At 39.2% G+C, this 144,179-nt stretch overlaps 5 protein-coding genes across 9 annotated transcripts; 1 reads left to right on the top strand and 4 right to left on the bottom strand.

Moving 5' to 3' along the window:
- Nucleotides 1-2,798: 2,798 nt before the first annotated feature.
- Nucleotides 2,799-22,598, bottom strand: CYP27C1 (cytochrome P450 family 27 subfamily C member 1). The gene is made up of 9 exons (XM_085066869.1): nucleotides 21,993-22,598; nucleotides 17,210-17,400; nucleotides 15,357-15,556; nucleotides 13,390-13,599; nucleotides 11,933-12,096; nucleotides 9,224-9,390; nucleotides 8,375-8,453; nucleotides 7,486-7,689; nucleotides 2,799-5,063 (listed from the first exon to the last, which is right to left on the bottom strand). Exons 1-9 carry the CDS (start codon nucleotides 22,314-22,316, stop codon nucleotides 4,947-4,949), a joined length of 1,656 nt encoding a protein of 551 aa, XP_084922995.1. The 5' UTR covers nucleotides 22,317-22,598; the 3' UTR covers nucleotides 2,799-4,946.
- Nucleotides 22,599-29,269: 6,671 nt separating this feature from the next.
- On the bottom strand, nucleotides 29,270-47,281 carry ERCC3 (ERCC excision repair 3, TFIIH core complex helicase subunit). 2 transcript variants are annotated; one of them, XM_085066863.1, is made up of 15 exons: nucleotides 47,193-47,281; nucleotides 46,904-47,109; nucleotides 45,651-45,887; nucleotides 44,969-45,018; nucleotides 43,818-43,953; nucleotides 43,448-43,612; nucleotides 42,243-42,447; nucleotides 41,124-41,438; nucleotides 39,770-39,972; nucleotides 36,904-37,106; nucleotides 33,412-33,508; nucleotides 33,111-33,228; nucleotides 31,840-31,958; nucleotides 30,547-30,699; nucleotides 29,270-30,189 (listed from the first exon to the last, which is right to left on the bottom strand). In XM_085066863.1, the coding sequence occupies exons 1-15, from the start codon at nucleotides 47,209-47,211 to the stop codon at nucleotides 30,055-30,057; spliced, it is 2,361 nt and encodes a 786-aa protein (XP_084922989.1). In that variant the 5' UTR covers nucleotides 47,212-47,281; the 3' UTR covers nucleotides 29,270-30,054. The 2 variants fall into 2 exon arrangements, with proteins under 2 accessions (XP_084922989.1, XP_084922990.1); XM_085066864.1 differs by having other exon boundaries at nucleotides 39,788-39,972.
- A 260-nt stretch (nucleotides 47,282-47,541) lies between these two features.
- Nucleotides 47,542-104,114, bottom strand: MAP3K2 (mitogen-activated protein kinase kinase kinase 2). 4 transcript variants are annotated; one of them, XM_085066866.1, is made up of 18 exons: nucleotides 103,776-104,113; nucleotides 86,840-86,907; nucleotides 84,616-84,685; nucleotides 82,216-82,334; nucleotides 80,556-80,596; nucleotides 77,972-78,071; nucleotides 73,134-73,247; nucleotides 72,406-72,505; nucleotides 71,305-71,435; nucleotides 69,160-69,239; nucleotides 67,176-67,243; nucleotides 64,113-64,208; nucleotides 61,362-61,568; nucleotides 60,503-60,651; nucleotides 58,562-58,693; nucleotides 57,286-57,415; nucleotides 56,036-56,213; nucleotides 47,542-54,368 (listed from the first exon to the last, which is right to left on the bottom strand). In XM_085066866.1, exons 3-18 carry the CDS (start codon nucleotides 84,617-84,619, stop codon nucleotides 54,143-54,145), a joined length of 1,875 nt encoding a protein of 624 aa, XP_084922992.1. In that variant the 5' UTR covers nucleotides 84,620-84,685; nucleotides 86,840-86,907; nucleotides 103,776-104,113; the 3' UTR covers nucleotides 47,542-54,142. The 4 variants fall into 4 exon arrangements, with proteins under 4 accessions (XP_084922992.1, XP_084922993.1, XP_084922991.1 ...); XM_085066867.1 differs by lacking the exon at nucleotides 86,840-86,907 and having other exon boundaries at nucleotides 64,113-64,205; nucleotides 103,776-104,114; XM_085066865.1 differs by lacking the exon at nucleotides 86,840-86,907.
- A 4,689-nt stretch (nucleotides 104,115-108,803) lies between these two features.
- On the bottom strand, nucleotides 108,804-125,685 carry PECR (peroxisomal trans-2-enoyl-CoA reductase). The gene is made up of 8 exons (XM_085066861.1): nucleotides 125,555-125,685; nucleotides 122,421-122,554; nucleotides 116,050-116,215; nucleotides 115,289-115,370; nucleotides 113,679-113,775; nucleotides 111,398-111,508; nucleotides 110,693-110,804; nucleotides 108,804-110,570 (listed from the first exon to the last, which is right to left on the bottom strand). The coding sequence occupies exons 1-8, from the start codon at nucleotides 125,670-125,672 to the stop codon at nucleotides 110,482-110,484; spliced, it is 909 nt and encodes a 302-aa protein (XP_084922987.1). The 5' UTR covers nucleotides 125,673-125,685; the 3' UTR covers nucleotides 108,804-110,481.
- A 17-nt stretch (nucleotides 125,686-125,702) lies between these two features.
- On the top strand, nucleotides 125,703-142,829 carry TMEM169 (transmembrane protein 169). Its single transcript, XM_085066860.1, has 3 exons — nucleotides 125,703-125,850; nucleotides 136,929-137,368; nucleotides 138,868-142,829. The coding sequence occupies exons 2-3, from the start codon at nucleotides 137,065-137,067 to the stop codon at nucleotides 139,488-139,490; spliced, it is 927 nt and encodes a 308-aa protein (XP_084922986.1). The 5' UTR covers nucleotides 125,703-125,850; nucleotides 136,929-137,064; the 3' UTR covers nucleotides 139,491-142,829.
- The last annotated feature ends 1,350 nt before the right edge of the window (nucleotides 142,830-144,179 follow it).

Genomic DNA, 144,179 nt, shown 5'->3' with positions numbered 1-144,179 from the left:
CACGAATTGAGAACGCTTACATGTACAGGGGCTACGAGTCCTTGTCAAACAAGTATAACCAGAATATATTATCTTTAAGAAGCCATAGTAAGTACATTCCTCTTAGCTATATATATTTTTTTCCGTAGATAATCACTTACTTTCAGTAAGGAATACTATAAAGGTAGCACCACCTAGTGGTACCAGAACTACAGTGTAGTGTTTTCAATGGTTTCCTGAAGAAAATTCTATTGGAAACATAAGGAAAATTCAAATTAAATTTAAGCTGAAATTCTTTTTTTAAATGCCCACATGACAGCTATATGTTTTGGCCTCTTTTTTTTTTTGTTTTCAGTAAGAACATGAATAACTATTTGCAAGTTGTTAGCATACATATACATAGATATATACATATACATTTTCTAAGTACCCTTTGAAAGGGGAAAAGGTAAGTGAACATGTGAATTAATCACAGATTATAAAATATTTTTCTTTTTCTATTGTACATATATAAAAAATACATTATTTAAATGAGCAGGTACTAAAATAATTACTACTCATAGCTTCCCATCCAACTTTATTATTTACTACTGCATGTGTAAGGTTTAAATGAAAACCTATATAGGAATAAGAAATACCTAGCAGCTTTGGACTGCTCCCCGAATGTTTTCCAACACACATTCCAGGGAACTGTAGTTTATCTTTCTTCAATTTATATAGTCCATGACAGAGGTGATCTCTTTGCAAAAATCAGAAGGGTCCAATGTGTAAGACCAGTTGTCCTCTCCTGTGATTTTAATGGCATATGTATTTACATCTGTGCTCAGGAGCTGTACTGCACTGGGACTATCACTTGGTAACATTTTAAATCATCCTACCATCTGCTTTTCACTTGCCCCTGTAAATCCTCTACTGACACTTCTGTGACACTTCGGGAGGTGAAAAACCCTCCGATGCATCTGCCGCCGTGGGAGCCTGCCAGTGCAAACTAACATTGTTCTGAACACTGAGAATCAGTGTTTGTTACAGCCCTTCCAAGTCTTTCTTTGAGCAGGCACTGGGGAAGTTTGGCATTACCAAAGATGTAAACCTCTAGTAATGATAGCATTTTTGAAAGTTATAAACATTAAGTGACAACATAGCACAGAAAGGAAAAACCTCAATTATCAAAACCAGTAGTGGCCTTTTTTTATTATAGTGCAAATAATACACATCAGGCACCCAAACTACTCCTGCCTCATCCCTTTTCTCTCAGCCTGCCCAATCCTACATGCAGACCAGAGCTCACCTCTCCAATTCCTGAACTTGCACCCCATGTGATACTTGGTATAGCCCCAAAGCCTCCACCCTGTGTGGCTTTCCCACTCCTCCCTCCCCAGTCCCAAGTACCAGCACAGCTCTTCTGCTCCTAGCTCCAAACACATCCCCAGTGCCTACTTCTCTCATGTTCACAGCTGCCATGGATACTACTTTCCATCTTCATAGCCACATCACTGCTGAGGAATTTAAGAAGCTCCTAAATTTCTCTCACCACTGGCATACAATGTTGCTGCAGTTTTGATTATTTTGCCAGTGATCGCAGGGATTCATGCCTGTGGACCTACAAGAGAGTAAGGAAAAAGTGACTGAATACACTAATTCTAGTTAAGCAGTTTATTCCTTTTACCACGCTTTATCATTTCATGTCTGGTTGGGTTTTTTTTTCAGTCTTCACCATGTCTCACAGTAACTGTATTCTAAACTCTTATTCTCCTGATAGCTTGAAAATTTTCACACCAGTTTATTTATTCATTATTACTGGTAATACTTGTTTTGAACAAGCATTGTCCTTTACCTTAGAGAGTAAACAGCTTAACCTGAAAGTATTTGAAGAGAAGATTTATTTTTCACTTACAATATTCACTTTTCTAGACTAATTACATGAATGTCTTTGAGGATATCTTTAGTCTCTTGCAGACGTTCATCTTTCCACTATCTGTTACCTAATCCAACTGGAAGAAGCCAAATAAACTCAGCAGTTTTGTGTCCAATAAACCAAGTTCTCCTAAGCCCATGGTTACATAGCTTCCAGATGTGCCAGGGCTTGATCTGCCAGCAAACCACAGGGAGGCTGAACAAAAACCATTGTAGTATAACCCTTTCTCCACTCACAGAAACTATTAACCTGATAATCTTAGTGTTTCCTTACCAGTTCAAATCAAACTCCACCTTTCTTGAGCACTTAAGCACACTGTACATAGCACTTAAGAAGAAATATCTGTGATAGAAATCGGGTAAGAATAGGTCAGATTTCATCTCATACATCGTAGGCTGTATTTTTTGTTATTCCCACATACTTGCACTTTGTAGTCACCTGTGATTACATAGGCCTTCTGTTACATATTACATTTTCAAGTGGTGAGTTCCCCAAATAAATTATTTGTATTTCCTACATACATATATTTTGCTATTAAATTCTGGCCCATTTCTATTACATTCTGGGTTCTGTTTTTGTTTTTATTTTTTACACTTTATTACTTTTTCTATATATCATTAATATTCTTCTATGTATTAAGCAATTAATCAAAACATTAACATAACATAGTGTTCTCTCCCCTTCTGCCAGGTCACTACACACCTTAAATTCTTGTACGAATCCCCATCTTTTCTAGCTGAACTATTAACTTCCCATGGAGCAGTGAATCTTTCAGTTCTATATAAGTTAAAGACTTTAGGCTGCTAAAAAAAAAGGCAATTATAAATAGTAATTAAAATAAGAATCAAGACTTGTAAATTCTGTATAAATATTTTATTATGTATAAAAGACAACTTACATGGATAGATGCTCCATTAGAACAAAATACTGGCTGTTTTCATGAAAAGATTCAAATGTTATAAAAAGCATTTGAGAATGTCTCTTCCATCCTCTACAGTGATGTATTACTTAGGGACTGATACCAAGTAGCAAATGTACTGCAACACAGCAGTGGCTGGTGTTTCTAATGATGCTCTGACAAAGCAGAGGGAAGGCACCATATGGCATCCAAATTTGGATTCCAGGCATGGGCTCTTTGTCTTCAGGCAGAGTTAAGGAGTCAAATACTCAATCCATAGACTTTTAAACAGACCTTTGCAAAACATCTCCTTCAGGATGTCAGCTGGCAAATAAAAAATTTCTTCATTTGATTTACGATGGAGACAATTGAAAATAACAATGGGAAAGAAAAAAAAAACCATAAAGAAAGACAGAATAATTGGAAGCCCTGGAAAAAATCAAAAGGCAAGCTTGTTCAAGGAAAATACTCCCAACAGAATACCTGGTTTTCTTACAGTACACATATATGCTCAATACAAGAATAGCATTTTAAAGTCATTATGTAAGCATTTAATCCTCTCATAGGTCAGATCAATTTTGCTTAGTGTTATTATTTTATATATCAGGTCCATACAAAGGAGATTTTGTTTTTCTTTTGTCAAAACCTAGAAAATGCACCACAGAAAGGAATCAAAATACTAGAACAAAGTGACTGTAGCAGCTAGCTATGTGAAATTTCATGTACACCAATAAACTACAGTATGTTATTTAATTTCTAACCTGTCTGTGACTTCGAAGGCTAGACAGGCAAAGAAAAATGTTGTAATTTTACAAACCAAGTTGCAAAACTTTTGCTAACTTTGCATATAGCTGAAGTATTTATGATTGTCAGTATGTAAACTCTCTCCCAAACAACAGTCATAGCCTGATATGTAAACAGTTAACTATACATAATTACATATGTATCATATTAGGATATTCAGGTTTGAGCATCGTTCAAGGCATAACATGGACACAAGGTACAAGTTTGTCTCAAAAATGAAAATGTAAGGTTAATGCAGTGATGCTAAAGTTATCTGAAGTATCCTGAAAGAGAGACTTTTCTGTTGGCTGTCATAGGAAAAATAATAATATTTGAAAAAACAACCAAACAAAACAAACCCCAAAAAACCAACCCCAAACTTCCAGGTGTCCATTCTTTCTATTAGGAACTGGATAGTAAAAAAACCTCTCTGAATACTTCAGTAGTCACATTTCCATCCTACAGAACTATGTATTTGACTATGGGTTCAGAATGTTAAGATGGGAAGTTTCCAGTTCTTACTGTTGAAGTACTGTGAATAAAGTTAAAAGTGGTATTTTAATTAAATGATAAAAATGTAAAAACTACTTCATTTTAATATTTACATTTCGGTTTGGCATAATAGCTAGAACACTGAAAGTGGCTTGTGCTTTGGTGATGAGAACAATGCCTGGCTTCAAACTCTCCAACGTGACATTTGAACTTTCATTTTTAAAATTTTTATTTTTTTTAATCTAGAAACATTTTATGGGGATTATGTTTAGAAAAATTTGTATATGTTCTGTATTTCAAGTCTAAATAATGTGACATAAGTTGTATTGTTTCTATCCTTATTTTTCATATTACTGGAATGTTTTTTAATACATGCAGAGTAAATGTTTTTACAGATAAAAAAAAGATCTCATAATTTCAATGTTACATGGAAACTTTTAAAAAACAATGGAGGACAAGAAAGAGGAAAACACAAACTTACACATGCAGCTAATTTTCACATATTATCTAGTCATCCCCTTGCTCTCAAACACACTCACTGAGTAGCAGCGTAACAAAACCACTGAATGATACTGACATGTCTGAATTTACTTTTGGTTGGCTTTTTTCAATGCTTCTGTTGTTATTACTAGAAATTCTCCCAGACAAAAGGAGATTCCCAATGCAAGAAAGAATTTTTTCAGTATATATTTTCATATGTGTAATTAACTGTTATAGGAGAGTTAATTGCTCTTATGTACTGCTAGAACTAAGGCAGAACATAATACTTCATGATCTTGTCAAATACCTACAAACCAGAGAACAAGCATGTTTAAACTTCCACAAGATGCAACTCTGTTTCCGTGAAAATTGTGTAAGTACTTCCAAAACATTTGAGTCTCACTTTCTGTCAGAAAATCTCACATTGATGGAGTTACCAGGAGTCAAAAGTCCGTGAGTTTTGGCATGAACTGGTTCAGTTTTGGGAGAAATTTTGATTTCAAAATTCTGAAGTAGCTGTGAACATAAACAGGACAAGTATTAGAAAAACTGCAAAATTACTGATGAAGATTAGCCTTTAAAAAAGAGAACATAACAGACTGTCACAAACAAAATCTGTCTTGCTAGTTCTGCAGAGTTTAAGTGCTATGATTCCCATCCAGAAAAAAAGAAAAAAAAAGATATTACAAGGTAAAGATTACAATTCAAAATCTTCCCCCTCTGATTGAGAGGGGATTGAGCAAGTCCTTTTTGAAGAACTTCCACATAACCGGATTAAACAGTCTGAGCTATCAAAGAAACGAAGGTCTCTTTCAAACCATGTGAAGTTCCTCTCTATATGTTTTTGATTTCACTTCCTTTAATATCAACCAATATGTGAAATTATTAAGAAAGCAATAGGAGTCCCAGTCCCATCAGACACATTTTTCTGAACAAAGAATACTTCAGCTATCTACTTTTACACTTTCAAGAGGGAAATACTGCAACATCCTCAACTTTTCCTAATAACAAATCTCAAACACTTTTTTCTATGAATTAAGTAATTTTCTCTTATCCTTCTAACCTAGTATGACTGATGAACAATGCATTGTTTTCCTATACATAACTACCTTTTTCACTGTCAGATGCTTGACAAAATTTTTATCTAATTTTTCTCTTTTTTTAATCCTTTTTGTTATCCTCTTTATCTTCCACATTTCCTTGAATTTGGCTATATTGTCCTTAAAATGCAGCACTTGGGGTTGGCTGTTTATCATTGCTTAGTGAGGATTCATCAGTGTTTGGTAAGACTGAGTAATTTAGCTCCTCTTTCTGACACAAAAAATGCTTGCTAATGCTGCTGATATAATCTAGAATCACACTGACTTGCCAGAATTGACTGATTTTTCACTATATTCCTCCAGTCTGTTGCTGGTACTAATATTACCTAGCCAGTTGTTCATAAATTTGTATTTATGCATTTGCTTCTTCTCAATGACACTAACTTGCAAGTGTCCTTAGTGAATAATTTTGTGTTGCTTCTGGAACATTTTTCCTTTTTTTCATAATTCTGTATTCACATTCTGATTTTAACTTAATTCACAGCATCTTGGTATCCCATGCAAACTCTAGAAGTATTTTCTAATCCATCACTTACACTGTTAATGAAAATACCAGCCTAAATCAAATGCAGGACAGACTTTTACAGAATTTTAATTAAATGCTTTTCCAGTTCAACAGCAAATATTTGATAGCTGCTGCCTCCAGCTATTTCCTTTTTCCAACCAGCTGTGCATGCATTTTATGGGCACTTCCATCTGGAACAAATGTTATTAATTTAATTGAGAGAAAAATATACAAGATGTGTGAAAATACTTCCTGAAGTCAGAGTACATTACTTACTTTATACCCCCACATTAGGTAAGTGATCAAGTCAAGGAAAGAAATCAGACTGATCTGGAACCATTTCTCTTTAATGAGCTCCACGTGTTTCTAATTTTAAATCACTTAAATATCATTTCGATGTTTGTAAATACGTTGTGTGCTATTTTGTTCTAGTTTCTTTCCAGAAAACAAAAGCAGGTTCTCCATTGCTACCCTGAGCCTCCTTTCCAAAGAGATGGAAGTATGTTTGTTTTACCCAGCCCCCTGGGGGCTCTCTCACTCTCAGACCCAAAAGAGAGGCGCTAATTGTTCAGAGATTGCTCTAGAGGTTTACTGAAGGAAATTCAAAGACAAATTCAATCACGCTTTGCTTTGACAACATAAAATGGATCTAAATATTTTGATAGTTTAACTATAAAGAGTTACCAAATCTTTGAGGTTTGATTGCACAATCTCATTATTTGAGCTAAAGGGTGTCTTGCAAATGACAAAAAATGTAGCAGCTGTTGGGAACACTTTCTTTATTATATGAATCAATCAAAACCAATATGTATCAGTATGTATTAACTATTTATATAACTACAAATTATGTATATCTAAAATGAAAATGAGTTAGAAGAAAGAACAAGAAGAGAGAAAACCACAGAACACAGAAAAAATCTACTGTTTGTCATCACACTGTGATCAATACAAGGATATCAAATCTATTTTACATCTTTGTAAGTTTTAATTAAACACAAAACCTGAGCAGGTCACCATTCTAATATACATTAAGAAAGACTTCTGATTTGCTTACAAAAGTCTGCTGTACCAAATCCATATATTTCCTTATATATGGATATAATGGAATTTACCTTTAGTTTTACATCACGTGTACTATACTATCTGCAATGTAGTTTAAGTTCTACGCTACATTTCAAGCATTATTAATTTTTTTAAGTCTTTGCAGGAGGAGTACATTAGACAACACTCCAAAACAAAGGTTTTGAGCCCTGTAAGATATCCAAAAATGGCATACATAAAAACATAATACCAATTCACTTTTCTTCTTGTAATCCTGTCACACAATTCTAACCTGAATCAGCGCAAGATGGATTTCCAGCTCTGCAATTCTTTTCCCTATACAACTTCGAATGCCATATCCAAAGGGGATGGAGCCAAAGTTGTCTACTCTGTCCAAATTATCTTTCCTCAGCCAGCGCTCAGGTCGGAACTCATTCGCCACTGAGAAATTTTCTTCACTGTATGAAGTAGCATAATGACAAAGTGCCAGCTGAGTCTGAGGAAATAAATGATATTTATATTTAGCTAACTCCAATGCACATAACAAAATTAAAAAGCATTTGCAAGTAGTGTAATTTCTCCAATAAGAGGTGATAAAAATTAAGTATCTCTGAGTAATTCTAAAGACAAAAGGATACCTCAAAAATCAAATCCCTTTCTCAACTGGTCAAATGAAATAATCTTCAAATTGTTTTCAGTGTTGCTGGATATATTAGAGAAGATGCAGTGGGGAAGGAGATGGGAACAAAAGTCACGAGTATTGGTAGTTATTTCATGAAGTTGCTATGATAAAAACGCAGAAACTCTTTCTACAAAAGGGAATTAACAGGCAAAGAATTAGAAAACTGCAAGAATAATGAAATTCATGCTTTTTTAATTGAATTGTACCATTACTCAGAGATATTTTTAATAGACTCCACCCTCAAGAATATTCAGAACAGGTGATGATGATAAATTTCATTTGCAGGTGAGGAGCCAAATAAAAAAATATCAAAACAGCAGCAAGTCAATCATATCATCAACTTGTGGCATATAAATGGATATTATTGAAATACTTTCCTCTTAATGTTCTAGCATGGTGAAATCTTTTAAAATCAATGAAGCGTATATATGTTGCAGCAAATCATATTTCATATGCAAAAATTAAACTGTTCTCTGCAGAGGACTGTAACAGAACCTACCCCTTTAGGTATCAAGTAACCTCCAATGATCAAGTCTTTTTGGGTCACTCTTCCATTTCCTGGCAATACTGGGTATAACCTAGAAAGTAATATTTATCGGTAGTTCAACAGTAATAACTAATGCAATTAAAAACCATTTAGATTCCAATTTGTATTCACAAATATGCAGTGTGAATGTCATGTTCATTCACAGCAAAAAAGGTTTTTCAGAGGTACAGAACACCTTGGAGCCTCAAAGACCTTGAATCATCTGTGAGAACATGACCTTCACCTGAGAAAAGTTCTTTAGTAACTGAAGGTTGAGCTATTTGGTCTATACATTTATTTGTTTTACACATATACAAGCATGAAGTTAGGCGGTCAAGCTGGAAACATTTTAGCTCTACTGCTAAAGCTGAAAAAACCTTATTGATGCCTTCTCTAAAATCCTCTTATTCCCCTCCTGCCTCGATGAACATTTAGTGTAAACGTACCCAAAAAAAGTATGTCACATGCCTTTAATCTAAATCAAGAAGCTTAAAATTATTGTAGTGGCACGGCAAAGTACCAGTGTGGGGGAGGAAGTTTCTACATTTCATCATACAGACTAAAGGGAAAATCAAGCTTTTGATTCCTTACCTTAACAGACATGTCCTACATATGTGATACCACTTTTACCATACTTAGAAACATTAAACATTATATAATCTATCTTATTAATTGCTTAAGCATCGTCAGACACAATGTTGCTACAATAAATAAAAGCAGAAGAAGAAAATAGCAGTAGCAACAATTACATACAAATGCTAGCATGGACTCAAATCCATTAAAACAGCATGGAATTAAATTTTTTAGTTGTCTGCTATTTACCTTAATGTTTCTTTCAGGACAGCTCTAATCAAAGGCAATTTGGGGACATCGTGAGCAACAGGAACTTGATCTTTCCTCAGCTTATTGACTATTTCGTTGTAAACACGTTGCTGCACCTCTGGGTGCTTTGCTAACAAGTATATTGCCCAGGACAAAGTAAAAGAAGTCTAAGGAAGAAACCACAGTCATCATCATCAAGCCCAACAAGATTACATAAAAAATAATTTCAAGCCAAGAAAAACAATCAGCTTTCAACTATGTGTTTTATATGTTTAAAGTTATGAAACAGACTGGCAATGATTCACATCTGGATTCAATGGGATGTTGCCAGACTTCGCCATCCCCTCCTTCATCCTTTTTCCATCTAAAAGTTCGCCACTTATCAAAACAATCTTTGTTGATATTTTCCCAGTGAAATATAAAAAGCAACAGCCAAACCAAATGCAAACCCAACTATGTAAACAATATTGAAACATAAACAGCAATGGATTAAGTTAGCTGCTAGTTTTCAGTATGCATTTCACCTTTTTTTCCAACAAAAACACTTCACAGGAAACAAGATAAGAAAATACCACTCAGAACATTTTCCAGCCCCTTTTAAGCATATGGTGGTCCCCTCATAGCATCCACACAACAGAATTTATATCATCACTGCTAAGATTAGACTTTATCCTTTGGTGAGCAATGCTACTCCACTATCATTTAAAAATATTTTGTTTGAAGGAAGAAACAGAACACAAGGCAGGATACAGTTCAACTTTGAGCACAAGAGGATTTAAAGAAACCCATCATCTAATCTTTTTTTACCACAGCTGGAAAAAAAAATCAGCTTGTGGAAATGTCTTATTTTGGTCTTATGCTTATCATCAATTTAGAATGCAAATTCATCATGATGGAGACCTTTTATGTCTTGTCTTCAAACTGGGGTATAATGCTAGAAGTATCCTTCTGATAAGCTTTTCTTTCTTTTCTTGCAATAGAGTGGCTGTGCCTTCTAAAATGCAGCCCAGTTCTACTTCACTCAGAAGAGTTTGCAATTGCTCCAGCTGTATACAGAACTTCCCTGATTTAAACACTGTTCCTTCCCAGCTTTCCAGTTCCTTCATAACCTGTTAAAAATTAAGACTGTTATAGCAACAGCCAAAATGCTTTGTATCCAACAACTGCCTTACAATTCCGTTGAAAGCTTTTATAATGCTCTAAACCTCTTTCAGTTTCTATCATAAAATGAGATCTGAATTGACAACAGTAGGGAAAAAAAATTCCCTCAATTTCTGTTTTGTACTTGGAAATGAGGAAATCAGAAGTATCATCCACTCAGGAAAAGACTGTTGCCAGCTGAGAAAGCTGAGTCAAGTGGAAAGGGAAATTCTTGTTGGCATGAACGCGATTGTCCTTTTATTGTAATGAAAACTGTCACACACTAAAAATGGAAAATTAATGGTCTGAAAGATTAGAAAATGAATGGGATGAATAACTGTGCTTTACTTAAGAAGCAAACATCAAAAAGCTCGGCAAACTCATAAACCCTTGGGATATTTTACCAAGGGAATAATATTTAGCACATAAAGAAGTTTTACATGTGCTCCTTATTTTGGAATTCAAAAGTGATTACTGTTGGGGTTTTTTTGTTTTCTTTAGAAACCTTACAAACTTTCTTAAACTAAAAAAATCTGAATTCAATTATTCAGAGAGTTTTTCTTTTCTTTAAGGCCATTTTACTTTTTAACTTAAACTTTTCTACTGTAAGACTATTGAAGTCCTACATAGCATTTTATTTATTGAATTAATATAATTTCTTTTTAAAAGTTGTTCAGTTACAATCATTCATAATAGCAGTGTTCACTGATATTCTAAATAACTTTGTATACACTGTATATACAACAACTCATCTTTCTCTTTCTTTATTCTTCTGATTGTCATGCTGCAGTCAACACTGAGCTACACTGATTTCATGTGATAGGAATGAGAGGAGAGGAAAATACACACATGACTTTAATGTTTCTTCAAATGGTCTATATGGCAGATCAGAAGAATAAAGAATGAGAGACACTTAAAACACTTTCCTGGGTGTTAACATATTGGATACACCAGCCCCATCAGTCCTGAGCCCTAACCACAGCTCTTTGCCTCAGCCTGGCTCTATGTTGCCAGCACAAGCAAGGGTAGAGTGAACTGATCCTTTATCCACATCAGTGCTGGCCTAATATCCCCCTCCTAATGGATTCCAGCAGAAAGCAGGTATTTGATCCATAACGTATGTCCCAGATGATTCAATTAGCCATTCATTAAAATCCTTTACCAAATACTATGTATGAGTTCATTGGTCATTCTTTTTCACACTAACTTTCAGCCAACTTTTCTATTGTGGCCTACATAAAGTAGCACAAACACCAACCTGATAAGCAAACTAATAAAAGAAAATGTGTAAAATACAAGCTGAAAGTAAAGATAATTATTGTTTTATCTGTTTAATGAACTGGAACAGACTCCCAAGTGATGGGTTCCTGTAAAGCACAGCTAAAACAGAGCACTGACTTCATTCCAGTGGAGAGATTACACAGTACAGGAAGTATTTTGTATCACTTTAAAGGCGTCATGGCTTAAATGTGTTAAAATGACATCCTTATAAACAACGTAACCCCCCTGGTGCCAATGATACTGGTTTACAGAAACAACTATGCACAAGAAAAATTATAACAAGCTTACTGTGTCCACTCCTGCCAGAAGCATTTCAGTCATGTTGGCATAAATCTCTTCCAAAGTAAGTTCCTTACTCACTAGGAGGTGTGTAAGAAGCCCACCATTCACTACTTCTCCTTGGTCCAGCTGAGACTGAATATCCTTCAATTTGTTGTCAACATGGATTTGACCTTTGGGATTCAAAAAAATTGTTAAGCCTCCATTTTTATTTTTCTGCTGATTCCATTCAGTAGTGACATTTCTCACTTATGCTACACTGCACATCCAGGAAAAAAAGATTTCTCTTTTCTTAAGGAAAAGATCCTAGAGTGGTGGTGGAAGTCCTTGGGTACTCATGGTAAGGAAAGACTGAGCTGACAGGAACCTTGCTAGTTCACAGCATGAGAATGCTGAGCACAAAGAAAGGACACAAGAGATTTCAGTTCGTGACAGGGAGTGAGGGAAGCTCAAGGTCAAGTTTTTACGCCCACCTGGCTTGTCTTCTGATGACTTTGCAAGAAGTGGTGAACCCTGCAGAGCATGCTGCAACTCAGCACAGAAAGGCTGCTACAAGATGCTAGCAGCAAGCAGAAGGTCAAAGCCACAGAACTTAATTACTCTGAAGACAAAGATGAGGAGCATCAAGTAATAACAAAAATTGAGAAACTTCAGTGAATGACATGCTGAGCAATTTTACCCACAGTTTCATGTATGCTTTAGTGGCTGCAAACAGCAGCTTTGGTCAAACAAGGGATTTAAGAAGAGAAAAACTCCTGAGAAAGTTAATGGCTCACGGAATGAGCTTACAAAAAAATGAAAATGCATATTTCTAATATTAGAGAGGGAAAAAGGGTTCAGGTTTCTTCAACACTCCAGAATATAAAAAAAAAAATTGCAAAGATAACTCCATCTTCCTACTTACATGAACTTACATGAAAGCTAATTCATAAAGCAGCCTGGAATGTTTTATTTACCAAAAAAACCCATATTGTAGTACATCAACGTACTTTGATGTCAACTTATACACTTGTATATATAAAAATAAACTTTACCAGGTGTTTAATTGATTGCTAGAACCTAATTGATTAACTTTCTAGTCAGTTTTAGTGGTGATCATTTGTTAGAGTGCTTAATTAAAATTTTGCTGAAGTCAACAAAACTACCCTCGTTAAAATTGAAGTGGCTTAAGATAAAACCTTGGCAAAGAACTTGGACCTGGAGTGACAACTGGGTGCTGAAACAGATGAAGACAAATAAAGAAAGAGCAGTATAAAAAAAGGGGAGTTTTTGAAATGTACTGGTAAAATTAGTTTTCAGTAGAGTATTTTTTAAAACAGTTCCCCTGGCCAGTCTGCATTTAATGTGAAACTTACTTCTGCCATAATGTCTTCTTATAATTTTAGAAGAGAAATGCAGCTTGTCCCGTTCAAACACACACAGAACCTGCAGAGATACAGCTGAACTTTTCTACTACTAAATCTTACTAAATTTGAAGAGTCCATCCCAGGATCTGCAGAACTCTCTCCAGGGTTTTGGAATAAGTGGACGAAGCCATTTGGGAATAGCACCTGCATACATAGTGGTCTTAAACATACTAAACATCAATTCCAGAGCCTCAATATATTCAACAGTCTGCTGTGGGATGTTGTTTTCCAGGCAGCCCAACCTGCATTCGTACAGAATAGTCGCCACACCTGCACATAAAAAATCAAAGAATTGGCTATCTGCATGCATCAATACGTATTAATAATTTGAGGAATTAACTAACATAAAATGGAACTTACAAGAAATGTTTAGTTATTACTTCAGTTGGAGCAGATAAAATAGAAATTAAAAACACGTAAAAAAAGTCCAGCTAAACATTGTAGCAAGAGAGTAGTTGCCATGTCAATAATGAGAAGACAGCCAGGAATTCCACCTGAAGTGGAGCAGCCTCCAGCCTGTTGGCTGTGTTTTGCATTTCACTATGAATCCTGAGCCTGCCCTGTTGACCTCTGAATCCACAGGGACACACAAGTCCAAAGACATTTCTGATAACTGGTGACAATGCAGGAGTTTCTACAACTGGCTGTGTCTGTCATCAGCTGGGAGCAAATGAATACATTCTCTGTAGAAATGGATAAAAAGCTTGCACTCCAGACAGTGCTTTTACTGCACACAGCACACTCCACCCAGCCCTGAAAAACAGCAAGTGTGACACTATTGCAAGTGACAATGTTGACTGTCTCTTATTCTGATTTGCCGTAATTTCCCCAGATGTTTTTCTGCAGTACGGCAGGCACCCCTACTAGAAATTATCTTTTCTGGCAAAAATAATTTTAAAATTTGCTTATTTTCAACTCACTCTTACTTCCCTGATTTTCCTCCCTGGGAAGACATTTTTCTGTGCCTTTTATTTCTTGTGTGCCTCTTTCAGAAACTGCTAGTTCTTATACATCCTCTGGCTGTTTACATGGTCTTTCCAAAGAAATCTTACACATTGGTTCTCTGAACAGTTACAGTATCAGTTAAATAAACAGCAATTCATATAGAAAATTAGTGTGTGCCAGGCACAAGTTATTAATGAAAAACTAAAAGAATGTGAAGAATTCAAACTAACCCATCAGTTAAAGTGAATCTGTAAGCTCACAGTTTAAAATTCCATAAACTGGTAGTTTAATGCCATTTTTAGATACTATTAATGTGAAACAGACCAAGCAGGCAGCCAGCAATTTGATACAGCATCTTCATAAGTGAGCAATTTGGAAATTCTTCAAATCCCAAATTACTCAGCTGCCTGTCAGCAAAGAGTACCAATGTTTTTAAAATGTATTATATAAAACAAGATGGGGTTGTATGCAGACAGTTAAAGAAATGCATGAAATATGTATCACCATGAGATTTCTGTAAGAACACAGGAAATGCCATACAGGCTTAGGCCAGAGTTCCATTCAGCATTCCCTCATTGATGGTAGGCAGTGGCAGATGATCTTAAGGCAAGCATAGCAATCCCACACTTGGCATGCATAGGCAGGGAAAAGCAGTATCTTTTCCCACATTAAGCTATAAATTTAATTAAGATACATTACATGGGGATTCCCCACTGGAATTTTGCTGGTATATTGTGAATTTAATATCTTAGAAGTCACCTGTTAGAAGGTCAACACCCTTATTCTTGACAAATTAATACAGAAATACTGAAACTGTTCAAGGCCTTGATTGAACATTTTACCTATACATCAGCATTTCCAGGGGAATTGCTCCTTAATACAAGGTATCAGGTCTTTGGACTCTACAAAGGAATTCTACTGATACCCACTGCACTAACTAGGGAGACACACAAATGCAGAATATCAAACTTCTTTTTCCAGATTAATCACAACAGGGCACAGTCATTTGACAGAAATGCCTAACCATATACACACTGCTTTACATCCATTTTCTTTACTGATGTGATTAAGCCTGGGCTTACCTTCCATTGAATACTTGAAGAAAAGGTTGTTAACATTGGTTACTGTTTCCCCATCCTCCTCTTGACTCCTGAGGGTGTGGATTCGTTTAATTAAGTCTTTGATAACTTCATTGACTCCTTCAGAGTAAACAGCCACATCTTTGGGTTTCAGAATTTTTTGCCTCAGGACACTTCTCATTTTTAGCCATTGCTCCCCCTCCCTAGAAGAAATTATTAATAATGTTTATACATAGTTTTCCTTAACAATCATCAGCTGGGTAAGAGCTCTGCAACCAAACTGTGATTTTTCATGTCAAATGAAAGCAAGTGGTAAAATGAAAGTTTTATAATGTATATTTTGTATTATCCTCCTACATTTTTATTCTGCATTTATTGCATATCCTCATTAAATTTCAGTGTTGCAACATGTATGTACAGGTGCAAGTCATTCTCTGGGTTGAGTGACAGAACTTGCCCACTCAGTGTTCTGAATTTGACAAGTGTCCCTATATTAATCTGCTAGTAGTAGCTAACACAAAAAAATTAGTAAAATATTCTATTACTTTAAATAAATATTTGAATGGTTAGTCTGCAAAACTGCTTTTACACAGAACCAGAACTTAATTGCCAAGTAAAGGTATCACATTCAGATCTGACAAATCAACAACCTGAGCTGGTACCATAAATTCTATTACTGATATATCACTTTCAGCTACCCTAATTCTAAACCTACAAAGTAATAAGAGAGCAGATCTACCTATAGAGAAACAATTTACAGCTAGAGATTCTGCTTTAGCTGAGCTATGCATGGAAATGTTTGTGCGGAAGACTAAAAATCTGAATTGTAGCATCTGCATGATGCAGAGTATTTGGGAACAGTGGTTCAAGGAATACCTTCAAATTCCTTATGAAAATGGGCAATTGTCTTTTATGTGTTTATTTTAAAGTGCTATGTATTTACCATTAGTTTTTTTTACCTGGAGCAATGCTGCTGCAAGGCACAGAAGCTTACTGGCCAGCAGAAGAATTTGATCTCTTTAACAGATATTTCCTAACTATCTCCTGATTTAAGATCTCTTTTCACTAAGTATCAAAAAACTGTTAGTTTAAGTCTCAACTGCAGCTTAACATTTGAGTCTGCAGTGCAACACATAAAGCCTTTTGCTACCATGAAAAAACAGACTGTCCATGACTCAGGAAATTAGTTTGCCTCTAAATAAACATCCTATGTCAGTGGGGACTGTGAGTAGTTCCCAGTGGCAATTAACCACACCCACATGCACTGCCAGGTTATGCAAGCTGTACAGACAGATAACTCCTCTGGTTCAAAAATCTCTGCATGGGGATGCACTACAGTGTGAAGTGACCATACTGTGACTTCTCTGCATTAGTCTACTGAGGGGGCACTTTGGTGAACAATAAAGCTAAAACCAATCTGAGCCAACAATTCCACACAGCGCACTGCCAACCAGATGGAACAGTCTAGGACTGATGCAATAAACCCACATTCATACACTGCAGTGCCAAAGCTAGTAAGCTCTATTCTGCAAAACTGCTTGCAGGTTAGTGAGTCAGCTCAGACAGCTCCAGTTGATACACATTCCCAAAGAATGTCTTCATGCAAAGTAGCTCACTGCACGTTCTACTTCAACCTTCACCAACCCTTTAACTCCAACCATTACCAACCCTTTGAAACTTCACAGCAGAACAGACAAATTCACAGCATTCACCACAAATACCTACTGCCTTCCCCCACTAGACACACAGATTCCCCCACACAGAAAAGCCTGATTTCCCAGATGACTGGTACAGTTCTTCAGAAAATCACTATGAAAACAAGGCAATCAGTTGAAGGAAGGAGCAACAACACTTACGCAGAAATGAGCCCTGTGGCTCTCCCCCGTAAATCTCTGTACTCCTGCCAGGATTCCATGTTGGCTCTTTGTGGTGCTCTGCCTTCTGCTCGGAGGACTTGAGCAACCATGTCTCGATCTGCAATGGATACAACAAACTGGGGACCAAAGTGGGACTTGAAGATCTTTCCATATTCCTGAGTGTGTTTTTGCTTCAGCATCACCAACAAAGAGAAACAGAAGTCAAGTATTACTAAGGAAAATTATCACAAAAGGAAACTGACAATTTGTCATACATAATCTCTCACATCTAGAATTGGATTCCCAGCCTTCCAGTCAAGGAACAGTTTGAAATGTCAGGAGGAATCTAAGCATTACTGTGAAATATTCACAAGGAAAACAGAGAGGTCACACAGTTCAGGACCCCTGACTGAAAAGACCCAAAGCTCTAAGGCACAGAGTGTGAGTGAAACCAAACACTGAGAAGATGAAAGGATTTGGTGCATTTAAAAACACATCCCTTCAAATCAAACAGGTTAGAAAGAATGTCCACAAAAATTAAAAACATGGAGGCATATAGGATTAAATTAACAATATAATACAAAGATGAAATTTAGTATATTTTGAAAATAAATACTTTACCATTTCATTGCTTATAAAAATACTATGTGTAAGCTTCTCACACCTAACCAAGGACAATGTTAGCACTACAGACTAAAGAAAAACTGCATTTTGGGACAGCTTTGGGACGGTGAACTTGAGAAAGACATATGTTAATTCAGCAAAAGAAAGGAAAAAGTGAGGTCTTATTCCTGCAGTGAGGTTTTTTGAGTGGTTGATCCACAAATCATGTGATTCAAGCTGGAGGCAAATTAGAGGACTGGAAATTAATTAAGGGGATTATAAAACATTAAATTGTGTGTATATATATATATATAAACAAACAAACAAACAAAACCAACAAAAAAAGTTTTCCAGTAAGATTGCACTATCTCTGTCCCATGAAATTGTACTGATTATGTCAAAAAAATTTCACTGAGATGGTCATGAAGTGAAACGCTCAACTCCTACAAATTCACTTGGAGTTGAGGTACATCCTCATTTCAAAAGGGGTGAACCCACCAAAATGGCAAAGCAGTTATTGGAAACATATTATTAAGACTTTAGAAATCAATTTTAAAGCCTTTATTTTTGGGTAAGGTATTAAGTTAAACAGACCAAAGTTTGACACACTTCCTACATTCTAATCCAAAGACATCCGCACACAGTTATGCTGATTATAATCCAAAGATCATTGACACTAACTACACTTGTGACAGTCTAGTGTTGCTCCAAGGTTAACTTATGCAAAACACATTTTATTTAGTCCTGGTTACAGAGATGGAAAATACATTTTATTTAGTCCTGGTTACAGAGATGAATTGTTTAATTGCCAACGATATGTTTAAGACACATGAATCACTCTTTAGAATATGATACCAAGTGCATATAAAAAATGCAACTTTTTGCCTAGTTTCCAAATAAAACATGAGTTGTGCAATTGTGGTCTCTGCCAGCCGCCTCTTAGCTACTTTTGGAACACAATGGCCAACTTCAGTCTAAGTTCTAAAGGCCTCCTATAACGATATTCTTACCATTTTCAAAAATCAGCATCTGGATTCAAATGAGACATATGTATTAGTCATCCTGATGAAGGAAATGCTACAGCAGGAACTCAGTTGTCATTTCTGCTTGGTCTGCTCCTAACCAACACCACAGGCAGAGCATTGTACGAACAAGCACACCCAAAACCCAAAGTATCTCTTTCCTCAGAGATATTTTAGGGACACTGAACTTGGAGATAATAACTTTGACAGTATGTCTTTAAAGGAAAGTGTGAGTTGGGAAAGGAATGCTGCAAGGAAAAATCAGTGGAGTGAGAGGAATAGAGGCCACCAGCCACAGAAAAACAGGTTCAACAAATTTTGTTATTTATGAAGCAGTTTATTTCTACTGATGGTGAGGTTTACATAGGACAACGAATTTCAACAGAAAATATATCAAGTGACAAGCTATTCAATCAAATAAATTAAATATTAGTTTTAAACCAGAAATGGACAGGGACAAAGTATTTGGACATCTCTTGCTTTCAACAGGCTGATCATCATTCTATCAACTTCATGTATAAAAAAGTGCCCAGGATTTCTTTTTCCATATTTTCTACCACAACACAGGTTTCTCTTTCCCTTGTTCCAAACCTTGAGAATGTTCCACTCTAGCTTCTCACATACCACTCTCACACCAGTCATTCTTTCACACACCATAAATTCAAACTGCCAGCATCCAAATTCCTCCCCCCTCACCTTTCTTTTCTTTATCCTTGCATAGCACTGATGAGACAAAAGAGATCTAACCCCATCAAATTAAAAATACTTTCCCTTTGTCATAATTGCTGTAGGCATTACTACTTTGGCCAGGACTAACTGGAATCATGTTACTGAGAACAGAATCTCCTTTGTGAAAAAGCGCTTGGCTTCCCCACCCCTTCTGCATATAGCACACAAATATTTGTGTGCGCCAAAGGACATCGTTTAAGTAGCTGTGCTGGTTACCAAAGGGTTTGGGATTAATTCATTCCTGATGCTCACTGTATTGTTAAATTTAACTGACTGTTATTAATCCAGTTAATGCCTACTTGCATTCTACGTGTATGCAAAGAAGGGATCCTGTGATTTTTGAGACTTTAAACAGAACAAAAACTAGTATTACATTGCAACTTCTTATCCTTCCTTACACTTTCCTTTCTAGGAATAATATTCACCAAAAATGAAAATAGCCGTATCAGCTAGTGGTAGTGAAAAGCATATACTATTTAGGATGTCTTATATTCCTTTTAATGTTTTGAGTAATTTTCACTGTTTTGACAGTGAAAGCACTTGAAACCAATGGTAGCATCTTTTTTAGTGTTATGAAATTATGATAAGTACCTCTCAAATTCTGTACACCACCACAGAGTTAGAGGAAAAGAGAACGAAACAAAAAGCTTTAGTTGTCTTCAAGTTTCATCTGCATGTGTCTTGCTTAGCAAGCGATCAAGCTGAGCAATTCATCATTAGCAATGCAGTTTGGCTGCTATGGAACACAGCATAACATTTCTTCTTAAAAATCTAAATGGTAAATACAACAAAGCTGGACAAAACTAAGCAAATTATGTGATTCTTTTTTTTTTTTTTCTGTTTCCTGCCTCTTTCTGGTGTTTTTAGGCTCTTTGTAAATCTTAACTTTTGAGTTTTGGTTCTCAAACCATTTAAAGTTTTGCTTTCTTTAGTTTCCGTTTTCTATTTTTATTTCCCTTTCTCTTTTTCCCCCCCTGAAATTTCGTTAATTTTCAGGCAGCAAACCTCGTGGGGTTGACTGTGAATTTCTTCCTAGCAATTTGGGTAAGGTCACTATGAAAAGCAAACTAATAAATGCCCCATTTGAGGTATTTCCAACGAAATCTGTACTGCCGGTGGAAAGTATTATGGATGCACAGCTGCAAAAGGGTGAAAAACACTGTTTTACTCCCTTATACGCAAATGCTTCCTTTAGAATCGCTTGGACTACACAGGGGAAGGGCCCCAGGAGATGCACTGTGACTTTTGAGGAATGAAACCCACATGTTTGGCCAAGCAACCAAAAGAATTCATCTCTGGAAAGCGACAGCCTTACGGTAAGAGTGCTGCCCATGCCAGCATCCCGAGGCGGCACGGGGGAAGGAGGATCCTTGTCCAGCCTCTCCCGCCGTGCCCGCAGGGATAACACACCTCACCACCCTGCCAGGTGCGGCCGAGCGAGGGGACACCGCGGGACACCACAGCCCTGGAGGTGCCCAGACCACAGGGCGCTTTTCCAGCTCCACCCGGGCTCTGGCTCGCTCGACTACCTCCCCCTGACCCGGCACCGCCACACGCCAGGTGACAGCACCGCTCTCCGCCCGCCTTCCTTCCCTGCCTCCTTCCCTCCCCTCACGCCGCCATCCGGCCCCGCTTCCCGCCACCCGCTCCCCTCCCCCGCGCAATGTGGCGGCAGGGCCGGCAGCGCCAGTCGCCACCATGCCCGGCCCTGTCCCTCACCCCCCCGGCACGGTTCAAACCGCCCGCCTCCTGCCGAAGGGACGGGGGCGGCCGCCGGGGGCCGGCCAGCGCTGACGGCAGCGGGGCCAGGCGATCTACCGCCCCCTCAGGGGACCGGTGTAGGCAGAGTGTATTTATGTAAGGGGAGGCCGGGGTAGGAGACAAAATGGTCTCTGAACGCCGCGGAGCAGCCGGGCCGGGCTGAGGGAAGGGCAGCGGCGGTGGCGCCTCAGCCGCGGCAGGGCTCGGGCGGCCCGGGTGCCTCACCGCACGGGTGGGTGCTGCCTCCAAGATTCCAGGGAAGCCCACGCTTCCCAGCCCTGCCCGCCAAAACTAAGCCCCCTGAAAGCTTGTGAAACAGCCCAGTTAAAAAAATGGTACTTTAAAAAAAAAAAAAATTCAGCCTGAGGTACCTCCCCAGCGGTTTCAAACGCGCACAAAGATGCGCGGGGAGCGCTGGCGAGCACCGGGGCACGGGAGCGGGGATCGTGGGATCCCCAGCCAAACAAAAGTGCCGAAGGCTCCGGTGCTGCGGGAATTCCAGCGGGAGTTCCCTGAATGCCGGCTCTGCCCAGCGGGAAGGCGGCGCGGCGATGCCCAGCTGCGCTGCTGCTAGCCCGGCGAGTCACCAGCGCTTCGCGAGGGGAGGAAAAGAGAGGTTTAAGTAATCCCGGCGCGGTTAAAGCATTAAGCAGCCGAGTGAGCTGTACCTGGATTTCATGAATGCGGCCGAAGCCGTCCTTCCAGAAGAACTCGTAGAGGTTGTAGAGGGTGTTGGGTCCGGGCATTTCGTGCAGGCTCTTCACCCTGCCCAGGCGGCGCGGGGGGCTCTCCAGCAGCTCCGCTCCGCGCCCCTCGCCTTTGTTCCCCGCCGCTGCCCGCGGGCTGCTCCGCACCTCCAGCGGCTGGCTGCTGCACAGCCGGGGCAGCCCGGGAAACCTGCTGCTGGCCAAAAGCGCCTGGTAAAAGTAAGTCCTCTCACATTCAAGTGTCTGCTTGCATTTCAGCGTCAAAACTCTGGTGAAGAAAGACATGTCTTTTAATTTCAGAAGGGTCCACTTTGCTCCTGCAGCTGCTTTTTATTTGGTTGCTCTTTCTTCAGTGCCTGCTTTAACTTGTACAAGCAGCACTTCTCCAAACTCTTACTGCATGAGCATCAGTTTACACAGACCATTATTTAACGCTCCCTCCCCTAGGGCTGGAAAAGGGGGGTGGGTCTGGGATGAGACTTGAATAGAACGAACCTATTATTTTGTATAATTCAAATCAGATAAATTTACCCATTATACGTGCAGCCAAAGATCAGTTTTTGCCTCTTTCACCTATTAGTTTGGTGAAAAGCTCACCCCATCTTTCTCCTGCACTAAAAAGGCGGGATTAGGCCTATTTTTTTCCTGTGGCATTCATTCATTCCCCTGTGTTAGAAAATAGAGTATTTTCTGCAAGAAGTCCTCTTAGAACCGTTCATTATCCTGTAACATATGAAAAACATTTGTGCATCCACATATAAGTAGCACTGATCTTACAGAGTAACCTTACTAACAATTCCTGTAAATTACAATATTCAGGGATGTTATTTGTTTTGCAGAATGATTTATCTTCTGGACAGGATATACTCCATAAGCAGTTTGTGTCAACTTTCAGAAGTTTAAAAAGTCTGCACAGTGTAAAAAGTATTTTTGTTTTTTTCATATGTGTTTTTGCATAATTCCAAAGATGTTAGTGAAAATCCGTAAAATATTGATCAGTTTCAGAAATTATGTGGAAATGACTACCTTGGATTTTAAGTGAATCAGTCATTCAGACAAAACTTGAGGACAGAAGAAAGTCAAGGAAGATGCACATTTCCAGAACAAAATTATGAATAAAATTCTGGAAAACTTAATCTAGTAAGCTTGAAAGTTATTACCTTTTGTTTTCCGTATTTATCTTCACTTAGATATTTTAGGCTATACTCCAGTTAAGTTCTGTGTATATGCTTACTTTTGGCCCTGATAATGCCATTGAAGAAAATAACTCTGAAGTTAAACAGGCTCATCAGTCTTTATAGATTTAGCTGTAAATATTACAGGAATAAAATCTGTTAAAGTACATGCTAGTTTAAACTGAAATCATGTCCTTGAAATGGGCTTCATCATAGTTGAAAGGGTCCAGAGAAGAGCAACAGGAAAAAAAAAAAAAAAGAGGTTTAAAAAAGTTACATAAGAAGGTTGAGAGACTTATTTCATCCGGGAAAGATGACTACCGAAATTGTGATAACAGCCTAAAGATGTTTACATCTTTTGTTTAAAAAAGACACATGTCAGAGAGAGAAAAAAGAAAATAATGGGCTTCGTTTGCAGCTACAGATTTCTTGTTTACTATGAGGTAGCATTGGTACCTCAGAAGGCCTTGCAGGATGTTTCATATTTGCTATCACTGGGCTTTGTAAGAATAGATTTGAGAACATCATCAGAGTACCTCTGAAGTTTTCCTTCATACCTTTCTATGTAGTATGAAATGACATTATTTCTTTGATATTTATCTAAATATGCTTTACGAGAGAGTTACACAGATTTTAAAATTATATTAATATTGTAATTTCTAGACTGTTGGAGGGAATATGTGCACCCTTCCTAGAAACTCTTGCTCACAGCTATCAGTAAGGTCGATTTTTTTTAAGTTTGAAGTAATACATAGTTAAAGTAAAGCATCTGCTGATATTAATATGCTAGTGAGAAAAACTTAGATACATTATTCTCTGTAAAGGCTACAGTTTTGCAACTGGTCGTAGCTTTCTCTGAATGTACCTTTTTCCAGTTTCCCTATTTGGAATTCTCCATTATTTTCCCATTATGTTACCTCTTTTCCATGAAAATAATTGTAGGACATATTGTTTGTAGCCAGGATACTTGAAAAAGCCTCAGAAGTTTTGTCTTTTAAGTCCTTCACCAGTACCTGCTTTCCCTCTGAGGATTTTCTGGAGGTGGTAGTAGCCCCAGCATAGGAACTGTGTTGTATAACCCCACCTGCGCTCAGTTGTTTTCTCAGTTTACATTTTGTTAGATTTTGGGTTGTTTGCAGTGAAATGGTCTGAAACACAGACCCCCATTAAAAAAAACTAACATGTAAACACTCAGAGAATCTGCAATTTCAGTGAAACAGGGAGCTCACCTGGAGCAGCACGTAAAACCACTGCAGACGTTCAAAACTCATTATTGGCGAACCTCAGCAAAGTTTTAATACCAGTCAAACATCCTCATGATTACTGGCTATCAAGTTTATATGTGCAGCTTATACAATCACAGTAGAGCCAAATTCTTGGAAAGAGTCTAGCAATCCACTGTCCTACAGCTCCTGAGGAACTGGATACATTCTCTGCTGTCCAGATAGACTGTTGTTGGGTTTTAATATGGTGCTCAGCAGGGTAAAGTCTAAAACAGTTTCTTGCATGAGTCACATGCAAATATTTATTACTCTAAAAAAAAAGGAGAACATTATGAAAAACCTAAAAAAAACCCCAAACCCCCACCAAAAAAACCCAAAAAAACCAAAAACCAACAACAAAAAACTGACCCCAATGTACAAAATTAACTTTGAATAGGATTTTTTACTTGGTTGGAAGAACGAGTGGAATGTGCCCTTTGAGAAGAGTCATGACCCAAGAGTGTCTGTGAGACACTGCCATTACTACCTACTATCTTGTAATTTTATTACAGGGAACCATCAGTGTTTTACAAGCAAAGCCAAAACCATGCCATCCTTAAGAATTTCCAGAGTACGTTATAGGCAACAGCTGAGTGTAACAGAAAGAAAGAAATGAAGAAAGCACAAAGCAGCAATGCATGAATGATGAAATTTTCAATTTGACAATTGATGAATTGTCAAACTCCTTTGATACAACAGAAGAAGGATTTAAAAAAGGGTGTAAAGGTACCATTATGCAAATCTGTATGGAGCATCTTCATTGCACAAAAGGAGATGAGTGGATTGATATCCACAAAACCAATTTTTACATAGTGCAGGTGGTGGACCAGAGGTAGGTCAGATGATAAGTGGGCTGAAAATGTTTTTAAAAATAATAGATATTTCTAGGGAGTTTGCTAGATGGAGTAGAAATTCAGAGCTACTAACAGATGCAGGCTCTGGTGCACTGTTAAAACACTGCTCTACAATAATTATCAGTAATACCACAGCAACCCATCAGTGCAGATACAAGTTTCTTTTTCTAGATACACTGTACAAAAAGAATACTCAAGACAAGAAGAGTCAAATTGTAAGGTGGTTCTATAGTTGAATACTGGAAGGGGATGTTTATGAATGTGAGTGAATACATGTGGGCTACCACAACATGTTATGTGTAATTAAACCATTTGCTTCTCTTTGCTGTGCCAGATCATAATTGTGTGGTTCTGTTTGACTTTCAGATTAGAGTTTTAGTGTACATATGTGCCACTGATGTTCCTCCTTTACTGACACACTTCACATCCTTACTACTGCAGAATCTGAGTTGCTCAAACTTGTAAACTGCAGAATGTTCAATAGTCAACATTAGGAATAAAAACCAAACTTTATGCAACAAGAGATGGATGAAACTGAAATAAGTTTCCTAGAATAGACTTGAAAAAGAGAAGAGTAAAGGAAAAGAGTCAATAAACATTTGAAAGAGCAGCAGAGGGCGAAAGGTTTAGAGGGTAACCTAAAGTGGTGGAGGCGTTGGCATTGCCTGGTCCCATTTTCCTCTCAAATATGAAGACAGACTTGTTTCAGATAACAGAAGTTCACTAGTAGTGCCACAGAATTCCCAGGAATAATGGTGAGTATAGTAGCCATTATACTCAAAAACCTCCTTCCAATCTGCATAAAGCCAGCAAATCATAAAGAAGGGAGGAGTTACGCCATCAGCACAAGCCAACCAAAACATACTTGTGTGACTTAGATGGTAAATATTTTCTCCTACTTGTACAACCTTCCAGTATATATATTTGTCAGACATCTTAACGCTGACTCGGAAACACACTCAGAGTTCTTTAAACAATGACATTTGTCTCAGCCTGTTGGTCCTTGGAGTCTGAAAATATGTTTTATGTAACAAGTCAGTTAGGACTTTTGTTATTTCAAACAAGTTGGAGCACACGTCCCTTCACAGCAGACATGCTTCAGTTTTACTTAACTTTTGGTATGTAACGGGATCACAGTATAAACTAAACTTGGCCTATTGATAATTTAGATTATGTATTATTTTTGGATAATTTGTCTTCAAATCTAGACTCCTGCTGTTCTCTCAGTCTAGACCCCCTAATGGTCTTATTAGCTGTACTTTGCTACCTTCGTTTAGGTACTTCTAAATCCAATTTAAACTTGCCCTCCTTTTTGCATGAACTCTGACAAAGTTCAGTCAAAGCTCTTTGTGTCAATAACAGTGGTATTCAGAGTCAATGGTTACATTATCATCCTACCAGGAATTCTGTTTTCTTATTCTCTTTTAACAGTCTTGGCTATATCTAGTTTGTAATTATTTGAATATAATTTTATGATATCCAGTATAATAAATATTGTACTGCATGTTTTACATAACTGTTTAAATAGCTACAGGTATAAATAATTTATAAGTACAATTTATGGAAGTAAAAGAGATTTGATCGGAGGCATTTAACTTTGCCCAAGTAACACCTTCAGCTAAGACCACACAGAATTTTAAATGCTCTCTAAATTCCTGTTTTTTCCTGAAAACAGGACAAATTTGACCTTCACAGACTACTAATTGAATACTGTACAAAAAGAAGATATTAAAATCAGAGTGAGCAAGCCAATGCCACTGCATGTGGCTTACTGTTCAGCCCTTAATAAAAACCCCATGAAGCAATATAAGGAATTCAACTCTACTTGCAGACTTCTCATAGATTTAGATCCTTGCCCTGTACCTCTTATGGCATACAACACCAAGTTATACTGAGAACCACTTGCCTTGAAGTCTAGAATTTTTAAACTCATAGAGAGAAGTATGGCATTACAAAAAATTACTATCAGGAGGGCATAAGGAGCCAGAGAAACAGAAACTGGGTGTAGTTTGGTGCTTTGGTGAACTGTAATGCTGTGAAACTGCCACCCCATCATCACTGTGCCCTTTTAGTCCAGAAGGGCATTTTAATGAGTAACAGCAGCACCCTTTAAGCATTAACGTCTTCATACAGATACTTGCTGGTTTGCCACAAGAATGAAGGGCACATAAACAAACAGAAGCTTCAGTATTGTAGCCTATCAGAAACACAAACAGCAAATATTAAAAAGAGACAATTCCTGAAGAAGATTTAATCTTCTCAGTACAGAATTCAGACCAAGGAGATGGCCAGGGAACAGAGTAAAAGCTTTTCTTTCAGCAAGGAAACCTGAATTATATCCAAGAAAATCACACCTCCTCTATCCACAGATTTCCAAGAAATAATTTACTTACCCCAGAGTTCACCTGCCTCTGGCATCACTCATAACCTGAATCACAGTTCTGCCACGCTGTTCTTTAGTGGACTACTTAGTTTCCTAGAGGGCTGGGATTACAGATCTGGGGCAGTTTGTTGTGACCCTTGGGTGCACTGCCAGAGTGCAGGGGTACTGAGGGGCCAGCAGGACAGAAGCCCGAGTAACCAGCAGTTCCTCAGTGACTGACCTGCCCAGAAAGCAGCACTGACTGACCCCATTATGGTACAGGTGCTGCCACATGCAGCAGCAACTGAGCTGCAGTGAGGAAATGCACACCAGTCTGCCACTTGCTGCTACAGCCTAGAGTAACAGCAGGCAGTAATTACCACACTTAATCATATCAAAGTAATGAATTCTAAAGTTTGAATACCAAGATGCTATCACTGATGCATGGAGTCGTTCATACCTCGTAAAATTATTATGCTTTACTTGATATTGAATGTACTGCATCCCCCACAGAGACATTACTCAGAAGAGTGAGATAATTAGTCATGATTTACTACACAAGAACTAGAGTGCTGTCCTATATCCAGCTACTACCAGTAATTCCACAATTACAGAAATCAGTTTTAAGCCATTTTCATTTAGGAGATTGTTGGTTTTGTTTTTTTTCCCCAAGTTTATGAAGGGTGGAGAATAGTTCCAAAGCAATTCATAAAGCTTTTTAAGAGAGCATTATGCAGAGGGCCATGCCTGACTTGCTCAGCTAAACCTCTGGCACAGGCTCCTCCCATCATACTAAATTACCATTTTGCTACTAACTGTTGCCATTAGAGCTGTTCCAAACTACTGTTAGAAGTAAATAGTGCTTTTACCTGCAGAGGAAATCAGCAACAGAATACTGCACAATTATGTCTTCTAGAATAGCCACTCAAGCATGTTGTGAGGCAGAAGACTCAGCACAAGAGAAACAACCCAGTGTTACAGGGTAGGGCTCAGAGCCTAAACAAAGTTCAAGCTGAAGCAGATCAGTTCCCTTTTTAAAAATTACCTGATTCTGATACAGAGACCAAAACCAAGCACCATCTGTTCTCAATCATGCTTCCAATACTTCAACATTCTGAATTTGTGAATTCATGCTAGTAAGAAACAGAATTCAGTATTCTTCTGAAGCACATTTGTCATATAACCAGGACAGCTGTATCATACATACTCCTTTCAGTATGGTAAAGATTTATACCAACCTGTTTTGAACCAACAGAGGCTGTTCCTAAAGCTCCACAATCAGTGAAATAACACCTCATAGTACAACACCAAGTAGCATAAATATTACATTATTAAGCAGATCTAAAAAGCATTCTTCTGCCACAAACCACCACCCTTTCTCCTACAATTTTCTAAAATTATACTGCAGGCTTCGTTAAAAAGAAAAACAAACTCAGAAATATTTCCTTCACACATTCTTCCAACTCACCTTGTGAGAAGTCAAAATGCTTTTTGATTCAGTAATAACTTCTGTGGTGACATTGCACTGTTTAGCAGTTACGAAGGTTTTATTGCATGGTTAATAAATAGAATATAAATAAATAAATAGGAGAAACAGCTTTTATTTGAGCAACTTCTCAATAGTAGCAAGAAAAATGAGGAAAACAAGGACAGAATTTATTTGTATTTACTACTAATGCTTTCCTTGAGTTTACTTTGGATACTGAGTCCCTCTTTCTTCTTGTCCTCAGACTCTAAAATATTTCTGACCAATTTGTTAGAATTTTAATACAGGTTAAGTCAAAAGTATAAATTAGCTCTCAGTTTAAAAATATAATGTAAAGTGCTCCTCTCGGGATTTGTTGAGCTCACAGAATTATTTTATTTAAGCATTTTGAAAAACAGTATATTGTTGAGCAGACACAATAATCAGATAAATAATATTTCAAACATCAGTAGAAACTTCATTTACAAAACCTTTTCAGGACTCTTCTGAAAAAGGATCTTCAGCTGATAAAAATAAAATCTATTAATTACCCTGAAAACCAGACAAGTACTTCTCTTGAACAAAGTGGCCTGTACGCTTCTGCCCTCTGGGCATGAGGAAATGAGGGCATAATACAAGGAACACACTGCCACAAAAAAAAGTATGTGCTGTGACATATTTGTATCTTAAAGTTTTTAAAAATACTTTCGTGGTAAGATTTAGTTTCTTCTTTGCTTTCCTATTCACCTATGAGAGCACATACGTTGGTAAGTAAATATGTGGCTATACAGATGTATAAAAAAAAGTCTTTTAAAGGACCTGTCAAAAATTTCAACTCCATCTTCTCAGCTACAGCCACAAGTACATGGATGCAGAGTTTCAACACGAGGCCCATGTGAAGGATGTCACTTGCGGAAGCGTTTGAACAGGGGGTGGATGTGTTTGTTGGCAGAGGCCTTGCTCCGTGAGGAGTGGTACTCCATGTACACTGTGTCATCTGCTCCGGACATGGAGCTCATGGTGCCTGTGCGACGCGACACCTGCAAGGACAAGGAGCATAAGCACGTGCTTAGTGGGGGAGCAAAGGTTTTACAGGTAGTTTCATTGCATGTGACTTAGAAGATTTGACTTCAAAATCTGTAACAATAGGTCTGTTATCTTCTCCAAATATGATAGAGGAGGACATGAATTTCATGTCTAATTTCTTTAACGTGCCCAGCAGGTGAATTATTCCAATAGCTAAAGGTTAATGCAGATTAAAAAAATAAATCTGTTCTCTAACATTTCACAAAGATACCATGTCATCAATGACAACATCACATTTAGAACTGGATAAGAGTGAAATGGTCCAATTCTATCCCACCTGTGGTCATGCTTTTCAAGGAATTCTTCATTACCTGAGCTGACTTTGAACCATATTCTCCAGCAACTACTTCCTCCTCAGCATCCAGGTCAGATGCTTGCAGGACTTTCTGGAGAAGCTGCTGTTGTTCTTCTTTGGTTGAAAATGAAAGTTCTTCTTCTTCCATGCCTGCCAGCTTTGTGATTACCTAAGAAACAGAGCATGCTGCAAGGTTAGGGCTCTTCCTCCTCACTGTTAGCTATTCAAAACTAGGACAAGGATTTCTGATTCCATATCATGTTGGAACTGCCTTCAACTTTTATTAATGGTTGGAACAACTTCACACTACAGACAGCACAGATACATATAAAGTTTTGCTAAGTGATGTACATATACATACACACACACCTCTTGGTATACTAGCTGGAAATGTGAAAGACAAACCTTTGGGGGGGGGAAAAAGGGAAAGAAAAAAGCAAAGCTCTGGGCAGAGGATGTCAGATAAACACTGCTTGACCAAGAACCTGACCAAAGCACATATAACTCAGACATATATTCAACTTAGTGCAAGGTTAGTATCATGCCGTAGGGTCTAGATTTGTCTAGTTTAATAACTAGTACTTTAGACTTAACAAAAGTAATCCACTAGCTCTGCAGAGACAGAGAATTTTAGCAAGAACCACTCAGGAATATGGGAAAAAAAAACATGAACAAATTGAGATGTACAGCTGTTGAGCTATCATGATACTCTGCTGCCTTTATAGCAGCCCAGCAGATGTGCATATGCTGCAATTCATACATTAAAAGAAAAATAAATTAGATACACCATGAAATCTATAAAGTAGACAAACTTTGGTGAAATGAGATGTTATGTTTGGAAGAAGATGACATAGAGAAATTCTGGTCTGAGACTGGAGCTCTTTGGAAATTATTTGCCACTTCTTAAGTTTCACAAGTTGTCTAAATCGCTGCTGCCCACTCTGACAACAACCAACACTGCTTTATGCAGAGCCAGTGTGCTAATGTGTCGTGGGAGGCCTGTACAGAGGGACAGCCAAGCAGCACAAACATAAACCAACCACGAAGGAACATGCACTTCACTCTGCAGGGAGCCTGGTTTGAAGTTACACCACTTACCTTTCTAGAAGCTGTACAAAGCCACTTGTATCTGCCCTCACAATAACGGAGATCATAAAACAATACTGGAGCAGCTCTCACTTGTGAGAAAAGCCTCCGTTAGTGCATTCCACATCTGGAATTCTCAAATATTGGACTAAATTCTAACATTAAACAATATGAAAATTACATTCTTAGGCCCCAAGCATAATAAATAGAAGGGACAAGTTACCTTGAAGCTGTAGCCTTGATCTACAAGAAACCGTTGCCGTTTCGTTGAATATGCCATTTCCTGAGTGTCTTGGGATACAAGGGAATAAAAAAAGGCATTGTATTCCTCTGCAACCATGCCTAGGAGACAAAAGCATTCAGTGATTAGTTCCATTTGGAACACTGCTACAAACAACCAAGGAATAAAGACTGAAAACAGGTGCTTCAGTAAGTTTTCCCCACAAAAACTATTTGCATTGTTTAGCTGCACCCAGACCTTGCATAAACTGACTCAGCATGGAAACTCCTACTTTCATTCTTAATAACTTGAGGATAGGTGAAAAGACAAAACCAAAAAGGAAATGTACAGTAACAATCACACAGGTGCTCTAAGAAGAACCTGCTGCTTTATTTTGCTAGGCAAGGTGAAAAATAAAATTGTTTTTTGAAGTCTACTACGTCAAGAAGTGAAAAGTCAAGAGCAAGGATTGCAGTGCATGTCAAAAAATTCAACAGAAATAGACTAGGGAAAAGTTTTATCCATGTAAACTAGAGTTTGTAGGTTTTTTTAATTTAAAAAGCGAGACAAAGATACTTAGCTAAGAATTCATAGGACTATCTGAAGACCAGCATATACCAGGCTGTGTATAATTTATTTTTTTACACTTACAGTCCTTAAGGTCTGTTACCCTGGTAACAGGGTTCTCTTTTAAAATCCTTTCACTAAGACTTCATCAATTCACTAACATGGGTTCTGTTTGCATTTTCAAACAAAGCCTCACCTGTAAAACGCACAAACTGCACATAAAATAAGCGTGCATAGAGCTTAAGTCCAAGTAGAAAGTATTTTAAGAATTTTTCTAAACAAAAAAAAATTCCTTTGGTCATGTTTTATAAAAACACACTAGTCAAAAAACAAATCCAATTTTTAAATGTAAGTAATCTGCAGTATCAAAAATGTGATTTCTGGAGGCTTGCTTCTTAGAGTAATACTAGGATTCTTTACAAACAATTTCACGTTGAAGAAAATACCAAGGAATGAAAAAGTGAAGGAACTGCCAAAGAAAAAAAGTCAGTTTTTCTTTTAGTTTTTTTGTCCTTTGGAAGTTTTCTCATCGCTAAGTTTACTGACCCAGAAGATGCTTAATCTCCATTCACTGGTGTATAGGTATATTCTCTTTGACTGAAACACAATCCAAGGATTGTATAAAAAAACCTCATGAATATCCAGTTTCTCTGCTGCTCTAGGATACTCTGATCCAGGGCCCAGAACCCAACCACCACCTCCTTTACCTTTTTTGGCTCTGAGCACTCGTCCCAGTCTTTGAGCCTCCTGCCTTCGCGACCCACCGTGGGATGAGATCTGAATGAGAACATTGGCTTCCGGCAGATCAAAGGATGTGTCCCCTACCTGCAACACAGCAGCAGCCTCTGAGCAGTCTCTTATTTCCACATATCCCCAGCCAACACTAAATACAAAGCACAGCTTTCTTTGTCAGCTGCGATACAAAGATGTCAAATGCACACCATGCATGTGCAGCTGACTCGAAGTTCACTCTGGAGATAGGCACAAGGATACAGTGAATGTACTCACCTTGGAAATGAAAATAGTGTTGATTTTTGGATTGTGCTTGAAGTTTTGTAGAATTTGCATTCTTTCCCCTTGTGCAGTAGGACCGTAGATATAGGGTCTGAAAAGAACACAACATAAAATTAAAGATTTCTCACTCATTTCTTATGAGGCACCACAGCAGGGAGTGCAGTACACATTTGAGTGGATGTGAAAACAAACCAGATTTTGGTAGAGATTTCAGATTACTTTTAGCTTGTTTGGCTCTTCATGGCAGCTGCCCAGGGGTTTATGGAACCCTCTGCAGCAACCCAGTCAGCCAGAAAGAAATTCTGACAGTTACAAATGTTTTGCAATTACGTGCACCAATGAAGCTGTATATCAACAGACTGAACACATTTGCTAAGCCTACATGAAAGACTGAAGGCAGCTGTTAAAATAAAGAGATTTCTTTCCTCAAATGTACTGAGTTAGCACATTGACAGCTGCAACCGTTGCTTCCCATTTAAACACTTGAAAATCCAGGCTTCTCTATAAAGGACACGCTGAGTGTCACAAATGGGCTGCTGGGTGTTGTTCTGGGAAAATTATTTTTGCTTTTAAAGCTAACCTCTTGCCCCTTCTAATACCTTCTGGGCCTAGTGAAATGAGAAAAAGGCCCCAAACATTCTATGAGCAGCTCACAGTGGCATTTCACCTATGGCTTCTAATGTTTGACAGTGAATCACATAGAACATTTGATGTCTCACTCCTGAAGGCTCACACGAACTCTCAGTCACTCACAGACTTCATAAGTAACTTGGACTGCTATGGATTTCCCAGGGTCTGGCTGTTTTATTCCTGCCTAAGCAAAGTTAAATAATGAAAAGCTAGAAAGAGCAACGCCCACACAAGAACAGTGAGTGGCATGCAGGATAGCACAGGCACTGCTTTGTCATCTGTTGCACTACTTTTCCAAATGCTGGTTACCAAGCATCTCCAAACAACAGGAGTGGAGTTTTCCAATTACTGTTTTGTTCACGTTTCTATACATTATTTCTAACACAAGGAACCAAGATCAAATTTTTCCTTTAGTATTGCACATACATGAATGGTAGCTGAACATAAACACGGCAATGCACAGGACTAAGGTTTTCTATTCTTATCAGCTAATTCTTGTGCACTAGCTCCTCTTGTTTCCTTTACTACAAACTTTATTCAAGGGTTTTTTACCAAACAATCCTAGTTACCTCTAATCTAATTCTTCTATTTGGTGTATTTAAGCAGACTTTCAGAAAAAAAAAAAGCTAAAAAATGAAAGTGGTAAATGAGTCAATTCTGAAAAAACACCATCATTATTCAATTAGTAGCATTCAGTAATATTTTAATTCTTATTTTAGATTCCATATAGTATTTGAATTGTGAAGTTAAAAGGCAGATTTAAACTGAAACTAAAGCACTTTTGAGTCTTCCTTTTCTTAAGACCACCAAGCAAGCATTCAAACACATTTTGTACTAAAAACAGAATAATCCTAAAATCCCGGCTATCAATCCTTCATTTAACTTGCCCAGATCCTCCTTGACAGAGATTCATTAACACACCTAAATACTTTTCTGAATCTAGGACATTAAGTGCTAAATGGATTTTTTTTAATGACTCATTTTTCCTCACCGCAAAAAGACATTTGAGGGATTTGCAAAGATAGATTCCTCTCCAATTAACTGATGTAACTGACAAAACCACAGAGGCACAGTCCTTCAGAAACAGTGATTAAAACATATTCCTAACACCAGTAAAACCAGTCAGCACTTGAGCTATGCTATACTGAATGACAGACCCATGTCAGAGGGAGAGCCGGCCAAGCAAATTTGGATCCCATGGCCCCAAAAACTGCAGTCAAAATAATTCATGTCATGTGCATGGTCTTTCCCTGATGGTTCCCCACTACCAAGGGCAAGGGGGTTATGGCAGAAGCCAGCAGAGGCAGTCGGACTGTGGCCACCTCTCCCCCCATGCAGGAGCCCACCCACCCTGCACACTTCGTCAGGCCATGAGAAGGGCAGAGGGAACTGTGCTCCTGCTGGGCACACAGCCACAGCACTGCTGCTGTACCACTGGGCTGCTCTCTCCCCCACACATGTAATTCCTGCCCTGCACAAACTAACAGTTCCCTTTATTTTAACTGGCTCCCAGCAAATGATACAAAACTCCCTGCTTAAAATAAAGGCTCCCTCAACTTTGTCCAGCACTGCAAGCCTCCCTTCTTTCTAAGAGTGACAGCTGGATAACCTGGAGCTCCATAAATGATGTGAGAAAGAGAGTTCACTCCAGAACACAAAAAGGGAGCACCTACTATTTCTTCAGCTGGTTTTCCTGCCAGCTTCCACAGCATCTACCCCACTTACAGCTGCTGTGCTCCGTAGCATTCCCCCCTTCCCAGCATTGCCTGTGCTAAAGGCTTTGTCTGTGGTGCACTGAACACTGCTAGAGACATTCCAGAGGCATCATTATAACTAATCTCTGTCCAGACAGATTAAAAAAAATGATGAAAGAGACCACGGGTGCTGGAATTCATCCAGCACCGTTAGCTCTGCTTGCTATTTGATGTCACAGCATGCAAGCACAACACAGCCCTTAAACTGCAGTCAGAACTGATCATGAATTTTGGAAAGTGTAAGGCTTGTTTGTGGTTTTGCTAAGGAGTATTGCTGGAATTCCTAGACATGAAATCATATACTATCAAAAAACCCCACTGCTTCCAGCATGCAAAGCATTATTCGGGCTCATCAAAGAAAAGATGAGGGCAGCTTCTATGCTTATGTTTCCCAATAATCATTCTGTGCCTGATCCTGACAAACTCTCCCTGATCATCCCTCCCCAAATCCTACCAACACACTGATGCTGAGCCCTCATTAAACTCTATTTGCACAACCTCCTGTAACTGCACTCACATTACAGTCATTCAAGGTAACCGAGGAGCTCCGAGGAGAAACATCCTTTAGTTTATTAAACAACTACTGAAGTTCTAGGTAGTGTACTAGTTCAGCACAAATGCCAAAAAAGCTTGTCTTAGATTTTTTAGACAAGGGTAAGACCTTTTGAGAACCTGAAGAGGAAGGCCCTGAGTCTCAGAACACCTTTTAAGATTCACAGCATATTTGAAAACTTGTCTCAGAGAGACAGGGGAAGCTACCATCCATTAAAGAAACAGCTTCAGTGATATTCCTAAAAGCTCCTCATTTATTCACTGACTAATAATAATAACAATAATAATAATACAGAAAAATACTAAATCTTTCACAGAAATCTGGGATACAAACTTTTCTGAAACAAATGCTAAACAGAGACTGTTATCAAACGCTGAATTCATGTTGCAGTGACAGTAAGGTCCATCCAAAAATGGACTTTTAATGCAGAAGGGCTGGAGTTAACAGCATTACGAAAAATATCAAAGATTACTGAAAGCTGTGAGATTGCAAGGAAATTGTCATGGCAGGAGGAAAACAACTGTGCCATCACTGGCTGTGAACACTTACTTGCCCAGTCTGACTGCATATTCCTTCAGGGCAAACACATTGTCAGCAAAGACGATGATTTTATCATTCCGTCGCTCATGAAACTTAATCAGGAACTGACAGGCTCTGAATTTATTTGGGTTCATGGTGTACAGCAGTATCCTTTTCTTTGTTTTGATAGCTACATATTCTCTGTAAAATTCAGGTGACATTGGGCACCACACCTATGATTAGAAAACATACACACAGACAAAGTAACACTCCGTTATTCATCATTTAATCCCAGTGGGAATTGAAAAGATATTGGGGGTGATAATGCATTAGGACTTCCTGTATAGTGCAGGCCACAGATCTTAACACAGTCATTTCTGTACCAAAATGAAAGCTACCAGTCAGTGAAGTGTCCTGCACTGCCAAAAATCTGTTTAACCTCATCAACATTTTGGTGTTCCAAAATGCTCTGGCATTGAGAGCCATGACAGAAATAGGCAGTGGGACTGGAACAAGACTGAAAGATAGTTCCTTTATGTTCACACTTAAATAATTTACTGAATGCTACTACTTGTTACAAAGCAGTAATTAAGGGAATGAACTGTCTGTGTACTCCCCTTTTCACAGCAGTCAAAGCATTTTCCCATAAAGACCAATTTTCATCCATATTCTGAAAGCTGAGACACATTTTGTCTTCATTATAGAACAAATTCTCCCATCTTTTTTCAAATACCTACAAAGAAGTGACCTCTATTTTAACAGCTATTGGGTCTAGCACTTCCAAAACACTAGGACTGATTAGAAGTTTTTAACAGATTTCCCTAAGCAATTCTTCTATTATGTAAGTAACTACCATAGTATTTCAGTAAGTCTAGGCTTATTTTTTCTACTGTAGCATAAAAAAAGAAGAAATTATGAAGTTTAGGCCAATGAAATTACACTATTGATAGCATATGACTACCCATAGGGCATATAATTTAGGAAACATTCACTCTGCTGTACATGGGTTACTCCCTCATATTCATTGTACAATAGAAATTAACAAAATACTGCAGAGAAAAGCCTCTTTCATAATCACTATTCAACTAAGGAATTTAATGACAATTTACAAGAGTTGATTTAAACAACATTAATTGCTCTGTACTGTTAAGAACCAATTTTCTGTTTCAAAATATTTTTTCGAATGAGTCAAATGATAGATGATGGGTTTTCTTATCCTGTGACTACATTAAAAGTAAATTTATGCACTGAATAGGCTCTGTTGTTATTGTGTGCTGTCTACATGAAAGACTTGAAACTCTTGAATTAGAAGACAACTACATGAAAGTGACAATGACACATGAATACTGAATATTTGACTGCAGTAGAAAATTTCACCTTTTGCTCAATGCCTCTGACTACACAGCAAACCCAATTTATTCTGTATTTCTATTCTCTTCCGGATTAGGAAATGGGTAAGATCTACTTCTCACCCCAATGTTATTTTCATTTTTACATTTTGCAAGACATGCACTTCAATCCAAAGACCTAGTATGGCTGCTCAGAAAGGGATTATTTGTAAAGTACAAAACTCTTAAAGTACAGTAAAGAACAGGTTTGTTTTCCTTTTTTAAACTTTGTGTAACTTTTTAAACTGTGCTGCTCATTCTCTTTTAGGGCAGTGAAAGGGCAGCACCTGCAAAGACCACGACCTGCCCTGTGAGACATCAGCACTGCCCTCTCTGCCACCGGGGAAGAAATGCACTTGAAGAGTGAGCCACACACCTTTCCCAGCTGGCTATGGGCAATAAGCCAAGTTGATCAATGGTGCTACTCCTAAACATGTCAAGAAAATCCAAACAAATCTGCAAAGCAGTTGTGCACATATTGGACTTGTCATTTACCAGCTTTTTTATTCTTTGCTTTTGGTGGCGTCACTGAATGTTAGCTCAAAACATTGGCCTAAAGAATATAAACTTGCAGAATTTTCCCATCATTCAGAACAAAAGGTAGCCCCTGCTTCATTCTTCAATGACTAAAAGTTAGTTCAGGGACTGAGAATTATGCTTGCAAGGCAGAAATAACCAAAGTGTATAAATGTAAATCCAAATATCTGGACTGGTTACTCTCCCTTTGAAGTTATTTTCTAGGTGCCTTTCACTTGCATTCTATGAGTTCAAAACAGTTCTTTTTTTTCCTTCTACAGCCTCCAGTTTGCACAGTGTTCAAAAGGAGAACAGCTGACCTGCATCTGCATCTTTTATTCCAGTACCAGGGCTAGGGAGAATTGCATGAAATTAGCAAGACAGGCTTAAAATAAACCACCACAATAATAACAGTAACAAGAAGAAGACAAAAAAACCCCAAACCAACAAACAAAAAGGCAGAAAATCTCCATGAAAACTGGAGAAAGAAAAACCCAAGCAGAAAATAAACATTTGTAAAACTCTACCATAACACACTGCAGATGCTAAATCTTTACTTCCATTCAATGGGAGAGCAGGCAAGTTCATGAAAAAGCAATCCACTGATGCTAACACAGAAACCTTGGAAATAACAGAGAGCTTGTAGAAAATTATTATACTCTTCCGTATCAATTATCAGAGACAGTACATTGAGTTAGACTTTTAGTCTGACCCAAAAAGATTACTTTAACATTCTAATATGCCTGTGTGGAAGATTTTCACTTTTCTTGATACCAGATTTACCTCTCATCCATATGCTGGAAAGAACTGTGGTCACACTATTATATTCAAAGGAACAGTGAGATCCAGTCCTGTTTTCAAGTTTCACTCTCATATATTCAGGCTGGAAACAAACAGGTGTTTCCTTTTTTAAAATTCCTACTATCCTTGTTTTAAGAGATGCAAGAGTTTTTCTCAAAGTTATACGCGTACTAAATAAACACTTATAGTACCAAAAAGCAGAGCATCACCTCAGCACACTGGACTTTAGCAATGTAGCCACTGTTCTGCAGCTCCATCCAGTTGGCTTCATAGAGCTTTGGTCCAATCAGGAAGTTCAGGTCAACAATTTTATCATCTTCTCTGACCAGGGTAGCAGTCAGCCCCAGTTTACAGTGAGCTTGTACAATAGTGAGCACACGTCTGAACATTTTTGCTAAGAAATCCAAGACAAATTTTTTGTTAACTTTCCTGAATGGTTTTAGAAGACAAATACTGCAACTATAAAAGACATTTTCATCAACTCCTGAACATAAGGCAAGTACAGCATTGGGAAATTGTATCCCATTGCACATACACTCCTAATCTGTGCTATAGCAAAACTTCACAGTGATTGCAGCTTTAGTTTGCATTGTCAAGTGTACTCCGAAAATCTCAGTAAACCTTCTGGCACCTTTACTATTTTGCATTCCAGAGATAACATGGCTAGGTTTATATTCAGAGGTTACATGGCTTGGTTTAGGTCTCTATTATTTCCTGGAAAGAACTATGACACAAGGACTCCTGGCTGACTGCCATGTTCAGGACTTGCAGGACATGGCACGATTATTCATCTTTAGTATTGTTAGAGACCACAGAGGAGATGCTATACCTTCATTCTATGAAACCAAGCAAGAACAAAAGTGACAAACAGTGCATGCACTCTGACACTTTGATAAACGGCAATTAATCACCAAGGTCTACTTCTGAAATCCATTATTTCTTTAGACACCAAATTATATTCAAATGAGAACAAGGTAGAGCACTTAACAGAATCCCAGGTATTTTTACCCAGGATTATTCTACAGACACTTTAATAATACATTATTGCTTTCCAGTAGTATACATCTCAATTACATGGCAATTTCAAAGACAACAGTTATTTCTGGATGGTAATCACTATGGTTACTCATAGATATTAAAAGCTGGCCTGCAGTGCCACTGCATGTAAGAGAAGGCAGATGAATTCCTGTCCTGTTCAAATATGTCTACAGCAAGATTATGTAAATGTAATTCAGGCATTTTAAGAGCACTTCATCAACCTACACAGAGGAAATTGTGCTTTACACTGCCATTATAGAAAACACAAGTGTCTAATTTGAAGGGTTTCAGAAAACTAGAGGTCAGCTAGACTGTGTAGTACTGGGGGAGAAAAAGAAAAAAAAAACAGAAATAAAACAAGGGAGTTTACTTGTCACAAAACCCTGAGCCATGGATTTACTCACTAGAGTAATCGTGAGAAGAACAGCAAGAAAACACCACTTTTAGAAGAGCAAAGGGACATTAACAATGTGTGTACCATGGAAGGTTTGCACACCCTTTCCTTACCAGGGATAGTATGGACTTCATCCAGTATCATAAGGCCCCACTCTTGACTTTTGAGCCACTCCATTACTCTTTCTGCCTCCCAGGACCTTTTTGTCGTGTGTCCCAACATGGAATATGTGCTGATGGCAACAGAACAGCCAATGGGCTTGTCTTTGGCATCAGACGTGAAGCGACAGATCTGGCTGTCGTCGATGGTGGACCACATCTTGAACTGTGCCTTCCACTGCTCCACAGACACGGCGGAATTGCCGAGCACCAGGCACCGCTTGCGCACAGTGCACGCCGCCGTCACTCCCACCAGAGACTTGCCAGCACCTGCAGGGCAGCAGGAGAGACACTCATTAGTCATCTCTCACACGCCACTGGAGTAGGAGGAAAACAAAACAAAAGAGCAAAGGAACACTGAGAGAGCATATGAAATCATGCAAAGGCAAATTCTTTGTTGTTTCTTTTCCACAATAGTCCTAAAGAGATCAAGTATTCACTTCTTAAAAAAACAGCTGGATTGTCTACAGGATACAACTATACTACCTCAAGAAAATAATTGTAAACAATGGCTTTGACAATTAGAAGCAGTAACTTCAATGCTTTTTAATTTCAAAAGTATGTTAAATTACAGGTGGCTACAGAAAGCTTCCCTAGGGGTGATCTATTCCTCTGTCCCTGCCACTTATGCACATTCTCCCACAATTTCTTCCTCAAATGCCCCTATCCAGCACTTACGCACTCAAGCTCTTTTCTTCCTTGGATGCCCCTTCGTGCCACCTTTGTATCACCAGCCAAGGGACAAATTCTAGTGCCAACAGCTTTCCATTTCACGGGAAGATGAGCAGAGGTGGCAGAGGACACAGTGGAAGCATGACTGGCAATGTATAGGCACTACAGCTGCTCCCCAGCTCCACAGCCCCTGCTGGGACACTGACAGCTCAGTGACCCAGCTCTCCCTCAGCACAGCTTCTCCACCTGCTCAACAAAATCCACCAGGGACCAGAACAGTCTGCACACTGGGACCAGAACAGTCCTTGCAGCTGAGTGAAATCCAGGCAGCTGTCATCTTTGGAATTCACGTTCCTACAGGCAAATAAAGAACAAATTGTCTAAGTACCAATCCAGACTTACCACATGGCAAGACAATAACGCCAGACCTGGCTCGTCCATTCCCAAACATCTTCCTTAGGCTTTTCTCTTGATAGGGCCTAAGGACAGCCGTAGGTTTCAGATCTATATTAATATCAGGATTCACAGAATCATTTCTGAAATCATATTCTGCCAGCAAGGGGTACTCCAAATGGATGCAACGCTTCTGAAGTTCTTCAATCATCTCCTGAAGAGGAAACAAAGCTTCAGTTGATAAATTCACCACATCTGAATTAATTTTTTCTCCCTAAAAACATCTAGGTTATATAGTACCAAGTGAAGTTACATTTATTTTTATGCTTAGAAGTCTGCAAGAGTTAAGGTTAATTCTGGAAACTTTATCTGTGATCACCCCAATCCCCTCAAACATTTTAAACAACAGCTAGTATTACAGAGGGCTCTTTAAGCAGATGGAAGAGTATGACACATTCAGCGCAGATTGTTGCTTCCCCAGCAATGACTAAACTACACCCTGAAGTCCAGCAACAAAGAGCTCAGCAACAGACACAGAAGGTTCTCTATGTTACACAAAGCGGCACATCTGTTATCCTGAAGACCTCCATACCGTGGTATGGAAGTTATTCCAAGACAATGATGGGTTGAATCAATCACCAAGAGATTGCTGGCTTGGGTTGGGCTTTTTCATATAAACAAAATAGCTACTAAGTTATCCTTTTTAAACTCCGTTTTCCCCCACTAAGGTATCATTAGAATCACCAAATCCAAAATCAACTTGAGAAATTCTAAAGAAGCTCTCTGAAGGTCAAGCAAGGACTGTGCTCCAACCTCCAGCTGCCCTTCTCAAGCATTGAAATTGGAACCACCAAGAAAGAGCTCCTTCTGCAACCATGAATGACAAAATAAAAGCATAAGAGAAAAAGGTGTAAAAAAAAAAATTTCTCTGAAAGCAGCCCTCCACTGAACTCTCACTGGTCTTACACTAAGTAATACTCAGCCCCATGTGATGGAACCTCCCTGAGTTCCTGAAGCCTCTCTGGCCTGTGAGCACTGCACTCTGTAGGCTGGGAAGAAACAACGCCCAGCCTGCCACCCTCTAAGACTCTAAAATTTTGGAAAGTAAAAGGAAAGAAATGCTAATGACTTCCAGGGACCTCCCCAGCAAACAAAGAGCCACAGAACTTCCTAGTAAGTTCTCATGCTTTATGTGCTTATGTGCATATTCATACCTGCTTGACTTCAAAGGACACTGTCTGCGTTTCCTCCTCCTCCTCCTCATCTTTGTCCATCTGTTCATAAAACTCAAATAAGTCAGCTGGAACGTCTGGCTTATTCTGAGCATCTGTTCCCTGTGAAGTTGATGGACCAAGCCCACCATCACTGGATTTGGAAATCTGAAATAGAGGAACACGAATTTTCACCAAGGGTTTCATCAGAGACATACTCTGGCTCCCCTCTTTCCCCCACCTTTGGGCTCATTAAAGAGAGTTGGTTGCTGGCAGAATGAAGCTGATACAACAAACAAACAATAACCTCTCCAAACTACTGAAGAGTTTAGCTCCAGTTACTGCAGTAATTTTAGAAGGCAGCTGGACATACCGCTGATTTACTTGTGAATGTCTCTGTAATGAGCTCTGTCTCTTCACCCTCAGCATTTCTCAGGCGACACTCTTTAATTACATGGTCTTGCAGAAGCTGCTGAATGACATCAGGGTGGGTACTTTCCACAAAATACCTAACAGTAAAGAATAAAGAAAAACATTTTTATGAACTAACCAACTGAGTAGCTCACAGGAAGAGTGGCATAGATGATTAAATGCATAGCTGTCCCAGATGCACTCTCAAGCATCCAATCTTGAGGTGCTAATTTAAAATAAAAACATAATGGCAACCAAAACTTTTAAAAGATGCCTCACACCAAAAGCATCATGTACTGTGCAGTTATCCATCCATCTTACTCAAATGTTCTCTAACAGAACACGAGTGGCAAAACTCCAGCAGAAATGCCCATGCACACCTCTCACATGCAAGTCTTATTTGTGACATGCAAGTGAAGTAAATTGTTTTGAGACTGAACTGCGGTGAGGCTGTGAAAACACTGGATGTGGTGTTTTTAAGTCTTGTCCACCAAAAAAGTTCAAAAGACAAAACCCCAAATTTCCAAAACACAAACCACCTAAAAATTTAAAACTAGTCCATCCCGGAGATTCCTCAGTGATGATGCTGGTTGGAGATCACAGTCAAATTATGAGCTTTCTTCAGACCCCTTCCAGCATTATCCTCTAGCTTTAAAACAAATCAGATTCAACCCAGACACAATCCACTTGCCACTGGATTTGCTTATCTTCCCCAAATAACAGAACAAAGTAAAAATATACAAGGCTGCAGGACAGCTGTGGAAAACTTGTCTAACCAGGCTCACGTATCTTAGGAAGGGACAAAGAAAATAATGATTTGAAAACCCTAAGGACATACTGCAAGTCCAAGTAATAAAGAAATGAGCCACAATATCAAATTTGCAACCTATTTTAAAAAATGTGACAACAACCAGCATAGCTCAGGATAGCCAAACACAATTCACCAGCTAATCTATTAAGTGTTTCCAAAAGCTGTAAAGGTGATATCTGAGAGCTGTTACACTCAGCTGGGTGGTGTGAGACTCCAGAGCTCCTGAGAGCACTCACTCACTCACACACAGGTGAGCATTTGGAGGGCCTCCTGCCACAAGAGCTAAGGAAGAAGCCACTTACCTGTTATGTTTCAGAACCAGCTTCACCTTCCCATAGCTGACGGTGCACAGCTACAAACAAATGGAGCACTCATTAGGAACATGCAAAAGAGATATTTTATGTTTAGGATCAAAAACTGCAATGGCTTTAGGTCTTTGTGGGTAAGCACATAACCACAAAACATTTACCTGCAGTGCTGCTATGCTCATAGAACAAACCTGAAAGGATATTTTCAGAAAATGCTTGCATCATCTCACACAGGAGATCAAGCACAGATATTCATCTTTTATACCTAATTTCAATCTGCTTCCAAGACTGCGAGAACATACTTGCAGGATGAGGCAGGCTGTCTTATAGTGCCCTAGTATTCCAGACTGCTTCCTACATTCTCACTTTTCCTTCAGAGCAAATCTGAGGAAACTTTCCCCATGTACAAGTCGTACTGAAAGTATCTACACAGACACTTGGGTGTATTTTTTTTTTTATAAATCCCACACAGGATATATTATGAAAATAGTATACGTGCAGCAATATGCTATGCAAAAAGAATAAAAAAAATGTTCTCTTGAAACAGTGTCAGAAGAATAAGACATTTAAAAACCATGAATGATTAAAAAACAATAAATCAATTAGGCAGATGCAGCAGGAAAGGAATTCATTAGTAGCAAGAGACGTATTTCCAATGGCAGTAAAATGGCCTTACCTTGATAAACTGAATGATTCCATCTGGGACACCAGTCTTGCTGAGTTTTTGCAAATACTCAGTGATGTCACTGGTCTGTAAGCCCACACTCACAGCAGCATAGAGGGAGTAAGCAGTCAGCTTGTACTCGTGGATGTGGGTGGGTCTGCACACAGGCTCAGCAATGGCAACCAGAAAGTCCTGTGCATATTTGTAAACTGGAGAAAAGGCTTCCAGAAATATATGGCCATCGGGAGCCTACAGAAATAAAAAGAAATGCTGAAGGCATAACAGTGTTAGATCAACTAAATCTTATAACGAAGTTACAAGGAAAAGAAGAAACAAGTAACTTTTGTATTCTGAAAGGGTCCAGGCATTAATTTTTCCATGTCACTTCCATAACATTACGAATGAATCACAGCCAGATCGATAGCTTTTCCAGACTGACATGCTGGGGTATTCCTTCTTTTTTAATGCTACCCAAATTGCTTGAGTAGAGGCAAGACTCCCACCCCATTTCCCTGGAACAACAAAACTCCTTGCTCACTTTACACATAATGAATGAATGAATGAACAAGTGAATGAATGCGTGGATGAGTGAATGAATGAGAGTTAGAATAAGAAAAGATGGCACTTGGGTATCACAACACTCGGTGACAGGGACCCTGCAGATGCTGTCTGGGCAACCACTTCTTCCCTAGATGCTGCACCACTGGCCAGACCTTGGGCAAGTTTGTTAACGTCCTTTTCATAATGCAGGGAAAACAAACGGCACCAGTTACAGAAGATGAGACCAGCCTATCTTAAAGCTGCATCACTCCAACTTACGAAGCCTGCTGCTGTGTCACTGCAATGACAGATCCCTCTCGTGTCATTAGCCAATGCGCCTTTCTAAAACCCTGACTGAGACGCTCCGCAGCACACCCGCGACGGAGGCGGGGTGGACAGCGGGGGCCTCGCCTGGAGGCTGCTGGAGTTGGAGCGATTCCCTGGGCCTTCCCAGGGCTCCCGTCCCGACTGTCCCCGCACGGGCACTGCAAGGGACGCACCCGCCCCGACCCGCAGCGAACCCCGCTCCACGGCGAGCACGGGGCTCTGCACCCGCACACTGCGGCCTGCCCTGGGCATCCCCGCCTGACCCCGGAGCACTCCCGGCTTCCCCACGAAGAACCCCCGTCCCGGCCGTGTCCGTGTCCCGCAGCCATCCCGGCTCCCCGCGGGTCCCCCCTCGGGCACACGGCGGCAGCAGCCATCCCGGCTCCCCGCGCACGCACCACCCAGAGCGGCCGCGAGCTGTGGTCTGCCTTCAGGGGCATCTGCAGCCGGTAGTCCTTGGCGCCGTACTCGTCCACCTTGGTGCCGCTCTCCTCCACCTGCTTCCCCGCCGCCGACGGCACCGCCTCCTGCGGCTCCTTCCCGCCACCTTCGTCCTCATCGTCTTCGTCGTCATCGTAATGGCGCTTCTTGGACTTCTTCTTATCTGGGAGCAGAGCGGGAGCTGTGAGGAGCCGCCCCAGCCCCCCAGCCCCGGCCCGGCCCGCGCCGCTCCCCAGCCCCGCTCACCGCGCTCCTTCCTGCCCATGGCCGCCGCGCCGCGCCGCGCTGCGCCCGCCCGCGCGTCACTTCCGCAGGGCCGCGCGCGAGGGGAGGAGACACGGTCGGCTTTGTGGTGCGGGGGCCGCCCCTGCCGCGGGGAGACGCGCGGGCGGGCAGGGATACAGCCGAACCCCCGGGGCACCCCCGGACCAGCGGGAAATGAGGAGAAATAATTTAAAATTAACAAAAGATATGAAACAGACTCCCGGAAAGCGCATTGTAAGTAACAATAAAAAAGCCAACTCGGAACTGAGGTACGAGAGTGACATTGAGCAGTGTTCTGAAGTACAGAATTCTTAAAAGAGAAATCACACTGTTGTCCCTACAGAGTGTTTTAATATATTTCTAAGTACAATTCGTGTCTGATTTTGGAAATACAAATACATTTCGAATGGTTAAAAACAAAAATTAAAAAAATATTTTGAACATCAGCCAGCTGAAAATATATTTATCTAGTAAATCATCTCTCAAAGCTTTTATATATTTAATTATTCTAACTAAACATAGTACCCTTAAAAAACAAGTTCATAAAAATGTAGAAATGAAACTGTGGAATAAGATTACTGGGATATATACACACACACATTCAATGCATACACAGAATTACAAGGCGGGGTTGGATTGGTTGGTTTTGAGTTTGGAAGGTTGTTAGACAACGGAACTAGTAAGCAATGCCCAACTCCTGAGTTCCTCAATCATGATAACCATAGACTAATTTTTAATTGTTTTTATCTTTTTTTTTTTTTATACACAAGATATTCCATGTAAAGCAGCAACAGCAGTGCAGTTACTGGTAGCAACATCTCAAAAGTAATAAAAAACCCCATACATCCAGACAGTAGTACATTGCACACACACGTGATTCTCATACACCCCATCGACAATTGGTCAGAGTATTAAATCAGTGTACAAATTAAATATTTCCAAAAATGTGCAAAAAAGTCAACATTGATAGAAAAAAACACCTTTGTGTACATACATTACAAACCGTGCCCAGCATTCAACTGAGAGTAAAAACATTTACAGTGAGAAACCGATAGATTAAATAGAGAATTTAATGGCTACATAAAAATGTACATTAGATCAAGAGGAAATTTACAAATTTTTATTCATAGCTTCATGAAAACTAAAATCCTACGTTCCAATTATTCTAAGTCTCCTCCACGTATTTACAGTGATAATCCATTATACGACTCCTGCGAGGTCTGAGATGACAGACCTTTAATAAACCATTCCAATTTTAGGGTGACACCACCTTTTTTTACTGGTATTAACAAGAAACAAACACTAGGAAACTGACAATCTAATGGCTGTTCAGAAAAGAAAACGCAATCCTTGGTTTTATATCCACATTATATAAACCTCTGGGGGAAAAGGATCATGTAGTTTTAGGGTAAAAAGCACAAAAAAGCTCTGCTGTATTTCCCATGACTATGGAGCTGGAGTATCCTTTCCCTTATCTCTCAACAGAAGACCCTGTCCTCCAATCCTCACCTGTGGACTCAACATGAGGGCTGAACCATGAGATACAGTTTTTATGCAGTTTAATCCAGTTCCTCTTCCTTTAACATAAGTTCATGAAAACTAAGCCCTAGCCAAGGTGTGACTGCTCCGAAATGTGAGAAATTTAATTTCCTCCGTCCCGTCTATCCCCCACCTCCATATGTACCTATATTGCTAGAGAAAACCCAAGGATTGTGCCAGCAAACCGGGAGCTGCAGCATCCTGGGTTCAAGAGACATGCCCCCTTGGTCTAAAGCAGTACACACACCTTACTCAGGAGCCATTAGTGGCCACCACCTATCAGGACTTAAGCTTTGCCAGCTAGGAAGAAAAAGAAACAGTGCAGGCCAAGTGGGGGAAACCAAATGAGAAAGGAGCTCCTTTGTTTCTGATCACAGATTTCGATTCAGAAACTCTGGGTTGACAGTAAACCTGTCTGACCCCTCGGTGTGCACGAGTGGCTCCTCCTGAAGGCAGCACCCACAGCCAGGTAACTGTGGGTGACATCTGGCTTTCACATAAAGAGGACTGGCTGCTTTCTGGAGCTTTGGAATGTTCTTGCTATGGTGCACAAAGCAGATCAGGTCACAATTTTATCTTCGTGGTGTTCCTTAAATGTCCCAAGGCACAAACCCAGCTACAGAAATCATCAGGTTTTAGTCACCAAGCTTATGCAGTAATTTTAGAATGACAACAGTTAAGATTACATTAGAAAGAGCTTTTAAAAAGAAAACTCTTCATTTTAATGCAGGCATGAATTTTGCATATCAGAACAGCAACTATAAACACCCACATCTCTGAAATATGGGCAGTGTCTATCACTTTTTACTAGTACCTGCTTTACTTAATCAGCAACAGCTTACTGGTGGATATGCACTATATATAAGTGAGATGAAACATCACTTTTGGCTATATGGATATGGGATAGAAAAGCTTTGGTAATTGTATGTGATTCTACACAGCAGACTTGTCATTGCCACAAGACAGCAAGTTACCAGCAAGAAATGACGCTGGCAGCAATACTTTTGCTTTTCCAGAAACACCATAGGGACTTACATTCAAGCACACACATTATACTTTTCTATATGCGTGACACAGTCTTTCAAGATTAAAAAAGTAAGAAATTGATTATAAATAACTGTAGATCTGACCAATTAGCTCAAATCTCTGAAGCTGCAGTTAGACATTGCTCTATGCTGTCCAAAAGAATGGCTTGCTGTACTGCACTGTACCTACGGGTGCTACAAGGCTTTCAGTCAAGACAACGGCAGGAGGCACAGGAAAGAAATCTGTTGGTTTGCTTGGACAGATCATATTCCTGTGCTTTGAAAGTAAACAGCTTTTAATACAGTACCATGCTTACAAATGTACCAACTGTGCTTTCAAGCCCAGTAAAAAAACTCTAATGCAGAGTCTGGTACCCATAGCCAGGAAGCCAAACCCTGACAAACCAGTTACTCCAGTGCACACAGACAAGTTCTCTTTCTGGTATGCGCATCAGTGTGCCATCTCCAGAATGGAAACACAAGACCTCTATTAGCACAGGAAGCCAAAAATCACTTTAAAAGTCTGAATTTAAATGTCTGCTGCAGATTGTAACTCAAGCACACTTTTCAATGCAGTTAGGCGAACTCTGGTTTGGGCACTTTGAAAAATCCCATCTTCTAAGACTGCTTTGGTGACATGGAATTGTATGACACATTTCAGTATGGTGTTCTAACATGAACAAAATTAAGGCATACAGAGAAAAAGGCACTAGCTAAAAAAAACAAAAACCAACTTTTGATTTCATTGTACTGAAAGGGCTGTTCAGCTACAAATCAAACTGTAAATAAAGTTAAAGTTTTAAGACTATATTTAAACTGTAAAGAAAAGAAGACTATATAGATTAAATTATGCAAATGTTAGATCCTTACATTTTTGAGTTCTTCCATGGATATTTCTATCACTCAAATAAAAAATAAACAACTTTCTCTAACCCAACTGAAACCTTGAGTCATGCTCTAACAGGACTTAGTTACACCATTAAAACCATACCACAGAAGTAGCTTAACTTTTGTCACTTAATATGGGCAACAGACAGAATATTAAAACTCATTAGGAGATAAGTAAGACTTTTGAAAATACACATACTCACCATTAACTTCAACCCTTTTAAGAGCACAGCTTCATTGTGGCATTTACAGAAAAGCAAACCAACCCTGCAGCGGTATTGCTTTCACTGGCATTTCCTTATAATTGGATTCAACAATTAAGACTAATTTGTGAGTCTAAAATGCTGGTGGCTTTTTAAGTGAGATACAAGAAGTTGTGAGCAGGGATTTTGGCTCTGCAATCCTCCTCCAATGGAGTTTAAAGCATGAAATTCCACGTGCCCTCACAAATTCTAGAATGAGGGATTGTTCACCATTACCCCAGGAGTCCCTGTAAGTGTCTAACAAACCCTGTATACAGCTCATTTTACTACATTACCCCACTAGGGGTGAGTAATAGCCAACCTTTTAGTAAAAGTCTGATTTTGCTTAATAATTATTTCTAGCTCAAAACATTTGTGTTAATAACCAACTCATTTACTGTAAGTTGTTTAAGTCAGTAGAGAAATTCTCCTTAGGATGAAAAACAACTAGCTCAAGCCTAACCTTGGTTAAATTGGTAAACTTTTTCTAGAATCACTCAAATGGGAAAATGTCAACTTCATTTAAGCAGCACAGTCTTTATGTTGGCAACTTTCTGATGTGTCAAAGACATAATGAAAAAATGCATTCTGAAGGTTCTTTTCTTCCTGGCTCCAAAATGCTGACCGTTGTCATGACTGAATGCCATTTTTTTTTAGAAAAGGCACAAAAGCAGCAAACTTGATTGTTCAGTAATTAAAAATCACAACAAGGAAGTTATATTGCAATATACATGATCCAGCACTGTCTCACAGAAAGGACACATTATAAGAAAAGTAGATTCTGAAAATTTTCAAGCTTCAGAGAGTGCAGTTTCTCTTTAGAATAGTATATTTAAATGTTATGAATGCTACAGATAAACCTGGTTACATTTTCCCTTTAATGTCCTTTTTTGGTAATATAAAATTTCCTTACCTTTTCAGGTATCACTGACCACTACTGATTTTTATATACATTTTCACCTTGGTTTTGGTACCTTCTTGGTCTGTTAGAAACCAGTCATTTCAATTACATGGTCTTTAAAATTACCTACATAAACTATTAGGTTCTACATTTAAACTTTCCATCCCTATTGTCACTGCATTTTGCTTATAAAGCAAAGGTCCTTTGCAGCAGAGTACATACCAATTCTTCTTAAAGGCTGCTTCATAGCTTTTATCTAGTAACAGAGAAACAAAAACAAAAAAAAAAGTCAGTACAAGCTGACTTTCCTTTCAGCCTTTTACACTTTTCCTGGTCTGACTAGTTCTTCCTGTGCTCAGGAAACTTGCACAGTTGTGTACCTTCACCGAGAAACTTATAAGCTGGGTAAAATACTCACATAAGTTGAAGAAGTCATCACTCTCAGTCTTGGGAGAGATGGCCACAAAAAAGTCCTTCCTACTCCACTACAGGTAAAGTGATTAGGATAGATCCATACTCCTGCTTATCCTCTGGTAAAACATATGGAATTCAGCAGAATAAATTCAGAAATCTCACGAGTGAGTGACTGTGGGAATGGGTAAGCTTATTGTTTTGTCTCCATGCACTTTGATAGTCCTCTGAAGAAGCAGAACAGGTACAGCCTTGTCAGAGTAGACAAGGGTCACAGTACCAGCCTGCTCTGCCTTTACAAAACAACAGCAGCAAGCAATGAATCATCCAAAACAGTAAACATAATCTCAGTTCTGTTGTCCAATAGTTTATTTCCAAATGCCCCTTTAAATTATTTATGTTCTATTCTTCTACAAAAATACGAGTCTGACTTTTCTGTTGTGAAAAGTCAGTTATTCACTACACCTGATCAGTACCTAGGCTTCTCCACTGAGAAGCAGTATTTCAGATTTTTACTTCTTTTCTTTTATTATGCTCTTTCAGGAACAGAAAAAGTGATTAACGTACACTTAATGACAGCTGGAAATTTGACAAACACCAATCTTGATTATCAGGCTGGAATTATCACACTCATGTTATTTAATTGCTGGCTCTCTGCACTTCTGGCCTATTCTTCATACAATTTTCTGTGCTGTGTTTCCTTCTTCACAGGATTCATCAGTGCTACCTTATTAAAAATGTAACTGGAGTCTTATCTTTCTCAGTGACTCATTCCTGATGTTAAGAGATGTTTGACTTTATTTCAGGAATTTTCAACACATCCTAGATGACTGACCTGTATTACTAAACCATTTTTTTTTTTAGTGCAGAATGGGAAGAATTTTATATTATTCAGGCACTTGATGTTGACATACATTCCATCCTAGCGCCTCTCAACAGCTTTGAAAACATTTCTTATAGCTCATTCTGAATCAAGTAATTAATATACTGCACAAGGATTAGTCACTCCCTTTCCCCTCCAGCCATTCATGGGACTGTGGAGGAGAACTGACTCTCATCATCACTACTTTTGTCAGCTAAGGTAACTGTCTCCCTCTAAGCTTATGCAACAGAGGTTCTCTTTGGCAGATAGAGCAGGAGGTGTCCTCCTAACTATTTACATCCAATAGCTGACCCTTGTCTAGCATGGAAATCTTCCCCTTAGCAGTATAGTAGTTTCTAGGAGTCTGGGCCCATAATCTGTTTACCTGTAATTATTTTCCTATTAAGATAATACAATAATTCTACAACAAAACCTCTAACTAATATATCAGTTTTGAGCTCATTTTTGTTATTTTCTTTTGGTCACATAGAAGTACCAGCTAGACATGCTGCTGTACAAAGAGTTCTAAGTTCTTCCAGCTTTGTCAATTAACTCTCAGAACCGCATGTTCCTGCTCAAACTGTAAATTCCAGAAACTGATTAAAATATAGTAAGAACTTAGAACTCTCTGATGCAAGTACCTACAATATAGAGAAGAATCACAGAGAAGTAACCTTCTTGTCCTTTAGCTGCATGTCTATTTTTCCCTGCACCCTGAGTCAGTCAGTGGTGTCAGAAAAAGTCACACAGTTCCTGACTGTCCAAGCATTTGTAATTTTTTTCCTCTTTAAATAAGGAACAAATATGTACTAAAGTGCTTTATCTACATCAACCACATCAGTACATTATAGAAACAAAAAGTTCTAGGCTTGGTGGGAGGGGGGGAGAGAAGATTCTCATTTTAGATACAAAATTTAGATTGTTTACAATCTCAGTGAAACAAAGATTCAAGAGAATATTCTCTCTCTTGTCTTTTTTCTCCTTTTTCTTTGTAAAAAATAAAAATAAAAGTGCAGTCAAATAGAAAATAAATGCAGTAGATGCAAGCTGAGTTGAGGCAGCTGTTAGTGATAGTGTGCAAACGTGTGTCTTAGCAGTTCATCTGCAAACGGTCGCAGCTTGGCCTCGATAAAAATCCGTTTCAAGAAATCCCGAGCATGGTCAGAGACGTGAGGTGGGAGCTGGGGGTTGGTTGGCTGAGTGGCAATTTTAAAGATGGCAGCCATGGCTTCAAACTCTGCCCACGGGGGCTTCTCAGTGAGCATTTCTACCACTGTGCAACCCACACTCCTGAAACAGAGACAGAAGTGAAACAGCAGGTTACAACAGAGTCATGCCCATCCAGAAAAACAAGAAATAAGTAGTGTCCACTTAACACCACAGAGCAACTTCAGCACAAAACAGGCATCGAGAAAAAATGGCATGTACTGCTATACCTTTATCTCACAGTTTCACAAGTCACTACCTATGTCTCCACTTTATTACTTCATGGGCCAAAAGCTACTACTTCAGTGAAAGCATAATTAGATATTTATCCAGACAGTATTGACTGTGGTGGGGCACTGCCAGCATCCAGTGCTCAGCAGGCTGACAAAAGCCATGCACTCAGCACTGCACTTGGAAGCTTTCCTGCTCCTTGAGGCCGAAAAGAAATGCAAAGCATCAGGAATGCTGAGCATACCACATGTGTTGCCAGCTCATTAGAAATGCACAAGTTACCACCAGTGAATAGTGTGCAAACATAATATGGCAGCTGAAAAACAAAAGCCCTGCTTCATGGTGTCTTCTCTTTTAGTTAAAGATACTAAAAATATACTTAGATTGACAAACAAAATAAGTTCCTAAACAATCTTTGTATACAATACTCATGTTTAACGAATTTGGGGAGGCAGAAGGGCATACATATGGCCAGAGAAACTGTGTTCCAGAAGTCCTGAAAGATCAGCATCTTCCACTAACAAGCAAATGATACTGCAAAATGGACTGAGATAATTTCCCAATTCTCAGAAAGTTGAATTGTTTTTCAAGATGCTTGCAAGAAGTTTTGTGGTTAAATAGAGGTACATTGCTTTACACAATAAGGATTTACTGACTGACAGAAGTCCAACTTCAGTATTTTTTCTTAAGTTTACACCAAAAAACCACCCAATAACCTTCAAATTTGAACAAGTCAACTGCTTGAAATTATAAGGTCAGTATTAATGTATATCAGAGTAATTACTAAGTAATCTGGAGTAGCCTAGATTAATTTCCCTGAGGTTAAAAGTATTGCCATTGGTTGGCTATAATGTAGTTCCTTTTTAAACACACAGTGTTACTAACTCCTGCCTATCTGCTGCTGTCTGCACATTACTGCATGTTCACAGATCAGCTGCAGTGCAAGGAGTCTCACTGCCAAAATCATCTGTCCACTGGGCTGGAACTGTGTTAGACTGTGGCTCATTACACAATGTTTCACTAACCTTCATTTTTGAAAATTACCTTTCCCTCTTAGTTCTAAAGTATTTAATAACAACTTAAACCAAACTATTTTTGGTGCTCCCTTTTAAATCTAGCAAATTCACTTAAGTGTTCAACTTTTAGAGGACTAGCATTTTAATTTCTGCCTTGCATCAAATGTATTTCAAGGCTGAAGTTTCATTACAAGACACTGACTGAACTGATGCTTCAAAGCTTCACCTATTGCTTTCAGCCAGTATCTCTCCAGAACTAACAGTCTGGTAACCCTAACTTCATGCAAGGTCAGTTCAAAGGATTCTCTTATGATCTCTAAACTGATGGGTTGAGAAACTGCCACATGAAAAATTAAATTTCAATGTTAAGACTCTCCAAATATGACTGTCATTGCTCACATTTGCCATCTTCTTCAGTTTAAATCCCAGAATGAAACACTGTAGCTTCAGATATAGTTGAAAATGAAATGACACTTTTCAGTAGAGAAGGGTTTTTTAACATACCAGATGTCTGCTTTTCTGCCGTACCCTTCACCACTAATAACTTCAGGACTCATCCAGTAGGGAGTTCCTGTGACAGACTTCATTCCTGTACCAGAGAGACAGATAGTCTGCAGTCGTTTGCTGGCACCAAAGTCACCAAGCTTCACATTACCTGCTGAATCCCGCAGAATATTTGCTCCTGGAAGAAAGGGAACACAGCATTACCTTCAGGAAAGACTCAAGGTTTTGGTGTGGAAAACATTAACAGAAGTTTGGAGTCAGTGATACAATGCAAGATCAACTTAGATTTCCAAGCCAGGGAATTTACTTTCTCTGCCTATTTCTACTACTCTATTCTGCAATTCAGAAAATAATGACTTGTACACACTGGTTTGCATCCTAGACCTTCTCTGGGAAAGGGCAGTCTCTTTGTAAACCCCTCCTGACAAAATAAGGAATGTGCCATACATGGGAAATAAAAAGAAACAGGAAATGGGTTTCCACACAGCTGAAAATATCTCCGTACTATTTCAAAGCAAAATCTCAAACTGTGTTACAGATTTATTCAAAACAGTTATCTGCACAAGATGTACAAATTGACAGTGATATCTTAACCTACTCTGGGAAAAAACCACTGTTTATACAAAGCGACAGGAAAATGGTAAAAATATTAGGGAATACAACAGCATTGTGTTCAACACACCTATTCTGCACATCACCATCTTCCTACATATTCACACCTTGCTTATGCAACACTTGTAAGTCACGTGTACCTACGTGCAAAAAGTAAATGTTTCATCAGGCTTCCTAGCAGTAAAATGGAAGATGTCTGATCAGGCAAGTTACCTCTGCCAGTCACTTCTTGTACCAGTGAAGTGCTGGGTAATTTCTATATAACTGATGAAACAAAACTCTGTAAATATAAACTTTCAAGTCATGATGCTTTCCTCTGCACATTCTATTTCTAATGACATCATCCTCCAATATACTTAAAACTATTAACAGTAAAATAAAATTGAAGGAATTTATCATTATTGTTTTGCAGATGGAGACTAAACAAACATTGCTAGAAGTCTGCTGGAATATCACAAAGTTGCTCATTTTCCTTCCCCAGGTTACAACAGTGACAAGACTAAAAGACTGAAAGAAATCACATTTATTTTAAATCAGTATTTTAGTATTTCAGACTTAATTGCATTTTAGCACTTCACATAAGATTGGAAAAGGATCAATAGTAAAGAGGACTGAACTGTGCACAGAACTATCATTACCTTTAATATCTCGATGGACAATCATATTACTGTGCAAATAGTGAACTCCTTCCAAAATCTGCCGTGTGTATTTACGAGTCACATTCTCTGTGAGTGCTCCATACGATTTCAATTGGTCTTTGATGGAACCCTATGGCACAGAAGTATAAAGCACTAACACTTCTAGAATTGAACCAAAATTCAATTAAATTTATGCCTGAAATGTAGACACTTGAAGTTACAATTGTCCTTGATTTAACCTTAAAACTCTCAAGCAGCTGAATAGTTCCAGTTCAATGTACAGAAAGAGAACAGCACTACTTTCACTCTGAACACCACCCTAAAACTTTTTGATGGGTAAGTGGTGATACTCAGGTTGGACATAACAGAAAAAATCATTGTCAAGAAAAAAAACAGCCCATGCTGTAGGGTGATGATTTATGTAAAAATTAAGAGATAAGAAAGTCTTAGCTTAAAATAACATTAAGTCAAAACTTCTTGGGTTTTTTTGCAGCTATTTTTGTATAACCTGGCTTTGTCACATGGAGTTACAAACTGCTGAGATTATTCTGTCACATTGACCTCCAAATCTCAGAAGAATTCAGGAAGCCCCCAAAACAAAGCCCAGATCTCAAAAAATGAAGAAGCAAACAAAAATTCCACCATCACCAACAAAACAACCCCCAGACACTGATTTTCCCCTGTGGAGTCTCACAGTAAGTAGAATGCTGTAACTATTCAGAAATACAGAACCTCTGTTTATATAGAAGCACATTTTATTTAGCTCTGCTGACCCCACTTGGTGAGAAAATGAAAATCTACAGGCTTCTGACCTTATAATATTTCCTAACAAAGCAGAAGAGCAGCAGTTCAGCATGTACTAGGTGCCACACAAAAAGCAAGCACCACAATTATTGTCTGCACTTATTTGCACCCTCATCTTAGCTACTTTTTGTTTTCCTGAAATACTTGAAGAGTAGCAAAACAAAACATTAAAATTCAGGAGGATTCAAGAGTTTACTAATGATAATACTGTCTTTTCAAACACATTGCCAGGCACCACTTATGCCAAAACCAAACACAAACAGCTTTTGTACAAACCATTACAATTCTGAAAACCCAAGCAAGCAATAGAGAAGACAAGAGGCTGCAAGCACTTGTCAGTACCCATCTTTGGTGACTGTTTTTAGCTTGGGCAGTTTTAAGTATCAGTGTGCATTTATGCAAAGCTGAATGCTCGGGTGTTCGTCACACTGCACACAATCCATGGCTGAAGTGGATGAGCTCTCTTGCTTACCCCAGGCATGTACTCCATGAATATCGAGAGTGTCCTTTCTGGGGGATCTCTCAAGAAGCCATAATACTGAACAATTCTTTCATGCAGCAGATTTTTCAGCAACTGAATCTCACACTCAAGTGCATTTACTTCCTGAAAAGACAAAAGAGGCAAGATTTACCATGCTTGCTGTAGTAAAACTGAGATTTTGGATTTGGAATTTTTAAAGCAGGGCAGTATGTATACATTGAAGTGTTATGCAAACCAAGTACCAAAATATTCCTATGGCTAATGTAAAGTTTTTGCATTTTATAACAAGAAAATATCAATGTTAAATTGAGGTAAGTAAAAACAAACAAAACCATGACTTTTCTATAAATTATCTTTGGGATGATTTTGCTGGTTTTTTCATTGTTTATCTTCTCTTGAAGTGATGTTTGTTTCAAGGCACAGCAGGTATCAATATGAGCATGAAGTCAGTGATCATTATGCAACATGCCATAAGCCTCCAATTGGGTAAAAAAACAATAAAGAAAACATAGAAACCTGCCCTCCCCATTTTAATCTTTGTAGTGGAATAATTAGCATTAATTCTTAACTTCTCCAGGATTTTAGACTATACTTTAAAAATACCTTTGAGGACTACTTGATACTGTAATAATGAAATACAACAAAGGAAAACACTAACAGCTGCTGCTTCCTCTGAAGCCATTCGAAACACTAGAAATTTTGCAAGCAGGAAGTAAGATATTTTGAAATGGACTGTCCAATAAGATGCTGGAAAAATACTAACCCATGAATTCAAACCTGACTAGATTCCAAGTTTCACCTAGAAGTTTTTCATCAAAACCTGAATTATCTGTCATAGCCTATTCCCGATACCCTCACACTTCTGAGGCTAGAAAGGTAATAGATTGTTTTACACTGAGGCACGTATTACTACAAAATGCTATGACAACTGATGTCGCAAAACTGTTGCTTCAGGAGAGATACTACCATATTTTATATTTAACATATCCAAAGCATAATCAGTTGTTCTGTTACATTTTAAAGTAGCAACAACAACTACACTAGGAATCTACAGCACAAATGATTCTTGACTTTCTCCTTGATCCTACATCACTAATAGCAGCAACTATAACTGGCAGCCACTCAATTCTGCAATCATGCTTACACCCTTTGTTTCCCCGGCCTTGCTCCCCACAGTGCAGAACGCAGTCATAATGTAGGGAAAGTAGTAATTCTCTTCCCATCCTGCAAAAAGCAACAAGTATGGTTTGGGAAAAGAAGAAATAGAAGATTGGTGCTACTTTTAAAGAGTTTCTCTCCTTCAGCATCCAGCATTTGAAGATGGACAAGTTCAATTTTAGAGAGAGAATACAGTAACAAGGAAACTTGTATTCTTTAGAGAGAAGCACAGTGGGTAACAGCAGCTAGTCTTGATGCCCAAAGTTTAAAAGAAACAAAACAAAAAAAAAGAGGCCCAAAACACAGAAATCCCCCAAAAAGATGAAAAAAAAAATAGAATTTCAAACTGTCTTCATAGCCAAACACTATTTGTTTTCAGGAACAAATTAGTACACTTAAATTAGTACAACTTTTTCAGTTTATAAATGGAATTTGTTCTAATTCCCATTAATATAAATAATGATCTATTTCAGAGCACACTTCACAATAGATTGTTTAATTTTAGAGATTGAGACTACACCAAATCAAATTATGCATGTTCACAACATAAGGACATGTCTGAAAATTAAAAAATGTGATGTAATATTAAAATCAGGTAAGCAGACTAATTGTCTGTGGTACTAACAAAACAGAATTCCTAACAAGGACATGTGTGTTTCCTAACACAACATGGTTTAAAACATGTTCATCCTGTTCAAAGAAAGGAATGTGAGCCTGGTCTAGAGCACACTTCAGCAAAAACCTTTTCCAAGGTCTCTCTTTGGCATCACTTACCTTGCTAGTTTCCGGACTATCGGGATCAAACTGAACTTGTTTAACAGCCAGTTCTCTTCCAGTATCAGCATCGTAGCACAGATATACTCTGCCAAATGCACCTTGACCCAGCAGTTTACCAAGTCTCCAGTTAGTTGGAGCTCGTGGTGCTGAAAATATAAGTATGTTTTGGTTTTCAAATGAGCTTGTTATTCAGCTGATCGAGAAAAACTGGAATACACAGAAAATATTCTTTTTAAAGACTACTTTTTCAAAAACAGAGACTGTATGTCCTAAACCTCTCCATATAAATTATAAAGATCAATAAAACTTCCTGTAAGATGGAAAACATGAGCTACTTAAATTTATTCACAAAATAATTTGTGGTAGAACTAGACATAGTTAACTACCAATAGCTTATCTGAAAAACAGAGAATGTTAAACAAACAACTTTCTTTAAAAAAAAAATCAAGGCATAATTACAAGATATGAGCTACTGAAGTAATCACAAAATATATTTGCTTCCAAAATGCTACCACAAGTATGAAGCAGTACCACTGAAGATACACAGTTTAACAGAAAACATGACCAACATCTGCAAAAATAAATAGTAACTACAACCTACCAAACCCTTCTCAGGTCCTAAAGAGCCTAACAAATCACTTTTATAATGTTTTGTTATCACAGATGTAAAATCCAATTGAAAGTCTACATTTCAGACTAAGGTTAGCAAGGTAAGCAATGGAAACACTGATGAGCATAGTCTTGACTTTGGCCGATTCAAGAGATAAGATGTTATTCAATGGCATGTATTTGGATGACATGATATACTTGAAAAGGAAGAGTTTCCCAGCGGGGTTCACAAAATGCCAGAACTCACAGCGGCTGGGTGGGCTGATGTCCATGACTGACAAGGTAGGATTGTCTATGTCACTGCCCCTCCTCCTCATTCGGTTATCTTCGTATTCCGGCGTAAAGACACTGCTCCCACTGCTGGTGCTCAGCGAGTGATCAGTGGGACTGAAACTAACTGGTGATCGGAAGTTGTTCCCCTGAGTCCTTCTGGCTCTTGGAAAAGTTTTACGACCTTCAATGACAGACAAAGAACACCAATGTTACACTGTGAAAAAATACTGCAATGCAATGTGCGCATGCAAATAGTTTATGAATTCTGCACCATCTCATTCGAATCTGCCACAGCAGAGGATAGGATGTGATCATAATGAAATTTACTGGTTTAACCTTTCACCTAGAAGAAAATAAACATTCATCACAGATGTATATAAGGACTAGACAAAATCAAAACCTTATGTTTAAGAGATGAAAACTGGGACCAAATTCTGGAACTGTTTTGAAATATAATCAACATGCTTCAAAAACCTGGAGACCTAAGAAGAGAAAAGAAAACACCCTGCCTCTGCTTTTATTGCCCTATTAATGTGCAAATACCAAATTTCTGGTATTTAGGAGAACAAATTACACATTTACAATCCTGTAGTGCCCAAGCTAGCCTCCTCCTTCTGTAAACTAGTAAGAACTGAATGCAGAGAAAGACTGACACATGCAATCAACAGGAAGATCACAAAAATATTTAGAAAACCAAAACATAAGCAATGCAAAATATGAAGGTGGTTAAGCATCAGAATAAAAACACAGAGCACTGATCTTCAACACGTTAATTACAACCAGAAGACTAATATATTTTATGTTAATCTATTTAGATAACACAACTATTTTTAGGATAGCATCTCTTGATTGAGTTTCACTGTACAGAACTCAGCAACAACTGAAGGAGTCTCTGATTCATTAGGTATTACACTGGAGGAGGAGTTCCCAAAGGACTAAAGAAAGCAGATAAAGTACCTTTGAAATAGTAGACTCAGACTTATATAGTACTCTAGACAATTTAAATTCCAAGAAAGGTATGCAAACAAGTTTATTCACCATTGAGAAGATTTAAAGGTGATAAATGAGTCATAATTGCTTTGTCACATGTAGCTAGTCCAATTTGCCCATTTCAATGGGACATTTTCACAAGCCAACTCATGAAGTGTGGCAGACCAGCCTACTATGTAGATTATACTCAAGAGAGATTCATAGCAGTTATCAGTGATTTCTCATCAAAGGGGAATATAATTTAATTGGACATCCCCAGCAGTTTATCTTCAGTTCACTTCCATACACTATTTTATCTCATCAGATGTATATATGATGGAACTTAACACACTGAAATATTGCAGATGAAATCATGTTAAGTGTGGCTGAAAGTCCATTTAAAGACAAAAATCAAAATCCACAATGGTATTGGAAGTTGGAAGATGATTCAAAAACCAACAAGATGAAATTCAGTAAAGAAATACAATATACCTACCTAAAGAGAAATCTAATGCAGAAACTACAAAGTATAAAGCAATTGGTTGGCTTAAAGTCATGTAGAAAAGGATATAGGAAATATAACCACAGACTGAAGAGCAGTCAGAATGGTGAAAGTAGGAAAGTAGTGTCATTCTGCAATATATTAATGGGACTGCTACATACCAACTTCTACTTATATCCCATGTTATACATTAAGCGGCCATGAGAAGAGCCTCAGCTAGAGTAGAAGAACTAAGGAGAGAAAACAGGTATGTGTGTGATGTAGTGTTATATAAAGGCAATGATCAGTTCTTCACTATGTTAAAATGGAGTAACTAGTTGGGATTTTCATTTGCAGGAAAAGTGTTTTGGGAGACAGAGAAAGTTAAGTTATAAGATATGCCATCTTGGAAATTGGTTACATAAAGAAAATGAGTATGTTTTCTGTTGAAGTCAATTTAGAGTTTACTTGAAAGTGAGTGTAACAGATCTTTTTGCCTCTTTAAATCTTGCCTTAGAGCAAGGGACTGGACTGAACCTGCTTTGCAGTCTGACTTCAGTTGGATATTTCTGTGATTCCTGTAACGTAATTCCATTTATTGCTCTGCTCATTCCACACTGCAAATGAAGCCATCTGGTCTTGGGAGAAATTTCTTCTTAACACTTCTCAACTAGTGCTTGACATACCCTGAAGTATGAAAATCCTTCAGCTGCTCCTCTCTACTTCCTTTAGAAATTTAACACGTGTTAAATTTATATCAATGTTATTACTGTCCAAACCAGTTTTGTGGCCACATTAGCAGGTGCTGCTTTGCATTCCAACAATTTATTTCATGAGGCGATTGTTAATTCTTGGTTTAAATCACTGCTCTTGAATTTTATTTACTCTTTTAATCTAAGAAACTTTTAACAGGAACTCCACTGTACTTTGGATTTCTTAAAGCAAAACAACAAACAACAAGGGATGTACCTACTTTAGATAGAAAAGGGTCACAAAGGTCAAAAGCTTATGCTGGATGACTTGTGTGTTGCCAAAGATAGCAAACATTTCCACAATTGTGCATGTGAGACAGGAATTCTGTAATCCGTACCTTTACCAGAGATAAAACTACTCACAGGTTCTATCAATCATTAGAAGCTTAGCAAGTGAGTTTGGCAAAAGAACTGAAGCTTTTAATTTCTTCAATATTTTCATTGCATGAACATCTTACAGTTTTATTCACATTTTCAGATGAGAAAAGCAGATTAATAAAACAGTTGCAGTGTTCATACTTACCATCATTGTAGTCTTGTTGATGATAAGAAATATGGTATCTTCTGGGATAAGTCCCCCCCTTTCCAAATTTCTCAAATATTGGGATATCATACTCTACTAGAAAATAAAAGGATTCATTTCAAAATTTAAAATGTGACAAAAGTATGTTAAATGGATCACTTTGGTAAAACAAACTTAAAATGGAATAACATATCAGAGGATATGCTTCAAACTGAAGCATCAGAGCAGAGGAAGATTATAGAACAAAATGTAACAACTCACAAGAACTAAAAGGACATTCAGTCAAAGTCCCAAAGGATCAAGAATTCAACCGCTCAAGTGGTTTGCAACTTCTTGCTTAAAAGAATGTTGGAGGACTGCAGTATGCCTGATTATTCCAGTTTTAAAAATACTTTCTAGAGGAGAAACTATTCCAAAGAGTATGATTTAAAGTTGTATAAACATGAAAAGCTAGTAAATGAGTCAACACAGCTTGAATTACTAAAACACATTCAACAGATCCTCTTTTAAAAGTTATTGAAGGAGAGAAGTATAAGATAAGAGAAAAAGTCCCCCATGCATAAATAACTGGTTAGAAGATAAGTACATAAGAAGGGAGGAAACAGTCAACAATTCCACAGGAATCTGGGCTAAAACTCATGCACTTTAATTATCCATGAATTCTCTGTACAGAACAACAAACAGTGAGGTGACAAAATCACTTTGAGAAATAAAGCCAACAGAAGAATTAGAGAAGGCCCTTAAGAGTCTACGTGACTGGATATTAAATTTGCAGATGAAATTCAGTGCAGGCTTCTCCAGAGGTTTGTGACAGAGACTTACAAAAAAGCAGCTGAGAAGATTCTCTCAGCTAATAAATAAATGCTGTAAGATACACTGAACAAAGTTTTGGTCTACTCCATTTCAAAGGATTTAGTAAAACTGGAAATTTTTAGTAAAATTGGAATATTTAGAAGTATAGAGATGATCTAAGATAAAAAATTGCTTCTCCATAAGGAATGTAGGCCTCTATATACTAGAAAAGCAACAGCTCAAAAGGAGACAAACATCCATAAAAAAAGCCAAACCAAACCAATTCACTGAAAAACTGTAACCAAAAAAAAAAGCTTTAAAAAGTCACAAAGCACATACTTCTTCGTAAAACACAATAAATTGCACAACTTTGTGTTGCAACCTACAACTGATGCTGAGAAAGTTTACACAAGTTGAAATAGGGACAAGAAAAATTTGTGGAAGGAAAAAAATCCCTCAAATCACAGAACATCTTGCATTTGCAGAGCCCTTGAGCAATACCTGACTAGAAATATATTCTGAGAGGGGAACACTACACACCCTTCTGTAGAAGTACTGGTTGTGGCAGGAGGAAAGACTAGGCCAGATGGACTCTTTTTCTGCTTCTGTTACACATCAAATCATGAGAATAAATACTGAATATGATAGACAGCAATTAATGATTGCTGTCTATCCCACTGTTAACATACCAGAATATCCCATGGGGAAAAAACCCAACTAACCCCCAGAAAAAAATATTGCAAAATGATCTTATTAGAAAAGTAACTACAATAAACACAAATAAACTAGATTAGGATTATATGAAAGGCAACCTAATTTCTGACATTTCCAACTTGTTTGGTAGTTATCTCTGCCACCTAAATGCTTCTTACACAATTATTTGGTTTTACTTTCATTTAAAAGTGCGGCAATCTGTTAAGCACTCCAGAATTCTAAAAAGAAAAAAAACCTCACCATCACACATTTTTCTGGATAAAGCTTCAAAACTAGAATTAAAAGAAGCCTCAAAGTATGTAATAGACTGAAAAAACACAAAACCCTTTTGATTTAGTGGAAACTATTGCTCAACAGCAAAGTTTTGTAGAAGACATGTCAGAGCACTTTCAAGGTTACCCACTGCACTGCGCAGCCTGAACCCTGCACAAGAACTTGGATTCAAGCCAGAGTATTCTATGGAAAAAACATTAGTGGTGATGATTAAATTATAGGCACAGCACACAGTTCTCCATCCTTTCACTTTTCACTTTGCAGTGTTTTCAATTACAGAAGTCATTAGCACTTCAAAGTGATCTTTATTTCACATAGAAGAAAACAAAGGATCCAGGTACTGGTTTTGGCTGGGATAGAGTTGATTTTCTTCATAGTGGCTCATGTGGTGCTACATTTTGGACCTGAGGCCAAAACACTGTTGATAGCATAAGGATATTTTAGTTATTGCTGAAGCACATTCACACAGAATCAAGGCTTTTTTTTTCCTTCACACATGGCCCTCCTAGCTGGTAGAGTGGGCTGGGAGGCACAAGAAGTTGGGAAGGAACACACCTGGGGCCCCAAGTGACGCAAGGGACATCCCAGACTATCTGAAGTTGTGCTCTGCAAAAAAAGGTGGGAGAAAGACAGAGGAACGGAGGACATTTGTAGTGATGATATTTGTCTTCCCAGGCAACCACCAGGAGTGATGAAGCCCATCTTTCCTGGAAATGGCTGAACACCTGCCTGCTGATGGGAAGTGGTGAATGAATTCCTTGTTTTGTTTTGCTTGTATGTGCAGCTTTTGCTGTACTATTAAACTGCCTTTATTTTAACTCATGAGTTTTCTTACTTTTCACCTTGGATCCTCTCCCCAGTCTCACGTGGTGGGAGCAAGTGAGCAGCTGTGTGGGGCTTAGCTGCCTACTGGGGTTAAACCACAATGCCTCCAAATTAAATAAATTAACCACAGTTATACACCGACTTAGAGATGGATATTGCAGTCCAGTTTAAGTGTTGCATGCCTCTATGCACTGCAACATGTGTTCTTTTTACAGAGGGAGATAATTACACTATACACACTAAGAGTGGTGTCACACACAATAATCTGGAAGAAAACATTTGGAATTTCTTGTATTTCCATGGTATCTTTTGCTGTGTGCATTTGGTGTTGCTTTGCTGTCTTCTACCGTATGGTTTGTGTGATACAGTACTTCTCAGTGTGAACATCCCTTCTAAGCCCTATTATTGGCTAGAGGAGCAGTTCTGGAAATATTAGTGTCTCCAGTGATTTTTGCCTACCTGAGAATTCCTGATGATTATCTGGATAGCTCTGTGCTCTTGGCATCCGAGACTTAGGATAGTTGTCCCTGGAAATGTAAAAACATACAGCATCTAAAAACTACTGTTAATCTAGTATTTAAAACATTTAATCTTACTGTCTTCTTACTGATGAAAAGCCACTGCTATACAGGCTGCTGCACCAGTTTACAAATGTGGAACTCAATTCTGAAACTCAATTCTAGTAGGTATCTATAACAATTGAAGATCAGTAGCAATGGAAGAGTTTGCTTATTGAGCATAATGTAGTAAGAAAGCAAAAGACTCTGTTAATGAGCAATGATATTAGTAAAGACATGAATTATCACAAGTACAGCCACAAAGGAACACTGTTATGTTTAACACCTTTATGGCTAAACACAAAGGTTTAGAGACTGGCAAAATCTGTTACACAGCCTACAAAAACTCTTGAGGAAATTTAACCAAAGAAATGTAGAACCTTTTTATGAGGAAAAATATTTCCTCTTCTCTCCATGAAAGTCATAGGATTAAGAGAGTGATTTTATTGAGTTACAGAATGATGAAGAATTTTTTGGTTCTTACATGATCACATTGTTTCTTACCTACAGTTGGTATGTAACTCCCAGCCACCAAAAGGAATGGATGGGATTGCCAGTCAGAGCAATCGATTACAGTTTATTTCCATAAACATACCAAAACAGTGTCCTCCTTTTTCTGGTAAGAATTTCTCTAATGGGTAACAGAAGCTAAATGGAGACACAAAACCTACATCTTTGTAGGAAATATTTAAATGGAAGAAAAAAAAAAAAAAGGAAAACAAACTAAGTAGAGGTGACAAATGAAAATAAAAACAACCAAAAGAAGTTTTGAAGAAGAAATATGAGTTGCATTAAGTCTGCTTTGTTTCCCCTTCTTCCACTCACCCCTACCCCACAAAAAAACTAAATTTGGCAATTTGTTAAAATTTCTTTTCTATGGAGCTACATCAAACACTCTGTGTGTGTAACCTATAACACTACAAAACACTTTTATGTCTGTTCTCTTCTTGCTTGTGAAATGCAGACTTACTATTTAACTTAAAACTGTATTTGTTAGACCAAATCTACTTGTGTCCTTAAATCATATATTCTCAAATGAAATGGTACTGTTGAATAATACAGCTCTAATTAGTTGCCACAGGCAGTGACCTCCAACTCTTTACCTTTCTACCAAGTAAATAAAATATTAGTTAGCAGAGTTACTAATTTCACAGTTTGAAATAAAGAGCAAATCTGCACGTTAAACCCAAGGCTATTTTCCTGACCGCCATAAACCAAACAAGAATATGTTCTGCTTGGCTTGGCTGCTGGACAGTGACCCCCTCAAAACACAGGAGTCTCCTCAGAGGTCAATCCAAAAAGATCCCCCACAGCACACATTGCCTCTTGCTGACTGGTGGGCTTTAACAAAGAAAAATAAGTTAAAAGTTTGCAGCAGGAACAAGGGGAGAGGAACAGACAGTAATTGCAAAGGAAAGGATGAGATTGCCTCTTGAAGCCTTTGAACGATTCTACCCTCCTTCCTGAATTGGGTACCCCCTGCTTTGGCAAAGGAAAGCCTAGTTCATATGGCAGTACCTAAGAACTCCAAATTTAATGGAGAGGCTCACTGCCAGGGAATATACGCCGCACATATTTAAGACCTAGAAACATTTAGTAAAAACCTTCAGTACATTTTTGTAGGCACTTAAGTCTAAATTTTTGTAGGACCTTAATTCTAATTTTTTGTGGTTTAAATACAAATTATTTTTTAAAAAGTAAGCTACAATGTTTCCCATGTATTAGTAAGCAATTACGTTTCAATAAGCTTTTATAAACATTCTCTAATTTACAAAGGAATTTCTGGAAGAAGTACTGTCACTGGAGAGCAGCTGTATTTTACAACTGAGACATTATGCAACCTAATAAAGATAAATAATGAAATAATCAATGTAAATAATTTTTACCCATCTAACGGGCTGTCAAGTGAGGGGCAGCTTCCCGAGCCAGAGTTTTCAGGACTGCTCAAAGACAATGGATCCAGCATCTAATAAATAACAAACAAAGGAAGACCAAAACGTTCAACGTTTCTTTCAGAATTTTTTTTTTCTACAGAGTTTTAGGGTTTTGCTATTAATCAGCTAATAAGAAACAAATCCAAATCAGATACAAACTGGTAAAAACAGGGTGGAAAGCTCATCTGCTCCCTTAAAATGAACTCCTTCCTAAAATGAAGTTTGTTTTGGCATATTATATAACATCTATTATTTTCTGTGAAGTGGACACCAGTCTTTTGCTGCCAATTAAGCGGTTACCTCTCCAATTTCTATGGTCCATGCTGCATCTTAAAGCTCCTGGGCACCTACTTTGCAATACACCAATCAAGGACTTATTAAAGCAACAGTGCCCAGAAAGTGAGTTTGCACTCTGCAAACTCAAACACTTAAATGAACTCTGTATGAGGAGGACAACAATTACCACAGGTTGACCATTTTTATTTCTCTTGTCTCATGCTGAACAGTGTGTCCAAATAAGGGAAAAAAGCCCATCTGCTGCCATATTGATTACCTCTCTAACCTAATGCAATATGGCCAACTGGCAGCCCAGGGGTTTTACCCAGCCCCTCATGTCTTAGAGATAGTGTGGGGTCTGCTGTCAGAGTGAAAATAGCTGTGCTCAGGCAGATCAACAGCAGAGCAGAGCAAAACCCTCCACTTCCAAACTCCCTTCTTGACTTTGTTGGGCAGGCTGTGACAGATAAAGGCAGCATAACCAACACTTGCCAAGGTGATGTGGCAATGTAGGGTGGAGGGAGCAAACAGAATTCTTGAGTTCCCACCATCCCAATCTGGCCCTTGAGGCTGCTTAGGTTGAACTAACCTGGCTTCCTATGAAAGTAAAATTCATTAATTTAAAACCCGCTGACAGCTCACACAGCAATGCATACACGACAGGTTATGTATTTCTGGAATACTTAGGAGTGAATGGACATCCCAGGCTTCAGGGATCATCTGTCCGTCTGACCAGTCAGTGACCAGAAATTACTTTGCCCAGGCCAAAAGTAATTATTTCACTAGAATGAATCCAGACCTGGGCTGGATCTGACCACATGGCTATGATAATGAATAGCCATGGTCTGCAAAGTAGGAGATTCAGTCTCTATTCTCAGCTCAGTCATTAAAATTGTGCAACAAATTACACTATCCCTTTGCCTTTATTTTTATTTTATCATCTGTTTCTCATTTAGTCAGCTCATAAAAACCGTTGCCTCTTGCCATTTGTAAATACGCTGCCAATGTCAACAACAACTTAAAGTGATTTGGGTATGCAGCATTATTTTTCTTTCCTCCTTGAAACATCTCTTTTTCCATTGCCAATTCTGTGAGCAGTTACATTCCTGCTTCTTCTCCTGCTGCTTTGAAGGGCAATTTTTATATTCAGAGAGCAGGATTTTTATTCTTGCTGAGTGTGCTGATATCCTACACTAATAATGCAGGTGAGTAAGAAGAACAAAATAATGTATACTTGTGACCTTCGCACAAAAAAAAGGGACTTTTAAAAGTCTTTCAGAGCTTATTTATGCCAGGCCTACCACCATCCCCTTGCCTCTACCGCAACATAGTATCACACAGAATTACAGAATATTCTGAGTTGGAACAGACCCACAAGGACCATTAAATCCAACTCTTAAGTATCATCTGAGTCCAAACTCTTTCTTAAAATCTCCTTTTAATTACCTGGGAAAGTTGTAAAGCTGGTCTTGCTTACATATCATTCTCATTAAAATAAATGGGTTTGTGCTTTCTAAAGTAGACATCTCTGCTGTTATTTGTATCTATCACTATTTCACTCAACTATTGTGGGAATTAAGAATATTATCTTTCTCCTTTTAACAACGTATTTAAAAAATTGAAGAGACAGAGAAAAAAAACCAACCAGGTTCTGCAAGACTAAACAGCACAATTATTTCAACCTTATGTCGCCAATCAAGTTTTCTAGAGTTATCATCAATTTTTTTGCTGTTCTTTCTAATAATTCCATATCCTTCTCGAACAGCAGTATTTCATAAATCAACTTAACCAAAAATTTAATTTCAGTAATCAGTGATGTACCTGATCCATACTTTCTGGAATGAATTCACCCTCACTGTTGATACTGGTGAAGGATCCATTTCGAGCCACCTGATGCAGCTCATCTGGAATGTATCCTGGGGGAGGTGAACTCCGATCACGAGTATTGGAACCTTTTGAAAGAAAAGGGCCAGTCAGAGTCTCACCACTAACCCAGAATTCAAGGGCTTTATTCAAAAGCTTCATAGCCACTGAGCCTGCCGGGACACATTTCTTGCTTTAGGAATTCCTTAAATGCCTGTGCAACACAAGACTTAAGGACAGCATTTAAAATCTGCAATCCAGAAATTAGAAAAACTTGAGGCAGAGTTTTCAATTACAAATTGAAAAGTTTTCAAATTCTCAATGACATTAAAGAGAATTTTTGTTATACAAGAACAGAAATATAATTTGCCCACACATCTCGCTAGGTAAACTCCTTTAGAGAAAAATCAAAATCCAAACCCTTCCACCCATATCACATAATCCTTTTGGACTCTTGAGAATTTCAGTTTTGTTGAATATTAAGTCTGTAAGAACATAAATACATACATTCATAATAAATGCATAAGAAGTTAATTAAATTGTCTGGAAAATTATTCATTTAGCTCTCTAGTTTCCTAATTAAATTTAGAAGTTAACATCACACTAAATTTACACCACAAATAAGCAAAAAGGTTATACGAATGCCACAAAATATCTTAAACAAATGTTCACACATTAAGAAAATGTGGGGGTCCTAAACTGAGCAAGGAAACACGTTGCCATTTAAGCAGATTTTTCAGTAACTCATTTCTGCATCTGAAAGTAGAATTACTTTCAGTTAGTAGGGGTACTAACAATCAGTTTTTTAGCTTACCCAATGATTACCTCAAATAATTCTGCATACACTTATTTACTTGCAGGGGTTTTTCTGATAATTTCCTGCATTAAAGGTATTTAAACCACTTTTGTCTTAAAATTCAAAATCCACTCCCCCAACTGCAAACTCTAGAGTCACTGATGAGAGGAAATTCAGAGTCTGTGTTGAGACCAAAATTCTCATGAAGAGAATACTACAAAAGAAGTTTTTACAATTAAAAGCTATTGAAATGTGCAGCTTACCTATTACAGACAGTCGCCTTTTTCTGTCTGTCACACCAAACACTGTGTTATCTAAATCTTCCAGTGAGGGCAAGGGTTCCACGTTATTTACACTGGGTGACTGAAAATGCATAAGTATTACAACCTGCAGTTATTACCTTACATTCCTGACAATGAAAATACTTTGTAAGCTTTATAGGCTTTGTGCAGTACATTCCATTTTCCAAGCAGTCAAAAAAGCAGCTTGCCAATTAACATCACAATTCATCTATTTTAGCAGCTCATTCGTACTCTTTAAAATTAATTTTCAATATGCACCGGTGTACAAATCCTACGAATATCAATGCCATGATTTGTTAGATAATACCAAAATATCTCAGCATTTAGTCTATAGACCACTAGTCTTTGCTACAACAAATACTGAACTTCCCACAAAGAAGTGTCACCAACATATGACTACAAGAAGAGTTGCATATAACTACCATTACATAAATTCTATATGCTTTTTTTATCATTCCACTAAGACACACTTTTCTACCACTGTAGGAAAGGCAAACAAAAAGACAGGAACAGGATCTAGGAAAGAGTTAGAACTGAGACAGTACAAAATGCTAATAGATGCTTAAAGTGAAATGAAGAAGCAATCAGTATTATATTCAATTGGAAAAATGTCATCTTTTAAAAAAATGTACAAATTATACTTCATTATGAAAACTCACGAAAAAAACATTTAGCATGTCAACTCATACCTGTGTATTTCCATGTACTACAAGCAGTATCTTGAGACTCTTCATATGTACACTACGGTCGAGTAGTTCAACAGCTTTGTCCAGGTCATCCTGTGTGGTTAATGGAATTACAAGCTACAAAAAAAGGGGCAGGAGGGAAAAAAGTCTTAAACAGGACACAAAAAAGAAATGAGGAAGTCAAGTGCAGAGTAACGAACAGAATCTTTCCTTTCACATCAAACAACTTGAAAATAAACCTTATTAAATGATCCCTTAAGTAAGCATTTAAAAGCCTGGAGTTCAACCTTTACTCTTCCTTCAGATGCCTTCACTAGGTACAGCATTGTGGAACAAGTCTTCCACATACAGAACTTAATATCCAAAAGTTTCAGCAAAACAGGTGCAATGGGGTCAATGCCTAAATTAACACAAGTCTGTAAGATAAATAAAAGTCCTATGTTATAGAGCATAAAGCAGATTTTTGCATCTCAAATATTACAACTATTGTTGTTTAAAGTTCCACCACTAACAGAATTTCTTCATTGAAAAACGGAATTTGTTAAGGAAGATGTGATCCATGTGCAACAACTCTAGTCCTCACTAGAATCTTACTTGGATCTAATTAATTAGAATTAATTTGGCATACATGTATCTTTAGAACAGAAAACTATGACATTAACATGCAGTTGAGATCTGAATTCTATAACAATTAAAATTGGGCTCGTGTTTCAGGAGTGTAAATAACAGCTTTTGCTTGTAGCAAAGGTACAACAGAATACAGATTTTTCAATCTATTCTACTTGTAAACAGCCTCAGTCAATGATGCCTAAATACACCACCAGTCAAAATACAGTACTTTTATATTGTGATAATAGCTGCAAGTTCTCCACACCCCTTTCTTAACGACTGTACTTGTCACCTATTGTCCTGCCTTCCCTACTCCACATAGTCCTAGCCACGCCCCCAGTTTTCCCTATTGGTTCCTGTACCCTAACCCCACGTGGCCCTGGCCACTCCCTCGGGTTTCCCCTATTAGTTCCTGTACTCCTAACTCCGCCCCTGTACTTCCCCTGTGCCCAGAGGTCACTGGGCCTGTGTGTTGTCCCTGCCCCTCTCTGTTTCCCTATAAAACCCCTTACCCTCTGCCATCTTGCTGTCTATGCTCCACGTGTGTCTATGCTCCACATGTGGCTGAGCATGTGAGGCCTTCGCCCTCGAAGCATCTCTGCCTCGGGGAGGTCGTTAGCCTCTGCTGCACCATGCGAATAAACATCTTCCATGGACACAACGCATAGACCCTCCTCGCCTCCTTTATCACCGCCGGTTGTGGAAGCAGACGAACCAGAGCTAGCCTTATGGCTCCCTAGCCGGTGAGAGTACAGTGTCCAGCCCTGAGACAGAGAGTTTAGAGCACTGAGGCGCTGAACTGAGCCGGGTAAAGAAACTCTAGAGTAAAGTCTGCTGCAACATCCTTAAAACCGCAACAAATGGCGCCCAACGTGGGGCAGATGCCACCCTAGAAAGCGTGCCCCTGCAGCCGCAACTGCGGCAGGGGAGTAGTCGCATTTGGGAAGCCATTTCCCCGACGAGAAGCTTGCATTCAGCGAAAAGACCGAAGGGGCAGCCGGTAGCCTCTAGAAAAAAGTCGCGCTTTTCAAGGAGGTCGGCCAAACGGCAGTAAACCATCCCGAGTGCTTTTTTTTTGATTCTCCGTGCTTAGTAAGCCCTCTAGAAAGCCCCTTGGGAGGGGAGCCGGTGAAGGCCTGGTCGGCTTGGTATGAGAGTCCCTTTTTTCTTTTTAGTTTGTTCTTTTTGCCTCGGGGTGGGTGGAGGGTTAGAGGTGGTGTCTTGTCGAGGTGAAGAGAGTCGCGCTCCATGCGAAATCTCGACAAGAAAAAACCCACTTCTAACAAGGGGAGACCTAAGTTTTGTGCCCCCATTTTAAGAGAAGTTTTTCTTATAAAATTAGACATATTTTATAAGGAATGAGAAATCAGCTGTTGTGTGAAAAGTTTTTGCGCGTGAGAGATAAAGTAAACTAATCTGTATTTTGTTTTATTTAGTTATCTAGCAGTGAAAAACCCTTGTTCTCTCCCTAATAAGCACCTTCCCCTGCATGTATCCCCCAACATAGTGCCGGCCATGTGTTAATAGCACCCCCTCCTCCACCAGCTCGTGCTCCCCCTCTGTCCCTCAGGAGACAGCTGATCGTATGTTTTTCAGCCTCTCCTGTCCCTTTCCCAGGTTAAAACTGATCACTCTAACTCGAGATCCCTGCTAACCTCCTTTCCTGTGCCCCAAACCTCAGCCGAGCTAACTCCACGTGTTTTCCAATATGGCGCCAGCTGCATGGTCAGGCACGCCATGTTGTCTTCTTCCCCTTGAAATTTTCCCGGGCTTGCCAAAGCCCCACCCCCTACATCCCTCGTGTTCCGTTGTAGCCCCTCCCCCCGCGTCGGTGAGTGTTCCCTTCGGTCACAAATCCCTCCTCAGCTGAGTGTTTCTCCTTGGTGCGAGCCCCTCCTCCCATCCTCTCAGGTGTTCCCTCTCAGCCAGAAGCAACTATAGCCTGGCTGGGAGCAGAGCTGCACCTCCAGTTGCCTGCGGCAGGCTCGGAGGAGCCGGTGAGACTGCACCTCTAGCTCCCCGCGGCAGACACTGCCCCCGGAGCCTAGTAAAGCTGCGCCAGAACAGTCCCTAAAGCTGTGCTGCCGTCCGGCCGTGCTGAAACCTAGTAAAACTGTTCCAGACCCGGCAAAGCCACAGCAGGGAAGAGCTGTGTGTCACCCAGTAGAGCTGCACTGCATCCAAAGTTTTCTCCCTCTCCTAAGCTGAGAAAGACTTCGGTAACAACCCCGTTGCTGCTGCAAACCCTGCCTTCATCTTAGCAGCCCCAGCAAAAAAAAAACAGACTACAAACATGACTGCAGTCCAAAAATTCAGCCTATACTAAACTCCAACATCAAAATCAACCAGCTGCATCATCGTTTTCCCCATACTCACAGCAAAACTAATTTTGTCATTGCTTTACATTGTTGTTTTACCATTTTCCTGTTGTTTAAAAATTTGCTATAAATGTTTTTAAAAAAAACCTTTCCCTCTTTAATTTAGTAAAAAATGGGGAAATATTGTGATAATAGCTGCAAGTTCCCCACACCCCTTTCTTAACGACTGTACTTGTCACCTATTGTCCTGCCTTCCCTACTCCACATAGTCCTAGCCACGCCCCCAGTTTTCCCTATTGGTTCCTGTACCCTAACCCCACGTGGCCCTGGCCACTCCCTCGGGTTTCCCCTATTGGTTCCTGTACTCCTAACTCCGCCCCTGTACCTCCCCTGTGCCCAGAGGTCACTGGGCCTGTGTGTTGTCCCTGCCCCTCTCTGTTTCCCTATAAAACCCCTTACCCTCTGCCATCTTGCTGTCTATGCTCCACGTGTGTCTATGCTCCACATGTGGCTGAGCATGTGAGGCCTTCGCCCTCGAGGCATCTCTGCCTCGGGGAGGTCGTTAGCCTCTGCTGCACCATGCGAATAAACATCTTCCATGGACACAACGCATAGACCCTCCTCGCCTCCTTTATCACCGCCGGTTGTGGAAGCAGACGAACCAGAGCTAGCCTTATGGCTCCCTAGCCGGTGAGAGTACAGTGTCCAGCCCTGAGACAGAGAGTTTAGAGCACTGAGGCGCTGAACTGAGCCGGGTAAAGAAACTCTAGAGTAAAGTCTGCTGCAACATCCTTAAAACCGCAACACTTTTATACAAAAACAGATGGGATTGAGGAGGAAGATCTTAATAAAATGAAGAGTATGCTTATTTGTTAAGTGGCAATTTTAATGCTACTGACATGTTATTACCATCCCATTTCTGAGAGGTGATGGGATGATTTGCCAGCTAGTGGGCAGAAAATAGGAAGCAGAAAACCTCTCAAATGCCTAAAAATCTATTGGCAGAAGGAGCTGAGGCTAGAGCATTATGAAGGGGCATTTCTTCTGACCTTCCTAATCAACAGAAGCCTTCTGTTGGAATTCTTCATTTTGAGGATCAGTTTCACAGACGTGCCTGGTAATGCAGTGAGTAACCAACAAACAGCAATTACTGACATCTTCCTCTGCAAAGATGCAGAGTAGATACAGCAGTTACGTTGTGCATAACCAAGCATATGAATAATCCTTCATGCACTTTGCTGACTCAAGGCAAAAGCAACGTGTAACCCCTAAGAATGGATCCTGCATCTGTAAATATGTTTGCTATAAATAATTCCATCCCTACTTCTAAAGGAAAGCTAGAAGTAATATTGATCAGGCAATTAAGTGGCTTGACAGTGCCGGCCCTGTTACCAAGAAATCTTTGGGAACCAGCCACTTCAAGAGGAGCAAGAGTTAAGCCTAGTTCTCCAACCTAAACACTAACTAAATGCAGCATTCTAGCAATTACCTAACAAGGTTACTCCCTAAAGAAAAGGATTTACAAGAAAGCATAAATGCTATTTCAAATTTACAAACATAACAAAGCTCAAAGAGATAAAGACTTTCCCAAAGGCACACATCAGGACTGCAGCATATCAGGATGACAATTTAACACTCCTATACAAGTTGGAGACATCATTATGATATAACACTACTCATGAAACATTTCATGCATTTCCTGCCTATCCTAATTTGGACAAGACTTACACATTTGAGAAAACACACACACACACAAACACAAACACACACACACACACACACACAAGAAATCTGTGGTTTTGTCACAGAAGATAAGTTTTATCACAGAAGTGGTTCCCACTGCTTATGAGAGCAAATTTCATCCTTAAAATTATCAATGTCCAAATCAAGAATTTACAGGGCACAAAACTCTACCTCATTATTGCTGTAATGTAAATCCATAGTCTGTCCAAAAGCAACTTTAGCTTTAGCTGCAAGATCTTCAAGTTTAACAGGCCTTGGTAACTGCAGGATCCTGAAACACAATTTAAGTTATACAGAATTTCTGTCCATTACTTAAGAAAATTTGGCAACTCATTACTTAAGAACTATATCAGAACTAACTTAATTACTAAAAAGATGTTAAGAGGCTGTACTTTATTCCCTGTCCTCCATATTTTGAGACTTTCCAAAAAGAAAGAAAAGACTGAAGAAGTTAAAAGTGATAATCAGATACAGAATTAGATTTCATCACAACTGTTTTATTTGCTTCCATAATGCTTTGCAAGCCTCCATTTCAGAGGCAAATTCTTAGAAACGTTGACATTTTTCCACTTTAGAAAACTAAGAAAATGGAGTACCATAGGCTGACAAGCAGAAGCATCAGAAAGGAATTATTCCTGTAGTCCCCATTTTTTGGAAATCCAAAAGACTATCTTACCTGAGGAAGGTAACTAAATGTCACCATCTTTACCATAATGAACTACACACTCAAACTGCCCAGTCCATCACTAACTGTGCTTCAAGTGTGCTCCTGTAAGAATGGTGCAGTTGTAGGTCAACAACTTAGATTTTCTTTTAACTCAATGTCTCATCAAACCAATCAGCCCAAACTGCCTAAAACTAACCTTTTACTGTAGAAAACCATTGTGGTTTTTGAGATATGACACCATTAAACAAAAAAGAGTTTTTAACAGTGACTAAGCTATTAAGGTACATTCAATTCACATTCAAAAAAGAAAGAGCACTCAAATTCTGTGGAGCAGAAAAGTTAGCAAAGGGTACCTGTCCTTTTCATCAGTAGTTCTGTTAGTAGTATACTGGTTTGGGGGACAATTCAGCCTCACTGAAATGAGGCTAGGAGCCAGGCCACTTCCAATTAAAAATTATTTTAAAAAAATAAAATCTTTTAAAAAAATACCCTTAAACAAACAAACAAACAAAACCCAAACAAACCCCAACACCTATTCTCACTGTAGTTAACAATTTGGGCAGCAAGCCTGCAACTCTACCCATCACACCACAAGCTGCTTGGAACACAGTGCCACATTTACCACTGAAAGCAAGTCTGGAATCACTTCTCTTTTTCATTTCTCTTTTTAAAAACTAGTGAGAAAGCCATTGCATAACGTTTTTTTCTTGCATAATTTCTTTACTTGATCTTTAGAGCTACATGCTCAGGCAAACAAAATTATTATAACTCATGGTGAACAATGAGCCTAGGCTGCCCAGCACCCCAGGCAAGCAGGCTGAAGTCACTTGGGACAGTTCATAACAGAGCTAGGCCCATGATCATAAAAACTTGGGAAAGGTATCTTTCCACACACTTACTTTATGCTTCTATTAATACTGCATGTATTAATTTAGTCCACTGTGAAAGTGAAATACTATAAACTGCAAAATGCACCATCTGCGCAGACTGGCAGCAAGTAAACATTTCTGTTTTAAATTCATGTTTCCTCTTACTTCACAAGGAAATTGTTAGGTAAAAGAGTCTTCAATTCTTCCAATATACTTATTTCTTCTAAATTACTTAGTGCACTCAGCCATTACTGATGCACTTTTACATGTGATATTAAGAGAAGTGATAGGAAGAAGCTGAAGAATGTTGATACCTAGGGAACACTGCTTTTTACTGATGCCTGTGAAGAGAGGGCACATACTATAATCAGCATGGATACACATTCAACTACTGCATGTCACACTAAGGGCTGCCCAGAACTGGTGTAGGCTTTATTTGAAGCAAATGTTACTTAAGGAAGTTACTATTTCTAGTGAGAAGTACCATGCCCAGGATATTATTTCCTTTTTTCTAAGTATTTTCAAAAATCTTATTCCATAACAATTTCTCTGCAGGCAGAATGAAATTTTATACTTTCAGAAAGAGATACACAGGCAAAATGAATTGTCAGCAAACCAGTTCTGCATGGAATTATACATAAATTCTGTAAAAACTTTTGAGCAACCATCAGAGAAGAGATGATGTAGAAACAGATGTTCATATACTTTCAGTAGGTGTATCATCCACCTCTCTTAAAAAATGAAAATAAATTTTAACTGATTAAATGAAAACAATCTGAGTCTAATAAATTTTCTTCTTACAGCTGTCAGACTGGCACCCCTGAAGTTTAATGCAACTTCTTCTTCCGGGTATTACAGTAACAATACATTATCATGCATTTTTTACACACATAGTGAAGGACAAACACTTATTTTCTGGTCTATTCTTACGTTCTAAGTAATTGTTGAAGGCTACAAGCATCTATCTGAAGAGAAACCAAATGAAGGATACCATATCAGACATAGTTACAGTATGACATTTATGCATTTATGTATATTTAGAATCCACATTTTAAATAGTTAAGTCTCTTTAAATTGTGTTCATATCAAAACTAAATTTAAGTTCAAACAAAAAAAAACTTAAAGGGATCTGAAACATTTTGAACCAATAATTTGAAACTTTATGACAGGAGCATAACAAAATTCCATAAATAATTAAGAGACAAGACTGTTTCCTTACCTTTTTTCACCTCGATGTTCAAATTTGACTCTGACATCGTTCTGTAAGAAAAGAGATAAAGGAACTGCTATTAGTTTGCTATTACTTCTTTTAATGAAGGCCATGAACTCCTATTCAATAATCCTACACTAGAACTAAATTCCATATTAATTTTCTGTCTTTTCCAACATATCAAGGATTTTAATAAGCTGCATCTGCTGAGGTACATGATAGAGGCTTAAAGAGTTAAATTACAAAAAGTGTTAAAAAAAGCTTTAAGTGTTAAAATACCAAAACTTATTCTAAAGTACGATAAATAGTTCTGTAAAGAAATACATTATTTTCTATCAATATATGTTATAATATTAACAGATTTATGACTTCAAATTCAATGTGGAACTGGTTACCAAAGAATTCTCTGTCCTGAATAGGCAGGTAGATTTAGCTACCAATAACATGTTTTTGTGTATACTTTGCAGGCCTGAGCATTCCAGGCCTAAGAAACAGATCTTGTTTCATAAGCATTACCATGGAAACCCACGCATGTAATTAAGCCAGCAGTCATGCAATACATTTCCCAATAAACATATCTGTATATATTTGCAGTTACATGGAAATGAAATTGCTTTGCAAAATCATAACTTTAAGAAAAAAATTGTGTTAGCAACTATGCCACAACAAGCAATAAAGCATTGAACCACAAAGTTTATCCAAGTAACAATGTTGTATCTTCAAAAAGAACTGATTCTCAAATGACTACTTCAAAATTAACAAATTGAAACAGTAACAAACATTTCTTCTATCTTTCTAAACATGCATTATGCTCAAATAATTTTGAATCAGACATGCAAGTTACTACAATGTCTACCACCCACAGCCCAGATGTGAGTTACATGACTGTAGCAAAGCACCACTGTGTCATACACTGAACTCTCACAACTTTTAAAGCACAGAATGAAGAACATGTAGCCATTCGGTTTTGACTGTTTAAGAGCCAAATACATCCAAATACTTTGATCTTTAAAAGGTTCACACAAGCACAAACTGAGGTTTATTGAACTGTAAATTAATGATCCAATCAAATAAGCATACAGTCAACTCAGTTTGGGTAGAAATCTACATCCTCTTCTCTACTAATCTTTACATATAGTAGTTCAAACTGACCAACTAAGTATTTTTACCAACTATTTTTCCATTTGTGTTCAGTATCTACAGGAAAAAAATGCAGTTGGGAAGAACTCTCATTTCCAGCATATGAACAGGAAATTGAGGACGAAGATGCAGTAAAACAGTTTAAGCATACTTCTGCTGCTGTACTGACATTCTTTGGTACAATATAGGTGGCAATTGGGTAATCTATTAAACCTATAAAATTCTTCCCTGGTATTTTAAAATAGTATAGTACCAATATAAAAAACAACAATTATAAAATCACTTTACATATAGAGTAAATACCTCTATAATCTTCAATTTATTTACTTAAGCATACACAATGATCTGCTCTGAAATGCCACCATTTCATTTTGCTGCTAATGTAAGAACATGAACAAAGAAAATGGCAGCACATGGGGAGACTAATAGCTCATTCTGGTATGCTGACTGGTCTGACAAGAAAAATAATTACAGAAGTCACAGCAGGATATTCCACGTTCAGTACATCAGTAAGGATATTGAAGATTACCTGTTTTTTAGGTGAAGATGACTTTGGTTTTCCTGTTTCTTGCTGGGGCAATACAGGACGACTGGCTTTATGAAGCACAGCCAAATCCTGCATGATTGAATTCAAAGCTTGCTGCTCATCTGCTCAGAGAAAAAGACCAGAGAAGTGTAAAAGACTGTTACATTTGATGGGCATTACTGTCTCATTTCACAATTAGGCAGGCATTAGTCTAAAATCTAAGAGTCCCCACTACACTTTACTATATAATTGCCAAATTAAAAAAAAAATCGCTACCACATTGCAAACATTTTTATTTTATCATTAACACTGTTTAAGGAAATAGCTTAATCAGTAACCACACTTCAACACCAGGTTTAAAAAACTGAAGTCATAACAAAGACTAAACTTTACACAACTGCCACCTGTATTAATAAGAGAAGGGGGATGCAGGGGAAAGCCTTGTCTACTTCAATAAAAATAATATCCATAGATAAGATGTTTACTAGAAATCATAATTCCCACTCCCTCCCATAAAATAAAGAATAAAAAGCAAATTCTTTTGAACTGTTTCTCCTCGGTCCTGAGCAGGTATGATCATGCCCATAGGAAGCATACACAAACTCCCACTTGAAAACCTCAACTGACTGAGCATCTGCTGATAGCCCATGGAGCACTATAAAAAACCAAAGCAAAACTCCACCACAAAAAAAAAAAAAAAAAAAAAAAGTGCAAACCAAAAATAACACATCACAGAACTTTTCCAGGACTGAAAACACAGAGGACTTCAGGGTTTAAAGGAAGAATTCACAAGGAGAAACAGAAGCACTGAACCCAGGTGACAATTTAGGAGCAGGAATTCAAGTCCACAAAAAATCCTAAAGCTTGCAACCTGCTGCAGCTGTGATGTCTTGACGCCATTTAGATAAGATCTGCCCTAGAACTGGGGTGCTCCTTCAGACAGGAAGGCACTTAGGAGCTCAAAAGCCTGTACATACATCACTAAGAGAAATTTACTTCTAAGATTTCATATTAATTCCTTGCCACAGCAATAGTACTGCACTCAGCATGCATCTAGAACACTGGATAACAAAATCTATCTCCAGAGGTGTTGAGTGTGTGCCTTCATGCCCATTCACAATGGATACGTTTGTTGAAGGATTTGTAACTAAATGTTGTGATTTACAAAGATCCGTGCTTCTCAAACATGGACCTAAGAAAAGCTCAACATTAAAAGCACAAGAAAGCATTCCATGTACTCAGTAACTATGCGAATTCCTACACATTCTATTAAAATAGAACAAAACATATTTATCATATAAGGAAATTGTTGGATTTAAGCGTTCTAATTCAATAGATTCCTTACAAATCAGAAAGCTAGTCTGAAAATTAGTAACTCTGATCATCACTCATAACTCTATTAAAATATGCAAATCTTAGAAAGCAAATTTTACCAGCAATATTTAATGGCAGAATTATTAATTTCTCACACTAAAACACATTTCAAAATTTGCCACAATTAAAACAGTTGAACTATTTTATTCTGTTATGGCATATTATAGTGCTCAGCAATGCAAAAAATAAAACAATGCTTTAGCAGTTGATTGGAGTTCCCAGTGGTCACTAGATTGCATATCTTATACAAAAGAAACCAAAGTACTGTGGCAAAGCATCTAAAGTTATGAATATCCAATAGGACTCAACAATCATTTCTCCCACACAAACCGTTGGAGAGTATCAGCAATCTGAAGAGTGCTGTATTCCTAGACTGAGCAACTTGATTATTAAGCATAAGGTTAGAAAAAATTAGCATAACATTAAAAGAGAAACAAAAGGAATATAAAAATGGGTGTGGTGTGGTGTGGTGTGGTGTGGTGTGGTGTGGTGTGGTGTGGTGTGGTGTGGTTGGTATTTTTTTGAGGGAGCACTGATAAACAATTACAATAACAACATATCAACTCATTAAAAACATACAACTTGAAAAACTGACATACAATTTAAAGTAATACAAATGTGCTACATAACTAGAAGAACACAGACCACCTATACAGAAGTGGCTTTGCACTCTAATGGCACAAGGCAATAAAATCAAATTCTTATACACAGACTTTGTGTTTTGAGTTTGGTTCTAAGAGCCATTGCCATTTAGAGCACGGGAAGTATTGCTCAGTACCCTAATACCATGAATCTCAATTTCCTAAACTTGAATCTGTAAGTTATCACATAATGAGGGAAAAGTAATATGTTCAAGGGGAAAAAAAAAAAACCAAAAGAAAAATAACTGAATATTTGAGGAATATTTTCAACACTAGTGAAGCTGCTGAACACTGCCTTTCATATAGATGTTATGCTGTGTTAAAGAGCCAAAGCACTGTTTCCTAGGAACTGTAGTAAATTTTTATCTAAGTTACACAGAAGACTTACCCATTATGGCAGCGAGTCTGAAAATTCAAACTTCAGGGAAATGGTTGCTTCATTAGCATTATTGTATTTCCTAAAATACAAAACCAAAAACCCCACAATTACTGAAGTTTTCAAAGCTAGGTAAAGCAGTCAACTCTTGATTATTTATGGACAGTTTTTCTAATATTCTGCAAAGCAAACACACACATAAACTACAAATAAGCTTGCATAAAACACACTTATGACGTGTGGAGAAAACAGATATTGCCCCCAAAGTCTCACCAGCATCTGAGCAACATATATAATCTCTGAAGACACAAAGCCTGAACTAAATATTCTTCCAGACTTAAGCTGATTTTAGTCTCTACATACACCCGCAAATGATAATTAATTGCTTAAGTAACTGTAACACTGTGCTACATGGGCTACCCACAACTCCAGGTTATTAAGAAACAATTCTTTTTCTACAGGTCCTTGTACCTAGTGTTCAAAGTTCTGTATTCAGAACTACATATATATATATAGTTCATATCTATAAATACATATGAAACTCACAGGACAAATCAAGAGTCATCAATACCATCAATCAATACCTGATTATATAAACTAGAAAACTTCAAGCGCTATTTTTCATCATAATTCAAGAACATAACACAGATATCCTAACATCCCTGAAAGCAAATGGCTCTGCAAGACAGCAGGTATTAACTTTTAATATTCAATATGTATTAATATTCAATATCCAGAAAAGCAGAAGCATAAAGGGCGTATTTATGAACAAACCCATTCTATCACAATATCTTCAAAATTGGCCAATTGGAAAAAACCAATAACGGACAAATTGAAATAACCTTTCTATAAGACACCATTATGGAGCTTAACAGCAAAAACCTAAACACACATCTCTAAACAGAGAATGAGATTTGTTGTAATACAGGCTACCACAGGAAAAAGAAAAGAGCTTTTTTTAATGCAAGAGAAGAAAACTCTCTAATTTCTTAAGCAGCCACTGTAATGAAGTAGGAAGAGCCTATGTCCCTCCTATTTGTTGGCTGCAGTGGACCATACTTCCTTCTGATTCAAGACACTAAAGATCTACCCTACCCTGATAAAACAGATGATTTCCCTGCAAGTCCATTCAAGGAGCACATCAATAGAGTATGACTCATTTTTTCTCCTTTTTCAAGCAAAATTCATTTTCTTATGGTTTAGTTTCTTACCAGTGTGCAATGACCCCTGATGCCAGCACAAGGCAACCTGTGGGAGCACATGGCTCAAACAGAGGGCAGCCAAGCCAGGTCTTTCAGCACCAAACAGGTTTCCTTGCTTAAATATTCTGCCAATTTTGTAGCTAACAACAAATTATTACAGTTTTTCAAAAGATTTCTGAGTATCTTCAGTTAGGCTTAAAACAGTTTCTAGCATTGTCTCTTACATCCTCATCTCATGAAAACAGCCTTTTTGAGCAGCATTCCTTTCAGTGGAACAAGAAAGCTTCAAGTACTTGTGGTGTATTTTTCAGAAAGAAATTTGGACTTGAGAGCCATAAGAAGGTCTCTGCAGGATTCTGCCTTTTACCTAAATATCAGATGAGTCATCTACTACCATCTATCACAAGTTCCATAATCACTCAGAAGAGCTTGGGCTTCTAAAGAAGACCCAGAGCTCTCACTACATAATCAGAAACCAGTTCAGCTGAGAGAGCACACAAAAGAGCACAATAGAACAAAAAGAAAGCTGAAAATATAATTGATGTGTATTCTGAGTTACATACTCCCAAGTCTATGGACAGCCTCACAATAGTACCTGAAACAGCTTCCAAGTGGTGGGGGGAAGAAACTCCCATCTAATGCTTCGTAAAGTATTAAAACCTGTAAGAGTGTGAAAAGTAAACCTGGTCTGGGCTGCCCACAACCTCAAGATGCAACTGCAACTTTTACTAGTAATAGAGCCTTCAGCCTCCTGATGCCACCACAGCAGAAGAGAGAAATCTCTGTTTCAAAAAAAGGCCCCAAAACAAAACAAACAACAAACAAAAAGGTTCTGCTGCTCTGCAACAGAAAAGGAAACCCATCAAGACAAAAAAGCAGGGGATTTGTACTAATCTTCAGAGAGGAAAATGAGCTGAATTTCCATTAATTTGCTGAATAATGGCCAACAAAACTCAAAACAAGGACTTTATCTTTGGACCTTGCTCTCACACAAGACGCCAGGAGATCTGATGTACTTATTGAACTGGGATTACCTTTATGGCCTTAAATATCAGAACTAACATTTTTTCCCCATGAGCAATTCTTTGCATCTTTTGCATCCCTGAGAATCCAAAAAAAGCAGAACATATATTATTTCCCATGCTGGTTTTTTGTATCAGCAGTTGTCTTGGAGAATCTTCAAAAAAATTATTCACTTAAGTGCTTATAAAACATCTTTTTAATTCTGTATTTGATCCAACGGTCTTAAAATGAGAGCTAATGTCATTTTCATAAAATGTCTGTTTTAATTAGTAGTCTTAATATATTACACATAACAATGTGTTTCATGACTTTGGATGAAGTACTTCTGTAATATTTCTTTGTAAGCATTTCAAAGAAATACAATAGTTCTGTGAGGCATTTTAAACCTTCTGCCACACCTGAAGAAAACGAAACCAAGTTATAGCTCCAAACCAAAACACCCCAGCTGTTCTTCCTCAACCTAGTTGAAAAAAACCAAACTTGGAAGATGAATACATTTCAGCTTAAGGGCTCAAATAGGGCTGAAGAAGAAACATCTTAAGAAACATCTCCTCCAAGTTTCTCCAGCTACAAGAACTCATTCTTTAGTATTAATCTGTGACATGTCTCACTAGAACATAAGCTAATAAGCAAGCATCCATTTACCTTGCCCTCCACTTCCTTCTTATTCCTCAAAAGAGAAAAAAAAACAACTTAAGAAAATTAAATTTCTCTGAATATCACCCTTTTAAACCAAAATTTTGTTCAAATATTATCAGTCACCTTAACAACCTTTGTTAGCGTTTAGCATTACTTTAAAAATAAGCTAGCAACATTAAAATTTCAATTCAAAACATGACTCAGACCCGATTTTATGAAAACCTTTATGAATTCACCATGTGAAATGAAAACAGACTTCTGTTTTAACTGATCATTTTCACTATGGGCTATAACAACAGGGTGGTTGTGAGAAGTGAGCGAAAACAAGCTGACAAAAATCCACATTTTTCAAACAAGCGTATATATGTTCAGCAGAAAGGTAAAAAAGCATACCCTAATCCCTGCTTGTCAAGTAGCATTAGTATACACACACAAGAGTAGATTAGACAAAAAAAAGGAAGCAAATAAAAAAACTGAAACTCAGAGAAAGACTCAGGAGAAGCAAAGGCGGCAAAACACAAAGAGCAGATGCAAAGGTAGAATAAAATTAAGTCAAGGTCTTGCAGAGAGACTCAAGCAGCCTGAATTTGAATGTAATTAAAGTAGGGATGACAGAGTGAATTTCAAAAAGGTGTTTGCTACTCTTATCACATAATCAAAGAAAAATATCCTAGCAACAGCATTTTGGATATAAGGGTGGAGAGATGCTGATTCATATTCATGATTCACTTCCCATCAGCCACCTTCCAGAGTCTGGAAGTCTTTCAGAATATAAGAAAGCTAAAAACAATTTCCAAGAATCATCTGGATATTTTCTTTCTTCAGGGGCTTTCTCAATGCAAATGAAACAAAGGCTGAGGATAAGTAAGCCATGCAGACGATGAAGCTGTTTCAGACACCTGAGCTAATTGCCCATTCACACACACTTCTATAATAAACATAACACGATGCCTCTCAGTTACTAAATCAAGAAGAAAAAAAAACCCAGTGAAGAAAGCAATCTAGCTTAGCCTGATTTGGTAAGGAATTCAGACTTATACAGTAACACTTGATGTACACAGAAAGGTGCTTTACACCTTCAGAGTCCAAACCTGTTGCAGTAATGGGGCAAGAATCTCAAGGATATCAATTCCCTCCACGAAATTTTCACTAAAATAAATGAGTGCAAGGATAAATGGTTTCCAAGCCTTACACCAAAGCAAAATGACATAGTGTGAACTCAAAACAAGAAATATGGACTGTACTTATTTCAATCACAGGTAAAGATTAAATCAGACTTACATTGTATTAGACATGAGCAAATTAAACCAAAACAACATGAAAACAGTATCTGCTTGCATTGCTATTCAGAGACACAGCTGTCTATAATAGATGATGCAAAAAGAACCAAGTAAAAATGGAGAGTGAGCATTCACAGGTGATTTTTCAGACTGTAGAATGGACAATCAGAATATAAAGTAATACTATAAAATTTTATTTCATAGCAAGAAGAATGAGCCAGATAAAATGGTTTTATCTAAAAATGTTATTCTTAATCAAATGCTTGATCTCACACAACGAGCCTCTTATAAATCACAGCAAGCAAGGCTGACAAAAACCTCAAGTGATCACCTAGTCAAATATACCTACTTAACCTTTAACCAAAATAATGTGCAGCACTGCTTGTTGAGGTTTTTATTTAAAAAACAATAAACACAATGTCTGTGAACAAGACAGAGTAATACCTAAATCTGAACTTCTGCAGCCTTTTTCCTAATTCAAAGCAACTGTTGGCATAAATGACAATAATGACACTACACAGTATGACAAGCATAGAAGTCAGTATTGTTACACGACATTAGAAGATACCTAATGGAAGGTAACTCCACAGAAATGAACATAAAGAAGAGGATTGTGTATGGACATACACACAAATGAACACTGGACAAAAAGCCATTCTTTTAAAATAATATGAAAGCAGCAGCAGTAGCACAAAATCATGAATGACAGAGAAAAAGAGAATTAAAGAGCAGTAATGAGAAAGAGTCTAACAGTAACACATCAGATGTGAGATCAGCTTTAGAAAAACTTGAATCTATCACATATTGTAATAATATATAAAAAAGATATTCATAGGGAATGCAGAAGAGGGAGAAAAAGATTAAAAGAATCCAAATCAAAAGCCAACGAAACATTGCTAAATTAAGGTAACATTTGGAAAACAAAACAAAAAATAGGAGTCAGTGGGTCAGATTTGGAACATTACAAATTATGTTTAACTATGTGGATTAAATAAAAGAAATATTATTCCTGTCACAGTACTATGGGATTGTTTAAAATATACTGCAAGGGAATGAATGGATAAATCCTTCTTAGGAAGTATCTGTTGAAATGTTTGATTCCATCCTTCTTTGCGCACCTCAAGGAATCTTTAGGTGTGAAAGCCAGCAGGGAGGAATCCTGTCTATCAACAGCACACCAATGAGGGCATGAGCCTCAGAGTAGTAATGCTCTCCTCAGTTTCTCCTCTCTTACATGCCCTCTTCTATTCTGAAGCACTTTCTTCTCCTCCTAATTTATCCCAATTGTGAGGTTAACTGCATTGGACAGGACACAGAGAGTGTCCACCCAGCTGTGCTGTGCTAGGAGAGAGTGGCAAAACAGCAGAACCAACCAAGCTCTGCCAGCTGCCACCTCAGAGCAAGGAAGACAATCTAGAGCAGCATCTCTCACGACCAGGGAAGTAATCCAGGAATGATTGAGTCCTGTCCTGGACTCGGGTAGCATCAGACAGAAACAGTATTCCCCTTTATTTTTACCTTACAGGATCACAGAATCATTAAGGCTGAAAAATACCTCCAACAGCATCAAATCCAACCTTTGACTAAACACCACCAACATCAACTAAACCAGAACACTAAGTGCCACATTCAGTAATTTCTTGGACATTTCCAGGGATGGTGACTCTTCCACTTCCCTGGGCAGTCCATTCCAATCCTTGACAACTCTTTTGGTGAAGAAATTCTTCTTGATGTCAAACCTGAACCTCCCAGGGCACAGCCTGAGGCCATTTCTTCTTGTCCTACTGCTAGACTTCTTTGTGTGGGAGAAGAGGCAGACTTGCATCTTGCTACACACAGCACCTTACTATATGGTTTTCCAGAGCTACCATCATTCAACAATTCTATCCTGAACAGCTGAACTAAACCCTTCTACCACAACAATGACTGTTCAACAGGAGGAACATAAACACATCAAATACATTTTCACAGAAAGAACATTTCTGGCTTATTTCCTGCAAAAGTACTTGGATTTTAAGAAGTATTTTATGTCTTGTTCTGATTGTATGTAGCTTAGTCGATATACATCCAAATTTTGCCCTGAGTTATCTCATTCTCTTTTAATTAAACCAGTTTATTCAGCACCCCAAGCTATTTTAACCTATTGTACAGAGACCAAAAACCTTTAACAGTGCAATAAGCCAGCAACCTCCTTGAGCATGATGGGCTTCAAGAAATGATAGCAATCAACTCAAAGTTAACACTTTTTAAAAATTATTAATAAAAATATGTGAAGGAGTAAAAAACCTTCAGATGTGTTTACTGAATTTCGACAGTGAACTAGCAAGTGGTGATAAAAAAACCAGAAAGAAACAGCCAGCATCCATTTTTTGTTCCAGTTTTGAGAAAAAAAATCAAGAGATTGTGTCCAAACCACATACTGTTACTGGAATAGAAATTTCAGTACCAACAAGAACAAAGAAATAAAATGAAGTATGTAATATGCTTCAAATCAAACATTTAAAATTCCAATGATCCAGGGATTTTTAAGAGTCAGACTCCTCACAAAATCAGTGCATCTATTTTCTGGATCGTTCTCGTAAATACTTAGAAATACCTGGAAAACAGGAAGATTCTAGTGGATTGTAAATATTGTATAAATAAATGAGAATGATAAAGGAAAAGGTCCAAAAGCTGCCAATTACTCTTATCACAGCAATCAACAATAAAATACTGCAACACTTAGCTTGGTTTCTAGCATAGTAATAAATGCAAAATACAGCAAATGCCTTGTTTTCAAGGTTTATTTTTACTGCCAAGCAAAATATATTTTGAAATAATTATATATATTAACAGATTAGTTAACAGAACTAACTCCAGCAATTACCCCACTTAGGCTTTTTCAGTATATTTGGATAAATATCACACAATATTCTAGTTTTTTGCTTTAAAACCTCAATTAACTAACAGAAAACTCAGCTGATGGATTAAAATAAAAGAGATCCATATTCCTGCTTAACAGAAAACAACAATGAACATGATTCCCACTGTAGGCCCCTGGAGACGGACAACGATCAGGCAGGCACAACAAGACAGACAAGTTATGGCTTAAGGAAATTACCTGAATCATGTTGAAAACAGTTGCAGTCCAGCAAAATGTATTTAAACACTATAAAGTGTTTTAAATATATATAATAATTTATTATGGTTATCGTCCATTTAATATTAATTAAAAATAATACTAATTACTTTAAAAATGAGATGAACTGCATTTATGGTGCTAAAACTGACAGGACTGCTTTCTGAACTTCTATCCTCCCTGCAACCAGGAGAGCACCACGCACAATTAGAAGCTGTGTTTCATGCAAGTCTAAATACTGTGGTTTATTACATTTACTCAGTAATGTTTTTGCATGCATTGAATGCATTTTGACGTAAAGACAATAATTTAGGAAATTGGAAAAAAAGTTGCAGCTACAAGATTAGACAGCCTTAGCAAGAAACAATTAAGAATTATTAAATCACAGTGTGTAATTATCTAACATAAGTGCAGTACAACATTAAAGAAGCAGAGTGGAATCCTTGTGTGTATAAAAATGCAGTGTATGCAGAAGCCATCTTGCTTCTGTACTAACCTACAGACACAGTGCTCTGTGCAGACTGCACACGGCAAGTGTGGGATGGCTGAAACATCAGAACCTTGTGGCTGCTACAGAGGTTATCAGGTATCTCTACAATGTGCAGTCTTGAAATTTCATAAACTTTAAGACCTTTTAAATCTTCCTGGCAAGTAAAAAAACGTGAATTTATGTCTCACTGAGTCCACAAGACAATGCAGACTTACCTCATCTATACAGCTACAGACATGATTTGGTATTTATTTTACGAGAAGAATGGTTACTAGCTGTACTCCTTCCAGAGTTCAGTTTAATACATAAACAAACAAAAAAGTAACAAAACCCTCCAAACCAATAAACCAGACCAGACTTGCATAAAAAACACTTGTGGATGGTGCCCTCCCAGTTCCAGGAAGAATAAAACCTTGAGAATGAGTGTGGTTAGTTCTAGCACCCTAAATGCAGCTCTCACTCAAATTACCTTGAGAACTAGATTTCAGAATTAACTGAAGGATCCAACATGCCCAGTGACAATAGCAAAATTTCATTCAGATTAAATCTTTAGTTCCTACTGCTCTATAAACTGTAATTTGACACAGTCATGTAACATTTATTAGTTTGATGAACTATGATCTTGACTTATAAAATGTACAATGTGCTGGAAGGTTTGAAAATGTTAGGACAGAGTTTTTAAGGACTGTTCTCATAAAAATGCAACGCAGCAGTTCAAGATGAGTTTATAGAAAAATTAGGCTTTTGAGATAAATATCTTAACACTTACAGCAAGATTCACAAAGAGTAACCATAGTCTAGGAAAGCTAATCTCTCTACACTTCCTTTACAGTTGATAGGGAGAGATAAGCATATTTAGAGAGTTTCAAGACACTTAAACACAAGTTTCCTGCTTTGAATGAACCTCTTCTTTCCAAGCAGTATCAAGAGCCTCTATTAGCTAACCCTTCATAAACCCACTCCATTTCAAGTACACAAAAAGATAAGACTGTAATTGGCCTCAAACAGAAAAATATCTACTTTCCTCAGCAAAATCTCTTTCTTCACCTAATTGAAGTTTCACAGAACTTCTCTGTTTCCGGTATCTGTCATTGCTTTGGCTCATTACTCAATGTAACTGAAAAATTACTTTGCTGATACATCAAGCAAATCTTTCTTGGAAGTCATGATGCTTTCTTAAGATGTGTTCATTATTCCAATGGAAAAAACATCACTATTATGAAACAAACATAAATTTTAAATTTAGGAAGTATACAGCAGCTGAAACTTGCCGACAGGCACCACAGTGATGCCTTGTAAAATATGTTAGTGCTGCCAATTTTGCAACAGAACATACTGACTGCAATTGACTGCTCATCCTCCTCTACTCTTATCCAGGACCAAATTGTCTCACAAAGGTATGTCAAAAAGTAATAGACACAGTTCACTGGGCTACAAATAACTGCATCACTGCCTCGAGAGCACTCTGGCATGTTGGAAATTTCACAACACTAAGAACACGTTCCTTACCATTAGCTGAGCTATATGCTAAACTAACTGCTTGGTGCTATTCACATAATAAAAATGTTTAAGGCCAACTCAATATATTAAGCTAACATTATAGTGTCCACAAACACACAGTAAAACACTTCCGCGATATTTGTAACTTTATCCTAATTTACTATCTTATGTGAACTGAGTAGCTGCATAGATGTCTCAAACAAAACAGGTGTATGAAATTTTTAGACTCTAGAATCCCACAAAACATGCACTACAGTGAGCGTCATAATCTGATTTAGGTGTTCCTTTGTCTCCTTCCAAAAATCTCAGTGGTGTTCTCGGCTCAGCACCTGTTGCTGCCATTTGAAGCCCTTGTGCTGAAGCTGTCATGAGTGGCATCAATGTTAGTTTTACTCCAAACTTACGACTAACAAGTCAAAATATTTGTGAAGAAGGACTAAAGGTGTTACAATGAAAACCATTCCTCAAAACAAACGTAATTGGGTGTCCCCTGTCCAAGATCCTATAGGAAGATAACTGTTTGGAGGGGGTTTTGTTCAACAGGCAATTTACAGCATATACCCTAAAAGATTACAGTTTAGCTCTCATCCTTGTGACAGCATTCAAGATCACCAGTTCAGCCAAAGAACTAATTGTACACAATACACAAACTTTATCCTACCAGCACTACCTGTATTAACGATTCCTGCAGCCTTCGCTACTCTAAGAATGGAAGACTATGCTACAAAATCAGTGACAAATAAATGGATTATAAGAATAACTATTCACTGCAAGAGTAAACCTATCGGAAACCACTTCTATCAACATTATTCTACGAGCAAAAATAAAGTACATTAGAAAAAATGCAGTCTTCCAGCAGTAACTGAGTATTGCAAATAACTGGAGCATTTCAATTTATGTACGAGCATGATTACATACAAATCATCAGTCAGATATTGCTTTTGAGCACATACAGAAGAAAGCACCTCCTTAAACTCCATTAACTAGTTCTGTCCTTTTCAGTTAACCTTCCAGTTTTGTGACTGTGATGGGTTGAAATACAAGCATTTAGGGAAATAAGACAGACAAATAAACCCACTCTCTATTTCCACACCTAGCTTTAATATCTATCTTCAGGAACTGAAACTGCAAAGCTTTGTTTTTCTTCAGTATAACAATCATATTTAACAGAATCTTCTATTCAGAGCAAAACTCACCTATTTCAAAGTTGCAGCATTTATGAGTTTTGATCACAGCTGCCACATCACTACTATTTCAAATCTAGTACAAAAAAAAAATTAACACAAGGATACATATGAGCCTCTTTGGATTAATATGATTCACCTGGCAATTTTGCTGTGACGCCAGTAAGAACAGAATCTAAGTCTCTAAGAATATTTTTGTGTCTTCATTACGAAGACATCTCAGTCTCAAATACCCTCCATTTTCCACATTTTGCAAGAAATAAAGGAGAAATCCTCCTCAGTGAACAGTCTTTGTTATATACTATCTTACTCATTCCTCAAAGCACAGTCGTTCCTCAAAGTACAGTTCTTCCTGCACACGACACAAGGCAATGATACATCGAGGAAATCCAGAGTACAGTAACATAACTATGACTTTTCTCATCTTCTGCTGCCTTGCTGTAATCTTTTCCTACTCCAATGACATACCAGCACCTGGAGCTTCTGCCTAAAATGCATTTCCTGGCTCACACGCAATTCTTCATCATTAAGTACCCCATGTGCTCTTCTCATCATAATTCAAATTAGCTTTGTACATTCAGTCACACAGTTCCTTCATTTTTTCTATCCTCAAAACAAACATAAATTGCAAAAAACCCCTCATAATACACTAACATGGAACACTTAAGTAGATAAGACATTCATGAGCCATACTCATTTCCGAAACAGCACAATAAAAACACTCCCGAATCCTTCTCCAATTCAAAAATAAAACATGCAACAACAAATAGCGATGAATTGAAACAGGGAGCCCCAGGTACAGACAGACTCAGACCTCTTGCACTTGGAACTGTACAGAGAGCTCAATACCACCAAGACAGGTAAGTGTGTAACTAATATACATTAACGGAAACTCAGAAAACCTTGTGTGCAAGCATATGTAACACATACTAGGCAAAATCAGAATATTCTTTTACATGATTATGCAGCATTTGTGTAGAAAGCAGGTCTAAATGGACAAACTTGTAAGTTTTTACCCACATGCATTCTGTTTTAAACTGGATGACTCACAGAGGCAAACACATCAAGACATTACTAAGCAATCAAGTGCACAACCTCTTTGTCACTTTACACTTTGGTAATAATCTTTAGGTCCCAGTGAATCAGAAAAAAACGTAATTCAACGCTAACCCTCATAATAACATTGAAACCAAAATGGAAAAATACAAACCTAGGTTTGTGAAAACACTGCAGAGTCAAATGCAAATACAACGTATTGTCATAATGTTTCCTTCTTGAACCTGCCCTAGCACAGCCCTTAACAGTGGGTACCAAATTACAGTGGCATATATGATGCTTTATTTTATACTTTTCCCTCAAAAGACAAAAATGTAAGAACCCTCACAAACACAGCTAACAAGGTAAACTAACTACAGACTCAAAAGTTCCAGAAAAAGGATTACTATGTATGTGCCAACTTCTAATCATCACCTTTAAGGCAACTGTTCCACTGCTAAGGTTGCATTTGTGTCAAGAGAGTAGTCCTGCTTGTCTACAGTAACTGCTGCTGTCCAGCTGTGCCTAAATGACAAGAAGGAGATCCAGAGCCAACAGATGATCCAAATGAAAAGATTTATTTTACTTTTCAATGAATAATTAGCCTATCTAACTGGTCTCACATATCTACAGTATCAATGCCAACACAAAGAAAGGAGCAAAAACTCATGATGGAGCCACCCCTCTTGGCCACTGCACAGACCTGGATCTTTTAAAAAGACTCTCTAAAAGATGACATGCATAATGCAGCGATTTCAGGAAATTGCAGACTATTAAGTGTGCCATATAACAAACTACAAATAATGGACATATGCCTAATTGTGGTAGAGCAGGGAAGAGCTGTTCCAAAAAGAGACTCTTACTTTCAAATCTTGGTGCACTCTGTGTATGTGTATAAAGAACTGATCCCACTCAGTATCATGTAAATCTACTTGATTTACAGTGCTGGAGAAGTCTCACCAAAGGCTTTCTTGCAGTCACAGCATAAGAAAGAAGATCCATCTTTGAATGAATAAATTGGTTAAAATATAGAAAACATACAACAGACATGGTTGTTTTCACAAGGAAGGAGGATACCATAGGGCCCCCACAACAGTGTGTTGTTCAATATATTCTAAATTATCCAAGAAACAGGAGCTTTTGAAACTCCTCTTATTCAGGAGAGCAAGGAGAGGATCAACTACAGTAGAGGTGGTGGTCTTTATCAATCAGAGAGGGGACTGAGCAATAAAGCAGATAATTACCAGCAGATAATTACTGATGAAAGAAAGGGATGCAAGCTGAGTGGAGGGGAGGAAGGAGAGCAATGGTTCTAACTTTGCACAGAAGTAACCAATGGGCTTCATACTGAATACTGCCAACACCCAGAAATAAAGCCAGTGTTAGGAATTACGAACAAAAAGTGTGAAACAGATCACTCTCTTCACATCTTGAGCACCATTAACATTCCTGGGACCTTCAGCTCCAGAACAGAATGTGGCAAAGTACAAAAAGGTACAATCAATGGCACAGAATGGGTTCTACACAGGAAAAGAAATAGGCAAATTAGAACTCTGATTTCAATAACATTTGGGTGTGGGGAGAAAGTAATAAAGGGCTACAAAATTGTATAAGGAATGGAGAGACGTATTGTTATAATAGACAGAGAACGTCCACTCAGCTCCAAAAGAAAGGTGGTACCAAAGGAACTCAGTACAAATGTTTAAGAAGTAAAAGAAAGAGAGTAGTTTTTACTGGAACCACTAAAGTACCTACAGAATTACTTATGACAGGGTATTTGGATGCCACATACTCATTTAGCTGCATGCAAAAAAAGTCTGAGAAAAAGATTTCTAGCTACACAAAAACTATACCAGATTTAGAATCAACCTTTATTGAAAATAATTAGGGATTGAAAGAATATTCAAGCTAAGGATGCTCACACTGTTGTTACTCTTCCACAAGCATTCATTTTTGCTCATCATTGAGGGAAGCATACTGGATTATCTTTTGCTTGATTCTATAATGGATTAAGATTTTACCTACGGATTTTACCTAAAACTTGCCAGACAGTTCACCAATAACATATACACTTTCTTTTGAAAGTTTCATTTGGTATTCATGATAGTGCCAATATCACAGACACAGAAGCATAACAGATATTCCATAAAGGAACTTGCTGCAGCAAGTCATTCATTAAGTCAGTCATTAAGAAGTCTTTCTTTACATTATCTACCTTATCCCTGCCTGAAGTTATTGTGCTTACTGATATCAGCAGCACAAAACACATTTTTCCAACCCCAACTTTATACCAAGGCAGTTATCATCAAGCCATTATGGCAAAAAACTCTTAATTCCCCTGGGGGTTTGCTATTCAAATTAAGTTTCATTTTTTAAGAAAAGTCTAATGCTAGAGTTACAAAAATTGTGGCACTGCTAAAAACACACAAAGCCAGTGTGACAAAACAACAACTAAATACAGAATACTGAACATGACCAGTTTTCAGCAGGTACATTAATAAAATATTTAGGGTGACAATCCTTATGCTCTTCAACAGAATGTTGTATTTTCTTTAGATTTTCTTCAGAAGTTTAATTACTGTTTGTGTCAGTGTTTTAGCTCTCTATACTCTTTTTTTATTACTATAAATTCCAACAACTTGATCTAGATTTTTCCAGTTTGAACAAACATTTGAAAAGATGAGACTATTGTTACTTCTGGTAACACGGCATTTAAACTGATGGCACTTACAGACCCCCTTGTCCAAATTATTTTTAAATAATTTTAAGGACAGGTGAGATGTAACCAACACTGACTGCTCAAATAGATCATTAACAATCATTATTGCTGTCTGATTTTCTGTGACGAACACTCTGCCAAAATAATCACAAAATTTGTCCCATCTGTGATCTAGCCTCAAAAGTTATTGATAAAATCATTTACATAAGTCAGATAAAATGGAGTAAAACCAGGGAACATGCTGAACACATCTGCTTCACAGCTGACTCTGCAAATCTTCCGATAAAGCATGCCTATAGGATAAAAATTTCTTCTGCTACATCACTGGACTATATAACATCTCAAAATGGCAAAAGGCTTGTTCAGGTACAGTTGCACTGACAGAAGTTACCTCAGCAATATGATTCACTTCGAAAGACATCACATGTATAAAACAGACTGGTAAGGACACACTTTTGCCAACAGAAGCTGCATCAAACCCTAGGAGAACTTGTCCTCAATGAAAATTCCTGTTGTAGAGCAGGTTTATGTTCAAAAGCCACAGGGACTGCATGTGCTGGAAAGAGATACGGAAGAGCAGCAAGTGCATACCCTGCTAAGTCTAAAAATGCTTAGTAGAAGAAAACTAACCTGAAATAAAGATTTGAATGCAGTCTAAGGTTATATTCTTTAGAAAGACAACTCCAATTCACATACATAAAGAAAGAGATAACTGATATAACAAACACTAGCATGAGCTCCTGTGTTAGCAAATGCAGGAGCCAAGAACCTGATGCTGTTGGCAAGGCAAAAAAAAGCCCCAACAACAATACAAAAACAAAACCCAGCCATACCTGCATGCACACACCCTAGAATGACATTTTAATAAGGCCGTCATGTTACTTCTGCTACTTACAGAGTAACTTAATTACCCTGTTGCTCAAAAACTGTCTGAAGAACTTTGAAAAAGATACAGACAAATCACACAGAGCACAGTGAGAGTGAACAACAAAAATCCTGTTTGCACAGTTCAGTAAAGAGAAGTCTGAACTAAAAGGAAACAGAAGAGTCTTCATGTACACAAACACTTGGTGAAAAGAGCACAGAAATCATTACCCTGCATGAGTAATAAGAGTTGGATGAGAATTAACTGGCTTAACTAGGACCAAGACAGAGGCTTGAGTTAAATGTTAAGAAAAGCCTCCTAATGCCAATAATAGTCACGTACCAGCTATAAATAGACCAGTGAAGAGGTGTGGTATTCCCCTCTTCTGAGTTTTTTAAGAAAAGATCAGACAAATGTCTGTCAAACATGATTTCAACATATTTGCTTCTGCTTCCAGTGGGGGTTGACCTCATGAAATTCCTTCTCTTCTTACACATCCATCATTTCTTCCTTCATCCAAATGAGAAATGTTCATCAGTGTTATCATATGTGAACTTCAAAAGTACAGTCTTTCCACTATAAACATCTAAAGCATATGAATTTTATTGCGTTGCTGTTCTCAGACTGTTAGTGTACGTGGCACAAATCATCTCAGGAAAACAAAAGCAGCATCTTTTACTGCTGCAGATAATCCACAAAAATGGAAAAATGATGAATGGAAATACAGAAAGAGAAGCAAGTGAGAAAGATACTATGAAGGATTCAAAGAAAAAAAAGGCTGAAAACAAAGTTACAGCAGAGAAAAATAACTTTAGCCTAATGAAAATTATTTTCCTCTCACAGAAAAAACTGACTTAAAGTTTTCTGGTATATCCTCAAAAATATGGAATAACTTGAGATACAGAAGTACACATAAGTAAGACTTCACAAACAGATGGGAAAATTACATGTCTCTACAGGCCTCCCTGCATTACCAACTCCCAGCTCCTGATTTTTACAGGACAGTGGAGATACTTCTGCTTTGGCCTTGCTCAAATAAGTCCAACTTCAAATAACCCCATCAAGCTGGGCCCTAACTATGCCACATGAGTATTTGCGGGTCAAGTACCTCTACAGCAGTGGTTCCCATTTCCCAGGGAAACCCCTGCAGTATCACAATACAGAACTCCATCTTTCCTTTTCTTATTGTCACCAATCTTCCCACAGCTTCTAAAAGATTACCTCTAAGGTGAATATATTAAAAATCCCAGAAAAACCTGCAAATAAGCATGTTTAGTCTAAGAAAATGGGTTTACATTGAGCCATAAAGTGTATTTGTCATATTATTAAACCAAGATGTCATGCCAAGATCCAGAAGTGAGAAGTGAATCACAACTAACACCCTGCATTCTGAACATGTTCCCATGTTTCCAATGTTATTCTGCAAGCTGTGTGCAATTATAGCATGCATGATCCATTTTGACCTTAGCACTACAAAATACCAAGATATTAAAATAGAAAAAGTAGTATTTATTCCTAAAGAGATTTTTTCTTTCTTCCCATAGAAAAATCAATGTGTTTAATAGAATTCACAGGTCTGGGTTTTTTGGAGGTCTTTTTGGGGTTTTTTGTTTAGTTGGTTTTTGGGGTTTATTGTTTCTGTTTTGTTTGAGTTTTTTGTTGGTTTTGTTTGTTTGTTTGTTTCTTAATTTAACACTGTATTAGTTCTACGGCAGAATTTTAAAACCTTACATTTAGAAACTAAACTTTTAGGACAGCAAACCTAATAGTTTGCTAATTAGATAAACCTAGAGTCACTCGGCACTATACACATTTACATTAGTTTGTCACACATATGAAAACATATGACGTTTTCTGCAAATGTATTTAAGATGTACTTAGCTACATCAATCTGTCAAATTTTCATCATTCATTTATTTTTCTCTAAATAGTCTAACCAAAGGATATTGTTACTAGTATGAAACATCTAAAAAGATATTACCAGAAAACACATGGAAGAGGAGGAACAAATGAAGGAAATCCATCAATTTGCATACTCAGGCTGCATTTTATAAGCAAACATTACTTATAAGTTCAGAGGATGCCCAGTTGAAGAGCCACTGAACAACTTGTCACAAAAACAGATTACATGTTACTCATGACTTTTGACTTAGTTTGCTGAGGTAAAAAGTCAGCCTGCAGTAAAGATGAAAGAAAAACATAAAACTGAAGATTGCCAAGATTGCAAAGCATTTTTCTCCACAGTTCTCCATAAATACTTATTATTAATTACATGGTTTTAAAAACCAGTAATTCTGATTTGTACCTAAATATGAACAATTTCTTTTAGGAAATGATCACAAAAAAAGTGAAGTAAAATTGTAACTGTAGAATAAACTTACAGCTTGAGCAACTTGCTTGCTTTCTCCAGAGAAAACTTTATAATTAAACAATCTCTCCTGATTTAGCATCACAAGGCTTTAAATTCCACAAGCCTGCAAACAGACTAGCTTTCCCAACAATCATAGCTAAGAAGCACTGACACATCTATGGTCAAAACTGAAAGGTTATTAATTTTTACCATAAATTAGTTTTATCAACATAAAGCAGAAACAAAAAAGCTTCCCTACCGATATTAAACAATACTCATTTCACCACATTAATAAATTCTGTCACCACTTTCTACCTAATAACATTTATTATACAAACTCCTAAGATTACCAAGCGTTAAAAAAAAGATTCCTCTGACAATTTAGAAATCTCAGCAAGCCAAGGCAAGCAATGCAAAACCACCTTGTTTCTTCGCCTTAGTCTTCTGCTAGTGCCAGGTAAACCACCTGTTCAAACACCAACACAGCGTTCTTCAAGGCAAACTCTACACAGATTTTTCTTCTCAAGCAATGAGTCAATCTGACAAATGTTATCTTCCTATTCTGCTTTACCAACATACAATAAAACCTCGGGGCAAAAAATCAACTTAATACAGCTTCATTATCTGAATGAAATCTTGGTTCAATACATATTGGTGGCAGCCACGATAGAACATACAGTGGAAAGGAAACAGGAATTACAGCCAGTTCTGATTTTTAAATAGATTTCTGAAGAAATCAGTTAATTACAAAGTCACTGTAAGGAAAGGTATAGGTAAAAACAGTAAAAAAATCAACAAAAAATTATTCTAAGGTTTTTCAGTGTGGCATAAATACTAGCTCACCAACGTCCCTTCCCTTAAAAATATCCACAGGCAATTCCATAGCAAAGAACGCTTTCTAGAGTGTTCCGTTAGTAAGTGCTTTGCCATGAGAGAACATAAAGATGTTGTACAAGACGAGCCTGTTCATTCTAATACGTCTCTGCCATATACACAGCGATACAATTCCGAAGGCCTCTAACGCTCTGCAACGTGCTGCATTGTTTAAAGAAAAGAAACCTTGTAGTTGAAAGACATTTTCTGCACGAACTAGAAACCCCCCCTTACTTCAAGGCAGGCTTCTATTATCTTTCACCACCCTCTTAGAGGACACTTCATGATACAATACAGCTTACAAGCGGTCAGCTAATTTAGCGCTTTGATCTTCAATAATGCCACAACCAAAAACTAAACCAGATTTATGAAGCAAGAGAAACCAAGGGGGAAAAAAAAACAACAAAAAAACAAAAAACCAAAACCAACCCCCAACCTCGTGGGTGCTGCAATGCACTTCAAAAACAACACGGGAATAAATAATCCAACATCCACTTTTTCCCCTGACAAAAACATCTCGCAGAATCTGACCTACATACCCAATTCACAGCACTGCTACCACTGCAGAGCAATTCAAAGACGAGAAACCACAGCATCAGCAAGCAATCACGGGAAGGTTTAGGGTGACATAGAAATACTCGTAAGGCACGTAAAACACTTAAGATACTGCAGCGGTAACATAAGTAAGTAACATTTGCGTGTGTCTCCCGGCACCGCAAACAACTACACCGCCGCTTAGCTCCACCTGCGCCGGGCCGGGTTCGCGCTGCCCCCAGCCCGGGCACCTCCGGAGCGCCGGGGCCGCCCCAGTCCCGCCACGGCAACCGGGCAAACCCGCCCCGGGGTTCCCCGCGCTCGGGCCGCCCCCCGCCCGCCCTCTCCCCGCGCACCGACCTGTGTCACGGCGGAGGCCGGGCGGCCGCCGGGGACCCCCCGCGCTGCCCGGCGGCGGCGGGCGCAGTCCCGGCTGGGCGGGCGGCGCGGGGGGAGCGGCCAGGATTCCGGAGCGGAGCCCACCCCCCCGGGGGAGGGGGGGAAAGGGCCCGGGGCCTGCCCGCGCCGGGGCACGGCGGAGACGGTGACAGGCGGCGCCGAGGCCGGCGCGGAAGGAGCGGCGCGGCTGGGCGAGCGGGGCAGGTGCCTGGGGCGCGCTGCGGCCGCGGCGGGGCCGGGCCGGGCCGGGGGTCCCGTCGGGCGTGAGGCGCCGCGGCCGCCGCTGCTGCCGCCCGCGAGCTCCGCCCCGCGCGCGCCGGGCCCCGTGACGGGAGGGAGCGCGAGGCGTCACCGCGCGGCGGCGTCACGGCCAGGGGGCGGCGCGCGCCCGGGGGCTGCGGGAGCGCGTGCGCGCCGGCTCCTCTGTGACGGGTTCGAGTCCCGCCCGGGACCCTTCGCGGCGCCCCCGGGCCCAGGGCACCGGCACCGTGTGCCTCCTGCCGTCGGGAGCGGCTGCCGGCCCCGGACAGGCGAGCGTGAGAGAAGCCCGGCCTAGTGCCGTTCCGCGGCTGCGGGATCTGCGCCGTGCGAGGGCAGATGTGAAAGTGCACCGCGGTATAAGCATTGCCCTTGCGCACCGCAACAAATACCCTGCCTCTGCCAGGCCCTGACCGCGGGACACGCTGACTAGAGTTGCCTCTGAGAGGGGCTGTGCACGCTTCTAGGACAATTCACACAGCGCTCTGCCGCCTTCAGGTCGCCCATGTCTCCCAGCCCCGACTGACCGCTCTCTGCAGGAGCCACCTGCTTCCCGCAGGAAGCCAATCCATGCAAGGAAGAAGGACGCTACCCTCAGTTAATCACCGAGGAAGCAGTCCCTGCTACGTGTCAGGACAGCTATTACAGCTACCCTTGCAGTCTAAGTAGCCGATGACTGTAAATAATAGCATGGCACTGTAATTAGTTTTGCACAGATTTAACAGTAACCTTACAGGCATGACCCATGGTGTATGAGATGCACCAATGCTCAGCGGATGCCCTTTGAGCCACTGCCGGGCCCTGTGTGCTCACAGAGCTGTGCGGCGGCAGCAGTGACCTGCACTGGGGCACCTGACTTCAGCTCCGTAATCCCCACCGAGCTCCTGCTCACAGGCTGCTTTCGGGGCATGTGCTAAGAGGTATTTGACCTGTAACACATCAAGAGGTTTGCAAATCTTGTGCAAGCCCTCAAAATCTACCCAAAACAAGGGTTGGAGGGAGACTTTAGTAGCCCTTAACAAACCCATGAAATAACCCTTGAACAGACATCAATTCCCAGTGGGAACCACATATGAAACTAAATAATTGTCCATCAAGGTCCATAAACCGATTATTTTGAGATCTTCAACCACAATAAGCTGCAGAGAATGATAAAAACATACACTGTCAAATTTTTTAAAAGGCATTGAAGAGGACAGTGCTAAAGACCAATGGATGAAGCACATCCAAGAAAGGCACAAGGCACTGAATCACTGATTCCAGAACCATCAAGTAGCAGACAGTCATCTCAAAGCCAGGACAGTTTGCTTCACTCTTGGGAAAATTGTCAGTGGTGGTCACGAGACACTTGTCATGACAGAGTCTGTAACTAGGAAGTTAAAAAGGTGACCTTTTCTGTCAAATGATAGGGAAACAGTCAAGAAAATGCTGACATGTGATGCTCCTGCATCATCAAGCAAAATCAATGAGCCACAGCTGCTTACACAGCTTTGAAAACACATCCAGTGTTTCCCTTGCCTTAATGTTCCATTTCATGGCCATTTGTCAGCTTTAGCATCTTGCAAATGGATTTCACTGATGGAGGAGGGGTTAGTGAGTAGCAGGTTTTGAAGTCAAAGTTCTTTCCTACGGAAGAAGCCAGCAAGGACTGTAGAAAATCATCCCACATTCCTGTGCCCATGTGATCCTTTGCATTGCTGCACAAAGCCTGCACAGCACCATCCCAAGAGTGCTTTGCAGAGGTGATGTACATCCTCACAGGCATCAACACTATCATGCCATAATCTTGAAATTAGAGCATCTTCCGTACCAGGAGCAGGATAAACAGCTCAATATTGACTTTGAGATAAAAAATACCTATCAACACCAAGGACCAGCACTTAAGATACTGGCTCACACTGAGCTCAGCCCAAACCCAGGGGCATGGTTCCGGGATGTGTCATGCTACCGGAGCAAAATAAATCTTAAAGGAACAGTGTAATTGCTGATATGGAAAATAGCAGCAAAAAAATAGCTGACAGGAGTTGCAATAAAGTATATTAGGTATTTATGCATTCAGTTCAAACCCTGCACAGGTGACAGAAGTTGGGAAGTGTGGGGGTGGAAACTATAGAGTAAGCACATCTCAGGATAGTGTACTCAAGCAATTGACTGAAATACGGCAGAATGGCTCTCCCTGAATTCCAGAATCAATACCTCATTGCAATGACACGTTCTCACCTCCTACATTAATTGCTTGAGGCTAACAAATGCCTGTATTAGTTAACACTAGAACCACAGCTTCTAAACACTTGAAAAAGGAACAAACCAGCCCCTTTCCAGAGCCATGCCATCATTCTTTTTATTCCAAGTTTCTTTGCCTCCCCACCACTCCTTCCTATAGATGGCACCGTATTATCACATTTTGAACTACATCCAGAAAAGGTTAAGTTAGTAATTAATTTAATATATATTTATTCAAATGAGGGGTTAACTGACAAATGAACAAGCTGCTGGAGACAGAGCAGATAAGAGAAGTCAAAATGGCTTCTTCTGGGAATTGCAGTAGTGTAAAGTTTGTGATACCAGGATGTTATAACACGATCCAGAGTCCTTCCTTACCAGGAGGGCCAACAGTCTATTCATACATTTAAATCACATTTAAATTACATTTTTGCTAGTCATGTCTGCTATGCACCTCTGCCTTCCCATGACAGAAGGAAACAAGTGCCTGCACCTCAGTATTTCCACTTCCACCCAACACAAATGCACCATCACTGTATGGCTGATGCCAAAAGAAAGGAAGAGTAAATAGCCTGGGGAGGACAGTCCTAAACCACTGCTACAAGATTCATAAAAATGTGTTATACAATATAAGTGATCTTGGGCAGTAATACTGATAGGTTTGTCTGGCCCAACCCCGTCACTGAAGTTTATGAAGCAACTCATTTGCTTTTGGGACTCAGCCATATTCAGTAACCCAAAACACAAGCACTGTTGACTTTACTAATAAGACAATTCCCCTAACATCTGCAGCACTCAGCCATTTAACACAAGGCTGCTATCTGAGATGGCAAGGGGAAACTGGGAGATGCTGATTAGAAGTACATGAAATTACATTATCTTGCAAAGAGAATACTTTCTTAAAGATTATAGGGGATATTCTGTGTGACTATTCAGAAGACTATACACAGCCATAAATGCTTGTAATAAGAAATGGTTGCCTTGTATTTGTTCATTTACATCTTAAAGCAGACAAAGGACCTTATTGCAGAACAACACTGCACAAATTATTCTCCCCTTAGCAAGCATGACAACTGTTAATCTTTAAAGAATGAAGATTTTTACAGCCCAGACTTAATTTTACACTATGTAAACCCACAGAATAATCAGACTTAATTTTATGCTAAATAAATACCCTAAATGAATAATATTCTACTTAACCCAAAGAGTATCTGTAAAACATAAGGCAAGTGCAGTTGACAGAAGTTGACAGAAGTTCCCCTTCACTGAACTACACTGCTGTCACAAATGTAAAGTCCTATGACACATATTCAGATACAACACCAGACAGTGGAGCAAAGTAGTAGCTGGTAAAAACCTATTAATCCATCAAATCAATATCTGATAAGGGATAGGCAGAATAGACACAGGCTTAGCCAGACGTAAATACTAAAGCAACCAAAAAGAGATTTCTAACAGGATGGTAAATTTAACTGTCATTCTAACATTCTTCTCTTTGCTTATTATAATTATACAGTGCAGCAAATGTTTAAGTTTCAGTGGTCAGTCAGTAAGTCTCCTTGATTTTTCCTGAGGTTCCCTAGCCCTTTTCTCACAGTTGCTTTCACACCCCTTGTAAAATAAATCAAATAAAATAAAGCCCTGTTCTCTGAACTCCAGACACCCCAATCTTCTACAGGCCAAGGATGTTTTTGTTACCACACCCATTTCTTTTAACCTCTCAATGCCCTTTGATCAAGGGCTGTTGGCATAGGAAGAGCTTTGCTACAGTTGATATTATCTGCAGCAGTACAGCAGAAACCTGAAACATTGTTGCTGCCAGCTGACACAATACTGGGTTTCTGCAAGACGCTGCAAAACTTTTAAAATCATTTTAATCTGCATAAAAATGGACCAAAGAGGCAAGACCAAAATAAAACCTCTGTTCTGAGAATTAAACATTTCATGTAATCCATGACAGACAAAACCCACAAAAACAAATTAAACACTCCCCAAAATACAAATAAAAACAAACAACAAAGAAAAATCCAAACATACCAACCAACCAAAAACCCAAACAAAAAAAAGAAAGGCCATGATTATTGCAAAACCATTACAGTAAGGGAGTTACTATCCTAATATCTAACAAATGGTGATAAACATTTTAATGTTATGCACAGTAAGCCTGAGCTCATGGGGGAAACCCTAGTATTATTACTGGGGAGAAAAAAGCAAAAGCAAGAAAAAGCAGGGAACACTGATATATCCCCTTCTCCTCCATAGTATGTATTTTCTATAATTTTAAACCAGATTTACCCCTAGAGTATTTTGAGTATATTCTTCTATTACACTAAGCTGAGGATATTATGGCTCCACAAATGCTGCCTGTTTCAACTTCCTGCCAGTTAAAATACACAGCACACACAGCCTCTTCTAAAGAACTAACTTACATCTTTTCTAAGTACAACTCTTGCTTTGCTGAAAGTTGAAGAAGGCAAGGTCAAATTGTATTTGGCACAAGCAGAAAGGTTTGTTATAGTTTTACTTGTGAAGGAATTTATTAATTGCAGACTGAACCTGTCTCCCACAAAGGAGAATGCTCACCTTTCTAATGTTCTCATGATTTCCTGAGGTGAATGATGAATTTCACCATCATTACATATAAACTTCCCCTCTTTATGAATATTCACATTCCAGCATAGTTAAAGAGGAAATTTGCAAGATGAAAAATTTATTATTTCCAGGTTGGTACTCAAATCTTCCAGTGACCAGTTCTGGGATATAATAAAAGTAATCAATTCACTTCCATTTCACTTTAAATCCACAGTGCACATGTATCACAGAAACTCACAGTCAAACAAAGAGAAAGTAAGTTCCACAAGTCTCAAGCATATTCATGTTTAACACCTTCTTTTCCAGAAAGATGGTAAGAATGTAGAAATAATGTCTTAATGAACTAAATTTCACTTCAGTGCAATGGGCTAGACTTCTAGAGTTAGTTATCTAACATTTTTTACTGAAAGACACAAAGGTCAAACATCTTTGCAGAGAACAAACAATTGTCAGTCAAAAATGAATATTCATTTTACATTACATTCAGTCAAAAATGAAGTATTAAAAGTTCCCTTCTATAGCAGCAAGCTGATTCCATGAATTTCAGCTGTTACAGTAAACAAACACAGTCATTACTTTTTTTTTTATATTTTCCCTAAAATTAGCAGACATGGGAACATTTGCCTTACAGTGAATAAAAAAGTACAAATATAGCCTCTTCAAGTGATGTATTACAAGATTTCTGGGTTTTAAATGGCATCTCTGCATTGTTCACAAAAATCACACCTAACAAATAATGAACAAAATTCTGTTAACATTGTCAGACAACACAGTATGGATAGAAGGCATTTTAACTGGCAAAGGAAGAATTCCAAGTTTCTCCTTTACTAGTATAGCATACTGCAGAGAGCACTGCATTTTACACCAGATTTTGCATGCTAAATTGTTGAATCTATAATGTTTTCCATCACTGTATTTATCTGCTTATTCAATAACCAAATTTAAGTTACAGCCAGCTTAACTCCATTATGTCAATATATCTGTAAACAATTCCAAACATTCCCAATACGATATGCCACATTTGTTTGAAACATAAATAACAGTATTTCCTCTTATTTTGAATTATTTTCAGAGAAATACTTACTCTACATGGTCTTTAAAACCACTGATGAACACTCAGTGTGTGGCTGAACAGAAATAGTATAGAGCTAACACTTACCCCAAGGGTTACTGATACAGCTAATAGTAAAAGATTTAAATTACCTTCTCCCTAAATTCATCAAGAATAGAAGGATTCCAAAACATTCCCTCTTGGCTACCTTCACTTCAAAATAAGTATTCTTTTTATTCACTTCTGGCTGGGATTCTTCATTACTTAATGTCCATGCAAACAGATATTTTGTCTCTTGTATCTTTTCCCTTCTCAAAAGACTGAACGTTTTCAGGGTGAGTGTTTTCAGAGAAATGTACAATGTAAAGCCTTTCAAAAGTTTTAAACATAAACAAACCAAAAAGAAAACCCAACAAAAAAACCAAGGCACTTTATGTAGCTACATATGAGCAAAAAAAATTATTACTGAGAATAATAAGGCCAAATCACAAAAGTGAGTTATCAGCAAGTGTGCAACTGGGAACAAGGTAAAATCTCTTTCTTCTACAGCTTTGGCTTGAACTCGCCAGAGAGAAGCTTTCTCAGCATTTCAGAATTTTTTCCTTCTGGTGGTGAGGGCCATCTGTCATGATCTGAGGAAAACAAATAAAAGAATTTACTTAGTTGATTTGGAAACTAGACATTGTATTTTTGTGTCCTCCCACTGCCCAACTTCAGTCACTTGAAGGGCATTATTTTGTAGCACATTTCTTACCAGGTATTTCCAGGGTATGGCTGTACAAACTCTGGCCACCATCCACAACCATGGTTATACCAGTTATGAATGATGCAGCTGGAGATAGCAGGAAACATACTGCAGGAGAGATCTAGCAAAAGAATGACAATTTTAATCTTTCTTAAACTGCTGGGAATTGTTCATGTCAAAGAAGATTGTGAAAACTTTTACAGGCAAGACATAGTAACATTTTCTACACAGTAATGAAAACTGTAACAGCCTTACAGCCATCCTTCCAGCACAAACATCAAGCACTTAACAAAAGAAAACCAGTAAGCTGTCACAGATCAGTATCAGATACCAAAAAAACAACAGAAAAAAAGGTTGATCAGTTTATCAAAGATACATATTCTTGGTGGAACAAAGCCAAGTACTTTTAAGATCCACTTTTCTCTCTTAATATTAATTCTTTCTGTCCTTCCTGCTGAAGTGAACTTTTTCAAGGAATAATGTCTACTATCAAACACTTCAGCTGTAAGAAGCAGCTGAATTAAATTTTCTGTATGACAGTGACTACTGGTTAAGTCTCCCACTTGGCACAACTACACATTGCTACAAGCTTTCTTCTTTCTAAATAGGCCAGCAGAGTGAAAAATGAAATCTTTTTTGCTCTCCATATAATAAAGTGGCTTTAAAACAGAGACACAGAAGTATCAGTATCAGAAGTGCTCTGAAATACGTTACCTCCTCAGGAACAGCTGACCTCTTGGCAGGAACCTTTGGTATGCTCTTTAACCACATCATTACACCTTGTTCCCCGTAGTTTGCAACAGCAGTTTCCGAAAATACCAATCCCTATTTCAAAACAGCACAGTGAAAATTAAGTTCTCTTGCAAACATTTAAACTGCTAATTCTAAAATTGTGAAGTTGTCATTACTGATTTTCGGTGGGATTGAGCTATCTAAAGAGCACTTGAATGCAAGTTTTTGAATGTAATGGAATACTATAATTTATACAAGAAGGTAATTTGGCTGCTAGCCACATCTCTGTTCAAGCACAGTAATTCTGATTATTCCAATTCTCTGCTGTCACTTCAATAACAAAAAAGAGGAGTATAAAGAAACTCAGAGGCTGCTTTGAAATTACAAGCATTTTATGTTAAATTACAGTACAAAAGTACAAAGCCTCAGGAACAAGTTCTCAAGTTTTTTTATCATCTGTAGGAGCACTAGCCTGATTTATTGTGAGTTACAGAAGCAGACAGATTTCAGTCAGCATTCTGACTCTTCCTGTTTAGCTGCTGTGGAAACAGAAAAAGATGACTGTGTTTGCTCTGATGACCATACAGTCCAGTTTAGTATGGAGAAGGAAGATGGCAATGTGAACACCATACATCCATCAGTTAGGACAGAACCTTTGGGACTCAAGTTTAAGTAAAACAGCAACATTTGAATTCACCCATGAAGCATATACTAAGATTTCTAAGATACCTGTATAATGTGAGGATATGAAACTATTTGTTTCAGAATGCACATTTTCCTTTTTATGTATCCATTCCCTACAAGTTATTCTCCTCCCATAAAGCAGTAACAGTTTTGTATTGTTACCACAGACCTGATGGGTCCACAAAGGTGACAGAAGTATTATTTTAACTACAACACGGACTTTTGTTACCAGCATAGTAACAAAGGTAGCAAATGCTTCTGAGAGAGCCAGAGCCCTGAAGTGCTTGCTTGTCAAAAACTTCTTCTGACATGTGCTATAATACATAATCAGCATGATTCATTAGGTAATTAGCATGCCTGAAAAGTATATTCACATAATAATGATGGCTTAATTACTTACTTCCCCACGACTTGATAAATCAGAAAAAACAGATAAACAGGAAATACAAGCCAGTAGCTCTTAATATTTAACAAGTCTCCAGATGAATCTTGTCTCATCAAGGTTACATAAAAGATTCTACCTGAATGATCAACACACATCTGCCATTAAGTATTCTGTGCTATGCCAAACAAAGGGAGACAGATGTTTTAGGGCAAGAGGCACAACAGAATATACAGACATTCTACAAAAATAGTGACAAGATCTTCCTAGGGATCACTTAAACAAATATGACACCTCACTTATGACCCTCACTGTGAGATAAGCTAAACTCTGACTGTAAAAGTAGCTGGACAAAGTTTATGTTTCCTCTTTCGATTTCGGGGGAGTAAGTGTGCAAAATAAATTGTGGATATGGGAAGATTACAGTAGATCACACATTCTCAAATATCATGCAAAGCTAGAGCTTCTATATAACCTCTGTATCTGCAACACTGCCCTACAAAACATAGTTGCTCTTTCTATACAGTTATTTAAAACAACTCTACCTGCTGTCTACTTCCTCAGAAATGTGGCAGGCATGTTTTAGCTGACCTGTATAGTGGTTTCCTGTCTGCATGAATTTGATAAGAAAAAAAATCAAAACACATATTTTTACATATGATTTCTCTGGGAGAAATGACAGACCCCTTATATGCCTAAAGCTAAGCTAACTTAACATGTAAAAGACAAAGTAAAAGGCATTATGTGAGACCTTCTGAGATTTTCAAAATAACTTTGTAAACATAGGTGGAAGCCACCAGCATACCTGAATGTCAAACAAAAAAAGTTTCCTGAATGCAGAAGTAATGTATCCATTACAGAGCATTCAGTAATTTCATGTCAAGGCTTTGTAAGACAGGTCACCAGCTCCTACTGGTGTAATTTCATTTAGCTATAAAAAAAACTAAAAACCAAGTGTGCCAAGTCAAAGGAGAAAGCAGAAGCAATTTTATCCCACATCCTCTGACTCATCATCCAAAAGTACAAAATGCTCTCAAATGACCCAAGAACACAGTGAGGGAATTATAAATAAACAAATACATAAATAATCCACAAACAGTTATTTCTTATACATTTAAAAATTCATTTAGGTCCAAAAGCTCTAACTATGAACATGTGTAACAGCTAATTTTAATCAGCTCATTTGCCATTACTTACAGGAGCAACGCTGTTGATTCTTACTCCACTGTGAGCCCATTCTAAAGCTAAAGTCTTGGTTAGGTTATTCACTGCAGCTCTGGCAGCTCCTGTGTGCCTGGGGAGAAAAGAAAGCAAAGGAAGCATCTGTTCCCTCAGCTAAGAGTGTCCAATATTAATTCTACTGCAGCCTCATTAGGGTTTTCAGAGTAGTTTTCTGAGGTTGGACCAAGCATCTGGAAGAGACAGATACTCTAGTTTACAAGTTTGACCATAGCTTCACTGTTTAAACAAGCTATGCTGTGATTTCTGTCATTGCTGGAAATACTTAAAATCTCTTCCCCGGTGTGACATGGGATCAACTACACTCTTATGCAGAAGAAGCCTGATAAAAAGAGAAACATCTGAAGTTCAAACTGTGTAAAACTACCTGTAGGCTGCACAGGTAAAGCAAGACTTGGAAGAACAATGGTCTGACAGATTGTTTAAATCTTCTGAAAAACATGATTAAAATAAGACACTATTGAAAAATTATTCTAGGTGGATGGAGATAGAGATACAAAAGTCAGAGTGAACTCCTACACCTTGCTCCTGTAGGAAACTAGTCTGAAATTATTACAAGTTTGAACAAATGCAGACAAAATTTCTGCAGTAATGAATAGTAGACAGTTGGAGTCAGGGAAAAATGAACAGAATTTAGTTGCTTTAGCCTAACAAAACAGACTGCGAGGAGATAGATGTAATAGCTTCTCAAATACAGGGAAAGAATTAGAAAAATTTAAGAACAACATAAGGAAGCATAACTTATTCATATGTTTTGGCCAGAGATAAATAATCTCCAGGCACACTATGAGAAAACATGACAACTTTTATGTTCAAAATTAATACTTATGGAAAACTCTTATCAGGTCATTTTTGGCATGAGTGGTGGCTGGACTTGTAAAGGCAAGAAGTTTCAACTCAATTTAATTTTAAAGTAGTTTTGTCTATCCATCTACATACAACATTACTTTAGAAATTTTTCCACTGTTATTCAGAATTAGCTTTTTTTTCCCTCTTAGTTCAATTCAAATACATCTTCAGTTTATTTGCCATGACAACAGAACCAGATACCACAGTGGAGATACTCAAATAACTGTAGCTTCAGCACCACCTTGTGGATCTCAATATTTATTCTGTACTGCCAAGAACAAGCTAGTGAGAAAATATTCTGCTGTTCCTTAAAAAATTTGGGGTTTGAAACCTTTCAACCCTGAATCAGGACAGAGAGAGAAAATGCAATGCTTGCTCAAAATGTATTTTTATATTTCTTCAACAGAAACTCAATTTCAAAATTAAAAAAAAAAAAAAAAACCAAACAGAAAAGGGAGCCATTTCCAATGAAAGCATCACTGGCAAGACTTGCTCCACAGTTTCTTACAAGCAAGTGCAGAGAGACCAGAGATGCCATCTACTGGATTAGTAAGAGATCAGCACACGTACAGCCAAGTGATACTCTTGCTCTCTCTTGATCTAACTACTATATTTCCATATTCTGCTGCTGCCCAGTCATGCCTTTCTGAAGTGTTTATGAACAGCTAGTAATTCTGGGGGGGAAATACAGGAAAGTGTAAAAAGAAAATATATATTACGACATTCCAGGAAAGCCATTTCTCACGGCAGCAGTAATGTTGACAATGGCTCCTCCATGTTCCTGCATCCAGGCATTGTACACTGTATGAAGGAGGAAGATAACCTATAAATATCAGAAGAAATGCATACAAATGAACTTGCCAAGTGGAAGCCAAATTTGGAGTCTTAACTGCAATCACACTGCACATTTGTCATACTGGTTTAAAAAAAACAATCTGCTCTTTGTACCACAGCCTTGCCAATCCAGAGGTGAGGCCATGGGGCAACAGGTGTGGTCCAAGTAAGGCTCAATGATTGTCAAGAAGCACTTGATGGAAATCAGCATTTCATGTTTCCATACAAATTACTTTAATTTCCACATTCCAGATGCTATCTGAGAATGACATACCATACTTAAATTTAAGCCTAAATTTATGTCTCTGAAGGGAGAGAAGTATTTTCCTGTGCTATACACTGTGAATACAGGCCACAAAAGTTAAGTGGTTTTCCTATAGTCTTTCAAATAAGTATCAAAGTCAACTGACTCCCCAAACCTGGCCTTAACCAGAAGATCATGCTTGCCTAAATGTATGTTTGTATCTATGAACAAATGTAATATACCATCTAATGTAAAGCTTTGGATGAGATTCAGGAAAACAAATATCCACTGTCAGATAAGTGCATGAAAAGAAGCAGCTAGGGAAACTTTACAATTCTTATCTGGTATTTCTGTAAAAAACAAAAGCAAATAAACATAAAAAGCTTAATGCTCAAACCTTACCTGCTTTGCAACAATAGAAGGTCCCTGTCAGATTCGTGTCTATCACAGCATTCCAGCCTTTTGCACGGATGGCTTCAGAAGGACTTGCAAACTGGCCCCCTCCATTATTCACCAGGAAGTCAATCTTCCCATGCAGACTCAGTGTAGACTTCACCAAAGCTTCTACCTGAAACAGTATTTGTTAGTGTGGTATGCTGATTAAGCTCTACACCCATTCATTCTCAGACAGTACTTTCTCCCTCATAGCCTTTTCACAGAAAAAGGGAAGGTCCAGCCTTCAGAGAGGCTGTAAGATCAGTATGACAGGTTTAGTCAGCCAAAAAGGACTGGGCTGTATCCATATTTACTTTGGAAATTTTGCTGGTATCATGCAGGTGCTGCATAAAATACCAGCACCCAAAGAAGAAGGGGATTTAAGCTGCTGAAGATTTGTAAAACCAAACATACACAAAAGCCCACTACATACAACCTACTAAGAATCTCCTGATGTTTTTCAGAAGAGTGCAGGGGTTCACATGAGATCCTCAAAGAGTTCCATATAATGTAGCTGCTGTTATTTTTATCTGACCATGTACCTGATGGTTTTAAATAGAGAACATAAGTCATCTTGTGGAGTTTTATCATCCTTATCTAGAAGTTTTGTACATTCACTACAGCTCTGACATATGAGTTGGCAATAGCCAGTCTTCTAACACAGAGCAAGAAGGTTAATTGCCCTACAAAACATGAAGTCTAAAAAATGCCGGAAATAAAAGTTATCTTCTTGAGCAAAAATATTATTGCAAGATAGTAATAAGAACTCCATAGCAACTGCTTAATAATTTAATCTTTATCTCAAGAAACAGGAAATGGGACAACATGACTGTTTCCTGCCTACATCATCAATCATAACTATATACCATGCATCAGTTATTCCTACCCAAGCATATATAAAAAGTTAATCTAGCATCTGGGCTCAGAGAAAACACTGAACAAAAAAAACAACCCAAAAACCAAACAGGTGGAGCAATGCTGCCATTCAAACAGATTGGGCTAGGGGAAGGATATAGAGCAGTCTTTCTCCGTATTAAGTTAGCAGTAGAAAACAGAAACAGAAAAAAAATCAGAAACAAACAAAAAAAAAGACCAGGCAATGCATTAACTGTATCCAACAATGAGTGTTACCAACTCAGTCTCATAAATAGTTGCTATATGTCTTTTGTTGCTAACAGTGCAGGATAGTTTAACAGGATAGTATGGATCCTGTAAGGCTGTACCTCTCAAAACAAAAAGCCCTAAACAAACATATAATGACTGAAAAACTAGTGCCTGCTGAGGAAAAAATGTCTTAAGAAAATAATTTTGATACCTCAACCCAATCTATAAGTTCTGAATGTCATCTTATTCCTCATATTAGTCACTGCAGGCTGTGGGATGTGAGGGAAAAAACCCCAGAAAACCAAAACATCTGTGAGAGCAGTCCCAAACCCATGGCTTGTGAGAACAGCCATGCCACAAGGACATTCTGGCTTTTAATTTTTGCTTGTTGTGAGCAAAGGAAAATTGTGTCTGCTTAGGCAGCAAAAGTTATGCTTTGCTCAGCAATACCAAACTCTTCTCCTTGTCAGTCTGAGAATTTTGCTTTGAATATTATTCTCTGTAAGTCACTGAAGTATGGGCTCATTTATGGAACAGAAATGGTTTCAGTACAAGGAAGATTTGAGCAGACTAAGGCTATTCTGACTGCAGAAAGATAAAAGAGAAAGTGAGAGAGAGAAGGAAAAATGCTAAGAATCATAAAAAGACAGAAAACAACAAAAAATTCACGGGGAAGAGACATTAAAGCAATGTTAGAACACATCAATTCAAAATGGTTCATATGTTGTACTTAAGGAACTGTTGTTGTTCCTACTTGTTGCACCATATTCTCAGGAAAAAAAAAAGAATTAAATACCCAACAGCAACAAATGCACATCAGTTCTGCTTTCAAAATGCCAGGAAAGGCCAGCAGGCTCTCCAGTGACAGCTCAGATGGCTCCAACTGTAGTAATCTTCACAATGTCTTCTGTGCTGTAGAAAAAGCATCACTGCAGTGCTTCTCCCAGTTACAGTAAACATGGTGACAGCAGCCAGCAGCACAGAGAGGAGGAGGGTCTGGTAGAACCCATTTAAATCATAGGGACTAGTAAAGAAGATACTTTTCTATTCCTATAATTAAAAAATCCACTTGGAAAGAACTTCTTAGAAAAGCTAAAGACTGTCTTTAGAAGCAAAGCTGCATGAAGCAGAGCTACTAGTTTAGGACATTCTTCTAAAAAATAGAAAATAACAAGATTTCAGACAACCAGAAGATTGGAGGTCTGCAATAAGGAACTTAGTTGTGACTGCAACTTAGAAGTATTATGCAGCAGCATATAGTCACAGATAATTGAGATGACAGTAGTCACTGACACAGGGAAAAGGGACAAATGTCCACATGCATTCACAGGTCACCCTGACTGAGTAAAACACACAGACAAAGAGCCCACTAAAAAGTGTTGGAGATTTGCTATTTGGTGGCTAGAAATAATAGGCATTCTGGCACAGTGGTAACAGGTATTTTCACTCTGTGTTATTGCTGTGTTATTTAAAAGTACAACAAAAAGAATCTCTTATCCACAACTCCCCACCAAGCCACAGTCTTTCACTACAGGCTTCACACAGACAGGCATTAAGTATTTATAAACCAACTGAGCCTATGCTAAGCTATAAAGTTTATTGGAAAAGAAAAGCTACTATTGAACTCAGACACAAGGCATGTGCTAAGTAGCACTCTATTGAGTCTGTCTGAAGTTGTCTTGTAGATGTCCAATTGACAGGTTTTACCCTCAGGGTCTGGTCCAGCAGCAGGTGCTGTTGCTGGAGCTAGAGTGTGGAAAGGAGACACTCTGAACAGAATTCTGAACTGCTGATTTAAAGAGCAGCAGTGGCCTACCAGAAGTACAAGGTTTTATCTTCCACTTACCTAGACATGTAAGCTCCCTAGGCCAGAAAGAGCACTAACAAACATATTGGATGACATGCTGAGGAACAAACCTTCTAATGCTTGAATTTCACAGATCCAAACTAGAGGCATGAACCATGTCATCTTCAAAGCAGGTAATTTACTTTAAGATTTGCAATAGGAGGCAAAAAATAACCTTCTAGCAATTTGAAAGCACCTTCATCTTTCTTAAATTTTCCCTATTCAAAGTCCCTCCCTCCAGTTTATAAAATTAAAACCAGGACGAAATTCATAGGGGCCTTTAGAGAAATGCAGAACAACTAATGGAGAAGGAGAGATTAAAAAAATTGCATGCTATAATAACAAATGGTTTGCCCCTACAGGTGATCAGGGTGGCTTCCTTTAAAACAAAGACTTACTCTGAGAAACACTTCAGTGAGATGCTAGAGAGAATGATATACTAAATGAATTATGTAGTTCTTTGGGAAACTTCCTGGCCTTTGAAGTTTGTGATGGATCACTTCTGACATTTAAGGGGGCTTTAACTCCCAAGCTCTTTTTTTCCTTGTTGAAACATTTATAATGTTTTTCTCCTGCACATGTTCTTTGGTACCTGGTATAAGAGCTAAGAAGGAGGATCTAGTAACTCACATGAAATTCTTGCAGAGGCTGTCCTCTCTACCCAGCAATGTGCTCCTGTGATTTCTGAGGTAAGTACTCTTCACTAATACTAAGCTGAAAGCAAACAATGAGTTGCAGTGTTACTAATGAGTAGTATACAGAGGCAGTGGTACAAGTCTTGTCCTTTTCATGAGGGAACACAAAAGTTTCCATGCCCTCTCATCTCCTCTTCCACTCTAACAGGAAGTTCTTCCTGTATTTGTGAAAATACTGAAGTGAGTTATATTACTGTGTTGCCTCTACTCAGTATGTGCCTCCTAGGCTAGAAAAATTCTTAACTACATCTTTTACTGATCCCTGTTCCTACCACCCCAAGTCCTAGGCACTGAATTTTAAGTTCAGAATGGAGTCGGTTTTGAAAGTGGATGTACAATACTCTTTGAATCAAAGTAAAAGCCCAAAAGTTCTTTTCCTCTAGTTTCCACAAGGCAAGCAAGTGCAAATTAGGAAAAAAGTATTTTTCACCATTGCTGCTCTTAGGAAACATAATAAATAAGCAATAGTAAGCAGTGGGTTGTGGAAAACCTGCCACACGCGTCAGTTCCGACAGCTTTTAGCAGTGTAAGTTAGCAATTGTTAATTTGAGTTTAGTTTAAACTTACAAACATAAGTACCTAAGTGGAAGGAAGTGCTATCCTCACTACAAATTTAAGAGCTGAAAACACAAATTTCTGGTCCAACACTAAATTTAGAAATTAAGTAACACATGGTCAGGATTTAGCAATCTTTGAGAATCTCAGCACTAACTGAAGAGAACAGAGCCAGAAAGGCACAAGCTAAAGAACAAAAATTACAGGATGTCTCTAACCAATAAAACATCTGGTCTTGGAAATGGGCATCTGGGATGGAGAAATATTTAACAGGTACACAAGTTCTTATGTTAACATGCAACAGAAATTGCATTCCTTATTCTGATCTTCAGCAAAAGGCTTATGAAATTTTCATAACAATTTTTTTCTAAATAGGATTTCAACAGAAAGAAGTAAGAGCAGTTAGAGAACTGAAGTGAGTACAAGTATGACTAAATCAATGACTGAAAAGCTCAAGACTAGAGTTTAATCTGCCTTTTTCCTCTGAAGCCTTGCTTCAATAGAAGCAGACATGAAAGGACAACAGTTGAAGAGAACTTTGACTGGCAGAAGACATCCAGTAGAAGCTTCACCAATATCATACAAAAACTTCTAAGAAAGCTCTGGCATATCTGTAAATGGGTAGAGTTTAAAATTAATCTGGAAACAGGACAATTGTATGATAAAACTGCAGGATAATAGCAAAGACAGAAGTTTCTTCAAGTATCAGCATGGCTACCTATAACACAGAATAGTGCCTAAAGACTTTACACAGCGCTATAAAGAAGGCTTGAAAAACACCTTCAAAAACTTCCAAAGCCACTTAAGCTTGTTTTGTCAAATAGGTATTTAGCCACATTAGGAAACAAAGAAGGAATGGTAGTTTAGTGAAGATTTCACCATCCAAGCCTCACACCACCTCACAGAACTTTGCAGGTCCCACTAATAAATTTCAGACTGATACAGAAATAAGATTCACCTGCAGAAGGTTATTAAGCATGCCAGAGTACTTTCTGCAAGAAGCAGACCTGAAAAAAGGCTTAAGCCTTTCTTCCTCTTTACCTCTTTCCTTTCCTGTAGCTTTAACCATGCAAGTTGCCCTCTGACATCTGCCATAACCTATTATGTTGCACTGCTGATGCCAGTAAATACAAACCTAAAATTCACTGGTAGGTGAAGTAACATACTGCACAGCCTCAGGGTTCATCTCCTTCAGGAGAGAAAGTCTGACAAGATCATTATAAATATTTTATGGCACAAACTGTTCCACAAGGGAAGAATTTTAATTTTTGTTTTATGGCCATATATTAGGATATTTCCAGAATCTTCATAGCTACTGAAGGTTATTAATATTTAGGTTAACAGAGACTTTGAGAGATTTAGAAAAATGTAGCAATCAGTGGTTACTGGAAGATTTTCTAGCTGTCTTCAAAAAGTAAAAAAATCCAGCCTGAAGTTGGAGTTCTAAATATTTAATTACAGAGATAAAAAAATTAGGAGATGCGTGCAGACTTCTGAAGAACCTGGATTAAGTACCTTTGCTCTTGATCTTTCATTTTTTGTAATATGAATAAAAAAATTTAAAATTCAGCTTGAATAGTAGTAGAGTTTGAAATGAGGCATACCTCAAACTGTAACCAAAATTTCAAATATGGCTAAAATATTCTATATCTGAGGGGCCTTTTGCCTTCAATACAAGCCAAACTGGCAATGCAGGGCACTTGAGTCAAGTCACAAGCATTGAGATTCCATGCTATGCCTTCCTGTTTGAAGGAGCTATTCTGAGGTCTCCATCTTCACAAGTTTACACCCCCTCACTTCTGTCACAGCAATGTGACAAAGAATCATGCTAAGTGGGCTCTGGCTCGCTGTAGAACATGCCAGTTCCAAGGCCTGCGTCTCCCAGAAATACCTGAAATATGTAAGCTTGGTCAGAAAAATATTTGCCAATATTTACAAATGTTTTTTTGCTTAGGTGGCTAACAAATGGCTTCCCTGGGGAAGCACATCCATCCAGATCAATTTAACTGAGCTTTGCTCCACCTCTCCCTGATCTAAGCTGCTTTCAAGAGGGCCAGAGATCTTTGGAGATCTGAGAATTTATATACACAATATGCTTTTGATATGTTAAGCCCCAGAACAAGATCACTAATCTTTACCTCATCTTCTTTGCGGATATTGCACTCTATGGGAGTCACTTTGGCAGGACTCATGGAAGAAAATCTATTATTCAGTTCTTCTGCAGCAGCTTTTAATCGGTCAAATTTACGAGAGGCAATAACAACACTGCAACCTGTGGAGACAAAATGAAACATCCTTCAGCTAACACAATCATGCTATTTTTTTAGTAACATCATGGAGATATCTTGTAGGATGTGCATTTATTAGTCAGTGACTAGAAAACACAGTGTTGAAGTTCTTGCAACAGAGAGAAATGACTGATGTCAGGTGCTTCTTAGCAACAAGATCCCTCTGTGCCAGGAAAAGAGCAATTAAAAAAAATGTCCACAAGGTTTCCTCTCCTTCCTGCAGAGGGGAAGATAGCCTGTGAGTTGCAGAGTCAGCAAAGCAGCTTTCAGACATCACTTCTGCTGCCTCTGCTCACAGCTGCCTCATTTATCAATTAAGAGATTTAAAGATGTTTCAGCAGGTCTTCATTAGAAAAAAATGCTTGCTCCTAAAACCACAAAAATAATCTTCCTATATGACTGGCTGCAGTTTTGACTAGGAGTGAGCAAATGTAATGGTCTGCTTTTAAACTCTATAGAGACTGAAGGAAAGGATAATAGCCTCCCAAGATTAATCCCTATCTGCAGACTACAGACAGCAGAAATAGAGCCTTCCCTGTGGCACTGCAGAATCCTAGCTGCAGAAAGGAGAGGAAAAAAATAGGCAGGAGCTCAAGTAATCTTTTTTTTTTTTTCAACATTTGGAGGCTGAAGGACTCATTCTACAGTGAAAAAAACAATGCAGGTGCCAAATTTAAGTGAAGCACTCACACTACAACCAGTCTAATTTCTTGTCACACCAGTGGGCTCAGGACAGCTTTCAGGCTTCAGCAATTGCTACTACATAGACTAAACCAAAGCACACCAAATTAACTCCTAGTGCAATTCCAGTAGGCATGCAATTTCATATAATGGATAAACAAACTACTAGCTTCTATGCCAAGCAGGCAAGGAGGTCTTGCTCCCAGTTTGCTCCTTCCATAATCTTTTCAGCAGAAATAATCTCTTCATATCAGGTCTGCTGCTCATCTGCTTTAACATAAACCATCCTCAACCAGCAAAAAAAAAGAGAAAGTTAACGTCTTGCCAAGTGTGGGTGGTTTTTTTTTCCCCCCTCTGTTGCACAGTGGAATTTGGCCTCTCATGTGATCAAGAAAACACCAGAATCAACTCAAAATAACTAGTCAGAGGAAAGAGTAGCAAGTTGTTCATTTGACTCAGGCTGTCTTGTGAAACTATATATATTAAAAAAATTAAAATAGAGGAGTTTAATTCTTCCAGAAGGAAGCACTACAACTACACGTCCTAAGGAATAGGAGCTTCACCTTTAATTAGTGGCCATCTTAAAACCACGTGTAAAGACAGCAGTCTTTGAGGTCTCCTGATTTTTTTTTTAAATTAAGAACTCCAGTCACTTGCACAACCACCCAACTAACACAAAGCTCCTAAAATGCCACACACAATTACCAATTAACACAAAATACTGAATAATAATAGCCCAGTTGTATTTATCAACTTAACTGCTTCTTGATAGACACCCTGATATAGAATAAGGTCCAGTAACAGACTATATTTTTGTTAAATATACTAATTGGGAGAGGGGGAGATTCTAATCACTTGGCACCTATTGTGCAAGCTGACACTATGTCCTTTTATTTTCTTCACCAAGAATAACCAGAATATTTCCTGATAGGGTTAGGAACAAGGGCACAAGTTTCCAGATAAAAGGTTTAAATTTGCCCAGAAGGCTTCAAAGAAGAGTAGTTATAAAAACAATGTACATCATGAGTAGCATTATCTGTCACTGCTCCTATGCCTGTAGAACACAGCCCCCTTTACCTACAGGGCAGGGTGAACACGGAAGTAGTTCCTGACATCATCTTGTCAGGAGTAACCAGCAAGTCTACTGGTAAGGAAGGTTATTCAGTCAGATTTAAGCCTCTTTCTTCATTTTTTTCCTCATGTGCTTTATAGAGATTTGTTTTCTATTGTTTTCTACTTAGCTTGTTATGGACACACTTTCGTTATTTGTATTCTGCTTAAGAAAAACAATGACGATCAAATAAGCACAATTTTAAGGTAACTGGGTAACATAACCAACCAACAGCGTGATGATGCTTAAAAAGCACCTCTTTAAAGCAGCATGTAAGAACACCTGAAAAAAAAAAAGCTTAGTTCCCCAGTTACACAAAGGTTACAGAACTAATCCTCCATTCAGCTCCACAAAGCAAGCGGAAAGCTGGAGCACAAAGGCCAGGAGAGGCAGAGATGTCTCCCAGCACAGCCTTAACAAAGAAAGCTCTTTACTATGCAGTGCAGTGGTGCACAATCCAACAATGCAAACCACAGGAGCGTGACACCGAGAGCTATAGCAGTAGCGCTGAAGGCACTGAATCCAATAATGATAATAAACTATCCAAACCCAGTCTGATGCCGATGATCCCTGGCACTTATGCTAAAATCTGCAGGAAGGGCGGGTGTAGGAGTCATTTCTACACCTCTCCTGGCCTCACATCAGGAAGTCAGGAGACTGCCTTTCACTCCAGGTTTTACCACTTCTCTGCAGTCAGCGTGGAAAGAAAACCCACGCCGTGCACGATGAAGATGTTCTTCAATTTCAGGACGTTCCCGTGGCAGCACTGGGAGAAGCACCACGTCTCTAACATGTTACCGTGCGGACAGCAGTTCAAGGATACTGCTCCGCAAGGCTCAAGGTTCAACAGCCTCGTAAACTCTCTAGTTAAAGCAGGATGAGCGCTCGCTGAAGGGAGAGTCGGAGAGAAAGGGTCCTGGTTTAACACAACCTCACTGACCTCTGTGTTTATACCAGCCCATGGATTGAGGCCGAAAGGCACAGCTCAGCTCAGCCCCTCGCCATTCACCGACCCTGCCACACCGTGCCACCCACGGGCTCCTGGCACGGCGTCCCCGAGCGCCGCCAGCCTGGGCACGGCAGCACAGCCCGCGGGCATCCCTGAGCGCCCCTCCAACTACACCCGCCCCCCGACACCCGCCTCGCCCCGCCGCCCCACCGGGGCTTCCTGCGGAGCCCGTCCCGCGCCCACCTAGCGCCAGCAGGTCGGCGGCGATGGCCTTGCCGATGCCGGTGCCGCCGCCGGTGACGATGGCGACCCGCCCGCGGAACAGCCCCGCCGCCAGCAGCCCGCGCCCCGCCGCCGCCATCTTCCCCCTCCCGCCCGCCTCCCTCAGGCGCGCCGCCCCCGCCGGGTGACGCTCGGCCCCGCCCGCCCGCGGCTCGGCGCCGGGGACGGCGGAGCGGTGCCGGCGGTGCCCGGCTCCTGCGGTGCCCGGCTCCTGCAGCGCGGCACGGCTCAGCACAGCGCGGCACCGCGGGCGGCAGGTAAGGCGAGGGGGCCGTCCGTCCGCGCTGGGGATCGCCCGGGTCCGACCCGCGTGGCAGGGATCGCTCAGCGCCGGGGAGGGGTCGCTGCCTCCGGCGGCACCGTGGGGTCGCCGCTGCAGCCCCGCAGTGAGCGCCCACCTACCCCCGGCCGCGGGCTCGGCTGGTGGCAAGGGACGGGTCGCCGTGGTTTTGTGTTCCGCCTGGGGTCACCTTCCCCAGGGGCTCGGCAGGCACCCTGAGGAGCAGCGGGAGCGGAGCGCCAGCGGGAGCAGCGGGTGCGATAACCGGAGGGTGTCGCGGAGCAGGGGAAGGTGCTGATGTGCGCCTGCCACGGACCCGGAGCGGGAAAGCCTCTTTCCGGGCATCGACTGTCGGGAAGAGGCCGTGAAGGCTGAGCGGATAGCGTTTACCATGTCGCCAGTTTGGTCATTTCGGGCTGAAATGCCTTTGTGGTGTGGGTGTCCGTCCCTCCTCTCCCGGCCCCCGTAAAATAGCTCTAACTAAGCTCAGTATTAATTGCTCAGTTGACACAGAGAACAGGCAAGATTATTTTCCTTTCTGTCCCACAGTGAAGTGACAGAGCGTCTTTGTCCATTGCAGGTGATTTTAACCAGCGCTGATGTGCCCAGCAGCATGTGTGTGCATGTTCAGTGTCTTTCCAAGCATCTCCTCTGTCCTTTTTAATAGAAGAGATGTTTGAAAGCATGTCTCAATTTTGTCTTGTTATTTTTGCCTTAGGACAGTTGGCTAATGTGTGAGGGAGATTTTAATTTTTTTTAAGACAAATAAATAAAGTGGGAGAATCATTGAGTCTGCTTTGGGTTCTCATTTGTTAAACAAATGTATTTACTCTTCCAAAAGCATGTTTTAAGGTTTAAAACTTCAAATCAGGGACAATTTTAGGATAACATTTTTATCCTGAAGTTCAGTGTGTTTCGATGGAAGCCGTATACCCACTTTAAAGTGTAGGGAAGGGAAGACATGGAGAAGTTAACAGTGTGTCCAGATTGAGCAAAGGATGACAAGACAGGAGTGGATTTCTGCACGGTGGCTTAGGCCAGTAAGGCAACTGTTAGACAAAATTGCCCTTTTCAGGTGGGTCAGTGTTTGCAGAATACTTCAGTGTTTTAAAGAACTTAACTTTCTGGAGGCAAAACGTGAAGTACCATGAGTGACATTGCAAAAAAAAATTTCTCCCTCCCTTTAATTATTTTTCACAATCTGAGACTTTGCAGATCCCCATTAACTGTCTCTGGCTGCCCTACATATCTTAGGCAGGCTGTATCAGAGCAATCATTAATTAATCCCAGGGAGAAGCACTCATCTGTGCTAGTGAATTAGATCTTCACATTCCAACCTGCCTGCCATCCCGACTGAGCTGCATGGCTCCAAGGAAAATCCAGTGGGCCTTTCTGCTCATGTGACTTCCTTGACTTCAATGTTCTTCCTGGAGAGCACTATCAAAGAATTTTTCTTCCCTATCAGGATATTTTGCTTGGTTCCTGGAATTTCTCAAAAGCCAAGGAAATGCCATAAAAAGGGGGCTGAACATATGAGTTAAGTTCTGTGAGTGATGGGTGGGAGGAGAAAGGGGAAAGGCATAGAGACTGTAAAGGAAGGAGGAGGAAGAAGGAGACATCCATTCCTTGGCATTCAGGGGAGGGTAGCCCCTTCTGGTACAAAGTGTATCCACAAAGAATAGAGCTGGGATAACCAATGCTCACCGACATTTTCAGCAAGGCTGTGGCTTCTGTTCACTGTTGTGTGTGCTGCCTTTGAACCAAGGATTCAAACTGTACCTTTGTGTGAATTGATTCAACCCCAGTGGTTGAAATTCAAAATTATTTAAGCTGAAAGGAAGAAAATCGTATTAACTAAAATCAATTTTAATCTCCTCATATGCTTGTACTTTCTTAATCACAGAAGAATGCTACTTTTCTTTTATTGGCAGCATTAAAACGTCGGTCTGTCACTACATGCAGACATAGTGGTAAATTTAGTAAGATAAGGCTTTTACATATTGATGGTACTCTATAAACTTAATGTTAAGATTCTGAATTTTTATGTGTTAGAAAATAGTATCTGATTAGACAGTTTATTTTTTATTTATTTTTTCAGTATGTGTCAGCTTGCATTTGGAAGAAAATAAATCTACATTTAAAGCCTCGGAGTCTTAGTTTTCATTTTTTGAAGTTAACCATCTGAATTTTTTTGCCTTGGTAAAACTACTACTTAAAACATCAACCATTCCAAAAACAAAACGACAAAAAAGAGAATTCATCAGTAGGATTTTTTTTCCAGTTGTCAGCTCCTTCGGAGTTGTAGGATTAGCATATGTCATTCGTGAACATCTACTTTTTTTTTTACATATTGAAGAGGAAAAACTAGATTTCCTGTTTTTACAGCTCCCAGATTGTGTTTTGGCTTTGAATGAAGTAGTTCAATTTATTGAGATGAATAGGAAACTCCACGTTTTCAGAAAAGGCTACTTTTGTCCAAAGCTGACGTTGTGCTTTGCCAGCCTATGGCTCAGCTATTCAGCTGATGACACCTGCCAGTCCAGTATGCTGCCATGCTTTAAATATCTTGGCACTGATATGTATTGCCTTGATAATTCCTTATAGCATGCTGTCCTTCAGGGTGTCTGTGCCCTTCTATAGCTCAGAATCCACGTTGGCAAGGGGGAAGGTCTCAAGAGTAGTTAAGTAGCAACCTGATGTGAGAAAAGAGATGGCTCCAAAAAGGATAGAAACCTCCACAGGATCCAAACCCCATGAGAGGTATCCTTGGGGTCAGCAGTCCTCTCACAAGGAGGTGAGAGCAGAAAATTTAATTTTAAAGTTAGAGACAGTTTCTCATGGAGGGTTTCTGCTACTTAGCCTTCAGAAAAATGCAGGCTTGCACTCCAGTAGCCTGCTGGTCCAGTCTGATTCCCTAGACCCCACTCTTATGGATTTTCCAGGTTCATATCTGTCTTGTCCTGGGACACCAAACCACACAAAGGGTAACAACAGTAAATTCTTACCTCCCCATACCTATTACAAGAAATGCTTGGATTGAGCCAAAACCAAATGAAAGCTGGTGTGAGTTTGTGTCCCTTACCTCTCTGGACCATTCCATGGGATTATGCTACAGGCCATTTTGGAAATCCCTACTACTTTCACCTCCTGCCTGTACATTCTCTCCTGAGGCTGCTTTTCCTTTCATCATCTCTCAAGGCTCTCAGCAAGACCCTTTCTGTTTTGTGACTTGTGGTTTCCATGTCAGAACAGCCTCCTGGTCAGCCCCAACTGATGTTCAGGCTCTCTGGTCAGTTTATCTTTTTAGGGACTTGCTCTCTGGAAGGGCACTTTACTCTCAGCCATATCTTGGGGGATTTAAGTCTAATTAGAAGATAATCAGGATTTTACAATCCTTTATCATTATCCCTAAGAATTTCATTCCAGTGATTAAGAAAAAAAAAAACCGCAGGAGATACCAAGACAGACATCCTGCTCAAAGCAGAGTTCGTGATGGTGCAAGATATAGAATATCAGCATCAAACAGTTTGAAACAGGTACATCGATAGATTTTCTAAACAGCCACACACCCTGCTAATACCATACTAATGATACTGAAGCATTCACTTGTCTGCAATTCAATGTGCTGCATTTTTAATATCCTGGCATCTCGGGTCTCTATCTGCACTTGTATCCAATCACAACTCCCCTGAGCTAAGTAATTCCTGCTTCTGGAGATACTGTCTAAATATCTTAGATTATATTTACTGTGTAATGCATTAAACAATCCTGAATCACTCCCAGGGGAATCTTGCAGTTCTCTCTCTGTGCAGTTGTGCTCTCCAGCAACTCCTGGGCTGCAGCCAGGTATTACTCAGAGAAAGCTGATTTGAAGCCCCCAAATATCTTGCCTAAAGAAGAACCACAGGATGTATCTAGCTTGTTGTTGGTGTTTTTCAGATAATGCATTCCAGACTGGATTTACAATTACCAGTGTTTTCCATTAGGCTGTATGGCTGCAACTGCTTCCTTTCTAATTGCAGGTATTTCAGTGTGTGGTTTCTCCTCATTTTGTCAGAGTAAATACTGGGGTGCTTGGTCTTGCCAGCACAGAGCAGGGCAGGATAGGGGACTGAGACTGAGATGGTCAGAGATCTTCTGAGTAGGAAGGAAGGAAGGAAAAAGAGCCTGAGGTGCTAACCAGGGTCCTTGTTTCTAGTTATTGTAAAGGTCAGAAAAGAGTCCAGCATACATTAAAACCTCCTCTTGAGAGCACTGCATGATGGAGGTCTTGGAGCCCTTTACTGACATCCCCTGCCAGCCAGGTCTGTAGTAAAAGTCCTGTGTTAGCACAGGTGCTTCATACCCACCACTGATGTTTCATGGCTTTGGAGCAACGCCCAGTATTTCTTACTTTCACATGTGTGTGTATATGCTGCACAGAAGGTGTTTTCTCTGCACTCTGGTGTGGGAGGTGAGGGGCTCAAAGCTCTGTTTTCATGTACTACTCACTTGCTCTGTTATTGTTTTCTAGGCATCTGGTTGGATGCCTGGAGGGGAGAAGACACAGCTCTGGTTTGTGTGTTCAGCAGGTTCCTAGTGCAACGTCCAATCCCAACCAAGGACAAGTTGGGTCTTACACCAATAAAAATAGATTCTACACTTGATCCCAGCCTAAAGGCACTGCTGTTGGTGGCAGGATGTTTGGCTAAAGTTGGTGGGATTGACTTTGGTCAGGTGTTCATGGTACAGTGTAGTCCAGCAGTGACCTGGAGGATGGGGTAGGGATTGCAGTGAGTATCTGCTGTTTTGAGGTGCAGGATGGCCTGTTTTGGCAAATCCAGAAGTGAAGGGTAGAGCAGGGGAACAGATAAAGCGTGTCTCTATGGCTGAAATCTTCTTTTTCCTACAAGATTAGGGACTTTTGTTGAGTTTATTTAAGACTCATATCTAAATGCTTGGTTTACTTTGAAGATTTCAAATCTTTCATTTCCAAGTCATGTTCCTTTTAAAGATTTGGTTCTCTTTAAAGGCTAATGTGCACATGCCATTCCTTGACGTTTTTAGCATAGTATAATAAACATAAAGAAACAGATATCATCCATGTGGAGGCAGTAGGAAGCTTTGTGTTCTTTTATCTCAATTTCTCTTTCTTCTAGCAGTCTGGACAAATAAGTGGGAAGACAAGGGCAAGATAGCACTTCAGGCTTTTGCTCCAAAAAAAGGTAGACCAGTACACCTGGGGGGCATTTTTAAAAAGCTGATATGCAAGAAAATTGATTGAGCATTCCATTTAATATAAAATAAAAATGCTTAGCTATTCTTGTATGCTGTCTTCCAGTCTTCAGTAATAAGTGATCTACACAGCAGTTATTATTCTGTGACATTTGGAAAAGTTATGGAACAGCAAAGGAAAAAAGAACTGATTCATAAAACAGATACTCTGTAAAATGTCCTTGACTTTAAAAAAAATCCTTGGAAAATGTCCTTTGGAAACAATATAGTGATACTGTGGAATGCATCTCAACACTACTTTTTTTTAGTGTTTTGTCTGTATCTGAAGAATGCTGTCAGCAAGCGTTTGGGTGTCTCACAGAAGGATGGGAGAGCAAGGGTCCTGACCCACCTGCCTTGGCCCCAGGAGCTAGGAAGCCCTTAATCCACACCCAAGCAAGTCCAGTCTTGCAGCTTCAGTGATGGTCAACAGCTGAGCTGGCCACAGCAGGTTTGGCTCATGGTGTGGTGCAGTGCTGGCACTAGTGGCACCTGTCAATGGGCAGAGCCATTAGTGCCTGTGGTAGACTGGAGGGTCTGGGCAAACTTGGGTCTGTCAGTGCTTGCCCACAGAAATCATGTTGCTTGCCTACACCTCCCTCTGCTATTAGCTTGGGCTTTTAGCACCCTCTGCCCCTGAGGGGAAGCCATGGATCATGTGTGGCTCCATTAGCAAACACCTGTTTTTGGTGACTTGAGTCATCTTACTGTGTTATTCCCTCTGCTCAGTGCCGTCCTCTGCTTTTGTCAGTCCAGCTTGAAGTCTGCTCCTGCTTGGATGTGTGCCCAGAGCATGGTCACTTTTCCTGTTTCTCTTTCCAAGAAATGAAAGTGCTTGGAAGCCTGTGGATTAAGCAGAGAGGGAAAGATGGGTGTGAACTTTGTACTTTGCTGTTGGCTTTCTTTTACCTTGCTGGGGTGGCAGAGGTAGATGTTTCCCTTTGTGTCTCTAGCTGTTGTCATACAGATACTTAATGCAGCCTGAAATCAGCCACTGCCAGGAGGGGTAGTTTTTTCCTCCTTAGACATTCCTTCCTGTAGAAGGAGCTGCTTGGTGAAGAATCCATACTGCTAAAAATAAAATTTCATTGTTTTCAGTGAGATAAATCCCCCTGTCAAGCTCACCACAAGCTGCACAGATCCTGGTAGTGATATGGAGGAGCTATTCTTGCCTCACCTTGTAATATGTCATTCATCACAGCCTTGTGTATTTGCTAGATTCAAGTAACTGTGCAATCTAGTTTGAGCTATTTCACTGAAAATAAAGAGGAGACAGACATCCTCTGTTTTAGCAGGTGAGGATACATATGTGAAAGATAATGTGGAGTCATTTAAGTATTTAAAACAGATCCAAAGCTGTGGAGGGAGCCCTACCATTTGGCCCTTTTCCTGCCTAATGTGTGAATTAAATGTGCTTTCTTATATATGTCTTGTCACATGTTTTCCTAGGGCCTGGGGCTGCATATTCTGCATTAGACCAATGCATTTCGTCTTAACACGATTGGCTAGTGACAGACAGATCTGTCCTGAACAGCTGAATACATCTAATATCACCTATTTTTCATGTGTATAGTCTGCCAGCAGATAACCCCTTTAAAAATTCTAGTGATTGGAAAAGATCCTTTGGGTAGCATGCATGCTCAAAACCCCACACACGCACGTGGACAAAATCAGAGGCGGGGTTAGGTAGAGATGGGATTGGGGATGCAGAGGTTATGGAGTAAAAGCAGCAAGCAAATGAAAATCTGTGGCTGGGAAGCCTCTCAAGGTGTCTCTCTGAGGTAAATTTCCCTTCATTGCTTTCCCATCCTGCATAACTCACAGTGCTTCTACAGCACAGGTTGTTTTTTTGTTTCTGCAGACAACCCCTGCATGATGTGAGTGAAGACACAGTGCCAGTTCTTCTTATGTGTTGTACATTTTATGTGACTATAAAAATAAAAATTTATGCTCCTTGCTGCTTACCGTCTACATTTTTTCCTCTCATGTCTGCTCTGAGCAGTCAGATAAAGGTTACTTGTGCTGTAGCAGGCATTTAAGATCAAGGATTTTATTAGCTTGCAGGAAGGCTCTTCCTTCCCGTCTGCATTCAAATGGGATAATTTCTCTTCTGTTAGCAGCAGGATCAAACCCTGAAAACCAATGGAAGAAGCTTCCTTTGACCTAAATGGTGCAAGGCCAAGCTTTTAGGCTCTTGTTTTGTGTGTCAAAGACTATTACTGTCACAGGAAGCATAAGCAGCCGTAGCTTTCCTGCATAGTAACAGAAGACTGTGTTTCTAAAAATTACTCTATGGAGTGTTTTTGCAGAGCTGCCTCCCCAGGGTCCTCCATCTGTTTTCATATGGAGATTAATAACAAATTGTTTGGCTAATAAACTGCTCCTTGCTATCTCTGAGATATGACCATTTGTTTTCCTTCCCTCCCATGGACAGTTAGTAGATTCCTGTCTGCCCCTGTGCTCCCACGTGGGAGACATCACTAGTATGAGATGCACAGCAATTGTTAATGTTTCAGCTCCAGAGCAAGGCTTTTAAGAGATGAAGATTTTGGCGTGCGGCTGAAAGAAGAAGTGCTGTGGACAGCTGTGGAGTGCTGAGGGCTGGCCTTATTCTAAAAAGTTGTAAAGAAAAGGAAGAGAGAAAAGTTAAGCTCTGTGTACACTACTGTGATTTCCGCTAGAACCCATTTCTTGTTTGCAACTACAGAGAAAATCCTCCCAGGAAAAATGGGACTGAGGCTTGAACCTGTTCATCTCACCAGCACTGCTGTGGGATGTGGAGCTGATGGTGGCACTTTTTGAAGAGCTGTGTTCAGAAGTTCTGGACCAACTGGCTTTATTGGGAAACAGATGAGAAAAAAATAAAGAGAACAGGCATAAGATCAGGAGGGGTCTTTGTGATCTTCAATCTGACTGCTCCCTGATGCAAACCAGAGGACTTTCCCATGCTAACACTTCTTCTGGTCAAGTACAGGTGACCAAAATTCTGCCAAGATAGCCAGTCCAGATTTGGAAGTTTCCAGTGACAGTAAATCATCCAGTGATGTATAGTATACCAAGGGACACCGACCCACTTTGTTAAAACACCTACCTAATGTCTGCCCTGTATTTGGATATTTCAGCTTTTTATCTTGCTGGCATCCTCCTCTGCTGGATCAGAGGGATCTCCTTCATGCTTTTGCTTTTGATGTAGACAGATTGACATGAGAATTTACTTTCTTGTGCCTTCAACAGAATAATCTGAGCTCCTTCTCTTCCTTATCCCAAAGGGTTTGACTCAGCCACAGCAACAGTGTTTCTTGGGGGCTTGTTCCTCATTGCCCATTCCCTCTCCTTTTATCAGCAAGAGAAGAAACTGAGCTGCCACTCTGATCATCCTGCTGTGGAAGTGTTTCTAGTCCTGGTGGTAACTCACAGTGACAGTAGCTGCTGTAGTGGGGTGGGAACACCAGACAGCAAAACAACTCAGGGATTATAGGCATCTTCTGGTCATTAATTAGCATTCTGCCTGACTGGTGAGCACAAGAGCAGGACGTATTGCCAGTGCCTATCTGTGACAGATTCAAAAGGGACATCACCTTGCTCCTTGCATAGTCAGGGCTGACATAGTCCTTTGGGCTTTGGCATTACACTGAGAACTGACATTAGCTTATCATCCACTGTGAGTTTAAGCAAGGCCACAGCTGAATCAACTTTAAGAAAAGAAAAAAAAAAAAAGCCCAACTACAAATCTTTGCCTGTAGCTTTGTGTTATTTTTAAATGTTACTTGCAAGTCATCCACTTCTCAAGTCAGTGGGGACTGAACATAGAACTACAGCCAGGAACTTTGGAAATCTAATCAACTTCTGTGTCTCCAGACTTTTAGCAGATTATTCTAGAAGTGATCCTTTTGGATTCTCTGTTTCCAGGCCTGTTTTACTCACTTTTGGAAGCAGAATCTTACTGTTGTCTCAGGGGCTCATTAGGCACAATCAGGTAATTTTCGGGTTTTATAGATGCAAAACATGAAGTTTTACAGCTGATTTTCAGAGAAAAATGTTAGAGGCTATTGTACCTCCTGAATGAATTCACTACAGAAAGTGAGTTTATTCCATAGCGTAAATTAATTCAATTTACCCCAAAGGCATTACAAAAACAAGCAAACAAAAAAAACCAACAAATGAAAGCTTACATGAATTTCTGCTTTCCAGTATATCTGCTAATTTAGGCATACATTTTTTATGGCAGGTGGGATGGCAATCTAAACAGACTCTTCCCAGCCATGCTGCAGAGCTAAACAAAATATTCTCTGCTCAGTGATTTAGAAGTAGTCTGACTTCTGGGATATGCTGAATCTTGAGTGTTTTTAAGTCCATTTCATGGGTCTTCTGATCATTAGGGAAGACTTGTTTTCTATAGTGCACAAAAATAATCTGGATTGTTGAATTCTTCAAGGCTCCATAGAGCCAGCTGGGCACAGTCATAGGTGTTACAGTGATACAATTAGAAGTTTTGTGTGGGTGTGGTGTGTGTAAGTGTGAGTGTATGAGGCATAAATAGTTGATCTAAAGTTCTGCACAAAATTTCAAAACAGACCATCAAAATATTAGATCTGTGGGAAGACCAGGACCATACTGCCAAATTTTAAAATGCTCAACTTTTTGTATCATGCATTCAAGTAAAACCATTTCCCCAGCATTGTGTGGGCTATAAACTATGATATCTCTGTTTCTTAGTTTCCTGTTAAAGAAATGACTCAGTTACTAGGTAGAAGCTTAATTTTTGGTCAGATGCATTTTTTAAAATCAAATGTTAATGTAAATGTTCAACAGAGCTTTTCAGAGTTGCTATAATGTTATTCATTGTATTCAGATTTGTACCTAAATGCTTCATGAATACTTGACACAGTCAGTTTCTTAAATGCTATGAAATCTGAGAACCATTAATCCTTCCATATTCATGGAGCAGGATTTGTCTGTCTCAATGCATGTTTAATTATGTGGTTTTTACTTAGGCAGCTTTCCCATAGGTGACCGTTTCACTTGATATTGCTGTTAACTTTGCTTGAATGAGGAGCAAAACATTGAGTCCTTGTATTTGTTACAAAGATTTGTTAAGACTTGTGTTGTTTTCTCTGCACAAGAAGACTTTTTTGTGGTTCCCGATTCTCTCTCCAGCAAAGTCATCTTAATAATAATTTTGCTTTAAATCCCCTGTGTATATTGTGGTTTTAAAGTATGGCAACACTACATATTGTGAAATTAAGGTTTGAAACATCACTCATTTTGACATAATTTGATTAATTTATGTAATATCCTTGCAATGAGGAGTAAATCATTAGATGCTGAAAATGAGAACAGCTGGCACCAATATAGCTGTTGTAATGCTGGACAAGCACAGTGTTCCTGTTGCAGTTGTCTTGAGGCCAGTCCCTTAAATCAGTCAACTTATTTTTCATCTATGGTTCCAATCTTTTATACCCATGCATTTGGGCCAAAACGGTTGTCTTCTGTTTGTTTCCAGCATTGCAGAGGAATGTTAAATTCATCCAGTAAGCTGGCCATGTTTAATCCCTTCTTATAAATGTTAATACTCTTTCCAGTAGCTTTGGTTTGTTACAGTGAAAATTGGACCCTAAGAATCAAGACAGATTAGATACCACAAAACATGTATCCATGTAAGAGCACTGACATTCAGGACAGTAACAGGGATCTTCAGATGACATTTAAACCCATTGGAAGTAACCCTTTGTAGGAAAATTCTGCCATTCTTTTCAGCTTGCTAAGAAAAAGACTCTTTTTCAGCCTTCTCTCTCATTTTAGGCTGGGAATGGAGTGCATAGTTTGGATACCAGCAGTGGGACCTCTTACCAGAACAAAGCATCCATGGGACCATTGTCTAATCAGTGACTTCTGAGTGCAGGATTGGTGCTGTTGGATTGGAAACAGGTGCTACAAGATGCCAGGTGAGGTGACTGAGAGCAGCAGCAGCATGGAGGAGACCATGCAGAAAGAAAGCAAGTCAGGAGGCCAGAGCCCTCGCTTTGGCACAATGAGAAGGGCTGTGGCAACCACTGTCACCTTTGATGGGGAAGCCACTATGGACCGCAGGAAAAAGAAGAAGAAAGAGTCCCGCCCTGAGTCAATAATAGTATATCGGTCTGAGAATGACAATAAAGTGGAAGAAGAACAGGCGGATGAAGAAGGAGGGGAGAGGAGCTCTGAGGAAGGCTCCAAGTTCCTGGGTCAGTCTATGACAGATGGTATGTATTCCTGGGAACACCCACTTCCTATAAGCTTTTTTGGTGCCACTGTGCTCTAAGGTCAAATGGAAGTGACTGTGGGATCAACCCTCTCCAAGACTGCAGGCAAGGAGAGCTTGAGTTCATGCTCTGAAACAGAAAGCATTACAGGCTGGTTTGGGATGTCTCCTGCAGTTCTTTACAAAGTTTGGTTGTTGCTACAGTCTTAGTTTTAAATATATGTGCTGGTTGGGGTTGATGCGCTGGTTGCAGTGCTATACATGCATTAAGCCAATGATGTCATTCTAATCCAGTGATTAAGCCACTGTCCATGCCTGAACAACTGCCTGTTAAGTGAAAGGATGGAAGCAGATGGAGTTAGTGGCACAACCTGTGATAGGAAATTTACCTCATTATCTAGGATTTGCTGTTGCCTTCTGTTTGCATACACTCAGCACAGCTTCCTCTTGAAGAGTGATTATTTGGTAAGGTCATCATGGGGCATCTTGAAGTCACTTTCACTTCTGCTGTCTGTCCTGGGTACCCTTGCATGGTAGAAGTGTGGAAGGAAGGTCTTGTGCCTAAATACTCTTGTGAGTCAGCAGTGCAGGCTGAGAGGGGCTTAAATGTGAATGCATGCTCCTGGTCCATCAGATGCACCAGATTCCCCCATGATCCCAAACCCTATCCTCATTATTTCCCTACTGCCTTCCTACTTTTGTGGAGCACTTTAAGCTGCTCAGCCTCTTTTTAAGAGTTTCTGAAGACCTCCTTCCAAGCTAGTCAGAATTAAGACCAGGAGGAAATCTATTGTAGCCCCATAGAGGAGTTTATGGCCACTACCACTGCAGGGACTATCCTATAACAGTGTCACTTGAAAGCTAAGGCAGTCCCTTTGTAATTATATTTTAACACATATACCAGTACTGTCTGGTTTGGTGCCTCTACTGATCTCTTAAAATGCAAATATAATTTTATGAAAGTTTCTTAAGTTTTTCTAAACTTCAAAAATTAATTTGGATTGAGATACAGTGCAAATGTAAAGTGATATATTACCTATTCAGGTATAACTCTATGTGTGGATGTACTTATTCCAAAACAAGAGTCTCAATGATATTTATCTAATTCATCCTAAGTGTCCATGCTGTTCAGGAATAAATTCATGAAGGAAAGAGAGAAAACAGGCATATTATTTTCAATTCAGTTACTGTCTCATCTCATTCTCAAGTACTCTTGCAGCACTTTCCCTTCACATATTGTCTCTAGTGGAGATGCTGGAGTCTTCTCCCTTGTGATTTCTATCATCTGGAATTCCTGTCTTTTTCCTCATTAGCTCTTCCATTTTCTTCTGTGGTAATTTTCTTCATATGCATTGCTTCTTGTCTTCCATCTTTTTTTAATTTGATTTTAACTATAACTCCATATGCACTATCTAATTGTCTTTGGGGCCTTTGAGGATTTACACAAAATTCTTTGTACAGAAAATAAATCTGATGTAGATGAGTTTATCTGTGTTGTAGGTGTCTGGAACATGCCTTTAGACAGCCGATATGTCACCTTGACTGGAACAATTACCAGGGGAAAGAAGAAGGGTCAGATGGTGGACATCCACGTCACACTAACGGATAAAGAGCTGCAGGAACTGGCTAAGTCAAAGGAACCTCCTAAAGAGGATGTACCTGAGAAGAAGAAGAAATGTAATGTTGGATTGGACAGAGGGCCCCACATCGTCCTCTGGACCATCATATGCCTCCCCATCATTTTTGTAGTGTCCTTCATGGTTTCATTCTACTACGGAACCATTACATGGTACAACATCTTCTTGGTGTACAACGAAGAGAGGACCTTCTGGCACAAAATCACATTTTGTCCCTTTTTGATTATCTTCTACCCAATTATAATTATGGTTGTTTCTTTCTCCCTAGGCCTGTATTCAGCTGTAGCCCAGGTAGCATGGTCCTTTGGGTACTGGTGGCATGCTGTCAGGGATATGGAGAAGGGATTCTGTGGCTGGCTCTGCAGCAAGCTGGGCTTAGAAGATTGTTCTCCATACAGCATTGTCGAGCTGCTTGATTCTGACAATATCTCAGGTAGTCTCTCTGGCAAGAGCTCTGCGCAGGGGGTTGAGACCTCAGCAGTCTGAGCCTTTGTCCTGGATGACTATTTTGGTCATATTTGAGTGTTTTCACCTAGAAAATAACACACTGATTTTTTTTTTAAATATACATATATATTTAAACACAAACTTAATGAATAAAATATTGGGCCGAGAGTCCTGTTTAAATGTCACAGAATGCAAGAATGCTAGCTTCACATGCTCTGGGTGGGGAGGTGCATGGCTTTCCAAGGATTTACCATGTGTTGTAGCTAATTACAGCTTCTGGGAATGGTAAAATCCAGGTCTGCAGGGCTCTGGCTGTTCGTGGAGTGGCAGAGATAATTTGTGCAAAGTCCACTTCTGTCAAGTTAGACTTCACTTTTCAGAAATGGGACATAACAGTGACCTGTGACCCAGTGAAAAGAAGCCTCTGCTTGTGGGATGAACTTCAAGAGATAGGAACCCATTCAGAGGTGAAGGTTAAATTGCAAAATGTGTGATGTTCCTGCAGTTTTCTTAGAAAGGGTCCTTTTCCAGTTCCTCCAGTGTGTGCAGCTAACTTAGGCAGCCTGACTGCTTAGACACTGTCAGAGTCCAGTGTCACAGACCACTGGAACAGTGGGAGAGGACAGCATAGCTACCAACAAAGGTGTGTGAGTTCTACACTGACCTGAAACACCCCCATCACATGATGGAAAAGCAGGGCTTGCTTTGGAATGTGGTGTGTGTGGACCTGATGGGCTGACACCAAAAACCCTGGAGCGGCTGCAGGTGCTCAGATAGGTGCTTGGAATGCACCTGCAGTGGATCTCTTGATCTGTGCACTGCTAGGAAGGAATGAGCTTCAGGAGTCATACCCAGTGTGCAGCGCAAACAGTTGCTTTATAGGGAGGAAACACCTGCTCTAGGGAGGTGCCTGCCCCTAAGGAAGGGGCAATCCATTTGCATCTCACTGCAATGCAGGTGAGGACTGGCAGCACCTGGATTTAGGGAGCTGGATTTGAAGGTGCTTGGGGATGGGAAGGTCTCTGAAACAAGTCATTGTGGTTTTCTAGTTGCTCTTATGGAAGAACTGTTGGACCTCCCCTTTCAGAATGGGGGAGTCCAGGAGTTCATGTCTATTAGTGCCTCAGCTCTGGAAATCTCTGTCACCTTGCCCCCTAACCCCTCTTCCTGGTTAATTATATGGAAGAGCAGTGGATCATACATCCTACCCCCTCGTGTCTCATTTTCATAATGGGTTTTCCCCCTTTTTGGGCTTTTCATGGCATTATACTGGGCTCCCTGACCAGGCTGAGGTGGCCTCATAGGATGGAGAAATTTTAATTGTCTCTGAAAAACGACTAGCAGAAAAGTTCTTTTTTCTCAGTCAACTGCTGGGGTTTTGGCCTAAGACAAGAAAAATAAAAGAGAGGTATAGCAGATTCTAATGATGTGATGAGTTACACATCTGAAACATGATTAATTTTCTGAGTGATCCAGTTCAACTGGTGTTGCTGGAAAGTCTGTCTGAGCCCCAAGCCAGAGGAGCCACCATTTGCATGCGTGTAGGTAGGTAAGTTGTGGTGTGCAGTCTGTCAGCTGCACAGTCACTCCTGTCTATGTAGGTGTCTCATTTCCCCAGTCTCCCTATCAGGGGGGAACCACTCTAGCTTTAGGGTGGTAAAAATAAGCAGTCAGAAGCTGGATTTCACAGAAACTAATGCTTTGTGTTGCATCTTCAGTCTGAGCTCAAGACTACTCTGACTGTCCTGGTTAGAACATCTGGAAACTGGTGATGTATAAACAACTCCATCTGCTCCTTTAGCCCTGACAGTGAGAAATAAGTTCCTGCTGCATCCTTGGTCTCTGGGAGGTCAAAGGAGCCTCTTAGCATTGGTTGGAGGCTTAACAGTGAATAATGAACAAGCCAAATATCAAGAGCAGGTTTGGCCCCACATTTAACTGAGAAAGGAGAGGTGCTCCCTGGGCACAGGTACAGCCAGGCTGTGTTTGTTGCATCCTGCTCTCAGTTTTAACTGATGAAGTCTTCCAAGGCAATTACCAACTTCCAGCAAAACAAACAAACAAAAAACAAAAAACAAACAAAAACCAAAAAAACCCCACAAAAAACCCAGACCCCAACCTGTGAGACAATGTCAGGTAGGTTAGTGGGATTCAAAAGAGGCTAACAGACACCTGGGACTGGTTCAAGCAGTGCAATGCCTTTCACAGGGCTGTTCCAATCAGGAGGCTGATATGCCTCTGAATTAATAGACATGCTGAGGATAAGCCATGCCAGTGCTGGCAGTCTGTAATGACCCAGTGCAGCCACTCTGCTTAATACTGCTCCACATGGAAATTGCAGGCTCCCACATGGCTGGAGGGTGGGAATAAGTGATGCTTAACAAGCATTAAGGAAAAGGAAGGTCCATTGGCAAGTGTTCTCACGCTTTGCCTAAAGGGACACTGCTGGCATGAAAGGGGTGGATTGTGTATCTTGGCCCCAACATGCAGCAAGCAAGTTTGGGGAAAGGATGTCTGGCAAGTGTGCACTGCTGCAGAGGGAGAAAACCCAATTCAGCTGTCACTGCCAAACAGCAGCTGTTCAAGGCTAGACGAAAGGCTGGGGTCAGTAGCACAAAGAGCCTTCAGCTTACAGAGCGCTTGAATGATAAATACTAGCTCATTACAGAATACATCCATGTGAAATGTCTGCTGAGCTGCAGGATTTGCTTTCAGGATTGCTAACAGCCTGCTGGAGTGAAGACAAAACCAAATCTGTGCCTCTTACTGCTATGTAGACACAAAGAAGCATCAGAGGAGTGGCATGTACCCTCCCTCTGCAGTGGCAGCTGTGCTTCTGAGTTTGGAGATCACATTTTGGGAGATATACTGGGACAATTCATCATGTGTTTTCTACTTCTTTACAATTAACTAAGCTTGCCTTGGCTCCTGCTAAATTCAAGGCGTTTTGTCATTGATTTTGGTGGGGGCTATTTTAAGCTTGGGGTTAGTTCTGGTGCTATTTGTAAAAGTTGAATTCAGACTTTTCTCTAAACAACTCTGGATAGCTTTCTCTCTTGCCTGTTATTCTCCATAGCAGTTTGCCTGTTGCAAAATATATAATCATTATCAATTGTTGTAATAGGAAAAAAGCACAAGTTTTTGTCTTGTTCTACCCTGCTTTCAGAAACTCACAAGTGATTTCTGCTTATGTGCCACTGTCAAACTGCAGGGAATTCTGGTTATTCTGATTGTTGAGTGTGTTTTTGGCTGCTTTAGTCTGGATGTTTTTTTAAGTAAAGATACTGTGTGTTTGCTGATTGTTATTTTTAATTGCATTCCCTTTTCCCATCCTTGCTGGCCTGGGTGGAGAATAAAGATATATGTGGCTTTACAAGAGTGTTGCTCTCATGCTTCTGCTTGACTTTGTGTTCAGCTCAGTGCCGTGGGATGGACACAGTCATTCTATGCTGATAATTGTTATGAATTCATTGTATCTGTAGACCCACTTTAAAGTTGTCTGAAATGGGTCTAAGTTCTATCCCTTGTTATCAATGCCTATCCAGAATTGTCATATCTCTGGGTCCTGGGTGCTTTGTTTTCACTTCACAGCTCACGAATGAAAACTTCTGATTTAATTTCACTTGTTGGGTATCTGTTTAGCTTTAGCCACAAGGATCTATAGGGGGAGACACACTTCCATACCAAAACAGGAAGTACTTTTAACTCTGCAAACATGGTCTGTGTGTCTGTGACTTGGAACTGCTATTTACACCTGTGCTGGGAAGATTTCTTACAACCCCTGGGTACTTCAGGCATGTCTCTGATAAGTCAAAGGAGAATCCACCACTATAGTTCTTCAAGGTGTCTAAAATGACACCTTTGGTTCTCCCCCACATAGTCTTATTACAGTCCTACCTTCCTGCTAGCACAGGAAAAACACTTATTTGAAATCTTCTTTCTTCTAAGAAGGAGAGATGGATGTTCAGAAAATCCAAATGAAATTCCTAGCTGCGGGCTAGCACAGCTTCAGTGTAACAGGTCTTTGAGCCAAAAGGCTACCTGCAGGTGATTCCCTCAAACTGGCAGTACAACAGCTGGAAATAGCAGACAAGTGCTTTTGGTTTGATGCCTACTGCAAACATTGCCAAGGGAATGGAATTCCCTGTGTGGCAGATGTATGTTGAGAACTTCCCACCTCCAGTGAAGGACACTCAGCTTCCTGGTGTGACAGGGTGAGATGGAGGTAGCGTGCCCAGAGAACTGCTCATTAGCCCTTGCAGTTCTCACTTCTGAGGTGCAAGGTAATAATTTTATAAGATAATGGTTAACAGTGTGAGAGACTCCTATTGAAGACCTTGGCACCAGGCAAAACACACCTGTATGACTGCACCATGTATCTCACCAGGGGAAGAGAAAGTGCTAATTCTGCCTGCTGACTTACTCACCCCATTCAGTTTCTTTGAGGAGTGAAATAATCACAGCATGAATGTGCTTTCATCCACAATTAGTCCCTCAAATGCACCCTTCTAATCCCTCCAGCCAGTGCTTTGAATCCTAAGGCCAGGATCCTGCAAATTCTTGCTAAAATTATCAGCAGAGTTTGCACCATGGATCCTTGTAACTGCCCCACATGGGTACCTTTTAGAAGCTGCAACCACTAGTTAGGAAAAACCACTCCAATGTGCTCTTGCACACTGAAGCATGCAATTACACTACCATTACAGAGAGAAAATAAGGATGCACAGC

The sequence above is a fragment of the Lichenostomus cassidix genome, chromosome 7 (assembly GCF_008360975.1).
Source record: "Lichenostomus cassidix isolate B80296 chromosome 7, HeHo_3.0, whole genome shotgun sequence".
Lineage (NCBI taxonomy): Eukaryota > Metazoa > Chordata > Aves > Passeriformes > Meliphagidae > Lichenostomus > Lichenostomus cassidix.
This window is presented reverse-complemented; position numbering and strand designations above follow the sequence as displayed.

What these genes read in the sequence shown, in the direction of transcription:
- PECR (XM_085066861.1), bottom strand. Translation starts at nt 125,672, where the DNA reads ATGGCGGCGGCGGGGCGCGGGCTGCTGGCGGCGGGGCTGTTCCGCGGG. An exon ending in GAATCAACAGCGTTGCTCCT is followed by an intron (nt 111,509 to 113,678) that starts GTAAGTAATGGC and finishes GTTTTGAAATAG; the next exon opens with GGATTGGTATTTTCGGAAAC. An exon ending in CCATACCCTGGAAATACCTG is followed by an intron (nt 110,571 to 110,692) that starts GTAAGAAATGTG and finishes TGTTTTCCTCAG; the next exon opens with ATCATGACAGATGGCCCTCA.
- ERCC3 (XM_085066863.1), bottom strand. An exon ending in CATTCACAAGTAAATCAGCG is followed by an intron (nt 43,613 to 43,817) that starts GTATGTCCAGCT and finishes CCTCTATTTCAG; the next exon opens with ATTTCCAAATCCAGTGATGG. An exon ending in ACACTATTTTCATTTCCAAG is followed by an intron (nt 33,229 to 33,411) that starts GTGAGTACATTC and finishes GCTGTGTTGCAG; the next exon opens with GTAGGGGACACATCCTTTGA.
- MAP3K2 (XM_085066866.1), bottom strand. An exon ending in TAGTACATGGAAATACACAG is followed by an intron (nt 72,506 to 73,133) that starts GTATGAGTTGAC and finishes ATGCATTTTCAG; the next exon opens with TCACCCAGTGTAAATAACGT. An exon ending in TCATGGAGTACATGCCTGGG is followed by an intron (nt 57,416 to 58,561) that starts GTAAGCAAGAGA and finishes TCTGTGCCATAG; the next exon opens with GGTTCCATCAAAGACCAATT.
- TMEM169 (XM_085066860.1), top strand. Translation starts at nt 137,065, where the DNA reads ATGCCAGGTGAGGTGACTGAGAGCAGCAGCAGCATGGAGGAGACCATG. An exon ending in GGGTCAGTCTATGACAGATG is followed by an intron (nt 137,369 to 138,867) that starts GTATGTATTCCT and finishes TCTGTGTTGTAG; the next exon opens with GTGTCTGGAACATGCCTTTA.
- CYP27C1 (XM_085066869.1), bottom strand. Translation starts at nt 22,316, where the DNA reads ATGTCTTTCTTCACCAGAGTTTTGACGCTGAAATGCAAGCAGACACTT. An exon ending in GTCCTGAAAGAAACATTAAG is followed by an intron (nt 8,454 to 9,223) that starts GTAAATAGCAGA and finishes ATTACTTTCTAG; the next exon opens with GTTATACCCAGTATTGCCAG. An exon ending in TCCATCTTGCGCTGATTCAG is followed by an intron (nt 5,064 to 7,485) that starts GTTAGAATTGTG and finishes TTATGTTCACAG; the next exon opens with CTACTTCAGAATTTTGAAAT.